Raw genomic sequence first — 144179 nt, 5'->3', positions numbered from 1 at the left:
TCGTAATATATCACCATCATACATTATACGGATTTGGCATGGTTTAGATGATAAATTCATATGAGTTATCAAGCTTGAGTTAGTGTATAAATGGATCAAGTATAAATATATCAGCTTTTGATCAGCCCTGATTTTTTTTATTGGACCTAGCTTTTAGACATAAACCCGAACCAATACAAAATGAGTTCTAATTTGCTTCTGAGTGTCTCTTCAAAAAAAAAAACTTCAGGTATTTACAGGTTTCGGTATGAGATAGGTCGGGTCCAGAACTGCTTGGTTATAAATTCATTTTATTTGTACAAGCATCGTTCAGATTAGATTTAACATGAAATAAATTTAGTTGAAACTCGTTCAATAGCTTTTAGTGGCAAGTGGAGTTTCACACATAAATTTATGCGATTTCATGAAGTATACGTGAAAAGGTAGAATATTTGTGAGAGGTGTTTTGCAAATATATTTATGTGAAATATAAAGGTATATGCGAAAGAGTAGGATATTTGCGATTTTGATAGTTTCAGTTTTAAAAATAAATTTATGCGAGTTTGTGAGGTCAGAATAAAAAAAAAATCGACTGGAGAATTGAACCAAGCCGACGGGTGGTACAATTTTATCGCAATAAGTCTCAATTTGCAGTTGTGAAAGGTAAAAGGGTCCTAACAATGACGGATAGAAAGAATATAAAAAATTATAGAGCTTTTAGGGGTAAATAGGGTTGCAGACCTTGCTTTCTACTTGTTTATATATAAGGATAGTGGGGTAGGTGGCAACTTAGGTCTAATTGAGATTGGTTAGAACCGGGTCAGGTGGAAACAATTTAGGAATGGTTTTTCAATATGCCGGGTAAGAAATGGATTTAAAGGATTCATATTAGACTGATTCGGGCATATCATTTAATTTACTAACCGGCTTGGGTCTGGAATGGTCGAGTTGCATGTGGGCTCACTCACATACAGCACGGAACCAATTGGGTCGAATAAAAAACTGGTTAAAAAAAAATGGCTCGGCTTTATAGTTTTCTAGTTTTTTTTAGAAACGCAAGCTGGGATTATAGACTGACCCCTACCATATTTCATTCAAAGAAAATAATTTTAATGCTACAGTAAAATGTGTTTTCCTTGGTTAGGAAACCAATAATCTTTCCATGATTTGCTTGTTTATATAGTTTTCTTATTCAAGAACTGACCCGTTTTAAAAATCGGTTCAAATGTTAAACACAACCCAGCCCGTAATTTCAGATTGATATACCCAACCCATCATCTTTCGTATCATCATAGTGATGTAAAACATCACATTAACAAGCCATCATCACACCGAGTACACCTGACCTTGCAGCAAGAGATGCCCTCCATAGTTTTTGAACCATAGTCATCCTATGTCAAATGACACGGCGGATGCGCTCCCTAGCCAGGATTTACAGGATTGTAGGCATTTGCGCAAAAATCGATTTTATCACGAGCACGAAGCATTGCCAAACCCATCGGGGTTTCCCCATTCCCCCCCCCCCCCCGAGCTCTTTAAGAGCACCGCAGGAGGGCAAGGGGAGGCATGCCTCCCTCTTGAGCCTCCTCCCCCTCGCTCTCCTCGTGCCGACCTTCCCCCTCATGCCCGGAGCGCGGCAGCACCGTCGACTGACGATGTCGGCGATCCTTTCCCTAGGTACGCCCTTATTCTCCCTTCACCTCCCTCTTTGTCATCTCGCCAGAAGGCACGACAGGATGCCGACGGCTCCTGCCGTGCCCTCCCTCTTCACCCTCTTCTTGAGGGTTTGCCGGGAGGCCGACAGGCGGCGCACAGCCCCTACCGCGCCCTCCCACTTCCTCTGTGCCCATCGGAGGCTTGACAGGTGGCCTATGGGGCCTCTGTCGTCTCCCTCTCTCTCCTAAGGTTGCCAGTGAGCCAGTGGGGGTAGTGGCCTCTGCGACACCCCCCTCTCTTCTTTGTGGGCTATCGGACGACCGACGAGACGTTGGTCGTCCCCTGTACCCTCCCGCTCCCCTTGTGCCATGCTTTTTTCCTTTTTTTTGTCGTTGTGACTCTGTCAGGCAAGGGCCAAGGCCCCTGCCATTCGTCGGTTCTTCAGGCAGAGGCTGAGGCCCCTGCCATTCGTCGGTTCTTCAGGCAGAGGCCGAGGCCCCTGCCATCCCTTGTTTTGTCAGGCAGGGGCTGAGGCCCCTGCCATTCCCTATTTGGACGAGCAGGGGCCAAGGCCCCTGCCGTTTATAATTGTGCCAGGCAGAGGCCGAGGCCTCTGCCATTTCCTATTCCGTCATGCAGGGTCAGGGCCCCCCTACCATTATTCGTTCGTCAGCCAGGGGCCTCGCCCCTGCCATTTCCTTGTTTGGTCAGGCAGGGGCCCAACCCTTGCCGGTTGCCATTTTGTCTGGGAAGGACTGAGGTCCCTGCCATTCATTGGGTTGCAGGGGCCGAGGCCCTTGTCATCCAGTTTTGTCAGGCAGGGACCGAAGTCCCTGCCATTTGTTACTCTCGTGAGGCAGGAGCCGAGGCTCCTATCGTTGGCTGTTGTGTCTGGCTAGGGCCGATGCCCTTGCCATTCACTGCTTTGTCAGGCAAGGGCTGATGCCACTGCCATTCGCTGCTCTGTCTGGCAAGGGTTGAGGCCCTTGCCATCCGCTATCTTGTCATTCGTTGTTTGGTCAGGCGAGGGTCGATGCCCCTGTTGTTCGCCGTTTGGTCAGGCAGAGGTCTTGGGCCACTACCGTTCTATTTTTTCCTTGTTAAACAGGAGCCTTGACCCTGCCACTTATCAGATTCCACCGACAGGGCAGGTCTTACCATTGCCCTTCTGTTTTTTTTGACAACTATGTCATAATAACTCTCACACTTTTGCAAACTTTGCATCGAACTCCCTTCTGGCTCCGCGGCCTGAGCCTTGTATCATCTACACTCGTAGACGCACACAGTTGCACGACATCTCGATGTAGGGAAAAGTCGCACGAGGATTTTGGATGAATGAAATAAAATATAAGGATTCTGAGATAAAATGATTTATTTTGCATATCTGCTTACCTATAGAATTATCTAACTTGTGATTGTCTGTTTTGGATTGAACTTGTTCTTATTCCTGTGGAATTTAGTGATGGATGTATGTGATACGGGTGGACTCATTTTTTTACAGAAATGCTTATGATTTTACTATAGATGCCATATTGTTATTGCATGGTGAAACTTGTAGCCGCCCTCAGGCAAGCCTCGTAGGGTGTGCAGGTGTACGTATCACATTTTGTCCTTTTGGAAAGGTATGAAATGGGGGTAGAAACACTAAAAGCTTGAGAGGAGGTGTTTCCTCGTGCAAGACTGACTCCTCGAGAATGAATGTCTACTTATAAAGCTTGTGAACTAGTTATGGATTGCTAGATGCAACTAAGTGTATCCTGAGTCGGTTACTCGGAAGAAATGATTGAATCCATAGTGATCCCAGGACTTGTCTGAGACTTCTTGTTTTATAGTATTTGAGCATGCCAAGTATATTACTGATTTTATGAAATACTGTGATGGGTTATCCATCGAGAAACCCACAACCATTGCTATTTTAGCCGGACCATAAGACATGTATGGTATAAATTTTACGAGAGGTCATGGAGTACCTTGAAGTGGGAAATCAACAATTTATTGATATAAATGAGATAATGTCGACCTCCACAGGCCAATTGCATAAAGAGCAATACATGTCATGTACGGACCAAAAGAATCACAAGACATTATTTGTTGCCCTCTCATCGTAGTCGTACCTCTAGAAAGGTATGACCGTACTTTTGGACAAGTACGTCCCATGTGTGTTACGATGTTTGGATGATGAGGTTGTAGCAACCTCGAAGCGTGCATTTAGCACAACACTGGGATCACATAAATGGTGACAACTTTGTGATCATCGCAAAATTTTTCTTCTCTTGGTATTTCTCTCTCTTTATTCTCTTTTCCTTTTCTAGCCTCTATTTCCTCCTTTTTGAAGGGAGAAAATAAAAGAAAGAAAAGAAGAGAGAAGAGAGAAGATGAACTCTTTTGCGGGGTCTCACTTGACCTTAATTTTGAAGATATTTAGAAAATAACTCACTTCTGTTTTGAAATATTTGCGGAAAAACTGGGAGACAGGATCCGCGCATCGGTACGAGGTTTGACCGTTCTTGGCACCTTTACCAGGGGTAATCGAACCAAGGGTCGAATTCATGCCTTTTGCTTTGCTAAGAAATTATCTAAGAATTTATTCTAATTCTAAATGCACAAAGAATCATGCTTGTGCGAATGCAAAGATGTATGCTCTTTTTAAAAATAATTTGAAATTTTCCAAGTGTTTCTGAGATGAATCTGATCATAGAGTGAAGAAATGGTTCCTAACTTAGAATTTGAGATTTAAAGTTCTAAATTTTTGGAATAATCAGAGTTTGAGAATAAATCTTGACTTTGAAAGGAATGATTCTGAAGTTGAGATAAAAGGAGAAGAAAGGAAATTTCAAAGTCATAAATGGACTTTGAATCAGAATAGAGATGAAATGGAATTGAATTCTAACTTTGAAGTTTGAAATCAAAATGAAATGTGGGAAATCTAAATAGAATTGAGAAATGGGATTGATTTGAAAGTTGGAATTCAAGATGGGATTTGAATACAAAGTCTAGATTCTAATTTGAGATCAAAATTGGATTCTGGATTTAGAATCCGAAAATGGGAATTGGATCTGAAATCTGAGATCCAAGATGGAATTAGGTTCTGGATCCTAAAATGGATTTTGGATTTAAAGTCTGAGATCCTAAATGGAATTTGGATCTGAATCCTAAAATGAGTTTTGGATCTGAAGTCTGAGATCCAAGATGAAGTTGGATTCTGGATCCTAAAAATGAGTTTTGGATCTGAAGTCTGAGATCCAAGATGAAATTGGTTTCTAGATCCTAGAATGGATTTTGGATCTGAAGTTTGAGATCCAAGATGAAGTTGGATTCTGGATCCTAAGTGGAATTTGGATCTGAAGTCTGAGATCCAAAAGTGGATATTGTACTTGGAAATCTGGATCCAAGTTGGGATTAGGATCTAACTTTGAATTTTAAAATTGATTAGAGAATTTAAACTTTGAATATATAAATGAATTTCAAAGTCAAATTGGACTTTGAATTTGAAGCTTGAATTTTGGAATTTAGAAAATGACTCAAGTTGAATGAAACTTTGAATTTGATTTCAAAGTCAAAATTTGGACTTTGAAAATGGGATAGAATTGATAATTTGAAATAGAAATTGAAGAAGAGATATTCACAATCACTTAGATTTTGAAAAAGAAAATTTTGAAAATATGATGCAATTCTATCCTAAATGATGAATGAATTTAAATAATTTTGAAATTGGATTTTGAAAATCATATTTCATTCTTTAAATGAATCAAAATAAGATTTGAAAACATAATACATCCTTGACTATGGTCATGGAATGTATTATATAATAATCATATTTCAATTCAAGTAAAGAATAAAATATATTTTGGTGCTTTTATAGAGTTTAAAATGAAATTAACTCTCAATATATCCTGACTATGGCCATTGATATATATTTTGAGTCAATTTTAAGTTAAACTCTAATAAAAGAAAGAAATATTTGAAAATATGATGATTTTTGAAGAGGATCCAATGTTATTTTATAAAAGATAATAGTCCTAAGTTTTGTTTACATCTTGACTATGGCCATTGATGTAAATCATCAACTTAGGATTAATTACCTCTTACGAAATGGTGCACGTGTCATTCATGTTTCACCATTGTGAGATTTTGAGAAATAAATGCAAAAGCGTGGAAATAAACCATTTACGATATTTACAATGCTCATTTCATTCTATCTAAAAACTGGAAAATGTAAATTCTCATTGACGATCTAATTATTTCATCATGGATATGACTTCTGAGGAGATGGAAAATATCTAACTTGAAAAAGAAAAGAGAAATCTATAATCCTGCAAAACAGGGTTAACAATTTATGACATTTACAAGGCATAGAAATATAGAAGAAAATCATGTTGAAAGTGATATACACATGATCACTATTAATGAAAAGATGCTTATGCTATATATATTAGATGGTGAAGATGTGATGTAGGTGATGGATATTAAAATATGCATGTGATATGCTAAGCTGGTGTATATTATGATATGCATGGTAATGCTAAAGCATATTAGGCAATTACAAAGGACTAAATGTATGCTAAGGTTGATGCTAAAATATGTTACAACATGCTAAAACCGTTAATGTGTATGCTTGATGGGAAAACATTAAGAAAAATGTTTAAAGACTGATAAAATATCTATTATGATGGTCAGCAATCAAAAGGGGATTGAAAATTACTTTTCCACAGTAAGCAAAGCACAACAATATTCAGAGGTACCAAGCAGCCAACTCAATATGCCCATATGATCTGAAGTGATAGAAGCCACCAAGCTACAACAAACTCAATCAGCTTCACAAAGATATGCAAAAATGCTTGATGAACAAAGTAAAGCCCTGAACCAAACTGAGTCTATGAGAGTTACTACAGATGAACCACTACACATGGAAATAAATAATCCATTTACCATTTCTGGTACATTTCCATGGAGAGTAGGTAAGAACCAACCAAAACAAAAACATGAAATCATACCCATAACTGACCCAGCAATACAACTACCAACGTTGTCTTTGAAAATCTAGCATGCAATGTATCTGCTCACAAATCCCTGATCTGGACTGATCATCTATGGAATTTCTGCACAACAAAGAATAGTCTTCAATTCAAGCACCACTGCTGAACATTTTCATGGCATGGAGTAAGCAATCTTCAGGAACCAGTAATTTATGAATGTGGGCCAGTGAGCTGAATGCTGAAGTGATATTGAAAATATGGTGTTATATTATAAGGAAAACAACAACCGATGGCAGACGATAGATGTGCTACAGAACTTTCACAAAATAGAATAGGACACTCTTTTCATCAATGCCCTTGCGCATCAGACCAAAGCATACTTCACCTATGTGTTTGTGTATGTATACTGTAAAAAAACAATGAACAGGGTGAAATCATGGCAATTCTTCAAGCATGTTCAGGAAATAAATTCTGAATATACAAATCCATTTAAAAGCAATGGCATTTATACAAAGACTATATGATGTGCAGCAACAGAACAATGCTATAAGATGATAATTACAATTTCAACGAGATAAAAATATGAAGGCTTATTGAAACCTGCACAGATACAATTACATGATATAATAAAATGCAAGATATGGAAGTGGTAGACCTAAGAAATGAGATGCACAGGAGTCAAATGTGAAGAGGTGGGTATATGGATAAATACCATTATGGAAGATTAGTGAAAACTCATTATGCACATGGAGTTTAATGAAAACGACCATTCATGAGGAAGTTCTGTAAACATAATGTGAGTGAGTTACAAATGATAGTGGGGCTATCAATCAAATCGATGGAACAACAACACACAGAGCAACCGAGAATCCTAATAAAACAGAGGTAACACATCATACTGAAAACGAATATCAGATATAAAAAAAAAATGATGCCCAGGAGGATCGAGTGGAGGAACCTCAGGAAGGCAAAAGATGAACCACATGATAAAAAAAACAGAGAATAGAAGTGAGGAAAGAAGCGTCTAATGATTACATATTCGGGCTATGCTAACCACAGAAATTATCAATGAAAACAGAGAAAGAAAAGGAAAACAAAGGGGAGTGTTGGAATGGGATCATTCCATTAATGTTGCACGGGGATACGTCGGGATTGTTACAGACAAACCCGCGCCATCCATGATGCGTTAATGGAAATAAAGCGGGAAAAAGAAAAATAAAGGGAAAATCGAAAAATCAAAGGGGAAACGTAGAATAAATACAAAGATAGAATCAAAACCCAAAACCCTGACGGATCGACGATCAGAGGGAGGAGTTGTTACCTTGCTTTGTTGGTATCTGCTGAGATTGGGGAAAACCTTCTATCTGTAAAAGAATGGTGTGTATTCCCAGGTTTGCTTGAATCCGTGCAGGATTCTTGCGAATCAATGGAGGATCCGGCTTTTGCAGGATATTACGACCGATCTTCTAAGGTCCTTGGTGTCCTGTGCTCCTGCTGAGGCTTCAGAGAGCTTCAACTACCATCCCGGGAGCCAAATATTCCCTTAATCGACAAAGGGAAATGAGAAGAAGATGGGGAATAGTAAAAGAGGATGAGATCGAGAACTAAAAAAAGGAAGGATGAAATGAAGCGTGAAGAAGAAGAATGGGGAAAGTTTGAGAAATGGTCGCACGGAGGGAGAGGGATGCGGGGGTGATAACGGATGAGCAGAAGGAAGAAGGAGCAGTTGTTTATGTAGGGAGAGGAAGGTTCGTGAAAGGGAAGACGGTTGAGGATGAAGGGCGATGGAAGGGGGTTCGAAGATGAATGGTTTGAGGAGAAGGAGGTGTGCGGTTAGGGATCGAGGGGGTACAATGGAGGGACGATGATCGGAGGGTGATGGAGGGTCCGAGAGGGAGGAAAGAGGAGAGGATGGAGGAGAGAGAAAGAGGGAGAGAGAGGCGAGAGTGAGGGGGGCAGCTCTTCTTTTCGCCCTTTCCTTGCTTACGAAGGGTTTTCAAACCCTAAAAGAGAGTTTTGCAAAGGACCCCCTTCGATTTTCAAGTTTTTACAAAACAAAGGCTCCCGAGGTTTTTAGCAAAAATTGATTTTTAAAAGTTTAAACTTATTTGTTTTTCTCGTAATTTTTCTATTTTTTTTTTGTTTTTTGTGTTATTTTTCCATTTTGTTGCATTTTTGGAATAAAATTCTAAGATTAGTGAGAAAACAAAGATTAAAACTATTTTTTTGTGTTTTTGCAAAAATATTTACAAAAAGGGAATTTTTCTGAGAATTAAAAGCTATTTTGAGAAAATTTCTTCAAAAAACGGGTTTACATCCAGATTTTTTGGAAATATTTGAAGTTTTACAACCTCGAACTGGAAAATATAAGGTCGTGGATCCAAGAGGATGCCGGATGAGCTGCTCGAGTCATTCAAAACCATTTTGGGTATTTTTGTAATTTTAATTTAAAAATTGGACAACGAGGCTCAGATTTGGGTTTAAAACACTGGGTTTGGCTTCAAAATTAAGTTTAAAATGGAATTTTGATCCGAGAATTCGAAAATCAACTGAAAATTAGCTTTGATTTTCTCAAAAAATGGAACCAGAGGCAAAAAGATCATTTCTACAAATCTTTAAAAAAATTTGGGGTGTTTACAAACTCGCCTTCACAGGCAAGATGCTCGGGTGGGTCTAACAGACTAGATCATGTAGAATGGGGCGGCGGTTAAGAAACCCCCATCGTACTCATTCGACCTTCACAGTTCATCAAGGGAGAGGATGGATGGTACAAAAACTCTGATGGATAGGTTGTTAACGACCACCCCATGGGCAAAAGACTTGGTTTTTCCAGTCATTGGAGTTAGGGGAAATGGGATTACCATAAATTATCCTAGGTAGTAACTCTCAGGTACTTCTGCAGAATTTTGATGCATCCATGGGCCACGATTGCCTTTGGAGATTTACTCTCTTGGTCACTGACCGTCCCCTTAGGAGCGGACTCAATCAACCATCCGGGTTAAGGAAAACACCTGACATAATAAACTCTCGGATCGGTTTCGGTTGTTTCTACGTTTTGCGTCTGTGTGTACCCACAGGCAAGTTAATATCAGAACTTAAAGAATAATTTTTTTTAAATAGTTGTAGATGATTGAGACTTACACTACTTGGAATGTTTCAAACAATAGTTCTTTGCATATGTTACACTTGCTAGAATAGATTACAATTATACTTGTTGTTTTAATGTAATAAACTGCTTATCTCATGAATGTTCTGCTTTATTTTATTCTACTTTATTTATTCGTGCACCTACTAGTTTGTTATAAAACTGACTCATTTCATTGACAGGTGATGAGTAGAACTTCACAAGCGGTCGATGGCGTGGTGCAACATGGCTCAAGATTTCTCTTATTTCTGATGGCGTCTTGGCTCTGAGTTTTGGAGTTTTTCTTTAGATTATTGGACATTGGGAAAATGCTCATTTTGTAATAAACTGTAGATTTTATTAATGATCTATTGTTTTATTTCCTCAATTCCTTTAAGTAGTTGTTCATGTGAAATGATGGTTTTTCAGCTAACGTACCCAGGATTTGTTAACTTGTGCTCATTTCTAAATGTCTTCCGCTGTCGCTTTTAAAAGTGAAAACTTTAAATCTTGAAAGGTTTTTCGATAATGTTTTCAAAAATCACAAGTTGAAATTTTGGGGCGTTACATTAATTCGATTAAAAAGGAATATTCAGTTATATCCTTAGATTTTTCACTTTCAAAACAACTTTCTTTTTCTAGAAAAGATACATTTCTTGATATATATACTTTGTCATTTTGAAGGTCATAGCTCCTGTAGCTTTTTTGATTTTCAACATATCCTAAAAAGGCATATGGGATTGCACGAGGAGAGAATTTATCATTTTTTTTGTAAATACAAAACATTTGCATCCAAAAACTCTTAATCTAGAGTAGTATGGAGTTAAATCATAAAGTTTTTCAATTGAAGATATATTTTTTAATGAAGAAGATAGCATTCTATTGATGAGATAGGTGGCAGTGAAAGTTGCTTCAACCCAAAAATCTTTTGAAACTTGACTTGCAATTATCAAAGTTCGAGTGGTTTCCATAATGTGGTGATGCTTGCGTTTCGCAAGACCATTTTGTTGAGGGGTGTGTGGGCATGATCGTTGATGAGTAATGCCATATAGATTAAGATAGTTTTTAAATTCTTCAGACATAAATTCTTCCTCTGAATCGGTGTGAAAAATGAAAATATTACTTTGAAATTTGTTTATGACCATCTTATGAAATATTTGAAAGTGAGCAAAAACTTCAAATTTATGTTTAAGAAAATAAATTCACATGTGTCTAGAAAAGTCATCAACAAATATGACATAATACGCATAACCACCTTTAGAGATAACTGGTGTGGGTCCCCAAACGTCCGAATGTATTAACTCAAGAAGTTTTGTAGAGAGAAAGATTCTACTAGAAAAAGGTAATCTTTTCATTTTTCCACGGATGCAGTCTTTACAAGCAAAATTTTCAGGATTACAAAATTTTTCCAAACTTGAGAAGTATTGGATTTTAGATATATGAGGATGGACAAGTCTTTTGTGCCACAACTCATTTTGTAATTTCTGAACATTTAAACAAAATACATTTTTTGCTAGTTCTAAAAAGTCCATGTAATATAATCCTCCTTCTCTATGCCCTTCCTCAATCAGCTTCCCTTACTAGTGATCCTATATCCAATAACCATCAGAAGAGAAGGATATATTACATCCATAATCAGAAATTTGTAACACAGATAAGAGATTCAAATTTAATTTTGGGATATATCTAACTTCTGGAATAAAATTTTTGTTGGATTTTTTAGAACTTTCAAAACAATCTACTCCTTTTATTTCCAGAGACGTTCCATCTGTTGTAAAGACTTGATATACTTGAGTTATGTTTAAGATATTCAGATAAATATTTGGCATTTGGGGTCATATGAAATAAAGCACCAGAATCTAAAAGTCAAGGAAAGTTTCCTAGACCGGATACAGATGCAACTGCAGCTCCATTTGAGGCTTCAGTTGAAGAGAATACCCCTTTGAGAAGAGGTTGAAGAATCTCCATCAGTTAAGCCATGGAAATGGGTGCATCTTGATCTTTTGGATTGGTTTCAACAGATACAACCCTCTTTTTGTCTCTCCTTTTAAGTTTCGGACATTGAGGCCTATAGTGCTCCGGTTCATGACAGAGGTGACAAATAACTTTTCTTTTGTCAAACTCACCATTTTGTCTCTCAAAATGAGGGCGGTCTATAAGTGTGAGTATGATTCCCTAGTCTAGAAACAACTAAAACAAAATCATCATTCACTTTTGGAGTACTCTTTCTAAGACGGTTTTCCTCCATAGTTAGTTCTTCAATAGTATCCACAATAGTAGGGATTTTACCACGATGAAGAAGAGCCAATTTGGTGGATTCAAATTCCAGCCTTAATTCATTCATAAATTGGTAAAAGTGTTCCATATCAAGTTATTTTTGACGAAGCTCGATATCTTCTACACAATGCCATTTTGCCTCTAAAATGGCTAACTCTCCCCAAAGTTTGGATACCTCATTATAATATTCATGAATAGATTTATTATTTTGAGTTAATATTCGAACTTTTTCTTGAAGATTGCATACATGTGCAATATCTTTAAGGGAATACATATTTTTGAGGTATTCTCATGCATTATTGGCATATTCAAATTTACCGAGGCTAGAACATTTTTTAATGTCTACGATATTAATAAGCCATGACATTATCTTTGCACTCCCCATCATCCATTCTTTTTATTTCTTTTCATAGGAGGCTAGAGACTTAGTCTTCTCCTCTTTCGTTAGGAGAACTTTCTTATCACTCACTTTCTTGGTGAGAGATAGTTTAGGTTCTGAATCGAAACCATCCACTATTCTCCATAAGCCTTTTCCCCATATATGGTGCTTCATAATAGAAGCCCACATCACATAATTAGTATCATTCAACTTCATGGGTATGATGGTGACCTTAACATGGCCATCCATTATATACAATGATGTGAAGAAGATAGTAAGGAGAAGAAAAAAAATAGAGAAGAGAGAGGAAGAAATACAATACAATGTTGTTGTTCAAGTCCTTTCCAAGTGAATCCTCTTGAAGTTCATAGAGAAGTGATAAAACGCTTTTTGGCAAGTGATAAAACATTTTTCCAAGTAAGAACAAGGTGATACCACACCTTTGCACAAGAAGCATGGAAATCGAGGCAAAAGCTTTTCAAGATTTAGAAATTTTGTAGCTCTAATACCATGTAATGAAATGGTAGTCTTCCACGAATGCACTTGAATCTCTCAAAAGGAAGTATCTAAAAGACACTTTAAACAAGACCCATAAAAGGGTATAAATAGAAAAAACAAGAAATAAATGACAAATTTTATTTATGAGAACAAATGCTTAAAAAGCATTTTAAGAGAGTGATTTTACAAAGGGGAATGCACCCCTATTTATAAGAGAAAAGGAGAAAAGAATGAGAGCTCATAAAAGCTTTCTTCTCTAGCCATTGGGACTAGTTCCAACGGCTAGACACTTGATCAAGTTTCAATCGAAACTTGACCAAAAACTAATTATCCAGTTCAAAATGAACTAGATAATTAAAATAAAAAAAAGGAATATATATATATATATATATACATATATATATATACATATATATATATATACATATATATATATATATAATAATATTATTATTATATAAATATGTATTTTACATTTTAACAATTTCGATATATTTTGTGCAAGAATGAAACACCGGATGAAAAGCAAGGTATGTGGCACCGATATTGTCACACCAGATGATAGGCAGAGGACCAGTGAAACCGAGTTCACGCAAAAGATATCCAACCCAAGTAACTTCAGCAGCCGAGTTAAAGAGGGTGCGATACTCAATTTCGGTGCTTGAGCGGGAGACAATATGGTGTTTCTTAGAGCTCCAAGAAACCAAATTAGGACCAATGAACACAGCATACCCACTGGTAGATTTTTTGTCATCAAAATAGTCGGCCCAATATGCATCCGTAAAAACAAAGAGATCAAAATTAGTGGACCGACTCATAAGCAACTCATAAGAAAGTGTGGACTTGAGGTAGCAAAGAATGCGCTTGACAGCCAACCAATGATAAAGAGTGAGGCAATGCATGAACTGACACACTTTGTTCACAACAAATGATACATCCGGCCGAGTCAAGGTGATATATTGCAAGGCACCCATAATGCTGCTATATAGAGTGGGATATTCGAAGGCAGTTTCACTAAAGGTGGACAACAAAAGATTAGTCGCCATAGGTGAAGCAATGGGCATAGCGTCAAGCATGTTGGACCGACTAAGAAGATCTAGAATATACTTGCGCTGACATAACATCAACCCAGTGGAGAGAGAAAAACCCTCAATGCCGAGAAAAAAATGCAGTGGACCCAAATCCTTGAGAGCAAATTCACTCCCCATACTTGATATGAGAGATCGAATGTGAGAAGTAGAGTTGTCGGTCACAATAATATCTTCCACATAGATTAGCACAAAAATAATAACAGACATGGTGCATAGAACAAAGAGGGAAGTGTCCATCTGGGAACCAATAAAACTCATGTTTAATAGAAAGAAACTAAGATGATGATACCATGTGCGTAGAGCTTGATTCAGGCCATATATGGCTTAATGCAACTTGCACACATAGTGGGGAAATCGAGAGTCTTAAAAGCCATGGGGTTGAGTCATGTAAATATCTTCATTGAGCATGCCATGGAGAAAAGCATTTTGAACATCAAGTTGACGAATCAATCAGTTGTGACCAGTGGCAAGAGAAAGGATAATGCAAATAGTAGTGGATTTAACCACCGGGTTGAATGTCTCAAAATAGTCCACACCTTCTTGTTGACTAAATCCTTTGGTGACAAGTTGAGCTTTAAACCGTTCAAGACTACCATTTGACCATCATTTGATTTTATAAATCCATTTGTATCCAATAATGTGATGTACAGTTGGAGGAACAAGGACCCACATGCCATTCTGGATCAGAGCATTAAATTCTAAGTACATAGCTAGATGCCACCAGAAATCTTGGTTGACAATGATAAAGGATGCTAGTTCCATATCTTAGTGGAGTTCAGAGAGAAGAGCAACTGGAAGAGGATGTTTGGTGGACATAAATAGTTTTGGTTTGCAAGTGTCGTCCATGGTGCAAGTAACCATGGGGTGAGTTCAAACCGGTGCTGGAGAGGGAGGTATGGGTCCCAAGGAGACAAAGTCAGTTGGTGGGGAAGGAGGAGAAGGGGATCCACATAAACCGATAGAGGAGAGGAGAGAGCCGAAGTGGAAGGGATAGGTAGAGGGACTGGTGAAGTAGGGTAGGCTGGATGGGGTATAACAAGAAGAACCGATGCAGGAGAGAGAGAGGGTTAAGATGGAGCTAGAGGATGGCGACTAGGTTGAGAAAAAGAAAACCTTGATTCATAAAAAAAAAACATGCCAGGAAATAAGAAGTTTGAAGGTAGTTATGTTGAGACACACATATCCCTTGTGATGGGGGCTATACCCTAAGAAGGTACACAACATAGAGCGAGGATCAAGATTATGATGGTGATAAGGATGCAAACATGAAAAACAGGAACAACCAAATATACGCAAAAAGGTATAATCAACAACGACGTTAAAAAGAATTTCTAGAAGAGTTTTATGGGCAATGGTGTGAGATGGAAGTCGATTAATAAGGTAAACTGCAGTTTGAAAAGCATAAGGCCAAAATTTCAAAGGGACGGCAGAGTGGGCCATAAGTGTGAGACCAACATTAGCAATGTGTCGATGTTTATGTTTGGCACTCCCATTTTGCTCATGAGTATGAGGACAAGAGACTCAGTGGCCAATATCGTAAGCATGTAAATAGGTAGAAACATTACGATACTCACCACCCCAATTTGTATGGAGAAATTTAATCGTACCATTACAAATATTCTCAACATGTGCTTTGAATTACCTAAAAACATCAAACACTTGTGATTTTTGATGAAGCATATAAATTCAATAGTAACAAGAATATGTATCGATAGAACTGATATAATATTGTTCATTATTAAGTAAGGCAATAGGGGTTGGTCCCTAAACATCCAAAAAAATCAAATCTAAAGGTTTAGTCATTTAATGAGCAGAAGAAACAAAAGAAAGTTATGACTCTTGCCAGATAGTGAAGATAAAATCCAACTGAGTAAAAGTTGATCATGGCGATGCCATAATATGAAATCTGAATTTATTTCTTTTGAATTTATTTTGAATTTATTTTGAATTTCATAGGGCACGACTTAGATCCATCAACATGACCAATAAGGTCATACAATTTTAAAATAAAGAGAAATTGTGATTTCCATAACAAATAATTATCAGTCGTTAACTTGGTAGTTAAAAAATGATGAAGGTCGGATTAAAATTTTGGTTGGGGTAAAATCATACTGAGATTACCTAAAGTTCTGACTAATCTCCAAGTTGTTGAGCATTGTTGGAGAACGATATCGAGCTTGCCATTGATGCAAATGACTATGGCTCTGATACTATAAAATGGACCAAACACTCGCATGGAGAAAGCAAAAACACAAACATAAAATCGCACAAGCACACAATAATTTAACATGGTTCGGTGTACACCTACATCCACAATGAAGACTCTCTATTCTAACTTATGAATAGAAGTTCTCTCTTAATTTATTTATATGTGTTATATTGAGAGTCCAATTATGGCTAACAGGATACGAGGATAAGAAGTCGTAGTCTTAGCTACTATTTTAGACTCATTATTAGGTTTTGACAAAACCATTTGTGCACTAGAACGAAGCAGGTTATATGTTTCCCCCCCAGAGCACGCAGGTGCGTGTTCTCGGGTCTGAATGAGCGTCATGTATGTAAGCATGTAAGGCTTGTTTCCCTGTGTGTGTCGGCATCACTTAGCATTGGAGTCTGATTTGTTCGCAAAGACTTAATTACCCTTTCCTACCATTAGCGCCATGAAACAATGTTTCAAGTAAAGGACAAAAATGTCCTCTCGCCAGAAAGGGTTAAAATCATCATCGTTTCGCCCTAAGGAGTAAACTCCTCTACTTTAACAGGAGCTCCTCGCAATATGTCACCCTAAATATTTTGGCTCACCCTTTGACGATGCACCATCTGTTGTAACAGGAGCTCCCTTTGACGATACAACCTTTGACGTCGTCTGCTACCGTGGGATCACCCTTTTGTGCATCGTCTGCTACTGCCGGAGCACCCCTTTTCGTCGTCTACTGCCATCGGAGCATCGTTGCCACCGTTGGTTGCATCTACCTTCTAGGTGTTTCTCCTTCACTGTCGAATTAGCAAAACTCATGGTGTTTTGGTGAGTTTCGTTTAAGGTTTCGTTATGTAAACAAATCGATTTATAAATCTGAATGCTAAATCTTACAACTGGTTGTACTATTCATGCTAAATAACACCTATTTTTATGCTAAAACAAATCAATTTGTACCTAGCCACCTTATGGGCGTTGAAAAACAATTAGCACAATTTGTTCTTATGAAAACCAAACATTACTAAATCCATTTATACTTAATTTTGCTATTCATAGCGATGTGTAATTATGAATTTACCTCGATTTGTACTTAATTTTGCTAAATCGTACTACGATGTTTACTTATGAAGCCAAATATTGCGACGACTTGTAATGTTGGTGATTGTTTAACGAATGTGATAATTTATAATAATATATACTTGGAGAGGCGGTTGTAACATATAATGATGCAGTTAAATTTATGTGTTGTACAAGTTAGCAATGACTATAATTCATAAGACAAAAAAGCCTTCGTCGTTGAAGGGGATGACTCTTGGAGAAATCATCCACCAATCTGATATATATGAGGGTTATGTAAAGTACCAAAATATAATGAACATTGAGAATGAAAAAGACAGGAACAAATTGGTGGATATTTATTATGCAAAGCCTGATCCATCAGATATTGAAGATGAAAAGCAATGAAGAAAGATAAGGAAGAACTAAAGATGAATAGGAAGAAGAAGAAGGATGATGAAGAGAAGGAAAAGCAAAGGAAGAATGAGGAGGAGAATAAAAACTATGCGCACTTATGAGGCAAAAGGATTTCTTCCTGCCGACCATGCAAAATTAAATCTACATGCATATCATTCTTCATGTTATCTATCATGATCGTCAGTTGCATCACACTATACTATGCATCGAGTTGTTATTTATCATGCCAATAAAAGAAATAACTTATCGTATATGTGTGTTGACGATAGCAATTCACGTGACAATAATTTAATGACAGTTACGATGTTGTAAAACAATTTCAATTTTAATCGCTAAATAAACAACGATTTGAATACACAAATCACCACCACAATCGCCCAACAATGTAAATGTTGCACGCACATGTTTCAATATCGTAATACGAATATCTTACAAATCGACACTAGCAAACACATAATATGTTACAAATCGATATACATATCGCATAATATATTATAAATCGATACGAAAATCCAGCATAATAGCTTACAAATCGATATTAACAAACAAAACAATATCTCGCAAATCGATAGTATGTTAACTATAATCGTGATTTGTGTTATACTATTCCAATATTTTCTATACAACTGCGATATGTACTTATAAAGGGTGCGATTTATATATCGATTTGTAAGTTTGAAGCAACGATTTGTATGTTTAAAGCAGGAATGATTTATACGTTTGACGAAATAGCGATTTATACTTGTTGATTATAGCGATTCACGTGCCAGCTATTTAATTATAGGTAAGAAGCTTTGAAGCGATTTTCATAGAAATCGCTAAATGAGCAACGATTTGAACAAGCAAATGGCTACCTCATGTCGCTACAATATAAATTCCTCACACACAGGTTTCAATTACATACTACAAATATCTAACAAATCGACACTAGAAAGCATTTAATATCTTATAAATCAGTACATATATCCCATAATATCTTACTAAACCCTAACCCTAAACCCTAAACCCTTACAAAACCCTAACCCTAAACCCATAATATATTACTAAAAACCTAAACCGTGAACCCTAATGCCGAAACCTTAAACCCATAATATATTACTAAACCCTAACGCCTAAACCCTAACCCTAAACCCTAAACCCATAATATATTACTAAAAACCTAAACCGTGAACCCTAATGCCGAAACCTTAAACCCATAATATATTACTAAACCCTAACGCCTAAACCCTAACCCTAAACCCTAAACCCATAATATATTACTAAACCCTAATGCCTAAACCCTAACCCTTAAACACTAAACCCTAACCCTAAACCCTTAATATCTTACTAAACCTTAACCCTAAACCCTAAACCCTTACAAAACCCTAACCCTAAACCCATAATATATTACTAAAAACCTAAACCGTAAACCCTAATGCCTAAACCTTAAACCCATAATATATTACTAAACCCTAACCCTAAACCCTAAACCCTTAATATTTAAACCCTAACCCTAAACCCATAATATATTACTAAACCTTAAACTGTAAACCCTAAACCCATAATATATTACTAAACCGTAAACCCTAATGCCTAAACCCTAACCCTAAACCCATAATAGATTACTAAACCCTAAACCCTAAACCCTAAACCCTAAACCCTAAACCCTAAACCCTAAACCCTAAACCTAAACCCTAAACCCTAAACCCTAAACTCTAAACCTAAACTCTAAACCCTAACCCTATACCCTAACCCTAAACCTAAACTCTAAACCCTAAACCATAAACCTAAACCCTAACCTTAACCCTAAACTCCAAACCCTAACCCTAAGCCCTAAACCATAAAACCCTAAACCCTAAACCCCAAACCTCAATTGTAAACCCTAAACCCTATACTATGACAATATTTTCGTAACAAAGGTAAATCGACTAAACATTACAACGATTTTTAAGATATCAATAGGAATTTTCATATCAATTTAAGATATTGTTTTGATTATTAATATCGATTTAAGATTACGTTTTGATTCTAAATATCGATTTTTAAGATATCAATACAAATTTCCAAATTGATTTAAGATATTGTTCTGAATCTTAATATCGATTTCTATGCTGATTCTTAATATCGATTTAAGATATTGTTTTGATTCTTAATATCGATTTAAGATATTGTTTTGATTTTAAATATCGATTTGTAAGATATCAATAGGAATTTCCATATCGATTTAATATGTTGTTTTGATTCTTAATATCGATTTATATGCTGATTCTTGATATTGATTTAAGATATTGTTTTGATTATTAATATCGATTTAAGATTACGTTTTGATTCTAAATATCGATTTTTAAGATATCAATACGAATTTCCAAATCGATTTAAGATATTGTTTTGAATTTTAATATTGATTTCTATGTTGATTTATAATATTGATCTAAGTATTGTTTTGATTATTAATATCGATTTAAGATATTGTTTTGATTCTAAATATCGATTTGTAAGATATCAATAGGAATTTTCATATCAATTTAAGATGTTGTTTTGATTGTTAATATCGATTTAAGATATTATTTTGATTCTAAATATTGATTTTGTAAGATATCAATACGAATTTCCAAATCAATTTAAGATATTGTTCTGAATCTTAATATTGATTTCTATGATGATTCTTGATATCAATTTAAGATATTGTTTTGATTCTTAATATTGATTTCTATCCTCATTCTGTATATCGATTTATAAGCTATCAACAAGAATTTTCATATCGATTTGTGGCCAACAAAGACGTCATTGCGTAAACCGCCTAAAACGTGAATCGCTTATTTTCTCATAAATGTATAAGCAGGTCCCATAAGCATTAAACTCATTTACTATAAAAAGAGATCCTCGCAATATTTTCTCATAAATGTTCCACAAAAAATCTAACGCTTTGTCTTCTTTCACCGGAGCACCCTTTGTCGTCTCGGTGAGTTTTTGTGTTGTGCAGGTTACCAATAGCTTACATTCGTAAGAGAAGAAATACTTCATCGTTAAAGGGAAAATCTCTTGACGAAATAATCGAACAATATACTTTGTATGAGCAATTAGAAGCATACTACAAAATAATGATGATTGAGAATGATAAAGAAAGGAAGCAATTATTGGTAAATTATAGAGCGGAGCCTAATTCGTCAGATATTAAAGATGATAATCCAATAAAGAATGATAAGGAAGAAGTATAGATAAAAAAGAAGAAGAATGATGACGAAGAGAAGCAAAAGAAATGGAAGAAGGAGAATAATGAAAAAAAGCAAAGGAAATCAAGGCAAAAGAAGGAGGAGGTGGACGATAGGGAAAAGCAAAGTAAGAATAAGAAGAAGGAGGAAGAGAAGCGAAGGCAAAAGGAGGAGGAGGAAGAGAAGTGAAGGCAAAATAAGAAGGAGGAAGAGAAGAAGAAAAAGCAAAGGAAGAATAAGGAGAAGAGGGCAGAGAAGTGAAGGCAAAAGAAGGAGGAGAAGGAGAAGAAAAAAAAGCAAAGGAAGAATAAGGAGAAGGAGGAAGAGAAGTGAAGGCAAAAGGAGGAGGAGAAAGAAAAGCAAAGGAAGAATAAGAAGGAGGAAGAGAAGCGAAGGCAATTGAAGAAGAAGGAGGAAAAGAAGCAAAGACAATTAAAGAAGAAGGAAGAGGAAAGACAAAGGAAGCAGATACAGAATGAGGAAGAGAAGGAAAGGCAAAGGAAGGAGAATGAGGACGAGGAAGAGAAGGAAAGATAAAGGAAGGAGAATGAGGACGAGGAAGAGAAGGAAAGATAAAGGAAGGAGGACAAGGAAGAGAAAGAAAGACATAGGAAGGAGAAGGAGGACAAGGAAGAGAAGGAAAGGCAAAGGAAGGAGAAAAAGGACGAGGAAGAGAAAAAAAGAGAAAGGAAGAAGCAGGAGGAGGAAGAGAAGAAAAGAGAAAAGAAAAGGCAGATGATGGACGTGAAAGAGTGAAGGAAGAAAGAAGTACAAAAGCAGAGGAAGGCAGGAGATGAAGAGGATAAAAGTGTGACCAAGGTACGTTAATTGCTACTAGATGTCGTAATGTGCTCTTGTAGGTATCATTATTTATAGCGATTATTCTGTATAGCGATTACTATGATAGTGATTACTACATATAGTGATTACTGCGATAGTGATTACTATGTATAGCAATTAATTGTGTTTTGATATTTTGTGTTACAGGCAGGTCAGAAGAGAAGCAGAGCAGCAGGTGAAAAGTTGAAAGGGTGGTGTCAGTGCCCTGTAGTTTTGTCGTGGTACAGAAAATTGAGTGAATATGAGAAGGACCGATTATGAAAGATGCACTTCGACGGCCTTCTGGACCAACATTATTTTGAAAATTGCTGGAACACCATGACCAACCTGGTCAATAAGTGGAACCATAAGACAAACATGTTCTAGTTTGGGGTTTTTGAGATCACCATGACCCTAGAAGATGTGGCACATATTACGAGTCTTAAGTGTCATGAAAGTGTTGTCCTAACACAGGATTCAAACTATAACCCAAGAGACAATTGCGCGGCCCTTCTAGAAATGTCGATGGAGGAATGGCGTGAACATATTTATGGTGGAAGCAATTTTTCATCGATGAAAGTTTATTTTTTTTCATAATAAATGGGAAGGTCGGTCTGCTGCATGTGCATCTAAAACAGCTGACTAAGAGTTGCGTGGCTTCCTTCTTTATTTTTTTGGACTTACTTTATTTTTTTATTGTTCTGGTTCAAGAATAAGTTATTTGTGGCTGCAGTTCCTGGAAGACTTAGATGATGTCGACAACTGGGCATGGGGTGTGGCTATGCTCGCACACTTGTACAGTCAACTTTACCGTGTGAGTAAGGGTACAAAAACCAATGGAGGGTTTTGGCCATTTGTTCAGGTATTTGTTTATTACATATTTAGTACTTATAGACTAAGCTTGTTAAAGGTTGTAGTCTTACTAATATATTGTTTTTGTAGGCCTAGATATGGGAGCATATTATCGCCTTGCGTCCTCAGTGTGGCCATGTGGTTTGTGGTTTTTCCAAGATCAGTCAGTGGGCTTCAATAAATGTCAAGGAGGGAAACACTCAGTTTATTTTAGATGGACTGCAATTAAATGAGGTAAATGGTTTAAAATCGTTGTAATGTTTAGCATTCTTAAGTAATCATCGCTTTAGGATTTTATCTTTCTTAGTACAAATCGTTATCTCCTTAGCATCTAACTTTCATTAGCGTAAATCGTTATAATGTTTAGCATTCTTAAGTAATCATCGCTTTAGGATTTTGTCTTCCTTAGTACAAATCGTTATTTCCTTAGCATCTAACTTTCATTAGCGTAAATTGTTATAATGTTTAGCATTCTTAAGTAATCATCATTTTAGGACTTTGTCTTCTTTTGTACAAATCATTATCACATTCTAACATTTTGCATGAATAATTATGTTTATATCTAAACTACAATCTCAATTATACAGGTTATGTGGAGATAGGGAGGACGAGGATGAAGAGGTTGTTGTTGTGGCTACGAGAAGGTCTGTCTACAATATTTGGCTCTTTAGAAAATATGAAGCTGAGTTCCAGCATGATAGTCGAGTACTCCTACAAGCTGGCTTGGGACAGTCGGTACCAAAAGTGTCTATGCTTTTGAGAAGAAAGATGAATAGTGGTGGGGACAGAAATGTGAATTAGCATGAACGTTTCAGGAAACAATTGGATAGCTGGAAAAAGGTGTTCGTGCCATATCATATGATTATAAAGAACGACAATATGACCCCAACTATTTCAAACAATATTGACAACCCATGCGTCGAAATTGACAGATTGAGGAGAAGCAACCTGAAAGTAAGGACACTCTTATCCCCGAGCATGTCATCTTCCAGCATAGACGTAATGTCCATCGTGTCCATTTAGCACTTCCTGTGATTCTCTCTGTTGCAATACACGATAAGGAGCAAACATAGCTCCTAAAGAAAAATGTATTGTATGATAAAAGGTTAGCGATTCTAGAGAGGGAGAATAAGGAGTTACAAAAGGACGTGTAAAATTTGGGGAGACAAATTAGGTCACTGGTTGAGATGATTACCAGTGGGTTTAATAAGATGAAGAGAACGAAGAGGCCACCGAATAAAGAGACTCCATCAAGGCAAAGAAAGAGATGATTTGTATGTCCTTCTGAGTCGTCAAGTGCCAGTGAATAAACATATGTGATTTGTGTATCATGATAATTCTATCATTCTTTGTTGTAATTATATAATTCTTTCCTTAATAAGTGTAACATAGAAGTGCCACTGAAAAATCGACAAGACTACATAAACTTAGGTTTGTAATTATATAATTCTTTCATGATTTATACTTACGTTTACTAAATCATATAGCAATCACTGGCTTAGGGTTCATTATGTATCACGATTTTTGTGATAGCGATTACTCTTTCTAGCGATTACTATGTATAGCAATTTTGAAGTTACCATGATTTGTACTTACGTTTGCTAAATCGTATAGCGATTACTAGTTTTGAGTTTATTATGTATAGTGATTCCTGTAATAGCGATTACTCAGTATAGCGATTATGAAGTTACTTAGTATAATGATTACTCAGTATAGTGATTCCTGCAATAGCGATTACTGGTTTAGGGTTTATTATTTATAGTGTTTCCTGTGATAGCGATTATTTAGTATAACGATTACTCAGTATAGCGAATATGCAACTACCATGATTTGTACTTATGTTTGCTAAATCGTATAGCGATTACTGATTTAGGGTTTATTATTTATAGTGTTTTCTGTGATAGTGATTACTTAGTATAGTGATTAATAAGTATAGTGATTATGAAGTTACCACAATTTGTACTTATATATTTGATAAATCATATAGCGATTACTAGTTTTGAGTTTATTATGTATAGTGATTTATGTAATAGCGATTATTAGGTATAGCGATTATGAAGTTACCACGATTTGTACTTAGGTTTGCTCAATCGTTAAGCGATTACTGGTTTAGAGTTTATTATTTGTAGTGTTTCCTTTAAGTGCAAAGAATGTTACATAACATTAGTTTAGGGGGTCTAGAGTTTAGGGAAACGTCATCTGACACACTACTGATGTTATGCGACATATTATTTATTTACACGTACTAACATCGTTTTGATGATACTAGCAAAAGAAATGACACCTTTTAATTAATGCAAAATGCAATTTATTTATTTATTATATTCTTTGGGCATGATTTTAGAAAATGGGTGGAACGTGAAATGATGTGAAATGAAACGTCACTTAACTTCAGTAGTGTGTTCCGCAAGGAACACAAGACGTTTCATTTAAGAGCAAGGAACATGCGACGTTTCATTTTCCTGCTTCATGAGCAACAAACAGAAAAACTGATGTTTCGGTTAACCACCGTCATCGCAAAAATGGTATCGATGTCGAAGAAGGACATTGTGATTCAGTCGAACGTCCACAACAAAGGGTACCTTTGATTCCTTTAACCTGCTTTATCTTTTTTGTCATTTATAGTTTGTTTACTGAATATAATATTACAGTTCCTTTACTGAATATTCAACTAATTTCAGTGCAACATCCACAAAACAAGGTGCTAGAAAACTCAGCAAAGTGCTCGAAGAGAACATCGACCGAATGTGAGATGAATTTGCAGAAGGACACACTATCAGTAATTTTGTACGTATGAAACCACTATCAGTTATACATTTACGTATGCCATGGTTATGTATATTAACAAATGCATATTTGTTATAAATAGACTATACATGATTTCGTCATGTATATTCAAAGCAAGAGAATAACCATGTCGGTCCGCGTCGTCACCCCTTATTTTATGGTATATCGATTATCTTATATGTTTATTTTCTTTTTTTATTTACTAATGTACTTTCGTATTTTAAACTTATTGTTATTACTGTTTCATTCAATAAAGTATCGTCCCCTGAATGTCATACGTGGCTGGATTTCTAGATGGACTACAATACTGGGGTGACAATGACCAAATGGTAGACTTTTCGTCAAGTGGAAAGGTTTGTGACCATATCGATTTGTAAGATGTTAAATCTATTTAAGATCTCGTTTTGATTATTAATATCAATTTTTAAGCTATCAATATGAATTTGTATATGGATTTAATATATTGTTTTGATTCTTAATAGTGATTTCTATGTTGATTCTAAATATTGATTTTTAAGATATCAATAGGAATTTTCAAATCGATTTAAGATATTGTTTTGATTCTTAATATCGATTTAAGATATTATTTTGATTCTAAATATCGATTTGTAAGATATCAATAGAAATTTTCATATCGATTTAAGATATTGTTTTGATTCTTAATATAGATATTTAAGATATCAATAGGAATTTTCATATCGATTTAAGATATTATTTTGATTCTAAATATCGATTTTTAAGATATCAATAGGAATTTCAAAATCGATTTAAGATATTGTTTTGATTCTAAATATCGATTTTTAAGATATCAATAGGAATTTCAAAATCGATTTAAGATATTGTTTTGATTCTAAATATTGATTTTTAAGATATCAATAGAAATTTTAAAATCAATTTAAGATATTTTTTTTATTCTAAATATCGATTTTTAAGATATCAATAAGAATTTCAAAATCGATTTAAGATATTGTTCTGAATCTTAATATGGATTTCTATGTTGATTCTTAATATCGATTTAAGATGTTGTTTTGATTCTTAATATCGATTTAAGATATTGTTTTGATTCTAAATATCGATTTGTAAGATATCAATACAAATTTCCAAATCGATTTAAGATATTGTTCTGATTCTTAATATCAATTTCTATGTTGATTCTTGATATCGATTTAAGATATTTTTTATTCTTAATAGCGATTTATATGTTGATTCTTAATATCAATTTTTAGATATTGATTCCTACATTGTGGCAATCGGAAAAGCATTGAGTCTTATACGTGTTGGATGTACGAAAACAAAAAATATGGTTATACAACTCCTTGGACTATAACATTGTTGTAGACCATGACATTATGCATTTGGTAATTTTCTATCTATAAGATTATTGTATCTTGTACCGTGACCCAAAATTTACTTGCTTTTGCATAAACCACAGGTTGGATTTTTTAGAGACATGTTGGGTGTCGACATTGGCCTGTGCAGGCTTCACATCGCAGAAGATGCTCTTTTACAAAATAATGGCATCGATTGTGGCATCTTTATAATGAAGTATATTAAAGCAATATACTATGGATGAGAACCAGAATTCACCGTTGTATGTTGTACACTTAAACATGTTTTATTATCTTATATTATTGCTTACTATATTTCTATATTGGTCTCACTTTCATTTTTTTTTTAGGATGATATGCCTGGATTCCGCACAGAATTATGCAAAAAATTGATGGATTTTCTAATTATGAAATATACAAAACCCCAGACTGCAAGATTACCTAGAAAGAAACGAAGGATGCGAGGCCCCCAGGAGTAAAAGAAAGTCATTTTAAACGTCTACATGTTCTCAAGGATAACGTGAAGAGGGTTACGTTCTACTGCTGCGAGAGAGAGAGTGTGATCATCGCAAAAAAAAAATTTCTCTCGTAATATTCTCTCTCTTCCTTCTATTTTCCTTTCTAACCTCTTATTTTCCTCCTTTTTGAGGGGAGAAAAGATAAAAGAACGGAAAGAGAGAGAGAAGAGAAAAGAAAGAAGAGAAGAGAAGAGGAACTCTTTTGCGGGTCTCACTTGACCTTAATTTTAAAAATATTTGAAATAACTCACCTCCGTTTTTGAAATATTTGCGGGAAACTGGGAGACGGGATCCGCTCGTTGGTACGAGGTTCGACCTTTCCTAACGCCTTCACCAGGGGTAGTCGAACCAAGGGTTGAATTAATGCCTTTTGCTTTGCTAAGAATTTATCTAAGTATTTATCCTAGGTCTAAAAATGCACAATGAATCATGCTTGTGCAAATGCAAAGATGTATGCTCTTTTTGAAAAAAATGTTTTGAAGAAATCCCAAGTGCATCCGATAAAGTGAAGAAATGTTTTCTAACTTAGAACTTGAGATTTAAAGTTCTAAGTTTTTAGAATAATCAGGAGCTTGGGAAAATAAATCTGGCATTTGGAAATTGATCTTTGAAGTCTTGAAATAAAAAGAGAATGAAGGAAATTTTCAAAGTCATGAATGGACTTTGAATTTAGATGTTTGAACTTGGATGAATATTTGGAATGGAATTGAATTCCACTTTTGAAGTTTTGATTTTAGAAGGGAATATGAGAAATCTAAAGGAATTGAGAAATGAGATTTGTAAAAGTTGGATTTTCAAGATGAAATCTGAATCCAAGTTCTGGATAGAGTTTTGAGTTTGATTTTTTAGGATCCGAAATAAGGATTTGGTTTGAATGAAATGGAATCGGCTTTAAGAATTGGAATTTAAATGGAATTTTGGATTCAGAATTTTGAATGAAATTGGATTCAAGATTTGGAATCCAAGATGGTATTTGGATCTGAAATCTGAGATCCGAGATAGGGTTGGACTCTGGATCCTAAGATAGAATTGGATCTGAAGTCTGAGATCCAAAGTAGAATTGGATTCTGGATCCTAAGAATTGGAATTTGAATCTGAATCTGAGACCCAAAGTAGGGTTGGATTCTAGATCCTAAGAATTAGAATTTGGATCTGAATCTGAGATCCAAAGTAGAGTTGGATTCTGGATCCTAAGAATTGGAAATTGGATCTGAATCTGAGATCCAAAGTAGAGTTGGATTCTAGATCCTAAGAGTTGGAATTTGGATCTGAATATGAGATCCAAAGTAGAATGAGGATCTAGATCCTAAATGGAATTTGGATCCGCAATTGGAGATCTAAAGTGAAATGGAGTTTATACTTGGAAATCTGGATCTAAGTTGAGACTAGGATTTGACTTTGGATTTGGGTTTTGAGAAGTCCAAATAGGACCTTTAAAGATGAATCTGGGTTTTGAAAACCCAAATTTAAACTTGAGATTCAAATCCAAAACCTTGATTGAAGATAAGGGGATGAACTTGCTTCTGAAATCAGAAGATAACTGCAAAGTTAAATTGAACTTTGAATTTGAATTTTTGATTTGAGTTGAAAAAGTGATTTTGGAATTTCAAAGTCGAATTGGACTTTAAAATTGAATTTTTGAATATTGAAATGAAATAGAATTGGATTTGAATAAGATCTGATGAAAAAGAAGAAACACTTGGGATTTTGAAAAAGAAGTTTTGAAAATATGATGCAATTCTATCCTATATGATGAATGAATTTAAAGAGTTTGAAATTAGATTTTTAAAAGCTATTCCATTCTTTAAATGAATTAAGAATGAGATTGAAGATATAATATATCCCTGACTATGGTCATTGGATATATTATATAATAATCACATATAAATTCAAGTGAAGAATAAAATATATTTTTGGTGCTTTTATAGAATTTAAAATGAAATTAACCCTCAATATACCCTGACTATGGCCATTGGTATATATTTTGAGTTAATTTTAAGTTAAATTCTGATAAAAGAAGAAAATATTTAAGAAAATGTGATGAATTTTGAAAATGGATCCAATGAGGATCCAGTGTTATTTCATAAAAGATAAAAATACTAAGTTTTGTTTACACCCCGACTATGGCCGTTGGTGTAAATCATCAACTTAGAATTAACTTACCTCTTATGAAAAGGTGCACGTGCCATTCGTGTTTCACCATTGTGAGATTTTGAGAAATAAAGGCAAAATGTATGAAAAACAAGTAATTCAATGATATTTACAATGCTCATTCATTCTACCTAAAGCAAGGAATATAAATTCTCATTAAAACCTAACTATTACAATCTTGAATTCAAAATTTACAAGAAGCTCTAATTCTAGAAAGCGGCAATTTCCATATATTTCCTGCAAAAACTGGATTAACACGAGATAATGGAGAAAATATTATATTGAATGTGGATGGGAACGACAAAATGCCTATATCTATGTCTTACTCTAATGATAATTCAGTATCATGTTTGATGGAAAAACATATATTGGAATGTACATTTGATATACTAGGCAAGCCAGAAAATACATGGGCGATATCCTAGTTAAGAGAAAATGAATTCAAGTTTATGCTACTCAACCCTTAGGTGACATATCCTTGATAGTCTTGATTTGTTTATTGAGTAGCATCAGTCCTCATGAGGTTACATCAGTTAACTGCTTCGAATTTATGGCAAATTATCAAACAAAACCAAGTGACTGTACTATGCTAAAGAAATCAGCAGACCAAAGAAGTTTGGTCCAGATACCATCAAGCTAATGAAATTCAAGTTTATGCTACTCAACCCAAAATGAATTCAAGTTTATGCTACTCAACCCTTAGGTGACATATCCTTGATAGTCTTGATTTGTTTATTGAGTAGCATCAGTCCTCATGAGGTTACATCAGTTAACTGCTTCGAATTTATGGCAAATTATCAAACAAAACCAAGTGACTGTACTATGCTAAAGAAATCAGCAGACCAAAGAAGTTTGGTCCAGATACCATCAAGCTAATGAAATTCCAGCAAATCAAAGGTTTGCTGATTCGAACTATGGTGCATGATGAATATGATCTGAACTAACAGATCATGAATTTACAGATCCGGATCTTCAGCAAACAGAGAATATTGAATTAACTTCAACGAATCATGCTCAAATGACGAATATTGATCAAACTTTTAGCAAATCTTGCTGATTCTGATATCAGCAATTAATGAATATTGAAGCAACTTCAGCAAATCATGCTGATTTTGATCTTTAGCAAACCATGAATATTGGATCAGCTTCAACAAATCATGCTGATTTTGATCTTGGCAAACAGTGGAAGTTGAATCAATTTCAGCAAACTTGCTGATTTTGATTTTAGCAAACAATGGAAGTTGAATCAATTTCAGCAAACTTGCTGATTTTGATCTCAGCAAACAGTGGGAATTGAATTAATTTCAGCAAAACCCTACTGATTTTGATTTTAGCAAATAGTGGAAGTTGAATCAATTTCAGCAAACTTGCTGATTTTGATTTCAGCCAACAGTGGGAATTGAACTAATTTCAGCAAAACCCTGCTGACTTTGATTTTAGCAAACAGTGGAAGTTGAATCAATTTCAGCAAACTTGCTGATTTTGATTTTAGCAAAACAATGGAAGTTGAATCAATTTCAAAAAAAAAAACTGTTGATTCAGATCTCAGCAAACAGTGGAAATTAATCAAACTTCAACAAATCGGTGACATATGGTCCAGGCCTCAAATCCAAACATTGACATATCAATAAAACAGAGGCTCAATACTCAAACCGGATCCGAGCATCCGATCAGAATAGTCCAACAACAACAACAACAACAACAACAAAAAATATTAACCTCTGGTTGAAAATCTGGAACCCGATCAAGACTTCCAATATTCAAGCTATCGATTGAAATTACAGAAATCCGATGATCCAACTTGGAAAGTCTGCCGACCAAACACATATCCAATAACCAAACTGGAGATTAAACGGTCAGAAATTCAGGTGTTAGCTCATTACTGATAATCAAATGATCGAGCTATAATCCCAACAAATGAATTTGAAAGTAAAATGACTGCTAAAATCACGCTCCAGATATTGGGCCGAGACTCAGGACATTAGTTCCCAAAATTTTGTCAGTGGGCTAACCATTACTTGCCAGAGTTCCGATGGTGCCGATAGATTCTAGATTTTAACGGCCAAATTTTCATTTGGTCAAGATCCAATAAAATTTTGACTGCCAGAAAACAATCAGAATCTCATGAATTCCATGGCAAAGTGACTGACCGGACCAAGCTAAAGATCAGTAACTCAGGGATTACGAGCAACGGTGCGCTCGCCGGAAAAGGGGATATCAACCACAGTCGCTCTCGACAAGTTAACATCAATCCAGGAATGGTTTGACAATATAACCCTTAATATGAATATGCTGCCGGAAAAAAAAGAGCAGGGACTATTCCGGCAAACAAAATCAATGGGAGAACTGGGCTGGATTGCAGTCGTGACAGGGATCTGACGAGAGTCCGGCATCTATCCGGGAAATCTGGTCAAGGTGATCCAGCAACTCAACTATTAGCACGAACATGGTTGCCGAAAACCGTTCTGACGGAGCAGAGTGGATTCCAAATTCTGACCAAGACAATCCAGCGACACGGCTATCAGAATGAGCACGGTCGCTGGAGAATCAGCGGATAGTCATCCGATTAAATCGAAAATTTCAACACACCGATGATTAAATGGACATCATCCAACTCAGGTAATCGGACGATTGTCAGATTTCAGTAGAGCTCGGCGACAAACGAATGGGAGATAATGATAAATAAAAAAATAAAATAAAAAAAAGTACACATAAGTGATCAAAATTAACTAAGAGGGGAAAATTAAAACAAAGTAGGAAATTGAAGTAAAATGAGGAAAACATGCAATCAAAAGCAATGTCAGAATGCAGGGATTCTATCAATGTGGCACAGGGAGGTATTGAAGTTGTCATAAACAACTCAACGCCTTCAATGGTGCATTTACGGGCCTGAAATAAGAAACCGAAAACAAAGGCAAACAAAAGAGAAAATGAAGAAGGGAAAGGAATGACGCTTACCTTCTTGATGGAGCAGGGAGATTCGCCCTTCTGGCTTGCTCTTATTGCGTAGCCTTGAGTAGGGATTGACAGAACGATCGATCGTGAAATGTCCCGGAAGAAAAGTGGATGATCGTAGAGGAAGAATGGACGCCCGATGGAAGGAATCAACGGATGCTGAAGGAGAATTGCTTATGCGGGAATGGATGTTGCTTTCAGATAATCGATCCTCCAGAAAAAAAAGATGGATCTCTGGAGAGGAAAACGGACGGATGCCGAAGGAGGGTTGCTACGTGAAATTTGATAAAAGAAAGATGGATGCCCCTCTTTGGTTTCCTGCGTGCTTCTCTTAAAGGAGGAGAACGAAGGTTCGAGAATGAAAATCTGTTGAAGATGAATGAAGGAGAACGAGAAGGCTGGTTTAAAATCAACGATGGAGAGATGCCTTCTTGCGATGGAGGTTTCCGGAAGAAAATACGCGGGAGTAAGTCGTTGTAAAATTTTCCCTTTTTCCAAAAAGAGGGTTCCTCTTTAGAAACTTTTAGTAAAATGGTTTTTCAAATGAGTTTTTTAGCAAAAACAACTTTAAAAAGCTTGAAATCGTTCGTTTTTCCTTGTAGTTTTTCCAAAATCTTGTTCTTTTTGGTTTTTATGTTATTTTTGATTTTTTTGTATTTTTAGAATAATCCTAAAGCTTTATGAGAAGTTAAAGATTTTAAAACTAATTTTTTTTTTGTGTTTTTGTAAAATATTTACAAAAGAGATTTTTTTTTTTTTTGAGAATTTTAAAGCCATTTTGAGAAAATTTCTTCATAAATGGGTTTGGATCCGGTTTTTGGGGGAATATAGATTTAAAGTCATGGATTCGGATCCAGAGTTGATTTTGAATATAGCCTTATGGGATTTAATTCAAAAAATCTGAAGAATGACTGAAATTTAGCTTTGAAATTGGTTTGATTTTCTCAGAAAATGAGGTCAGAGGCAAAATGGTCATTTTTACAAAACTTTGAAAATTTTGGGGTGTTCACAGAGAGATATTCAACATTCAATTTCCCGAACATGACAAATTTTTTGTGTATAGACATTTGTAACAGATTTCGTAGACTGTGTATATAAATTTTATAAGACTGTGTACAAAATTCGCATTGATTCATAAACCAAAATTATGTACTTGGCACACGTGTGTTGAATACGTAAATCACCACCTCAAGCACGCAAATCACAATAATGTTAATTTTGCAGGCACATGTTTCAAAATCATAATATAAATATCTTGCAAATCGACACATCTTACAAATCGATAATATATTGCATAATATATTACAAGTCAAGTTTTAATATCGATTTATATTTTGATTCTTAATATCAATTTCTAAGCTATCAATAGGAATTTCCCTCTTGATTTTTATGATATTTTATCATCGATTTGCAGATATTGCTTCCTAGCACGATGTCTACTATAAATTTATAGGATATTATATCAATTTTTGTGAGATATTATTTTGTTTGCTAATATTGATTTATAATATATTATGCTAAATTTGTATATTGATTTGTAAGATATTATGTATTTTCTAGTGTCAATTTGTGAGATATTGTTCTGTTTGTTAATATCGATTTATAATATATTATGTTGAATTGTCGTATATCGATTTGTAAGATGTTATATTATGTGTTTTCTAATGTTGATTTGTGAGATATTGTTTTGTTTGTTAATATTGATTTGTAATATATTATGCTGAATTATCATATATCGATTTGTAAGATATTGTGTGTTTTCTAGTGTCAAATTGTGAGATATTATTTTGGTTGTTAATATCGATTTGTAATATATTATGTTGAATTGTTGTATATCAATTTGAAAGATATTATGTTGAATTGTCTTATAGCGATTTGTAAGATATCAAGCCAAAGAGAAGTGAAAATTCTTACCAACTTTCTTAGAAATTGGAACTTTAGGGTCATTAATTGATGAAATAAGGAAAGGTTCATCAACGGGTTCAATCTTTGGCTTCTTAATGTCAGTCTGATTACTATTTTTGTCAGAACACCCTCTCTTTTCTCGAGCAAATGAATGAGGCAAAACCGCCTTCGCAACTCACCTTTTTTAGAATGAAGCTTCTCGATATGGCAAGCACAGAAGAGATGTTGATGGTGAACGTGGGGGCTCTTGCAATCTCATAGACCGCCTTCTCGGAGGCTCCTCCAACACGGGTCTTCTTGACAATGAGGCTTCATGATACGACAATCTTGGAGGAGAAGATTAAAGTGGAGAATATGGAGGCTCCTCTAATTTCAACTGTAATCGCCTTCTTGGTGGGGTTGGCTCCTCCAACATCGGTTTCTTCAACGATGTTGGTTAGTCGCGATAAGACAACAACGAAACAGAGGGTGGAGAAGATGGGGGTTCCTTGATTCTTACCCGTGACCGCGTCAATGGCACTTCATTTTCAAAATCATCATCTCAAATCATAGGACGCCACAATCTACGATAATATAGGATACACCATCTACAGAAAAGGTTGATGATACACTACAAACTAAAAACCATGCAGATGAACAAATGCATTGAGCAGACCATGTTCTAATTCACTATACCTCACATGCATTGTCATTGTTGTCCTCCTTTTCACCTTCTTCCTAATCAATGGTTAGACACGATCAAAGCCCAAATAAAACCAAAACAATATCTTACAAATCGACACTAGAAAACACATAATATCTTATGTTGTTTTGTTTGTTAATATTGATTTATAATATATTATGTTGAATTGACATATATCGATTTGTAATATATTATGTTGAATTGCCATATATCGATTTATAAGATATTATGTGTTTTCTAGGGTCGATTTGTGAGATATTGTAACTTCATAAATCATAAAAACACATGGTTACACGAAACTTATCGAGACTGCAAATCATATATTATGTGTTTTCTATAAACACGTAGGTGTGTGAGGTATTGTTTTGTTTGTTAATATCGATTTGTAATATATTGTGTTGAATTGCCGTATATCGATTTATAAGATAGTATGTGTCTTTTAGTATTGATTTATGAGATATTGTTTTGATTGTTAATATCGATTTATAATATATTATGTTGAATTGTCGTATATCGATTTATAAGATGTTATGTGTTTTCTAGTATCGATTTGTGAGATATTGTTTTGTTTGTTAATATCGATTTATAATATATTATACTGAATTATCGTATATCAATTTGTAAGATATTATGTGTTTTCTATTGTCGATTTGTGAGATATTGTTTTGTTTGTTAATATCAATTTATAAGTTATTATGTTGAATTGTCGTATATCGATTTGTAATATATTATGCTCAATTGTTGTATATCGATTTGTAAGATATTATGTGTTTTCTAGTATCGAGTTTTATTATATTTGTAGTATGATTTCTATTGTAGAATTACAACAAAAAATTATAACATTACAACAAAGAATTATAGATTTACTACAAAAAATTATCGATTTACAACAAAGAATTATAGAATTACAACAAAGAATTATAGAATGCTAAACATTACAATGATTTACACTAATGAAAGTTAAATGCTACAACTATTTTGTAGCTGAAGAATCCACACGTGATTCCTGTGTTGTGTTACTTTTGAATTGAATTGAGCCTGTAACAAACAAAATAATATCTCACAGATCGACACTAGAAAACACATAATATCTTATAAATCGATATACGACAATTCAGCATAATATATTACAAATCGATATTAACAAACAAAATAATATCTCGCAAATTGACACTAGAAAATACATATCTTACAAATCGATATACAATAATTCAACATAATATATTACAAATCGATATTAATAAACAAAACAATATCTCACAAGTCGACACTAGAAAACACATAATATCTTACAAATTGATATACAATAATTCAGCATAATATATTACAAATCGATATTAACAAAAAAAATAATATCTCACAAATCGATACTAGAAAATACATAATATCTTACAAATCGATATACGATAATTCAGTATAATATATTACAAATTGATATTAACAAACAAAACAATATATCATAAATCGATATATATGTGTTACTACAACCGTGATTTGCGTTACATTGCATATACTGAGTGAATGGACGATACCGAATGGGGTAGAGGCCCTTGCTCGCATCTGTAACCAAGCATTCTTGTCAACAGGTCTCAGCGTCTTACAAATATCTTCAAGTTTCCAACTGTCGAAACAATAAAATCTACCCGCAATAACAAAACAATGGCTTAATGACACTCGTGATGACATGCGTTCTTCAACAATAGCATGATGACATGGAAAGGTACTCACCATGCTTTAATGACAATTGTTGGAATGTTTGTGCGTCATTGCTTTTTTCCATACTGCCTAACGAAAATGAAGAAGAAGAGATGAATGTAAAAGAGATGTCCGACAAATCCCTCTATGACGCCCACCAATGATTGAATCAGTCGTTCGATTTATAGTTATCTCGATGAGGTAGGAACGAACCCGAGAATGTTTTCTATCTAACACAAGGCAGGAACGGCAAGGCAGACATGTGTTGTAACACAAGCTAAAAATAAAGGCGGAACATGCAAATCTATTTACGAGGAGCGGGAGGACATTTTCGTCCAACGCATATCTATCTTATGAGAGGAAATTTTTGTCAAAAGCATATCTACCTTTTTTATATGTTATTTTATTATAAAATCATTGTGGGCAACATTGGCATATGAATTATCACGGGTCACAAGATATTCCTTTGTACACACCGGAACACACGAATTTGTGTTCTGGGGAGAACACACAACACCCTCCCGCACTAGAAGACTTGTGCACTCTTCTCTCAACTGAATTATCAATATCTTCAAGGAGGACATTTGCTTTATCTTGTCCTTCATCGGGACTCTTAGAAGTTGCTTCCTTCAACTGGACTCTGGTGAAACTCTTTGGAATATTTCCTTCAGTAGGACTCTTAGAAACTGGACTCTGGTGGAACTCTCTGGAATAGAGACTCTAACAGCCTCTCAAGGGGAGGCAGATTAGGTCGAGGCTTGTTACGGTTGCCTAGAGACCTTTACGAAGGTCCAGCCGTTTGATTCAGATTCCTTGGGCTGTTCTGGACAGGTCGAATGCATGCTGCATCGTTATCCACACTTGGCACAGAAGCGAACGGTGTTCTCGTACACTATTTCTTGCATGAAACTGCACCTCAACTTGATTACGATCTCCACTTCCGGTGATGGGATAAAGTTTAGCGGGACTTCTAGGCAAATTCTCGCAAACTGCAGCCGCTCTCTCGTTCTCGTGAAGTAGACCACCCCAAAGCCCCCTAGGGAATCCGCGATCCCGGTGAAGATATCCTCCGACCAGAGCTCTGGGGAGACGTCAGGAAGTCTGATCCAAATGAGTGCAGTTGAGGAGACCTCTAAACGTATCAGGGCTCCGGGCTTCCAGCGGTTGGTAACGAGGGTCTTCCCAGCCACTCGCCGGAATCCTCACCGGGTAACGATGTTGAAATGATCTTCGTTATCGGCTGAAATCAAGAACAAGCCATCTTTCAGGGACGAAAAGGAGAGGCTAGTCATCGGCGGCCATAAAGCCACCAAAGACTCTAACATGAACTTGTACTGCATCCTGCGATCCTCCAAGCCCGCCGGAAATCTAACAATGGCGATCCACCTGAGCGGGGCAAGGAGTCGTTCTTCTGGAACGAGGATCCTGGGTCTTGGATTGATCGAATCAGTCTTAAAGGATTGAATCGGCGAGGCTGCGTCTTTACTCCTACCACCTGCGCCCATGAGGAAGCTGGAGGGGTGGTGGTGAAGACGAGGCTGTGAAGGAGGGGCTGGGCTGGAAAAACTGTTTTCCTCCTGGATAAGGTTAGCTGGTGGAATGTGGCCCTCGTGGGGAGGTGACCATCCGCCATCGGATTTACTCAGATTGCTGGGGTCTCCATCGGCATCCACCTCCATCCGGAAACGATTCCGTAAAACCTTCTTTTACCTAGAACCCTCTACAGTTCCAGAAAGATTCATTCAACAATATTATGAAAAAATACCAATGGGGGCTCCGCTTGCCTGGGAGCAGTTAGTGCACGTCACCTTGTTGGGACGTTGCAAGTTCGAATCCCAATGGTATGGTTGTATGCTTGGTAGGCGTCTGCCTAACCTCAGCTTTCTCTGTTAAAAAAAAAATATTATGAAAAATTTGTTTACTTCTTTACTTCTGTAACAGGGTTTCTGTTTCTTTTAACCGAGACTGAATTGAATTACCCAGCGTGTTAGGGAGCACAATGAAACATCAAAGATGGCAGTCCAATACATAGTACAAATGCCTTTTAACATCTTAAATTAATTTAAAATTGCTAGAAGAAAATCTTGTTGCAAGTATACATACATCACTCGTATGCCTAAGCAGAAGAAACATCCGGCAGAAATATCATTGAAGTTCAGACCCCCTGTAACAAAATTAACAGGCACAAGCTAACAAAATTCGTTTGCTTGCCATTTTGATAAGCTGACGGGTTTTTCAGATTTGATCAATACCATCAAGAAGCTCATCAACGTCTTGGTTCAAGACAGCAAGCCTCTGGTCGTGAACCACGATACGATTGGCGATATCTCGTCCACTGGACTTCTTCTCATAGCCATCCACGACCGTCGAATGCTTGATCAAAAGCTTCTCCTGCTTCTCTTTCTCCTTTGCAACCAGCTCCTCCACCTGCAAATGCATTTATAAACAGAGTACATAGAAAAAAATATCCCTGCACAAAGACCTAATATATGAACTCGGAAGGAGTTAGCAAGCCATTAGGTCAATCAACTCTTCAAATAAACATAGTTTGCAATTGAGTTGTAATGCAAATATCACAAATAACCATGCAAGACCGTCCAATCCTTTGGGCCATCTATCTTCAAGATATATGAAAATATGCAGCTCCTCATGTCCTATCACAGACTTGGTTAATTATGCATCTCAAAATTGGAGTAAAATGCTCATGTAAACAATGCACATAACTGCGCTCCCATACAAGCATCATCATGCACAAGCAGCAGTGGGCATGTGACTGATTATTACTAAGAAAACCAGGGAATTGGATTCAGATGGTAAGCGTGTGTATAAGTGATCCCGATAACTGAAAGCAACTGATGCCTAGGATGGATCCTGAAGCTTACCTCTGCTCCAGCATCTTATTTCATGGATCTATTTAGGAACACCAAAGAAAAAAAACATGGAACAAGAGGAATCTCCAGAATCAGAGAAAGATCTTTTGTAAAAACATACTTTCTACAAGAATGGGGAAAAAGATGAAGAAATAAGATCATATTAATTGGTTCTTTGCTAAAATATGGATGAATTAATCAACACTACGAGCAACCTTATAAACACAAATATATCCATGTCAGGATCACCCATTTCATTGGATTTGATTCTACAAAAATTTCTTATTAAAAACTCTAGCCATTTGCCATGAGTAAAAGAAAAGTCATAAATGTATCATAGTACATGAATTAAACAACACTACATGCATCAATACTACGAGCAACCTTACTCTTTATATATATATATATATATATATATATATATATATATATATATATATATATATATATATATATATATATATATAGTATTGGTTTGCCCGATAAGGGCATTTTTGCCTTTTCACATGTAATTATAGTTGTTTTCTAGAAACAACTATATTCTAGTTTTTCCTATTTTTTCTTAGTTTATTTCTATTTTATTTGTCATTAGGGGCCCCACTCATAGAGTCGTTGGGGCCCCAAGCTCCCCAACGACTCTATGAGGGGAGCTCCCAATGGCCTCCCCTCTCTTATGTTGTATATAAATAGGGGTGTGTTCCTCCTATTTCTTTCATGGCTTTCCAAGCACCTCTTCAATAATATTTTTATTCTTTTACTTGTTGGTGTTGCTCTTTTAAGGTTTTTTTGTATTGTCTTATCGTAGACTTTCTTTCTTATACACTTTTGTGCCTATTGTGCTTTTGTAATTGTCCACTATTGGATTTGTTTGGTGCTTTTGCACCTTATCCTTGTAATTCCACATACTTCATTACATGGTATCAGCTTTTGGAGAGTGACCATTGAAAAATTGTGATTCGGGGATCGACGTGCTTGCGGCAACTCAAGTGGAGGAGTTCTTCCATACTCCTCTCTTCTCTTTAAGCCTCAATGGAGAATGAGCAAAAGATTGATCTCTCTTTCAAGTTGAATGATACCAATTACATAGGCATCCGCCATAAAAAATAACCTTAAAGGCAAGAAGCTTTGGAGATATGTGATGGGCTCTATTCTGGAACCTCAACTCAAACTCACTAAGATAAAGGAGGGCAAGAAAAAGCCTTAAAAGGAAATGCTCGCATAAAAGCTATTGAGGACCATCAATCCAAGATAGAAGATTGGGAAAGTAAACATGTCAAAATTCTAACATGGTTTATGAATAATGTTGAGCTCAGGATACGTGTCAACATCGCTAAATTCCGCAAGGCAAACAAGACATGGTTTTTTATAAAAGGTACGTATACACAAAAAGATCTTGCAAGGAAATACTTTCTTTAAGAAAAAATATATATCATCAAACAAGGAGACATGAGTGTCTGTGATTACTTTAGCATTCTTAGTTCCTTATGGGATGAATTATCTTTTCTTGAACCCAAGTGGGTTGTTAGTGAAGATGTTGAACTAAAAAGAGGGCAAATGAAAAAAGATCATTTTTTCAATTCTTATATGGGCTTAGGCCCGAATATGAACAAGTTAGATATTCTCTTCTTCATAGATCTAAGCCTCTTCCTTTGAAGGATGTCGTTGCCAAAATATGCCAAGAAGAGACTCGTCTTGGCATGATAAAAGGAAGAGATGAAGTGTTAGCCGTGTATAAGCCCGACAATCATTTAAAACCTACAAGCCTCCACACTTTGGGAGACAAAATAGCTATAATGGAGTCTACAAGAAGGCTATTTGTCATCATTCCCATGAACAGGGTCATATACAACCTAATTATCCGAAGTTATATAATACCCCTAAGAACAAAGTAGCTTCCATTGAAGAAACCACACCAACGAAGGAAGAACCAATCAAAGGAAAAGATTTTTTTTTTCTTGCTCAATTATTGGAGGCACTTCAAATGTTACTCAAAACTCCATCTATATCGAGTGTCGTGATAGCCTCATCTTCTCCTTCAGGTATGTCTTCTTGGATCCTTGATTCTGGAGCCTCCTTTCATATGACACCTCATAAGAATGGTTTATCCAATTTATCTACTAATTCAAAAACCTCTTATATTTCAACGGCGAATGGAACATCTTTGCAAATTAAAAGTGTTGGAACCTTAAATTCCTCTAAACATTTTTTTGCGTCAAAAGTAAGGGTTGTTCCTCAACTGAGTTTAAACCTTCTTTCTATTTCATAAATTTTCGATCAAAGATGTGAAATCTCCTTTTCATCTAAGGGTTGCTCCGTACAGGATCTCCGGTCCGGGAAGCAGATTGGGCAAAGCCATAGGAAAGGAGATCTCTACTTCATGAACTATCTAAACCTTCCTCTAAATTTTTTTTATAATTATATCCAAGATAAATATATTGAAACTTGGCATAAAAGACTTGGACACTCAAGCTTCTCAAAGATGTCTCTTCTTCCTTTTGAAAAAAAAAATTGCAATGAAAAAAAATTAGTTTGCAAGGATTGTCTCTTTGAAAAGATGAAATTCACTCTTTTTCCTAATAGAACCTTTGTCTTTAAGAGACCTTTTGAATTAGTCCATTCAGATGTTTGGGGACCTTCTGTCATATCAAAAGGAGGATATTCATATTATATTACCTTTATTGATGATTTCACTAGATATGTATGGATATACTTTCTTAATTTCAAATATGATGTATTATCTTTCTTTAAAGAATTTCATATGATTGTCAAAAATCAATTTCGAAGCAACATCTCTATTCTTAAATCTGATTCGGGTGGTGAATACTTATCAAATGAGTTTCAAAATTATCAAGAATTAAACGGGATTTGTCACCAAAAGTCATGTCCTAGAACTCTCCAACAAAATGGATTAGCCGAAAGAAAACATAGACATATTTTAGAAACAACTAGGGCACCACTTATTTCTAAAATATTCAAAAAAACTTTTGGGCTGAGGCCACTCTAACATTAACTTATTTGATAAATAGAATGGCCTCATCATCCTTGCAAAACACATCTCCTTATGAAAAATTATTTGAAAGAACATCCGATTTCAAGTGGTTGCGAATTTTTTGTTGTAGGTGTTTTGTGCTTTTGCATAAAAGAGATAAATTGTCTCTAAAAGCCAATGAATATGCATTCATGGGTTATGGAGAGAACCAAAAAGGATATAGATGTTTTGATCCTAAGAGTAACAAACTATATGTTTCTAAAGATGTAACCTTTTTTGGAAAATGAAAAATGGTTTTGAGAGAACCAAGAAAAACAATGAAATCGATTATACCTTTCTATTTCATCTCTTGCCACAAGAAGGGTTGAATTCTTGTGATGATTCTTTGAATGACATCGGGGATAATCCCTCAAATGACAATGAAAATGGTGATGATAATGTGCATTCAATTAATGAGAACGAGGAATCATCTATAAATAATGATATTGTTGATAAACTTATTCAAATTTATACCCAACGTGAACAAAGGAATCCTTTAAATTCTTTAGAAAAATATTCTCAAAATTCATCGTTAGAAGAAACCTCACTTAGAAGATCCAATCGTATCTCCAACGCACCAAGTAGGTTTGTATCTTATGACACATTAACACCAAAATATAGGTCATGTCTAATAGCATTACAGTCCTATCATGAACCATAACACTATAATGAACCCAAAAATCTTCCACAATGTGTTGAAGCTATGAATATAGAACTTAAAGCTCTTGAAAAAGCTAAAACATGAAAAATAACTTCATTACCCATAAGAAAGAAATCTATAGGATGTAAATGGGTTTTTAAGGTTAAAACCAAAAGTGATGGGTCTTCTTAAGAATATGGTATTGATTATGAATAAACACTTGCCCTGGTAGCTAGAATGATTAATGTTAGGACCCTCATAGCCATTGCATCTATTAAAAAATAGTCCATCTACCAATTAAATATAAAAATACTTTTCCAAATGGTGAATTAAATGAAGAAGTTTACATGAATCTTCTGTCGAGGTTTTGTATTGAAAATGGTAAAATTCTTAAACTTAAAAAGCCTTTATATGGTATAAAACAAGCTCTTAAAGCTTGGCATGATAAATTTAGTAATGTAATGACTCATCTGGGTTTTCATTCATGCTTTACTGACACAGCTCTTTTTGTTAAAAGTACAGGTTCTATGGTTGTTATTCTTCTACTTTACGTAGATGATATGATTATCACTGGAAGTGACAAACAAGGAATAAGTGATATTAAAAATATTTAAAAAAAAATTGATATGTTTGATTAAGGTTTTTAAGATATTTCTTAGGTATTGAAGTTGTGCACTCTCCCAGCGAGTACATCCTTTCTCAAATGAAACTTGCTATTGATATTTGTACAAAGTCTGGTATTACAGATGATAAGAAAATATAAACCCTAGAAGTAATTAATGCTAAATTAAGGCTGGAAGATGAGACTCTACTTGAAGATCCTACTCTTTACCGCCAACTTGTTGGGTCACTCACATACTTATCCATCACTCGACCAGACATAGCTCATGCAATTCACTCTGTCAGTTAGTTTTAGCATGCTCCTACCACTCTGCACATGAGTGTTGTCTTGATAATTGTCAGATACATCAAAAATACTATAACTAAGGGGGTTTTCTATCCTCATCTTCTTCATTTGATTTACATGGCTATACTGATGCTGATTAAGGTAGAAATCCCAAAGATAGAGTCTCAACTACCGGTTTTTGTGTATTTTTAGATGACTATGATTTCATGAAGACGCAAGAAGTAGCATAAAGTATCATAATCCTCAACTTAAGTTGAATACCGTGCAATGGCTACAACAACCATGGAGCTTGTATGGCTTTGAAGTCTATGAGAATAATTATCTCAACCCCTTCGAAGATGTGCTACGACAATAAGAATGCAATTTACATCGCAAGCAACCACACCTTCTATGAGCGAACTAAAAATATCAAGATGGATTGTCATTATGTACGTGATGAATATCTGAAAAGAACTATTGTGTTGTCATATGTCACATTCGAGTACCAGTTGGTGGATTTCTTTACAAAAGCTCTTTCTGCTCTTCGATTTACTTTTTTCCTTAGCAAACTTTCGGTTATTTTTCCTAAGTTTGAGTGGAAGTGTTAATATATATATATATATATATATATATATATATATATATATATATATATATATATATATATATATATATATTGTATTAGTTTGCCTGATAGAGCATTTTTGTCTTTTCACATGTAATTATAGTTGTTTTCTAGAAACAACTATATTCTAGTTTTTTCTATTTTTCTTAGTTTATTTTCTTTTTTTATTTCTATTTTATTTGCCATTAGGGGCCCCACTCATATAGTCATTAGGGCCCCAACGGTCATAAAATATGACCGTTGGGAGCTCCCCAACGACTCTACGAGGGGAGCTCCCAATGGCCTCCCCTCTCTTATGTTGTATATAAATAGGGGTGTGTTCCCCCTATTTCTTTCATGGCTTTCCAAGCACCTCTTCAATAATATTTTTATTCTTTTACTTGTTGGTGTTTCCCTTTTGAGGCATTTTGTATTGTCCCATCATGGACTTCTTGCTTATGCACTTTTGTGCTTGGACTTGTTTGGTGCTTTTGCACCTTATCCTTGTAATTCTGCATACTTCATTACACTTACAAGCACAACTGCACAAATATACCCATGTCAGGGTCATCCATTTTATTGGATTTGATTTACAAAAAATTTCTCTAAAAAACTCTAGCCATTTTCCTTGAGTAAAAGAAGACAAATTGTAAGTGTATCAGACACAGAACATGGTAAGCTAAAAAAGAAAAACAAAAACAAGGTTTCGAACCTTTGGCCATATTTGTGTAGCCTGTGCTGACGATTTCAAGAATGCAAGTGTAGGTTTCAACTCCTTCAATAGTTCCTTGAGCAATCCATCAGCCGTCTTTCGAGCAGTTTTACAAGCTTGAACATCCCCTGTCCTGGATAGTTCATGCAATGAAGCCTCAAGCTTTTGGTCAACAGCTATACAACGGCTGAGAACATTCTGCACATTCTGAAGAGCTGCTTGCACCTAATTTAAGACCAAAATTCAATATGAAGGAGATCTATGTGTTGGTAAATCATGGCCTTTATCTATACACTCGAATGTCAATTTACAAAAACAGAGAATTCAAACTTACAAGCAAAATTAAGAACAATATAATGATTGCAAAATTATGCTTTATTAGGTGGAAATGTGCACTCACACGCACACAGTGGTATCTAAATAAAAACTATTGTTAAATTTATTTGATCATGATAGTTTGAAGCTACCAGCTTGATATAATTGTGAAAATAAGACGTTATTTTTCCTTTTTAAAATGAAATTATCTTTAATTCCCCCTTTTATATATGCTACGTTTTCTTATTTTATATATTCCCACCTATGTCACATGGGTGCGGGTGCGGGTGCGACACGGGTGCGGCGCAATTTCAAAAATTTTGGACACGGGGACTCGGCTATATATATATTAAAAAATAAATAAAATATATATGTATATAAGACTCGGTCAAAGTTGTGCCCATTAGGGGACAGGTGATGAGTTGTGAAGGCATTCTGTACACTTTCTTCATACAGGAATAATTCACTTTTGGGCACTTTCTTCATACACTGTAATAAATTAATAATTCACTTTCTTCATACAGGAAAAAACCACAAAAACTTGAGTTGTGCCCATTCTGTACTTAAAACTTGAAAGTGTACAGGTTTTTTAGTTGTGATGGGTTTTTTCCTTACAGCTGTAGCCCAGAAAATTTAAAAAAAAAAATTCAAAAAAAAAATTCCAAAAAATGGACCAAAATGACCCTGGGTGCGTTGACCGCACCCAGGGTCGGGTTGACCGAGTCCGAGCCGCACCCGTGTCGGTGCGTGTCGACGCGGGTGCGGCGACCTTGGAGCCGAGTCCGTGTGACATAGATTCCCACAAATAACACTACAAACTTTTTCTTTGTTTTCCTTTTGTGTTTTCTCATATTGTGTTCCCAAGTGAAAAACTGGACTTAAATTCTCCAAAACAATTAGCGACTCATACATGCATATCTACATGTGTGTGTTGTGTGCATGCCTTACTACAATAACATGTTCCACTCCCTTAGGAACATCCCCTGATACTTCAGAGTAAAAAAATGAGAGATTATGACTTAAAGTTATGGACAAACCGATCCTATGGGAATAACCATTTTTTCCTACCTTTTGTATTCTTTTGTATATCAGACCCTACAGATGTGATCTATATTTGTTTAGTAGAAAATGGATTTTGGATCATGTATCTCTCACGTGTAAGCAGCTTTTCAAAGGGTTTCTTGGTTTTAGTTTTATACAAAGAAACAAAAAATTGGACATTTATACGAGTTTTTCCTTGGAAATCAAGTTAGGGTAATAGGAACTATGGGTTTGAATCCGAAGACATGACATGATCCAAACCCAAGATCTGACCAAATTCGATCGACATTAGAGTTTTTTGAAGTGTATTTTTTCTAAATGTAAATATTCATGCTCTAAATTTTCCCCATCAAGAAAAACAAGTTTTCTTGCCAATGTTTTGAAAAAGATGAAGCTTCTACTAGAAGATGCAATAAAAACTTTTGGAGTATTAACTTAAAAAATGCAGACTTTGGATATCAAGGTCTGTTGATTTCATGCATTAATATTTCATAAACTTAGGATAACGATATTTGTTGATGCCTTTCATTTGACCTAGTTCATTCAGCTTTTCAGCAGAAATTTTTCAAGTCCATCAGATGAGTGAATTTCTATTCACATGAATAGTTTCTCAAAGAAAAGGATGAATGCCTCAAACAATAGAAACCACACTGTTCATTTTTCAAATTTTCCTTTACTGCATAAACAAATGCTAATTTGAAGAGGCAATGTCAATGAGGCCATCGCATTAAAAATTTGATTTCATAATTTAATTACCTCATCCCATTGCAGTTTTGCAATATATGCAGCAGATGACTTTGAGATTGATATATCTGTGTGATTGAACACAATGCAAGTGACAAAAAAGAGGAAAAATCCAGAAATCAGCATCATTGGCTCCTGCAGCATCGATAGGCTGTCGAATTTGTAATAAACCTGAAAGAAAAGAGGAAAATCACATTATATGGAAGCATTATTTAGTTCAACAAGACATCGATTTGGATGCTTCAACATCTGACGGACAGTTTGACAGGATACACATAACTACAATGTGTTCTTGCATCTGAACCATCATTTAATTGACAGTGAATCCTAGAATTGAATTGATTATCATAAATGGCTTTAATTTCTTCCAAAAGTGTACAAAAAGGTACTCTGATATTTCATGCAGAATCAGAGGATTTGTTTTGAATCGATTGCACAATCATGCCTAGAGAATAGGACATAAAATGGATCAGCCATTGCCGTAACTTTTATATTATCATATAGCTCTTAACTAGTTCCCAGTGTTATGTGTGATAACTTGACGTATTTGGTTGTAAATGCATTTGTGTGCATGTGTCAATTTTCATGCTTGCATGTGTGCACGAGAGAGAGAAAGAGAGTTGATGTCAGAGTAGTTTGGCAAAATCCATTTACCTTATAAGAATTTTATAAATGATAACAACAAACGTTTTTGGTTATGATGCCACTTAACCATCTGTTGTTTATCCTGATCTTAAGGGGTTCCTTTTTGCCATTTTACTGTAAAGTAAAAGCTTTTCTTGAGGAAAGACAAAAGATTACATCATAGTTGACTTAGCTAACACACATTGAAAAGATAAAATACTGAAGCTTATATTTTGAAATTCAAGATAACCAAACAACTTCCTTTTGGCTAGTGTTTGTATGTAGCATACATGTGCATGCACGCACACAAGTATGTAGCTTGAGCAGTTTCATCAGGGCATTTGTCTCTCTGCTAATTTCATATGTTCTTTTATTTTTTTATAACAGACTAAAAATATCACAACGTATTGAAAAAAAACAGAACAAAAATATTGCAATTGCATAGAATGGTTTCTTTATGTTTTTTTATTTTTAATTTTTTTAATATAAATCCACAAGATGCTCCTAATAGAACCTCCTCATTGTCAAATTTTCCTGAGACCAAACTTTGACAATATTATCGCAAGACCGATACTGGTGACTGGTTTATAGGTAGATTCTATTATCATCTTTAGCTCTTGTATTTTGGTTTTGTGAGCCCCTTCATTCAATAGCAATATATGAAGTCATTTTGTCTCCAAGTTTTCCTCTACTTTCCTATTTACCGCATATACTTGGAGACCTATTGAAGCTCTTTATCCATTGGCAATGTTAATGTTACAGTGAGAACCAATGTTGATACTCACCGTCATTGACCTTGCTGGTCATTTATCGTAGCTGCGGAAATGCTAAACTTTGATAAATTTGAAGGTGATTGCCATCACAGTTTAGCAAATAGCAGGATATTTAGAATACATAGTCACCTGTATTTTCTCGGAGAGAATTTCAAAAGTTGATAAATCTCGGAAAAATCTTGGAAGTTTAAAAATTTGAGAAAAATATAAATAACAAAAAAGCTAAGAAAATAATAAGTTTAGCATTATTTTTCTTTCAAAAGTATAAAGAAACATGTTTTAAAGGTTTTGAAATATAAAAGAAACAAAAAAAAAGGAAATGCAAACTTAAAATTTAAAAAAAAAAATCTCAAAAATTATCGCAATATTTTGTTTCTGGTGATATTTTGAAAATATGGTGATATATTCCCGATATCATCGGCTACCTTGAAATAGCAGATAATATCGCAATATTTTCAAAATATCGGTGACAGTGATTTAGAGAGAAAACACCAAATTCCTCCATCTGAATCACAGATACTGTGTACAATAGTTCAAAAGTCATGACCATATTCACGGTCATGGATTCCAGCTCGTTGTTACTATACGCTGAACCAATTAACACAGTTCCACAGCCAGAGCGCTACACTATCTGCAACCAGTGGGTCTCAGCTTAGGAAATCAGGAAAAACTCAGATTGGGCAAATTTTCATGCAAATTCACATTCTGCCACAAATATCATATAAAAAAATTGCTAATGGATCGGCTAAGTAATATATTTCTTTATTCATTATCATTTGGAAAGTAAAAAATCCAGCACAACCATTCATTGATTTCATGGTATCATAAAGATTGCAATACATGATCAAATTCACCTACTTGAAAATGTTTATTATGCTCAGGAACGACATTCTCCTTCTCCAAGATGACCGCTGGCCTCCCAAAAAAGTCAAGGTGTGAAAATTTAATCTGCAGTTGATTTGAAGCATCATAAATGGTATGTAACGAGAACCACCCCGTTTGATGACGAAAACGTCAGAACATGAAAGTAAATAAAATAATCGCTCAACCACCACATATGAGTATTGATGAAGACCTCTTTCCGTTCATTTGTATGAAAAGGAATGTGGACAGACATGTCCTTAGATCCTTCTGGTAAAACCACCTGCAGGTTTTATGTATTGTTAGGTGCATTGTTAGGTGCACTAATATGACATTAGGGGAAAAAGAAAGGAATGACATACACAGACAAATAGTGCATAGCAATGTGTTTTAACAAAGCTAAAACAAAAGGAGAAATAGATCAGCCATGCAGAAACATGCAAACTCAATACTCTAGGAATCTATCCTATATTATGGCAGAACCCTTCGAGCTATAGCCTTCAACTGGAAGAAATACTATGCATTTGTTACACTGTTGAAAAATTCACAAACCATTATTCATGAAGAGCAAAAACTAAAACATATGCCTATGTCAAATATTTTATTTTTTGCTTACATATTTTCATTATTAAAAATCTGTTTTCAGTCTCCAAAACAAAGAGAAAAAGAAAAAACAAGACTATGAGATGAGATACCTGCCTTTACAACAAGATTATCAATGACAACTTCATCAATAGGACAACCAAAAGAGAAATTAAGGACACGCTTTCCCTCTGACTCGAACAAAAAGTCCTGGAGTGGTAAACCATAGCCAATAGTAAAAGCTGTCTTCCAACCACCAAATATAGGATATCTGGGTTCAACCATCAGTTCTGCCTGCAGAGAGAAACAGCTCACCTGAATATCACATAAGCTACTATTGCCAACTGTATAATGTTAAACAGTGTGAACTTGCATTTATATCTTCTGATATAAATAAAAAGTTCAAAATTCTTCATTCATCAAAAGCTTCAGGTCCTTAACCTTTCGAGAATCAGACCACAAATTTGATGTTGAAATATTGCCAATCTCGTCTCTATAGTAGATTGAATGAGCTCTGGGAGGTAACCGTGCAATAAGATGCCTTAATGATGATGCCCCGTGAATGTTGGGTCTAGCTTGATACTCAATCCTGCATAATGATGTGTCAAAAACCATATCCACGAGTGAATCATGGAAGAGAAAGCCACATGAAGGAAAAATCTTACCTGGAAAATCCACCCTTATTGCGTGCACCCCCATGTACAAGACTATAATGCTCAGTCACCTGAATATTCCCCCAGTGGGAAATTTCAATTTCACGAACTAACTTCTGTGCAACTGCAAAAGGCTGATTATTCTCAAAGTGAACTATTATTGGTTTGAATGAGAAGGGAGGGAGGTTCTCATATGGACCATATTTTATCTCTGACTCCACAAATTTTGTATTGGCAAGTTTGGTATATGACTCAACTCTTGGACTTGGAACTTGAAGAGAAAGGGACTGAGCCTTAACTTCATATGGGGACAGATAATAAGCACTATCCTGGTATAAGACTAACTGAATATCTGCTTGTGTTATTTCTTCAGGGAAAGGTCTCAGAGAATGTGTAAACACTGACAGTACATCAAAGGTCAGACTCTCTCCTTGATTTACTTTTCTGGGCAGGGAAACTGAATATACTGTAATATCTGGTGGCATTCCATCTCGCTGGACCATATTCACTGCTAAACCTACAGAGGAACCCTTGGCCTTTCCCTTTCCTTCATAAGACGATGCCTTCAAGTGTGCCAAATTTTTTGCCTGAAAATTGGGAAGGGCCACTAAAAATTCAGAAACCACAGCAGGCCCAGTATTTTCCACCTACAAAACAAACATAAGAGATTATATTAACAGGTGAAAATTCATCAAACAAGTTCCCCTAATGAAATGAGAACAAGAACAATGGAGTGCCTCTTATGGGCTTAGAAGAACACAACCAAATCACAAAGGACCACTTATGGGTCAATCACATAAGCACATGCACATAACCCACACAAAGGCCAAGAGAGCACAAAAAATATAGACAATTGTATTACAAAATGCTTGAAAAAGCATTGGAATTACAAGAGGGGGAATACCCCTATTTATACACAACAAGGGAGCATAGAGCCCTTGGGACACTCCTCAACGGCTAGAAATAAAGCCGTTGGGGAGGTCCCAACGACTCTATGGATGGATTCCCTTAATGCCCTTCAAGTCAAATTAATTTCCTAGTTTGTTATAAAAAGACTCTCGTGCCCCTAATGGGCACAACGTATTACAAGACTGTGAAAAGATGAAAATACCCCTATTGGGTACTTTCCTATTACAATGATAATATATACTATGTATACATTATATATATTTATATACATACATATATGTATATCTTAACACCCCCGCCCCCTCAAACTAATGGTGCCACAACCAAAAGTTTGCCAAAGACGAACAGAATTCTTGGTGACGTAAGTGTTTTGGTAAAGAAGTTCGTCAATTGATAATCGAATGGTACATATGGCAAAGCAATGTTCTTGTTCAAGAATTTTTCTCTAGCGTAATGACAATCCATTTCGATATGTTTGGTTCGTTTATGAAAAGTATGATTGCCAACGATGTAAACTGCACTTTTATTTTTACAACACAATCTTGAGGGTTCTGCTAACTCCGCCTGTGTATAACTGTTTAGTTATTCACTGCCGGTCCCAAGCCCGGATAAAAGAGGAGGGTTGCGGTAGGCCTGTGACAGCCAGCATAAAACTTAGTCATACCCTATGAATATGAACCAATATGAGAATTTCGTTGGGGCGTTCCCTACTGAGTGACGCGTTGTACTCTATAGGCCCGGAGGCAGTGATAAATGGGCAAGGGTTGCTAGGTCGTCGCCCGGAAGCGACGCGTCACACCGGCGCCCGGGTGTGGTGTCAAATAGGCAAGGGTTCCCTTACTTTGTTGGACGGGTGGGGGTAAAGAAGTTAGTCCAAGACCATAAAATTAGGTTAGCCACTTGGAACATAGGATCTTTAACTGGTACGTTGGTAGAGTTAGTAGATGTTATGTGTAGGAGAAAGATTGATATTTTATGTTTACAAGAGACCAAATGGGTAGGTGAGAAAGCAAAAGTGATAGAACCTTGGAGATATAAGATTTGGTATACAGGAATAAATAGGAATAGGAATAGAGTAGAGATTGTTATGAGTCGGGAGTTTATAGATAATGTAGTTGAGGTCCGTAGGAAGAGTGATAGGATTTTACTTATTAAATTAGTATTAGGTTCGGAGATTATTAATATTATTAGTGTTTATGCACCTCAAGTAGGTTTAGATGATTCCATTAAGCGTCAATTTTAGGAAGATTTAGATGGAGTAGTACAAGGGATATCTTATGGAGAAAGGTTTTTCATCGGCGGTGACCTTAATGGGCATGTAGGCATTAGTAGGGATGGATTTGAGAGTATCCATGGAGGCTATGGTATAGGAGAAAGAAACGATAGTGGAGAAAGGATTTTAGATTTTGGTTTGTCCTATGATATGATCTTAGCAAACACTTGGTTTAGGAAGAGAGAGTCTCACCTAGTAACATTTAAAAGTGGGGTTAATACGAGTCAGATAGATTTTTTTTTGCTTAGAAAGAGAGATAGGGGTTGTTGCATCGATTGTAAGGTTATACCGGGAGAAAGTGTAGCTACACAACATAGAGTTTTAATTTTAGATCTTAGAATTAGACAATGCCACAAAAGGGATAGACATAGGATAGATCCTAGAATTAAGTGGTGGGCACTGAAAGGAGCTAAACAAGGAATGTTTGTAGAGCAGGTAGTTAAGGAAGTTGATTGGTATCTTGAGGAGGATTCAGAATCAATGCGGAAAAAGATAGTGGGTGGCATGAGAAAGGTGGCTAAGGAGGTATTGGGTGAGTCTAAAGGCGGTGCACCGCTAGGTAAGGATACATCTGTTAAAATGTAAACTGTAATATATATATATATATATATATATTATTTAATATTATTATATTTTCTTTTATTATTTTCTTTTTCTATTTTTCTTTATTTTCTTTTTTAGCATCTAGTTCAATAGAAACTAGATATTTGATCCAGTCAAGTTCCTGTTGGAACTTGTCTGTGCAAATAGCTGTTGGACTGTAGTCCAACAGCTATAATAAATGTTGTTGGACTATAGTCCAACAGCTATAATAATAAATGATGTTGGACTGTAGTCCAATAGCTATATTAAGAGACGTTGGAATCCAACGTCTCTTTTGGAGAGCTCAAAATGAGCTCTCCTCTCTCTTCCACTTTTTTGTATATATAGGGGTGAACCCCTTCAATGTAAATAACCATGCTTCTTAAGCATTTTGTTCATGAATAAAGTATTATTTATTTTTCAAGTGTTCTTCCTTTTATACCCTTTCAAGGGTCATGCTTGTAGTGTCTCCAATAGATACTTGTTTGTGAGTTATTTGTGCATTTGTTGAAGACCACCATTTCATTACATGGTATCAGAGCTACGAAATCCTTAGATCTTGAAGTGCTTCCGCCTCGATTTCAGTGCCACATTTACAAAAGGTGTTTCATCACCTTGTTCTTGGCTCAAGAAGATTTGTTTGAAGAAAGGCGAACTTGTGCTACAAAAAAAAATTGGTTTTGTATCCTCTCTTATTCCTTTGTCTACTCTTTTTCTTTTCTTTTTATTTTTCTCTCTCTCCTCCTATTTATTCCTCTCTTACCCTTGTAAAAGATGGATGACAATGATAAGATCACCATCATTCCTATGAAGCTAAATGATACTAACTATGTAATGTGGGCTTCGATTATGAAGCACCACATTTGGGGAAAAGGTTTATGGGGTATAGTGGATGGTTCCGATTTGGAACCTAGACTATCTCTTACCAAGAAAGAGGGTGATAAAGAGGTTCCTCTAACGGAAGAAGAGAAGAGTAAGGCGTTAGCCACTTATGAAAAGAAATGGAAAGAATGGAGGATAGGGCATGCAAAAATTATGTCATGGCTCATCAATAGCATAGACATTAAAAAATGCTCTTGTCTAGCTCAGTTTGAGCATGTCGATAAGGCTTGGGAATACCTCAAAAACATGTATTCCCTTAAAGATATTGCACATGTATGCAATTTACAAGATAAAGTTCGGACAATGACTCAAAAAGATAAAACTATTCGAGAATATTATAATGAGTTGTCCGAACTTTGGGAAGAGTTGGCTCTTCTTGAGCCCAAATGGCATTGTGCCGAAGACATCGAGCTTCGCCAAAAGCAACTCGATATGGAACATTTATATCAATTTGTGAATGGTCTAAGGCCGGAGTTTGAATCCACCAAATCGGCCCTTTTACATCGTGGAAAAATTCCTTCTATTGTTGATACTATAGAAGAGCTCACTATGGAGGAAAATAGACTTAGAAAAAGTACTCCAAAAGTTGATGATGACTCCGTTTTAGCTGTATCTAGACCGGGGAATCATACTCGTACTTACAAGCCGCCTCATTTTGGAAGGCAAAACGGCGACTTTGATAAAAGAAAAGTTATTTGTCATCATTGTCATGAACCGGGGCACTATAGGCCTCAATGTCCAAAGTTAAAAAGAAGAGAAGAAAAAAGAGTTGCATCTGTTGAATCTGAGTCAAAAGATCAAGATGCACATGTGTCTATGGCTCAACTGACGGAAATCCTTCAACCTCTTCTCAAAGGGGTATCCTCCTCAACCGAAGCCTCAACTGGAGCGGCAGTTGCATCTTTCTCCGGTCCAGGTAACTTTCCTTGGCTTTTAGATTTTGGTCCTTCTTTTCATATAACCCCAAATGTTAATAGTCTATCCGAATGTCTTAAAAATAACTCAAGTGTGTCAAAGGTTTTTACAGCCGATGGCACATCTCTTGAAGTAAAAGGAATAGGATGTTTTGAAAATCTTAAAAAATCCAAAAGATTTTTTATCTCAGAAGTTAGATATATCCCTAAACTTAATTTGAATCTCTTATCTGTCTCGCAAATATCTGATTATGGATGTAATATCTCCTTCTCTTCTCATGATTGTTGGGTACAGGATCGCCAGTCAGGGAAGCTGATTAGGGAAGGCCATAGAGAAGGAGGACTTTATTACATGGACTTTTTGAAATTACCCAAGAATGCATTTTGTTATAATATTCAGAAATTAGAATTGGATTTATGGCACAAAAGGCTTGGCCATCCTCATATGTCTAAAATTCAATATTTTCCAAGTTTGAAAAAATTTTGTAATTCTGAAAATTTTTCTTGTAAAGACTGCATTCTTGGCAAAATGAAAAGGTTGCCATTTCTTAGTAGAACTTTTGTTTCCTCACGACCACTTGAGTTAATACATTCGGATGTTTGGGGCCCCGCACCAGTTATTTCCAAAGGTGGTTATACATATTATGTCATTTTTGTTGATGACTTTTCTAGACATACTTGGATTTATTTTCTTAAACATAAATCTGATGTATTTGCTAACTTCCAAATATTTCATAAAATGGTTAAAAATAAGTTTCAAAATGATATTTCTGTTTTTCGCACTGATTAAGGGGGAGAATTTATGTCCAACGAATTCAAAGACTATCTCAATTTACATGGTATTACACGTCAAAGATCATGTCTACACACTCCACAACAGAATGGCCTAGCCGAACGCAAACATCGGCACATTATGGAAACTACTAGGACATTACTAATTGCAAATCAAGTTCCAAAAAGTTTTTGGGCTGAAGCGGTCCTAACTGCCACCTACCTCATTAATAGGATGTCATCTTCCTCATTAAAGAATACAACTCCAATAGAAAAGCTTGTTAATTTAACTCCAGATTATTCTAGATTAAGAGTCTTTGGATGCAAATGTTTTGTTTTCACCAACAGAAATGACAAACTCTCTCCTCGTGCAATCTCATGTGCCTTTTTAGGATATACTGATAATCAAAAAGGCTACAGGTGTTTCGATTTTCAAAATGACAAATTATATGTGTCAAGAAATGTATCTTTTTTAGAAAAAGAAAGCTTCTTTGAATTTGAAAAATCCAAGGATGTCACTGAATACTCGTTTTTAATTGATCCAACTTCAAAATCCAATGAATGTGATGTTGGATGTGACCTTGACAATGATCAAAGTCCTATTGTTGTTGAAAATGATGATAATGAAAAGCAAATCCATAGGGATGTTAGTCTACAATATTCAAGACGTAGAGAGCAAAATCTTCCATGTGCATTACAAAAATACTCTAAAGTCTCACCTAGAAGAACGTCTAGAATCTCTAAACCTCCAGAAAAATTTGTGTCTTATGAATCTTTTTCACCCACGTATAGGGCCGCCATTACATTAATACAATCATATGTTGAACCATCATCCTATTCTCAAGCAAAAAATCATATAGAATGGATAGAAGCTATGAAAAAAGAATTGGATGCACTAGAAAAGGCCAATACTTGGACGATACAAGATATTCCTCCAGGTAAGAAACCTATAGGTTGTAGGTGGGTATACAAAGTCAAAACCAAAAGTGATGGGACCCTGGAAAGATATAAGGCCCGTTTAGTAGCAAAAGGATATGCCCAAGAGTATGGCATCGATTATGAAGAAACATTTGCTCTTGTGGCCCGTATGATCACTATTAGAACTTTAATAGCCTTGGCCTCCATTAGAACATGGCTTATCTTTCAATTAGATGTCAAAAATGCTTTCCTGAATGGGAATCTCGTTAAAGAAGTATACATGGAAGCCCCAACTGGTATTAGTATCCCTAAGTGTAAAGCTCTTCGTCTAGAAAAAGCTCTTTATTGTCTTAAACAGGCTCCAAAAGCCTGGTATGACCGATTTAGTCATGTTATGCTTGATATTGGTTTTCAACCTTGTTTAACTGACACAGCTTTGTTTGTTAAGAAATCTGATGCAGGCATCATTATTCTTCTTCTCTATGTGAACGATATGATCATCACCGGAGGCGACAAACAGGGAGTTGCAAATATCAAATTTCTTCTTAAAACTCACTTTGAAATGACTGACTTAGGTTTATTAAGATATTTTTTAGGCATTGAAGTTGTTTATTCCCCTCGGGGGTATTTGATATCTCAATCTAAATTTGCTCTTGATATCGTTTCCAGGTCTGGAATTACAAATGATAAGAAAGTAGACACTCCAGAAGTTGTCAATGTTAAAATGAAAATTAATAATGGAGAACTTCTTGATGATCCTACGCCTTATAGACAGTTTGTTGAAGCTCTTTCTTATCTTTTCATTACTAGGTCAGATATAACTCATGCGGTTCATACAGTCAGTCAGTTTCAGCATGCTCCCACCTCCGTGCACATGGGAGCGATTTTGTGTATTATTAGATACTTAAAATCCTCTCTTTCACGAGGACTCTTCTTGTCTGCTTCATCTTCATTAAATTTAATTGCATATATTGATGCTGACTGGGGAGGTGATCCCAATAATTGACACTCAACTACTGGTTTTTGTGTTCCTAGGTGAAACCTTAATTTCGTGGAGGTGCAAGAAGCAGCAGAAAGTTTCTTTTTCCTCCACCGAAGCTGAATACAGAGCCATGGCAACCCCACTATGGAGGTTGTTTGGCTCAGACGATTGCTAGCGGATATGGGAGCTAAAGCAACGCAAGCTTCAAAGATGTACTGTGACAACAAAAGTGCGATCTACATTGGAAGCAACCGAACATTCCATGAGCGCACTAAACACATTGAGATGGACTGTCACTATGTCAAAGAGGAATACTTACATGGAACCATTGATCTGCCATATGTTACATCAGAATATCAATTAGCAGACTTCTTCACCAAGCCTCTCGCTGCTCCCAGATTTCACTTCCTCTTAGACAAACTTTCGCTCATTGTACCGTAAGTTTGAGGGGGAATGTTAAATTGTAAACTGTAATATATATATATATATATATATATATATATATATATATAATTTAATATTATTATATTTTCTTTTATTATTTTTTTTCTATTTTTCTTTATTTTCTTTTTTAGCATCTAGTTCAATAGAAACTAGATATTTGATCCAGTCAAGTTCCTGTTGGAACTTGACTGTGCAAATAGTTGTTGGACTGTAGTCCAACAGCTATAATAAATATTGTTGGACTATAGTCCAACAGCTATAATAATAAATGTTGTTGGACTGTAGTCCAACAGCTATATTAAGAGACGTTGGAATCCAACGTCTCTTTTGGAGAGCTCAAAATGAGCTCTCCCCTCTCTTCCACTTTTTTGTATATATAGGGGTGAACCCCTTCAATGTAAATAACCATGCTTCCTAAGCATTCTGTTCATGAATAAAGTATTATTTATTTTTCAAGTGTTCTTCCTTTTATACCCTTTCAAGGGTCATGCTTGTAGTGTCTCCAATAGACACTTGTTTGTGAGTTATTTGTGCATTTGTTGAAGACCACTATTTCATTACAACATCGTGGTGGAATGAGGATGTCAAATTAGCTATTAAGGTTAAAAGAGAGTGTTATAGAAATCAAAGTAAGAGTCGTGATAATGAGAATTTGAAGAAGTATATGATAGCAAAGAAGAAAGCTAAAAAAGTAGTTCGGAACGCGAGGGATAAGGTATATAAGGAGGTTTATGACAAGTTGGATACCAAAGAGGGCGAGAAGGATATTTATAGGCTTGCAAAGATGAGATATAGGAAATCGAGGGATCTGGGTATGGTTAGATGTATCAAAGATGAAACGCAAAGGGTTTTAGTCAACGATGAGGAGATTAAGGAGAGATGGAAAGATTATTTTGATAAGTTATTTAATGAAAGTCATGCTCAAGATCTTGGAGACTTGTCCATTTCTTTTCATGAGATGAATTGTGACTTCATGCGCAAGATTCAAAAAAAAGAAATTGCAGAGGCTTTGAAGAAAATGAAATCAAGTAGGGCAGTTGGCCCAGATGGTATACCTACCGAGGCTTGGAAATGCTTGGGAGAGAAAGGTTTAGAATGGTTGACAAATCTTTTTAACAAGATTTGACGGACAAATAAGATGCCTAATGAGTGGAGGAAGAGTACTTTGGTGCCTCTATATAAGAATAAGGGTGATATACAAGATTGCACAAACTATCGTGGTATAAAACTCATGAGTCATACTATGAAACTTTGGGAGAGGGTGATTGAGTCTAGGTTGAGGAAGATTGTCATGATATCGGAGAATCAATTTGGTTTTATGCCTGGAAGATCAACTATTGAAGCTATACATCTTCTTAGACAACTTATTGAGAGAAATAGAGAGCGGAACAAAGATTTGCATATGGTTTTTATTGATTTGGAGAAGGCATACGATAGAGTACCTAGGGACGTTCTCTGGTGGACGATAATGAAGAAAGGTGTTTCTCTCAAGTACATTAGTATAATTAAGGATATGTATGAAGGAGTAGTAACCAATGTCCACACTTGTGGAGGGGTGACAACCAATTTTCCTATAACGGTTGGGTTACATCAAAGATCTGCTTTAAGCCATTTCCTATTTGCTATAGTGATGGATGAACTTACGAGATCAATTCAAGAAAATGTGTCGTGGTGTATGTTGTTTGCTGATGATATTGTTTTGATTGATGAGTCTAGAGCTGGGGTTAATGCTAAGTTAGAATTATGGAGACAGACATTGGAAGCAAGAGGTTTTAAGTTGAGTAAGAGTAAAACAGAATACATGGAATGTCGGTTTAGTAAGCAATGAAGTAGTGATGGGAGTGTAGTGAAGCTTGGTAAGCAAGAAATACCGGTGGATGATTGTTTCAAATATTTGGGATCTATCATTCAAAAGTATGGAGAAATTGATGGAGATGTAAATCATAGAATAAAGGTTGGGTGGATGAAATGGAAAAGTGCAACTGGAGTATTGTGCGATCGTAGAATGTCATTGCGGTTGAAGGGAAAGTTTTATAGGACGACTATTAGGCCCGCTTTACTATATGGTACGGAATGTTGGGCTGCCAAGAGACATCATATTCAAAAAATGAGTGTAGCTGAGATGCGTATGCTGAGATGGATGTGTGGGAATACAATAAAAGATAAGATTCGGAACGAGAAGATACGTAAGAAGGTAGGCGTTGCACCCATTGAAAATAAGATGAGAGAGAATCGTTTACGGTGGTTTGGACATATTCGGCGAAGGCCTAATGATGCTCCAGTTAGAAGGATGGAGAAATGGGAAAATATATTAGTTAAAAGAGGTCGGGGTAGGCCTAGGAAGACATGGATGGAGGTGATAGGAAAGGATATGAATGCTTTGAACCTCACCGAGGACATGGCATTGGATAGAAATGATTGGAGGAGAAGGATTCATGTGGAAGACCCAAAATGATTTTCTTTTTGGTTCATATCGCCGACCCCAATTGTTTTGGGATGAAGGCGTAGTTGTTGTTGTTGTTGTTTGTTGTTGTAATCTTGAGGGTTCTGCTACGTGAACACCCAAGTCTTCTAGCAATTGCTAGGTAATGGTTGTCATAGCTCGGTATTCTGCTTCTGTAGAGGACAAAGACACATTTTGTTGCTTCTTGCATGTCCACGAAATCAACGAATACAACAACAACAACAACAACTACGCCTTCATCCCAAAACAATTGGGGTCAGCGATATGAACCAAAAAAGAAATTCATTTTGGGTCTTCCACATGAATCCTTTTCCTCCAATCATTTCTATCCAACGCCATGTCCTCGGTGAGGTTCAAAGCATTCATATCCTTTCCTATCATCTCCATCCAAGTCTTCCTAGGCCTACCCCGACCTCTTTTAACTAATATATTTTCCCATTTCTCCAACCTTCTAACTGGAGCATCATTAGGCCTTCGCCGAATATGTCCAAACCACCGTAAACGATTCTCTCGCATCTTATTTTCAATGGGTGCAACACCTACCTTCTTACGTATCTCTTCGTTCTGAATCTTATCTTTTATTGTATTTCCACACATCCATCTAAGCATCCGCATCTCAGCTACACTCATTTTTTGAATATGATGTCTCTTGGCAGCCCAACATTCCATACCATATAGTAAAGCGGGTCTAATAGTCGTCCTATAAAACTTTCCCTTCAACCGCAATGGCATTCTACGATCGCACAGCACTCCAGTAGCACTTTTCCATTTCATCCACCCAACCTTTATCCTATGATTTACATCTCCATCAATTTCTCCATACTTTTGAATGATGGATCCCAAATATTTGAAATAATCATTCACCGGTATATCTTGCTCACCAAGCTTCACTACACTCCCATCACTACTTCGTTGCTTACTAAACCGACAAAAATAAACCATACAAAAATTATAAAAACTCGTTATTGAGCGACGATTATTCACATCCCCTCCCCAATCAAATTAAGAATATGCAATAACTTCTAACGGAAAAGAGGATGACAAAAATAAACCATAATTAACAGTATTTTTGATATATTTAATAATCTTCATTACAACACTCATATGTATTGTAGTAGAAGCATGCCAAAACTGACTAGTATAGTGAATAGCATGTGCAATATCAAGACGAGTAATAGAAAGGCAAGACAAAGCGCCAATCATTTGTATGTAAGGAGTTGGATCAATCAGAGGTTTTTCATCTTTGCATTGATGACTCATTTTTCATCTGAGAGTCCTGATCGTTCTATGATCTTTGTTGCATACTTAGTCTGTGACAACAAATAACTACGAGGTAAGTCACTTTTATTCCAAGAAAGTATCGTAAAAAACCAAAATCTGTCATATCAAAGTTGGCTTTGAGCACATCTTGATATAACTAACTCCCTTCTTATCACCTCCTGTGATAATTATGTCATCAACATATAGAAGTAATATCACCATGTTTACATTAGAAGACTTAACAAACAATGCAGTGTCAGTATAACAGGATCTAAAACCAAGGTGTATCATCACAATACTGAATAGATCATACCAAGCCTTAGGAGCTTGTTTTAGACCGTACAAAGCTTTTCGTAACCAAAAAATGTTTCCATGTGGTAATCCTAATCCTGGTGAAGGATCCATGTAAACTTCCTCATTGAGGTTACCATTCAAAAAAATATTTTTTACATCCATTTGAAAAATGGGTTATTTTCAATTGATGCTATAGAAATAATGGTTCTAACAATGGTCATTCGAGCAACCAGAGCAAAAAATTTCATCATAGTCTATTATGTACTCTTGACTATATTTTTTGGCTACTAGTCATGCTTTATATCTTTCTAATGTCCCATCACTTTTAATTTTAATCTAATAAATCCATTTGCATCCTATAGTTTTCTTTCCTTTGAGTAATATTTGAATTTTCCAAGTTTTTATTTTTTTTTAACGCTTCTAATTCATCATTCATTGCTCTAATCTATTATTAGTGATTTTTAGCATCATTGTAAGATGATGGTTCAACATACGAGTATATAGCCATTAGACTGTGAAAGTATCTCCAATAAGATACTAATATCAAGACCTTAATATTCTTGGTAATAAACCCACCACGAATGCACAATAAGAACACTTTAGAACACTTGTGCACAAAGGCACAACCCATAAATAACTCACAAAGGCATAAAAACAATGGAATCGATTTATTGAGAACTTGGGCTTTGACTCAAAGCCATGAGAAATACAAGGGGGTGAAACCCCTATTTATAACAACACAAGAGGAGCCTTGGAGGGGCCTCACTCATAGACGTTGGAGCCCCTCCAACGGTCACAAATGTGACCGTTGGAGAGGGCTCAACGTCTATGTTAGTGGGCCCCCCAAGGTACCTTTTGGTACTTTACAAAAAGAAAATAAAAAATAAAAGAAAAAGAAAACTAAAATAAATTACAATCACATTCATAAGGTGAATGTGCGTAAAATAGAGGAAAAGACTAATCTACCCCTACGGCTAGTAGATACATATACATATATATTAATATATGTATATGTATTACCTTATATATATAAAATATATATATTACATTTGAATGATTAGGTATATAATTTAACAATGTTCTATATTTGGGTTCAAAAGAATCATAAGATACAAATCTACTAGGAGGTTTTGAAATTCTCATGGATCTTCTAATGCTAGAGGAATCTATATCTTCATTTTGAGAATATTTTTCTAAAGCACATGAAGGATGGTCTTCGGTATGTTGAGTATAGATTTGAATTTCACTATAAGGTTGGTCTATATTATCAAGACCTTCGTTCTCATTCCCATTTGCATCTTGAGTGTTCTCATTGTCACTCTCATGCACATAATGAATGTCATCACAACTCACATGCTTATTGGCAAGGTAAAAAAAAAACGAATAATCTCAATGCTCTTGGATTTTATCTTTCCCAAATCCATTTTCGTTTTCAAGAAAAGTGACATTTCCTGAGACATATAGCTTGTCCCTTTTAATTTTATAACATCTATATCATTTTTTATTTTCGGCATAACCCAAGAAAACACAAGGAATAACTTTTGCAAAAAAAATGTTATTTTTGTTGGTAACAAAGCATTTACAACCAAAGACTCATAACCTTTTGTAATCGGGAGATGTTTTAAATAATTATTCAATGGAAGAAATTTTTCAATAGTTTTTTAAGGCATTCTATTTATTAAATAAACCGTCGTAAGTACGAATTCTGTCCAAAAGATTTTTAAAACATTTCTTGATATAAGAAGTGTTCTAGTAGTCTCAACAATATGTCTATGCTTCCTTTCGGCTAGTCCATTTTATTGAGGGGTATAAGAACATGATTTTTGGTGAATAATCTCATGAAAATCAAGATAGTTTTTGAAGTCTTTTGATACAAATTCTCCTCTAAAATTGGTTCTAAAGATTTTAATATTGGCTTTGAATTCAGTCTTCGAATAACAATGACATTTTTTAAAACAATCAAATACTTCAGAAATATATTCTAGGGTGTCTACTATAATCACCCACAAAAATGACATAATATGATACTCCTCCTTTGGCTATAACCAAAGTCAGTTCTCATACATCTGAATGTACTAACTCAAATGGTTGTTTTGATATAAAATGCATATGCTCAAAAGGTAAGGCTTTCATTTTACCAAGAATGCAATCTTTACAAACAAAATCCATTTCTTTATAATTTGTAAGAAATGAAAACAAATGTAGTTTTGACACACTAGGATGTCCTAGTCTCTTGTCTCAATTTTCTATATTTTTTTTCCACAAAATTACAAAAAGTATGTTTTGATAATTCAAGATTGTCCATAACATAGAGATCTCCTCTTCCATGGCTTCGCTCAATCGGCTTCCCAAACTAGAGATCATCAATAGATGAAAACAAGATTAGGCACTCATGATCCACAATTTGAGAAACGGATAATAGGTTTAAATTTAATTTTGGCACTATTCTAATATTGGTTACATAAAAAGTTTGATATTTTTGCAAAATTTCAAAACTTTTGATTTTTAAAGAAGTTCCATCGGCAGTTGAAATATAAGAATCATTTGGGTTAATATGGCATTCGGATAGTGTGGACTCATTTGGGGTCATATGAAAAGAAGCATCGGAATCACGAATCCAAGAAGTCTTACCGAGATCAATACATGTGGATACGGTCGTGCCCGAGAGAGAAGAAGCTTGATTCTTGAAAATTGATTATAATGCCTCCATGAGTTATGCCAAAGACAATGAGCCTATGTTTTTTAGAGTTATCATCTACACCATTTCTTTCAAGAGATGGTCTCACCGAAGCCACCTTCTTATCATTTATTTAATCTTCTTTTTCTTTTGAGACAAAAGGGCTTGATATGACCCTGTTCATAGCAATGATAGCATATTAATTTGTCACTTTTCTTATATTCATAGTCACCTCTTTTATCATTTTGGCTCCTTCTATAATCATTGAAATCTCTTTTATTCTCATTACTTTTTCCAAAGTGAGGGGGCTTATAAGCCCTCGTGTGATTTTTGGGTCTTGACATAACAAGCACGAATTCTTCATATTTAGTAGAGATAGTTTTTTTTAACCTATTTTCTTCCATAGTCAATTCCTCGAGTGTTTCCACTATGACAGGTACTCTATAAAGCAAGGGCCGATTTGGTCCCTTCAAATTCAGGTGTAAGCCCATTTTCCCTTCAAATTCAGGTTTAAGCCCATTTATAAATTGGCATAAGTGCTTTGTTCTAATTTGTTTTTTACGAAGTTCCACATCTTAAGGGCAATGCTACTTTGGCTCTAAGAGAGCCAATTCATCCGAAAGAAAAGAGAGGGCATTATAATATTCTCTAATGCTCATCTCTCTTTGGGTCATAATTCTCACCTTGTTTTGCACATTGCAAATGTGGGCTATATCCTTAAGATTATCCATATCTTTAAGATATTTTCATGCATCACCTGCAAAATTGATTTTTGCTATGCTAGAACATTTTTTGATGTCAACATTATTGATAAGTCATGGAATGACCGTTCTGTCCATTTTTTCTCGTATTCGGTGACGGCTTTAGACATCTCTTCTCCTTATAGAATCACTTTCTTTCCATTTTTCATCTTGGTGAGTATAAGTTTAGGCTCTCTTTCGGTGACATCAACCAAATCTCATAAACTCTTTTGCCATATTTTATATTTAACTATGGATGCCCATATCACATAATTAGTATGACCCTAATGGGGTTAAAGATGGTGCATATTTCTTCAGGGTGTGTATGCTTATGTGTGTGGGTGTTGCCCTCATTCATGTGTGATGTTTAAAATCCACATTAATCACCACAATATGTCAATTAATCCAACCAAAGTTCAATAACACAAAATCGCCTACAACATGCCTTTTAAAACTTGTGAATCACATCTGATCAAGTAATAGAAGAGGAAATCATTATTATAACATACATAAAGGTTGAATATGTTGATTAAAATCAACTTTATACATGTCATCACATCGATTTAAACAATAATTACCAGGTTATTTACCTTGGTTAGACACACAAGCTAGTATTCCAAGTGTATCAATCCTATTAGTTCAAATGACCACCATACTACTATGGTTTGTGGGCCTTGCCATCCCACAACCCTAGTGCCCATGACTTGGAACACCAAGAAATAAGAATGAGCCAACACCAAAAGCAGTACAAATGTAATTGAACATATGGGTGCATTCTCTAGTTGGTAATCCATCAATTTAGACATCAGATAACCAAATAATATAATGACAAAGCAAGGGAAAGCAACATGATTTCTCATTTCAGTGAAGAACTAATCAGTGAACATGCCTACCATACAAAAGAGTAAACAAATACATTACAAACCTAAAATAGCACGAACAATTTCAAGGGCTTCTGCAGATATTGGTCCATCTGAAGTAAAGGATGCTTTACTAGAATCATAAAGTCTTTGTACAGCTGTCATCAACGATTCCTTGGGTTACATTTACCAAGGGCTAATCCTCACTGGCCTCCATAGATTAAAAGCTCATATAATACCTGCTCGTAATGAACCCCTTTCAAAACCATGCTTTATATATGAATATCTCAGAACAGAAATAAAGACAACTGATGATGCTTCTGGTCAGCATTTGTCCAAACCTACCTAACGAAAAGCAAGAAGAAATTCCATTGCTGAGCCTTCTTAAAAAATATCGACTGTTTGATGTCAACAGTAACGTGGTTTTCTTTAACTATCTTCATAATGTAAAAGAAGGGAAAAAGAATGAAACGCCAAATTGTTTTGTGATTGACTTTCAATATGCTTAAATAAGCATATAATTCCACTATTTCTCATAATAAAACGAAATATATATGTGCAGGAAATAAAATATCTAGTTTTGTTAAACTGATAAAATACAATACATGCAATGGATTTTATGAAAAAGAGCTTTTGTCTTTCATCCTCCATTTTTACAAAAATGAGAGAGAGAAGAGAAGAAGATAGCAAGAATCTTGTTGAAGAAGACTTTAATGGTGCGCTTCTCAATGCAATAATCCCACGAACTGCTGCTCCACCAATCTCTCAATCCTCCTCTTGGCATTTATGAATGAATTACAACTCAAAAGCACTAAGGCCTGGATACCATGTAATGAAATGAGAACAATAACAATGGAGAGCCTCTTATGGGTTTACAAGAACACAACCAAATCACAAAGGACATGCACAGAACCCACACAAGGGCCAAGAGAACACATAAAAAAATGTAAACAATTGTATTACAAAATGCTTGAAAAAGCATTGGAATTACAAGAGGGGGAATACACCTATTTGTACACAAGGGAGCATAGAGCCCTTGGGACACTCCCCAACGACTAGAAATAGAGTCCTTGGGAAACTCCCCAATGGCTAGAAATAGAGCCGTTGGGGAGGTCCCAATGACTCTATGGATGGATTCCCTTAATGCCCTTCAAGTCAAACGAATTTCCTAGTTTGTACAATAAAATAGAAAAAGACCCTTGTGCCCCTAATGGGCACAACCTAATTACAAGACTGTGAAATGATAAAAATACCCCTATTTGGTACTTTCCTATTACAGTGATAAAATATATATATATATAATATATATATTATATATATTATATATTTATATACATACATATATGTATATCTTAACAGTTCACTTGTCCAGAGACTTTCAAAGGTCAGATTATTGAAAATGCTTAATTAGGACACAAACCTGGAGAACCACAATGACTATACATACCCTTCATGGTGAAGTATGTTAATGTATACAGGAATGTATACAAAAGCTCTTTTTCATAAAATCCATTGCATGTATTGCATTTTATCAGTTTAACAAAACTAGATATTTTATTTCCTGCACATATATATTTCGTTTTATTATGAGAAATAGTGGAATTATATGCCTATTTAAGCATATTGAAAGTCAATCACAAAACAATTTGGTGTTTCATTCTTTTTCCCTTCTTTTACATTATGAAGATAGTTAAAGAAAACCACGTTACTTTTGACATCAAACAGTCGATATTTTTTAAGAAGGCTCAGCAATGGAATTTCTTCTTGCTTTTCGTTAGGTAGGTTTGGACAAATGCTGACCAGAAGCATCATCGGTTGTCTTTATTTCTGTTCTGAGATATTCATATATAAAGCATGGTTTTGAAAGGGGTTCATTACGAGCAGGTATTATATGAGCTTTTAATCTATGGAGGCCAGTGAGGATTAGCCCTTGGTAAATGTAACCCAAGGAATCGTTGATGACAGCTGTACAAAGACTTTATGATTCTAGTAAAGCATCCTTTACTTCAGATGGACCAATATCTGCAGAAGCCCTTGAAATTGTTCGTGCTATTTTAGGTTTGTAATGTATTTGTTTACTCTTTTGTATGGTAGGCATGTTCACTGATTAGTTCTTCACTGAAATGAGAAATCATGTTGCTTTCCCTTGCTTTGTCATTATATTATTTGGTTATCTGATGTCTAAATTGATGGATTACCAACTAGAGAATGCACCCATATGTTCAATTACATTTGTACTGCTTTTGGTGTTGGCTCATTCTTATTTCTTGGTGTTCCAAGTCATGGGCACTAGGGTTGTGGGATGGCAAGGCCCACAAACCATAGTAGTATGGTGATCATTTGAACTAATAGGATTGATACACTTGGAATACTAGCTTGTGTGTCTAACCAAGGTAAATAACCTGGTAATTATTGTTTAAATCGATGTGATGACATGTATAAAGTTGATTTTAATCAACATATTCAACCTTTATGTATGTTATAATAATGATTTCCTCTTCTATTACTTGATCAGATGTGATTCACAAGTTTTAAAAGGCATGTTGTAGGCGATTTTGTGTTATTGAACTTTGGTTGGATTAATTGACATATTGTGGTGATTAATGTGGATTTTAAACATCACACATGAATGAGGGCAACACCCACACACATAAGCATACACACCCTGAAGAAATATGCACCATCTTTAACCCCATTAGGGTCATCCTATCATAGTTAAATATCAAATATGGCAATTTCTCTTTCATCCTCCATTTTTACAAAAATGAGAGAGAGAAGAGAAGAAGATAGCAAGAATCTTGTTGAAGACTTTAATGGTGCGCTTCTCAATGCAATAATCTCACGAACTGCTGCTCCACCAATCTCTCAATCCTCCTCTTGGCATTTATGAATGAATTACAACTCAAAAGCACTAAGGCCTGGATACCATGTAATGAAATGAGAACAATAACAATGGAGAGCCTCTTATGGGTTTACAAGAACACAACCAAATCACAAAGGACATGCACAGAACCCACACAAGGGCCAAGAGAACACATAAAAAAATGTAAACAATTGTATTACAAAATGCTTGAAAAAGCATTGGAATTACAAGAGGGGGAATACACCTATTTGTACACAAGGGAGCATAGAGCCCTTGGGACACTCCCCAACGACTAGAAATAGAGTCCTTGGGAAACTCCCCAATGGCTAGAAATAGAGCCGTTGGGGAGGTCCCAATGACTCTATGGATGGATTCCCTTAATGCCCTTCAAGTCAAACGAATTTCCTAGTTTGTACAATAAAATAGAAAAAGACCCTTGTGCCCCTAATGGGCACAACCTAATTACAAGACTGTGAAATGATAAAAATACCCCTATTTGGTACTTTCCTATTACAGTGATAAAATATATATATATATAATATATATATTATATATATTATATATTTATATACATACATATATGTATATCTTAACAGTTCACTTGTCCAGAGACTTTCAAAGGTCAGATTATTGAAAATGCTTAATTAGGACACAAACCTGGAGAACCACAATGACTATACATACCCTTCATGGTGAAGTATGTTAATGTATACAGGAATATATCATCATGGATTATGGGCCCCACTTTTTGTTCTTTATACGTTGGCAATTTTGTTTCTTCACAGCTCATTTTTTATTTTTGTTGGATTTCCTTCTTTCAGATGCACTGCTTAATATTTCCCCTTAGTATATTGTATTATATTGTATATTTGGGCAGTCAATGCCTAATTTTCATGAATGAATGAGAAACCGATTATATTCTTATTATCATGAGTATTTTTACAAGGTCACAGAGCTGTCATTCAGTGCTTCTATTATTAATTCAATTCTTGTGGGTTCAGCATTTTCCTGAGTAGCAAACTTGTGATTCATCCCCATTTTGTTTATGAACATACAATGCCACATCAGCAGCTGGCATCATTTATTAGTGTTAGCAGTGCTGATCATCAAAAAATTCAAACAAACAATCTTAATTATCATCTTCAATCCTGAATGACTTTTTATTTTTCTTGCACTGAGTTGTTTCCATCAGACATTTCCAAGAACCAGGAGTTCTCCACAGGCACACAGCAATTTTCATTTTTTTTCTTTTTTCTTTTCTCTTAAACAACAACAACAACGCCTTCATCCCAAACAATTGGGGTCGGCGATATGAACCAAAAAGAAAATCATTTTGGGTCCTCCACATGAATCCTTCTCCAATCATTTATATCCAATGTCATGTCCTCGGTGAGGTTCAAAGCATTCATATCCTTTCTTATCATCTCATATCATTTCTTATCATCTCCATCTAAGTCTTATTGGGCCTACCCCGGCCTCTTTTAGCTAATAGATTTTCTCATTTCTCCATCCTTCTAACCGGAGCATCATTAGGCCTTCGCCGAATATGCCCAAACCATCGTAAACGATTTTCACTCATCTTATTTTCAATGGATGCAACGCCTACCTTCTTACGTATTTCCCGTTCCGAATCTTATCTTTTAGTATATTTCCACACATCCATCGAAGCATACGCATCTCAGTTACACTCATTTTTTGCAAATGATGTCTCTTGGCAGCCCAACATTCCATACCATATAGTAAAGCGGGTCTAATCGTCGTCCTATAAAACTTTCCCTTCAACCGCAATGGCATTCTACGATCGCACAACACTCCAGTTGCACTCTTCCATTTCATCCACCCAACCTTAATCCTATGATTTACATCACCATCAATTTCTCCATTCTTTTGAATGATAGATCCCAAATATTTGAAACAATCATCCACCGGTATTTCTTGCTCACCAAGCTTCACTACACTCCCATCACTACTTCATTGCTTACTAAACCGACATTCCATGTATTCTGTTTTACTCTTACTCAACGTAAAACCTCTTGCTTCCAATGTCTGTCTCCATAATTCTAACTTAGCATTAACCCCAGCTCTAGACTCATCAATCAAAACAATATCATCAGCAAACAACATACACCACGGCACATTTTCTTGAATTGATCTCGTAAGCTCATCCATTACTATAGCAAAAAGGAAAGGGATTAATGCAGATCCTTGATGTAACCCAACCGTTATAGGAAAGTTGGTTGTCACCCCTCCACAAGTGCGGACATTGGTTACTACTCCTTCATACATATCCTTAATTATACTAATGTACTTGAGAGAAACACCTTTCTTCATCATCGTCCACCAGAGAACGTCCCTAGGTACTCTATCGTATGCCTTCTCCAAATCAATAAAAACCATATGCAAATCTTTGTTCCCCTCTCTATATCTCTCAATAAGTTGTCTAAGAAGATGTATAGCTTCCATAGTTGATCTTTCAGGCATAAAACCAAATTAATTCTCCGATATCATGACCACCTTCCTCAACCTATACTCAATCACCCTCTCCCAAAGTTTCATAGTATGACTCATGAGTTTTATACCACGATAGTTTGCGCAATCTTGTATATCACCCTTATTCTTATAGAGAAATACCAAAGTACTCTTCCTCCACTCATTAGGCATCTTATTTGTCCGCCAAATCTTGTTAAAAAGATTTGCCAACCATACTAAACCTTTCTCCCCCAAGCATTTTCAAGCCTCGATAGGTATACCATCTGGGCCAACTGCTTTTCTGGATTGCATTTTCTTCAAAGCCTCTGTAATTTCTTTCCTTTGAATCTTGCGCACGAAGTCACGATTCATTTCAAAGGAATGGAGAAGTCGCCAAGATCCTGGGCATGTCTTCCATTAAACAGCTTATCAAAATAATCTTTCCATCTCTCCTTAATCTCCTCATCTTTAACTAAAACCCTTTGTGTTTCATCTTTGATACATCTAACCATACCCAGATCCCTCGATTTCATATCTCTCATCTTTGCAAGCTTATAAATATCATTTTCGCCCTCCTTGGTATCCAACTTGTCATAGACCTTATATACCTTATCCCTCGCGTTTCGAACTACTTTTTTAGCTTCCTTATTTACTACCATATACTTCTCCAAATTCTCATTATCACGACTCTTACTGAGATTTCTATAACACTCTCTTTTAACCTTAATAGCTAATTTGACATCTTCGTTCCACCATGATGTATCCTTACCTAGCGGTGCACCGCCTTTAGACTCACCCAAAACCTCCTTCGCCACCTTTCGCATGCAACCTGCTATATTATACCACATTGATTCTACATCCTCCTCGAGACACCAATTAGCTTCCTTAGCTACCTGTTCTACAAACATTAATTGTTTAGCTCCTTTCAGTGTCCACCACTTAATTCTAGGATCTATCCTATGTTTATCCCTTTTGTGGCATTTTCTAATTTTAAGATCTAAAATTAAGACTCTATGCTGTGTAGCTACACTTTCTCCCGGTATAACCTTACAATCGATGCAACAACCCCTATCTCTCTTTCTAAGTAGGAAAAAATCTATTTGACTCTTATTAACCCCACTTTTAAACGTTACTAGGTGAGACTCCCTCTTCCTAAACCACGTGTTGGCTAAGATCAAATCATAGGACAAACCAAAATCTAAAATCCTTTCTCCAATTTTGTTTATTTCTCCTATACCATAGCCTCCATGGATAATCTCAAATCCATGCCTACTAATGCCTACATGTCCATTAAGGTCTCCGCCGATGAAAATCTTTTCTCCATTAGATATCCGTTGTACTACTCCGTCTAAATCTTCCCAAAATTGACGCTTAATGGAATCGTCTAAACCGATTTGAGGTGCATAAACACTAATAAAATTAATAATATTCGTACCTACTACTAATCTAATAAGTATAATCCTATTCCCCTTCCTACAGACCTCAACTACATTATCTATAAACTCACGACTAATAACAATCTCAACTCCATTCCTATTCCTATGTATTCCTGTATACTAAATCTTATATCCCCAAGGTTGTATCACTTTTGCTTTCTCACATACCCATTTGGTCTCTTGTAAACATAAAATATCAATTTTTCTCCTACACATAACATCTACTAACTCTACCAACTTACTAGTTAAAGACCTTATGTTCCAAGTGGCTAACCTAATTGTATGGTCTTGAACTATCTTTTTTACCCTCACCCGTCAAACAAAGTGCGGGAACCCTTGCCTATTTGACCCCACCCCCGGACGCCGTTTTGACGCATCGCTTCTGGGCAAAGTCCTAGCTACCCTTGCCCACTTATCACTGCCTCCGGTCCTATAGAGTACAGAGTGTCGCTTAGTAGGGAACACCCCAACGAAATTCGCATATCGGTTCATATTCATAGGGTGTGACTAAGTTTTTACGCTGGCTGTCACTGGCCTACCGCAACCCTCCTCCGTTATCCGGGCTTGGGACAGACAGTGTTTAACTAAACAATAATGCACAGGATAAAAAAAGCAAGCTTTTTTTTTAAAAAAGAAAACGACATGAAAACGCCAACAAAAGGAAAATTTGGCGGAAGTACGTAAAAAATACCTTGAATAGTCGCTCATCGATAAGGGCTTCCTCCGTCGCCCGTGTCGGATCTCCCAAAGCGTGAAAACCCCCTCCCTGCCGCTGAGAGAGGGAGAGATAGATGTGCGGTGGGAGCTTTGTCTACCTCCGGCGACCCAGGTTCCGACGAGCTTCCTGAGAGAGAGAGAAAGAGAGAGAGTCCTGTATCGGGGAGCGGGAGAAAGCAATCGGTCCGGTGATGAAGCCAGCTGGCCACAGGGGCGGTTCGGCGACGGGAATTGCAGCGAGAGGGAGATGGCCAGGGTCAATCAAGGAGCCTTTGGGATGCAGAGAAGGGGTGGAATGCCGAGAAAGGGCAGTCCGATGGGTGAGAGAGGGGCAGTGGCGATAGGGAACAGAATGCAGAGAAGGGGTGGGTGAGAGAGGGGTAGACCGGCGACGGCACTGCAGTGAGAGTGGAGCAGTACCGCGGTCCAGCGACGGTGTTGCAGCGAGAGAGGGGTAGTGGCAATAGAGAACGGAATGCAGAAAAGGGGTGCGTGAGAGAAGGGCAATCCAGCGGTATGATCTGGCGATGGCGTTGCAGCGAGAGAGGAGACGGCTTCTTTTCTCTTAAACGTGTCAATAAAATTGCCCTTGGAGATTTATTCTTCCTTCATACTCCATCTATGTGGAAATTATTTTGGTATCTAAGGTTTTGTAAAGATCACCATTTTTTTTACACCTTTCAGTTTTACCACCTGAAATCCAGTTACTGCAGCTGCTTGCTGTACGCTTAGATTCGTCTTTCAGGCTTATGTTAACCAGGTTTAAGGTGAATAAGGACTAAAGTGAAGTTGGTGAGTATTTTTTTGGGTGTCAAGTCAACATAACAAGGCCTCCCAATGTTGAGTTACTGCAATAGGGGCTTCGCACCCTTTTTCTTTTTTTCACCCAGTTAACAAGTGTTTCCAGTTACATCTCTTGATTTCGGATCATTTGCCCATTTCCCTTCATGTATTTTATGGGTTATGTGGCTGAGATTTATGGCTAAAACCACGAGCTGCACAAACTATGTTCTGGGTTGCTGGACTGCTGGACATTGATGCATGGCCAGATTCATCGATGTTATTCTTGAGAAAAGAATTGGAGACAGACTGATTCAGCAATTTGCTGTTAGTATGTTGTTCAGTGAGTTATTGCTCTTAGCAGCATTGGGATAGGATCTCCCCAATGTAAAATGAGTGCTTCTGGTAAACGTTGTCAGCTTTTCTGTGATCTACCAGTAAAGTCCATCTTGTTTACTGGATAAAGAGAATGGGCAGCCACATATAGCTTTTGGGTTTGGCAAAACTACCTAGTGATGGTGCACATTTAAATGTTGAAATGAGAAGCACTTAGTGTTGCCAAATTCTTTCTCCCTTTTGTCTTTTTGTTGTCTCCAAGCCCTTAAATAGGAGTGTTAAAAAGTGTATACATAAATGTATAGATATATATAATTATATATAATACATGTATATTTATATATTATTTATATTTTTTCTTTTTATTTATTTATTTTTGCCTTTTTAGGTTGTCTAGTTCCTTTTGAACTAGACTCAAACTAGTCAACATCTTGATGTTGACTAGTTTGAAGAGCCGTTGGAGCTAGTCCAATGGCTACAAATAGAGCCGTTGGACTAGCTCCAACACTCTCTTAGAGCCTCTTCAAGGCACTTCTCTCCCTCTCTCTTATATGTATAAATAGGGGTAACTCCCCTCTCGTTGCAACAATGCTTTTAAGCATTTTATGTGAATAAAATAAATTTATTATTTTCGTCTTGAGTTCTCTCATTTGTGCCCTTTTGTGGGTTAATATTAAAGTGTCTTTAATAGACACTTGTTGTGAACATTTGTGCTTTTGTGGAAGGTCTTCATTTCATTACATGGTATCAGAGCTTGGAAGCTTCTAGATCCTGGAAAGTTGTTGTCTCATTTTCCGTGCCATTATAGCAAGAAGTTGATTTGTCTCCATGTTCGTGATTCAAGTATTCTTGTGCTTGCATAGTTGAATAAAGGAATGGTTCATTGGTTCAAAAGATCGTTCATTCTGCTCAAAGATCGTGGAATCGTGATTGTGTTCTTGTTCTTTCTCCTTTTTCTCATATTTTTCTCTTCTTTCTTTTTATCTCTAATTTTATTTCTCCCCTTCACTCTTGTAAGAATGAATGACAATGATAAAGTCACCCTCATGTCTGTAAAATTAAATGATACCAATTATTTAATGTCGGCTTCAATTATGAAACACTACATTTGGGGGAAGGGTTACAGGGGTTAGTAGATGGTTTCGATTTGGAACCAAAATTAATTCTTACAAAAATAAAAAATGAGAAAGAGGTATCTCTCGTGAAAGGAGAGAAAACCAAGGTATTAGCTACATATGAGAAAAAATGAAAAGAATGGAGGATGGGGTATACCAAGATCATGTCTTGGCTAATTAATAGCGTAGATATCAAGAAATGCTCTAGTCTTGCAAAGTTTGAGTAGGCCAATAAAGCTTGAGAATAATTTAGAAATATGTATTTATTTAAAGATATTGCACATGCATGCAATTTACAATATGTGCGAACTATGACCCAAATGGACAAAAGTATTAGACAATACTATAATGAATTGTCCAAACTTTGGAAAGAGTTGTCTCTTCTCGAGCCAAAGTGGCATTGTTCTGAAGATATTGAGTTTCACCAAAAACAACTTGATATGGAACATTTTTACCTAAATGGTTTGAGGCCGAAAATTGAAATCACCAAATCGGCCCTTCTACATAGAGAAAAAGTTCCCTCTATCGTTGACACTATTGAGAAATTAACTATGGAGGAGAATAGGCTAAAAAACATACTCCAAAGAATGAAGAGGATTCTATTCTTGTAAAACCTGAAAAAAAAAACTTGGATTCGGGTCGAATCCCGACCCGGACCCATCCAGAGGCACCGCCTCTCCCGTGCCTTCTGAAGACAGCAAGGCAGGGGAGCGTTTCAAATAGAAACCCTCATCACCGCCTCTCTCCCCCCGACTCTCTGCTCGACGGAGACCCCCCGACGACCTCGTTTCCTCGACGGCCACCGACGACCTCCCCGTCGTCGTCTCTCTCCTTTGTCGCCCCGACCTCTCCTCTACTCCTGTCACCCTTCTTCCTCCCTGTGTCCGGCCGACGCCACCACCACTGCTCCCCTCCCTGTTGCTCGTGTTTCGGCCCCACTTCGTCGGCGACTATCGCCAGCCGTCGGCCGGCGTCCGTCAGACCTCACAGGTATAACCCCTTCTCACCTTTCCCTTTTTCTCTTCTTTCACCGGCAAGGGGCTTCGCCCCCTTGTCTTGTGTTTTCCGACAGGGGTCGAGGCCCCTGCCTTCTCGTGTTTCCCGGCAGGAGACTTCGCCCCCCTGCCTTGTGCTTTTCGGCAGGGGGCGAGGCCCCTGCCTTGTGTTTTTCGGTAGGGGGTGAGGCCCCTGCCTTTTTGTGTTTCCCGACAGGGGGCTTCGCCCCCTCCCCCCCTGCCTTATGTTTTCCGGCAGGGGGCGAGGCCCCTGCCTCCTTGTGTTTCCCGACAGGGGCCTTCGCCCCCCTGCCTTGATCTTGTTGCCGGTAGGGGCAGAGCCCCTACCTGTCTCGTTTCCAGTAGGGGGTTGCGCCCCCTATCCTGTTTCCTATTGAGGCAGGTTCGGCATGGAGCCTCTGCTCCCTCCCCTGCCTTCTTTGTCCTGGCAGGCAGGGATCCCATGCCCCCTGCTGCTTTTTGCCAGGCAGGGGTGAGGCCCCTGCCTTTGGCACCCCTTGTCGGCAAAGTGCAGAGTTCCTGCATCTGCAGCCTGCAGGCAGGAAGCCTTGCCGCCTCTGTTGCTTTTCTGCAGGGAGCTGAACTCCCTGCCTATCCTCGTATCGGGGTCTGGTACTACTGCAGGTCTTACCGGACCCACTTCTCGTTTGTATTTTTGGCATGCTAACCTTTTTAGCATCACAGGTTGAATGGTGGATCTTGCTCGCCCTTCGTGGCTCGAGCTCGTGCTTGCCTACGCCGATGGCGTACGAGAACTGCAACCCCTCAAGGTAGGGGAAGATTGCACGGAGGACTTGGACAATTGAATTGAATTCAATTAACTAAAAAGGACAATTAAATAAATATATATATATATATGAGTACGCAGTTAACTCAAGGACGCGATTTCACGATCTTTGTCCTTTACCTTCTGTCAGTCTTTACTTTGCCGTCGCGCTCTGCACCCAGACTTTGTGTTTAAACTCCTGCTCACAGCATTTACTTTGTCGTCGCACTATGCGCCCAGGCTCCCGTTTTTTCAAATGTTTCGTTATTGTCTTTCCATTACAGATGACGCTCAGGTTTTTTGCTCATTGCATGTGCTATAAAGGCATCCTCGTGGAGGATTCAAGAGGCATTTACCGCTCTCCCTCTTGCGACAAGAGTTGAGTTGAGAGCTTAGCGATACATCCTCGTCTAAGGAAAGGGATCCCTAGCAGGGATCCTGGCTTTTCGAGCGAGCAGTCCTATAAAGTTGACTTGAGAATTTAGGGAGTTGTGCAAAAGCATCAAAGACTGCCCAAATTGAAGTATTTGGAAGAATGTGTTTTGGCTGGTTTTGTTCGCCTATTCGACATATCTCAGGTAACCCCGAATTGGGGCTCAAGCAAACTTTTTAGCAGGGGTTCTGTTGAGAAACCCGTATCCCGTTCATCGAGGCCAGTATTGAGTCATGCGAGGCATTTAGATACCACGATAGTGGATGAGATTCGAGAAAATCACATGCCAGATGTTGGCACAAGCTATTGGCGGTTTGAAAAGATAAAAAATGTCAAAAGCAGAGCTTCAAAAACATTACATCTTTGTGAAACACTTTTATTGAGGCTCCTGTTGAGGAATTATACCCCTTTCATCATAGAGTACTTGTAGTTGTGCACTACATGCTAGTACTGCAGTGATCGGATGAGACGGTCGTGCGACCTCGAGTAGTGCTAAATGCGCAATGTTGTAATCACATAAAATAGTGATTATTCGCTTTCACAGGCAAGATGCTTGAGTGGTTTAAAGACCACAGCATTAGAATTGGTCATTAGTTAAGCAACACCTAACGCACCCATTTGTTTCTTGTAGTCTGTCGAGGGAGAGGACAGAGCGGTACCAACCTCCAATGGACAGGTTGTTAACAACCACCCCACGAGCAAAGATCCGGCCTCCCCAGTCATTGGAGTTAGGGGAAGAGACTACCAGACATTATCCTAGGTGGTAGATCTCATGGACTTCTGCAGAAGTTGGACGAATCTGTTGCTCAGTACCTGCCTTTGGGGAATCCTCTCTCGGCTAAAGTTGTCCCCTTAGGAGCGGACTTAACTAGCTATTCGGGTTATTGAAAATACATAGAATAACAAACGCCCGAACTAGTATCAGTTGTTTCTACGTTTTTGTTTGCGCGTACCCGCAAGCCACTAATATCGAAACATAAAGTTTGTTCACACTCGTTGATGGGTCATAAGACTTTCGTGTGCTTTGGGTACGTATTTTTGTCAAGTAAAAGTTTATCGATGAAATTATGTATGACTTTGTGTGTCCCCGAGATTCGTATGATCATGATGCTTATGTTAGCATATAGGTGGATGATATGTCACACCGACAAATGATTAGTTTAGACTATTTAGGTGAATAATGCATCACGCTTGCATAGTTTTATTGCAGAGAATTGTGTTATGATTGCCTAAGTGAATATAGCATACCTGTATAACATGATTGAAATGTCTTGAAGATATGTGCATGAGTTACACGCTAGAAAGGTCGAATGTTATGTGCTTTGAGATAAGAATTGTGAATGCATATGATGATGCAATGATCTGAATTGTCTTAAATGCATATATAACTTGAATCCTTTGTAAATTTATTGAACTACGTAGGAATTACATATGTTGATGTTTAGTTGATTCATATTACGTAATCTGCGTGTTCTCATATGTTGTTTACGCATGCTTTGAGGTCCTATTTGAGGAATGCAATATTCATTTTGGCAATGATACGATGTTGTATGATGTGATTGATATGCCACGTGATAAGAAATGTTAAATGCATGTGATAAATGTTCATGGTTCATGGAACCTTATTGGAGGAATGTGTGATCTTGTGATTCGTTTTACCATGTGAAGTGATACGATGCATATTGTTGGTATACATGCTTGTGCTCATATTGGTGGCTACTGACCCCAAGAGCGGTCAATTGTTCAGAGCAGTCGATTGTATTGATGCATGTATCACTGTGTATGGTATCTGTTGAGGACCTGATCTACAAAGGATTATCTGCGAGGGTATATATAATCAAGATCTGATAACCGGCTAGAGTGGTAGATTCTCTGTGAGGATGTACACTGTCTACGAGCAGGTAGCCGCAAAGACGGTGAACTCTTGTGAGGAAGCGTATGGTCCAAGACCAGGTATACCATCTAAGGCGGTAATTCCTTATGAGGTTGTACATTTCCCAGACCAGGTGATCCAGCGTTGATCTTGTTAATTATAATAGTAACTATCGACCCTGAGAGCGGTCATTTGTGTTGATGTGTATATCGCAATGATTTTCAGTGAATATGGCTTTTGTTGAAGATCGGGTTCTCAAAGGAATCTCTGTGAGGATGTACATTGTCCATGAGCGGGTAGCCGCAAAGACGGTGAACTCCTGTGAGGAAGTGTATGGTCCAAGACTAGGTATACCATCTAGGGCGGTAATTCCTCGTGAGGTTGCATATTTCCCAGATCAGGTGACCAAGCTAGAGTGGTAGATTCTCTGTGAGGATATACAATGTCCACGAGCGGGTAGCCGCAAAGACGGTGAACTCCTGTGAGGAAGTGTATGGTCCAAGACCAGGTATACCATCTAGGGCGGTAATTCCTTGTGAGATCGTACATTTCCCGGACCAAGCGATCCGATGTGGATCTTGTAAATTTTGATTACCATAAAAGTTATGGTGAGTTGTGATGATCTTCTGAGATTGATTGAGATAGCCAGTTATGAATTTATAGATTTGGCGTTCTGTTATAGCATGATTTCATGCAGGACTCAGATGTGACAATCAAATCTTTATTGATTTTAGATCATGTTTTGGACCTTCTATGGAAGGGTAGGTTTTTCTGAGAAATTATGACGCCTTAACCGAGTCATAACAGGTGACAGTTGGTCGCGTAAGGCCTTGAGAGATGAGAATAAATTAAAGTTGTTCAGGACAAAGAGTTTGTTAGAGCAAGTGAGAGCGACAAACGATGACCTAATAATGATTAAATGCAGAGACCCTGTTCTAGGAACGAAAACAAGCTTGTTGTGTGGTAGTTCACAACTTACGATCAAATGAATCGTCAGTTTGACAATTGCATTGCTTACTTGTTTTGATACGGCGTACCTGTTTAACTGTTGATCTGCTTTAAACTGCTTAGCATGCTGAATTAAATGCTCTTAATTTAGTTTCTTGTAGACTCTTTTGTGCACCTACTAGTTTTTCGTGAAACTAACTCATTCTATGGGTACAGGTGATAATTAGTTACACCACTGACGATGGCGCGATGGCAAGATGGCTTCAAGATTTCCTTTTTCCTTTTTCCTGCTCTTAGCTCACGGGTTTTCCTTTGGATATCCAAATTTTGTACTTTTTGGTTCTTTTAGCCAACGTGCCCAAAGTTGTCAGCTTGCCTTTCTAAATTCAACAAAAGAATTATCTTCTGTTGATTTCATAAACAAACTCTGAAAGGAAAGAGATTTTCTTCTAGTCTCTTGCCTGTTTTCTGAAAGGTTCGCAAGTTTAAAATTTTGGGGCGTTACAATTCTAGTCGTGTATAGACCGGAGCATTATATGCTCACTTATAGGCTGCCTCATTTTGGTAGACAATGCAATAATTATGACAAAAAGAAAGTGATTTGTCACAATTGTCATAAACCGAGACATTATAGGTCTCAATGCCCCCAATTAAAAAGAAGAGATGAAAAGAAAGTTGCATCAGTCGATTCATCACAAGAATCAAAAGACCAAGGCAATTAAGATGCACCTGTATCTATAGCGCAACTAATAAAAATTCTCCAACCTCTTCTCAAAGGAGCATCTTCCTCAACTGAAGCCTCAATCGAAGCGATTGTTTCATCCTTTTTCGATCCTGGTAACTCTCTTTGATTTCTTGACTATAGTGCTTCTTTTCATATGACCCCAAATAGTAATAGTTTGTCTGAATGTCATAACAACTCAAGTGTGTTAAATGTTTTCATAGTCGATAGTACATCTCTTGAAACAAAAGAAATAGAAAATTTCAAAAAATTTCAAAACTCCAAAAAAAAATTATCCCAAAAGTTAGATATATCCTCAAATTAAATTTAAATCTTTTGTCTCTCTCAAATATCTAATTATGGGTGTAACATTTCCTTCTCGTTAGGTACAAGATCGCCAATCAGGAAAACTGATTGGGGAAGGCCATAGAGAAGGAGGTCTCTACTATATGAATTTTTTGGAATTACCCAAGAATATTTTTGTTATAGCGTTCAAAAATTGGACTTAGATCTGTGGCACAAAAGACTTGGTCATCCTCGTAAATCCAAAATCCAACATTTTTCAAGTTTAGGAAAATGTTGCTTGTAAAGATTGTATTCTTGTTAAAATGAAGAGATTATCATTTCATGATAAAACTTTTGTTTCCTCTAGACCACTGGAGTTAATGTTTGGTGTCTTGCACCAGTCATATCAAAAGGTGGATACACATTATATAAATTTTTTTTATGATTTCTCTAGGCATACTTATCTACTTCCTTATAAATCAAAGGTCTTTTTACATTTTCAAACATTTTACAAAATGGTTAAAAATAAATTTCAAAGTGATATTTCCATTTTCTGTAGCAATTCAGGGAGAAAATTTTTGTTAAAAGAATTTAAGGATTATCTTAATTTACATGGCATCACAGATCAAAGATCTTGCCCTCACACACCACAACAAAATGTTTGGCCAAACGAAAACATAGACACATTATGGAAACGACTAGGACCTTATTGATAGCAAATCAAATACCAAAAGAATTTTGGGTTGAGGCAGCCCTAACTGCTACCTATCTCATTAACAGAATGCCATCCTCTTCTTTGAAAAATATAGCCTAAATTGAAAAACTTGTTAAATTAACTACTGATTACTCCATATTTAGTTTTTTGATGCAAATGTTTTGTATTCACTAATAAGAATGATAAACTATCTCCCTATGCCATTTTTTATGCTTTCTTAGGTTATGCAGATAACCAAAAAGGGTATCGATGTTTTGATATTAAAAATGAAAAATTGTATATGTTAAGAAATGTAACTTCTTAAAAAAGAAAAACAAAATATTTTGAAAAAAGCCAGGGAAATAACGAGTATTTATTTCTGACTTCAAAGTATGATAGTTATGACTATGAACGTGACCTTGATGATGATCAAGATATTATGGACACAGAACAAAATATAATTAATGAAGAGCAAACCCATAGGGATACCAATTGTTGTAATACTCCATACGTAGGGAATCTAATCTTCCATGTGCACTAGAAAAATATTCAGAAGTACAAAACAGAAGGTTATCTAGAGTCTCTAAACCTCCTGGTAAATTTGTGTCCTACGAATCTTTTTCTCCCAAATATAAGGCATTCATTGCATTAATACACTCGTATATAGAACCTTCGTCCTATACTCAAGCCAAAGATCATATAGAGTGGGTAGAAGTCATGAAGGCAAAATTAGAAGCATTGGAAAGGGCTAACACTTGGACTATTCAAGATATTCCACAAGAAAAGAAACCTATAAGCTATAGGTGGGTTTATAAGATTAAAACCAAGAGTGATGGAACTCTTTAAAGATATAAGGTCAGCTTAGTGGCCAAGGGATATTCCTAAGAGTATGGCATAGATTACGAAGAAACTTTTACTCCAGTTGCCAGGATAACCACATTTAGGACCTTAATAGCCTTAACTTCTGTTAGAAAATTGCTTATATTTCAAATGGATGTCAAAAATATTTTTCTCAATGAAAACCTAGTTGAAGAAGTATATATAGAAGCACCACCTGGTATAAGTATTCATAAGGGTAAAGCTCTTTGTTTAAAAAAAGCTTTGTATGGTCTTAAACAAGCACCAAAAAGCCTGGTATAACAGGTTTAGTCACGTTATATTCGATATTTGATTCAGAACCAACACTACTTTGTTTGTTAAGATTTCTGATACAAATATTATTATTCTTCTTTTTTAGGTGGATGGCATAATTATCATCGGAGGAGACAAACAAGGAGTTGAAAACATTAAAAAGCTTCTTAAAAATCATTTTGAAATGACTTATCTAGGTTTATTGAGATATTTTTTAGGAATTAAAGTTGATTATTCCCCTCGAGGTTATTTATTATCTCAATCTAAATTTGCTTTTGATATTATTTTCAGGTTCAGAATCACGGATGATAAGAGAGTTGATACTCCAGAGGTTGTCAACACCAAAATGTGAATTGATGATGGAGAACCTCTTGAAAATCTCACTCTTTATAGACAACTTATTAGAGCACTTTTTTATCTCTCAATTAATAGACCTGATATAGCACATGTTATACACACTGCTAGGCAATTTCAGCACGCTCTTACTCCTGTTCACATGGGAGCAGTTTTGCGTATTATTAGATGCATTAAGTCTTTACTTTCTCAAGGCCTTTTCTTGTTTGCTTCATCTTCATTAGATTTGATTACTTATATTGATGTTCATTGGGGAAGTGATCACAATAATAGACACTCAACCACTGGTTTTTGTGTTTTCTTAGGTGAATCCTTGATTTCGTGGTGGTGCAAGAAGCGGCAAAAGGTCTCGCTTTCCACAACTGAAGCTGAATACCGAGTCATGGCCACCACAATGATGGAGGTAATTTGGCTCGGAAGACTATTGGCTAACATGAGAGTTGAAGTGACAAAAGCATCAGGGATGTGGTGTGACAACAAGGGTGCAATCTACATTTCCAGCAACCGAACATTTCATGAACGCACCAAACATATCGAAATGGATTGTCACTGAGTCAGAGAGGAGTATCTACATGGGACTATTGATCTGCCTTATGTTATATCAGAATACCAATTAGCATATTTCTTCACCAAACCTCTCGTCGCTCCTAGATTTCATTTCCTCAAACAAACTTTTGATCATTGTATTGTAAGTTTGAGGGGGAGTGTTAAAAAGTGTATACATAAATGTATAGATATATATAATTATATATAATACATGTATATTTATATATTATTTATATTTTTTCCTTTTCTTTATTTATTTTTGCCTTTTTAGGTTGTATAGTTCTTTCTGAACTAGACAAACTAGTCAACATCTTGATGTTGACTAGTTTGAAGAGTCGTTGGAGCTAGTCCAATGGCTACAAATAGAGCTGTTGGACTAGCTCCAACAACTCTCTTAGAGCCTCTTCAAGGCACTTCTCTCCCTCTCTCTTATGTGTACAAATAGGGGTAACTCCCCTCTCATTGTAACAATGTTTTTTAGCCATTTTATGTGAATGAAATAAATTTATTTTCTTCTTGAGTTCTTTCATTTGTGCCCTTTTGTGGGTTATGATTAAAGTGTCTTTAATAGACACTTGTGAGCATTTGTGCTTTTGTGGAAGGTCTCTATTTCATTACACAGAGGGCACCAAGGTTTCCAAGAAACCACTATGACACCTCAAATAAAGCCTAAAAGGAAGAAAGGATAAAAGAGGAGGGCAAGTGTCCACCATGGTCACCTATATCAGTGATGTTTTGAAAATATAGCAATATTATCTGTATTTTTGGTAAGCCAATAATATCGGCAAAATATCACGATAATTTCAAAATATCACCAAAAAATAAATACCATGATATTTTCAAGAGATTTTTTAATTTTTTCTGTTTTTATACATTTAGGCCTATGTTTTGTTTTTTTTATTCTTTAGCATTTTAAGGACTTTCTACTTGTTTCTTTATATTTTTGCAAGAAAAATTAATACAAAACCCTTATTCATTAATTTCTTTCATTATTCTTTATATTTTTAAATTTTCAAAATGTCAAAATTTTCCCAAAAAGACATTTGGAAAAAAAAAACTCCAAGAAAAACCCATGGCAAGAGATTGTCGAAAATGAATACTGGTGGCTATGGTGTCCACTATCCTAGAAAAAAGGGAAACAAAAATCTCCTGGTTTAATATAAGGGGCAACGACATCGGTAGATGGGGCATAATCAATGGCCAGCCACCCCCTGCTTGAATATGTGCATGCATGCATTTGAGTGTGTGTGCGTCATAAAATGGGGATTGCCAAGACTACAATGCATACATGGTGCAAGTTCTCTCAATTATATGACGAATGATGAGTTATATCAAAAGACAAATCAGAAGAAAACTAGAAAACAAAGTAAAAGTTCAATGTAATGAACCCAGCAGAACTTGTTTAACTGTTACCAACATGCCCCTCTCAGCAGAGCCAAGGTATGTTGAGCCTCTGAAAGATGGAGTGGCAAACAAGTTTGAGCAACCTTTTTTTAGTTTCATATGGTATTTTATTCTATGAAGCCATGTCATTCAATTCAATATTTATTTCTAGATGCATTGTAGCAAAGGTGTAGTATAAAATATAAATAACTGCTAAAACCAACGATGATATGTTATACCTTTATTGAAGTAGTAACCCGTACAATATGTGTTCTCAAATCAACCTGCGAACATGGCATAACAAAGAAGTGAAAACAGTAACCAGAAGTTAAAATGTAAAAGGGTAAGATTAATGAAATTTTTTATTATGAGAACATCATTTCATGTCTTTCATCAAATCATGATCATTGACAACCCTTGCCCCACCTAAGTGACAGAAATTATCAAGGAACTCAACAGGGTGACTCAATATGTCATATATGCCATGTGTTTTTATAATTATAAAAAAGGAAAAATCCTACCAACACAAGCACCAAATTATAAGAATGTGAGAGAAAAGGCAAGGCTGCAAGAGAAGGAGAACACTTGAAGAAAAGAAGAGTAGCTCACTAATTCCTTCAGTGTGGGATGAGCCAGATGGCACACTGTATTAAACATTTGTATGTACGGTTACATGCAAAACTGCAAATAACCTTACGTATAGTTTGCTTTTGCAATATAATAGCTTACAGTTTGTTTTTGCAATATATAACAAACATATGAAAATTACAAAGTTTCCCTTTATATCGATTCATATCAGCCACCCTCAAGTCGTGCATGGTTTCTCGTCAAGGACAGCTTGCCTTTGAGGGACTAATACCAAGTCTTAGTGAACCCTTTGCTGAATATGTCAGCTATCTGGTTTTTAGTTCCAACAAATCGTTCTTCTATCTCCTTATCTTCTATTTTTTTCCCTTATGAAATGTGAATCTATGTCAATATGTTTTGTCTTCTCATGTTGTATAGAGTTAAGTGTGATCATAAAAGCACTCTGATTATCATAATATAATGGACCTCCCTATACTTTGATTCAGCATATAAACAAAAATAAAACAAAGCAACCCTCTCTATTGTGAAAAAACACCAGGGGTCACAAGACTCAGAACCAAGTCTCCTCCTTGTCACCTCTTAGCCTTATTTTGTTATTTGCTAGGTATTTTCAGATGGTATGAAAAATTCTATAGGGTATCAGAGCCATTGATCCAGGTTTCAAGTTTGGGTAATATTAAATCTTTGATCTGCTATCTTTCTTCAGTATTGTTCAATATTCTATGAAGCCATACTTTGTTCTTTACTCTTAATCTCTTTTCATTCTTTAGTATGATCCTTGATTTTCTCCTTCATCAAATCTAACACTACTATTAGATTCTTTTCTTGCATCTTCCCCTTCAGTACTTTATGTTCTCCTTTATTATCAGTGTTTTCTTTCTAAATCATTCTCACTATCATGTTCTTTTATTTTTCTATCCTAGTCATCTCCTTCATTTTTGTTCCTTTTTACACTTTATTTGTTAATGTAATCATTGGCACCAAACTGCTATCATAACCAATGTCAGCAAATTATCCATATCATCCTATGAATCAGACTAGTCATAACTCATTCTACTTTATTTGTGTCCGTTTTTTTTTCAACCCTCTTGTGCCCTAATGTACCTATCATCCTCTTTTTATTCAAATAATTTTGGCCTTTCCCAAAGCGTGAATTACTCTAGCATTTTCTTTCATTTAGAAAAGGCACAGCAGTTCCCTAAATAGGATATATGAGACTTGGACACTATTAATGGTTAAATACCACCTAATGAATTCCTATTAAAGATCAAAATGATGAAGTGGGACAAGTTATACAAGTCCCTATTCATACTCCACATTATGAGGGCCAAAGACCAAGGTCTTAGTGGTTCGATAACTTCAAGATTGTGTAAGTTCTAACCTATGTCACATGGATACAAATGTGGGAATGGGACAGGATGCAGATACACTTGGTACGATACTTTAATTTTAAAAAATTAGGACATGGGGACCCGGCCGTACACAGATAGATGTATGTGTGTGTGTGTGTGTGTATAAAACAACAATTCTAAATCACTATAACTAGGATCAGATAATGAAACCAAGTTGAAATTGACATGTAATGTAATTGATGACAAAATTTAAAAGAAAAACTGAAGTGAATAAAAAATAAATAAATAAGATCATAAAAGGAAATAGATAAAATTAATGACACAATGTCGACTGTGTGAGAAACTGGTTTGACTATATCCATGAAGTGCTTTGTCATGTTCGTGATGTGTCCGAGTGTCGTGTCGTGTCGGTGCGGAATGCACATGCTAGGTGAAGTGTCTGTGTGACATGTTCTAACCTAAGTCGTTAACCTAACTATTGCTATTTCCCTTTGGAGAAAGTTTCACAAGCCAGCTTAATAGAGAAGAATTGATACATAATAAGGGAGAGAAATCCATCTTGGAGTACCTGACAAAGATCAAGAATATCTATGATCAATGATGGTGGTAACCTACATTAGCTTTATGTGGACTTGGATTCAAAAGCTTTGAAACAAGTGTTACAACAAAGCCTCTACGTGTTAATGCATTATGAGTCTTTATTTCCAAGTAACAAGAAGTCCAAGTCGGATTCTAACAGCAGCAGCCATGAAGTATTGCTTACCAATAACGGTGCAAATCATAGAGAATATAGAAAGGGGAGAAATGGTTTTCAGGGACATGAAAGAGGAATAGTTATTATAGTAGTAATGGAAGTGGAAATTACATGAATCAGCCTGAAAATTTCAAAAGAGGATATGATATTGCTGGATGTGGTGTAGGCAGTGGAGGACATCCATGTGGTCAAGGTTATAACAACGGTAGTTGTGGTTTACTTTCTACTCCAGGAAGTAACAATAATCAGCAATACTCAAGAATTGTGCAACAATGTTGCTGCACTTGGTTAGAAACTCAAAAATTTCATTTTTCAACATGCTAATTTCAATTCCTCTCTTTCTAGAAATGCAAGAAACAACAATCAAGAGGTAGTTGCTGCCACGAAATACAAAATCTTTTACAATAGAAGCCACTTGTGGGCTGTTACAAACACTCAAAGAGTATACACAAAATACCACTTATGGGTCAATAGTCAAACATACATTCACTGTTACAAGATAGCAAAAACACTTAAAAACAATCTCTTCAGCAATATGCTTAGAAAAGCATATGAAACAAAGAGGGGGAGACCCCTTTAAATAGGCTAACATGGGTTGTTCCAACTAGCTGTTGGATCAGCCCAACGGCTATAATTATAGCCGTCAGTACCACTCCAACAGCTAGTTGGACTGGCCCAACAGCTGTGTTACAAAATGACAACAAGAAAAAGACAAAATAAAAAGGCAAAAGAATATAAAAGACCAGTCCGCCCCTAGAGGGCTGACACCTATTACATATGTGAAATGATTGAAACACCCCTGATGGGTATTTCAGTCTACAACCAGAAACAGAAAAATATAAAAGACTAGTCAGTCCCTAGAGGGCTGAAACCTATTACATATGTGAAATGACTGAAATACCCCTGATGGGTATTTCAGTCTACAACCAGAAACAGAAAAATATATAAGATTAGTCAGCCCCTAGAGGGCTGACACCTATTACATATGTGAAATGACTGAAATACCCGGATGGGTATTTCAGTCTACAACCAAAAAACAGAAAAATAAAAAAATATTATATATATATATATATATATATATATATATATATATATATATATATATATATATATATATATATATATATATATATATATATATTCATAAGTTAACACTCCTCCTCAAACTTAAGGTGTAATCATCGAAAGTTTGTCTAACAAGAAGTGAAAACAAGGAGAGGGAAGCGCTTTCGTGAAAAAATCCGCTAGCTAGAATTCAAATGCTACATGTGGCAAGGTGATAGTCTTCTTGAGATATTCTTCACGAACATAGTGGCAATCCATTTCGATGTGTTTGGTTCTTTCGTGAAAAGTGTGGTTGCCAGCTATGTATATAGTGCTTTTATTATCACAACACAACTGCGAGAAGGTCGTTATCATCACTCCAATGTCTTCAAGCAATCGTTTCAAACATATAATGTCGGACATCGTGGTGTCCATGGCACGATACTTAGCTTCAGTTGATGACAATAAAACCTTCTGTTACTTCTTGCACTTTCAAGACACCAACGAGTCAGCTAAGAAAACACATAAACCAGTAGTTGAGTGCTTATCACTGGGATCTCCTCCCCAATCAGAATCAGAATATGCAATTAAATCAAGAAAGGAGAAAGAAGACAATAGGAGGCCTTTAGAAACAGAGTTTATTAAATATCTAATAATTTGCATAACACTCATATCAACAGAAGTAGCAGAATGTTGAAATTCGCTCAACGTATATACTGCATGAGAGATGTCAGGTCTAATAATAGTCAAATAAGTTAGGGCACCAATCATTTGACGATACGGAGCAGGGTCATCTAAGCGAGTCCCATCATCAATCTTCATTTTGGCATTTATTACATCAAAAGTGTACTCTTTTTTCATCAGTAATTTCAGACCTATCAATAATCTCATAAGCAAGCTTATATTGAGTTAATACATAACCACGGGGAGAGTAAGCTACTTCAATCCTAAAAAAAATACCTCAAAAAAAATACCCAAATCAGTCATTTCAAAATTTTGCTTAAGAACATGTTCAATAAAATCTACTCTTTGTTTGTCTCCTCCAGTTATGATCATGTCATCAACATAGAGAAGTAGAATAACAACACCTACATTAGACTTCTTAATAAACAAAGCAGTGTCAGTATAGCATGAAATAAAGCCAAGTTTAAGCATAATAGAACTAAAACAATCGTACCAAGCTTTTGGAGCTTCTTTAAGACCAATACAATGTTTTCTTCAAACGAAGCACTTTACCAATAGAAACCTCATATCCAGGTGGTGGATTCATATAAACTTCTTCTTTTAATTCCCCATTAAGAAAAACATTCTTGACATCCATTTGGTAGACTAGCCAACACCTAATGACGGTTATTGCTATAAGTGTCCTAACAGTGGTCATCTTAGTTACGGGGGCAGATATTTCATCGTAGTCTATTCCATATTTTTGTGAGTAACCCTAAGCCACTAATCTAGCCTTGTATCTTTCTAAATATTCATCACTTTTGGTTTTGACATTGAATACCCATTTACAACCTATTGTTTTCTTTCCATATAATACATCTCTCACATCCCAAGTTTTGAAACTTTCTAAAGCTTCTATTTCTTCACTAATGGCACGTCTCAATTCAAGATAGTCTTTGGCTCGATTGTAGGTAGAGGGTTTAAAATAAGAGAAAATCTGGGCAAGACAGATTCTATAGTGAGGAGTAAAGGATTCATGGAATACGAATCTATCAGGGGGTCTATGTGTCCTATCAGATTTTCTAAGAGGGTTAGAGTCTTGGTTTTCTATGTTGGAGTACTTTTCTAATGCATTTGAATGATCATTATCCTTTATTCTTCTGCTATATTGAATCATAGTAGGTTGGTCAATCATGGGTCTCACCCAGAGTTACCGGAAGTGCCTAGCCTAGTGGGGAAGTGTGCTTCCCCAAAGTGCATTTCGGAAGCGCGAAACATCGCACTTCCGAAACACGTTGGGAAGTGTAAAACCCGAAATTTTTATAAATTAATTCAAATTGGGCCTAGATCCATATTTCGGATCTAAGACCCATAAAGGGGTATTTACGCTTAGATGTTTGCGTTATACTAAAATAATATTAATATTAGTAATAAAATAGAAATATACATATATATGTATATATATATTAAGCAAATTCGAGGATCCACAGTTGGATCCACTTGGATCCAACTTGCGGATCCATATTTTGGGGGTTAAAATTTTATGTTTAATGGGAGATTCAAAATAAATAAAATTTTTAAGTTTTTAAAATTTATCCGAGGATCCACTTGTGGATCCATATTGTTTTGGGGCCGGGTTACGGGTCCCGGGTTCGGACCCGAGCCCCACCCCATATAACAGCCCTGTTTAAAAGAAAGGGCAACCCGATAAGGGTTGCCCGATCTTGTTGTAACAGAAAAGGAAAGGGGGGGAAGGGGGGTTACGCAGGGCGTAACCGACCTCCCCCCATCACGGCATGGAGGGGGCTGATAAGAGGGAGGATGGGGAGTTAGGGGTTTCCCATCCCTCGCCTCTCTCTCCACTCAGTCCCCCATCTCTCTCTACTCAATCTCTCTCTCCCCGTCTCTCTCTCCCTGTCTGCGTGCGCACACCGGAGAAAGGAGAGGTCGTCGGAAAAAAAAACTGCAGCAACCCACAGCCACCGCAGCTTCAACGAGCACTCCTCTTCACGATAGCAGCCGTGAGTGGAGCTTTGGCCACCAGCCACCACCGAAGGCCACGGCAGCAGTGAGGTGCGCCAGCCACGATTCCAGCCTCCGATCACCGGAAAGATCGCCGGAAAACCAGCGAAAAAGGTACGGCTCTTCTTCGAACCTGGGTGAGGAATCGAACAGGGGTTCGATTCCATACGTTGATTTGGGGGTTTTCTTGATAAACCCTAAATACCCAAATCAAATTGATTTGGGGGTTTTCTTAATAAGCCCTAAATCTTGAAATCGGAGCAGTTTGGGGGTCATTCCTTCCCTTAATTAATTCATTCTCTGGAAAACATTAATCGTATATGCTTGTGATCAGATGGTTTTTTTTTTATTTCTTCACGCTTAGGTTCATTCTCTTGAGCGTATGGTTTCTTGATCATATATGTTGTTGAGCAGATTCTTCTTAGTTAGATTTTGATTTTTCCCTATTGAGAACAAAATTTCTGTTTACAAGCACAGAGTTCTGTGGGTGATCCATACAGCCTTCTTTGACTCTTTTCTTTCTAATTTATTTGGGCATTTTCTAATGCTATACCAGATCATTTATTGTTTTGTGTTTTTATCCTGTATCAATTTTTATTTGGTATTCGTGTGAAAGTAGACCGTTTAAAAAAGGAGGAAAGTAGGAAGTGAGTTGTGTAGCTTCAATCATTTTGTAAAGATCCATATGTCAAGTTAGTATATATTTAGTTTCTTTTGATTTGTTTTATTACATGGAGTCCAATCTTATAAACGATTGACTGATTTCAGTATATCAGAAGGTTAATATTTCTGAGTCGAGCACACTGACAATTAGGTTCTTCTTTATAGTTTCTTTTCTTTTCTTTTGTGGTGACACCACATTATGGGCATCACAGCTGTTGTACGACCTATTGGGCTATTTGATTGATGCCTCGTATGATCCTTTCAAAACTTCTACGCACTAGATACAGTGTCTATCATGTTATCTATACCTAATAGAGCTTCTCTGAGTTGAGCTTTATTTGCTAGTTCTGAAAATGAATAATTACCAGCTCGGAATCTAGCCTCATTTTTCTCCATAGCAAGGCGTATCTTCCCAGATGGTTCTTCTAGGGCTGCCAGGACCATGAATCCTTTTTACCTGATGTGGAGTGGATTATTATCCAGATGATCTATATACATATGACATGATCCAGGTCTATTTAATCTAATAATTCTGTATTGTATGGAGAACCTGAGTTCTTGATGCCTATGTCAGATTTCAGAATAACTAATAGTTGTATATACAGTATCAAATTCCGTTTCTGTTTATAAGCACATAATTTTATGGGTTGTAGATTCAGGTTATTTATTAATGGAATATTGATTTGGGTTCATTAGTACTTTATTTCTGTTAGGCAAATTATTGATAGAAATTGGAATTTCTTCCTGGTACTTTTCACTTTCACATTGACAGAATGTTTCACATCAATCTAATATCCTGTAGCTTGAGGGTTATAAGTAGTGGTGTTATCCCCAACACCATCATCGTTGGGATCAGGGTTACCGGAAGCGCCTAGCTAAAAGGGGAAGCGCGCTTCCGAAGCGTGGGGGAAGCGTCCCCCTTTTTTGGGAAGTGCGTCCCCCTTTTTTGGGAAGCGCGCTTCCCTTTAATGGGGGACGTGTTTCCCTTTAATGGGGGACGCGCTTCCCTTTAATGGGAAGCGCGCTTCCCCCTCGCTTCCCCCACGCTTCCCTGTTTTTTCCAATTTTTTTGCATTTTTTATTTTTTATTTTTTATTTTTTTTCGCTTCCCCCTCGCTTCCGAGACGCTTCCGAGACACTTCCCGAATCGCTCCTAAGTGGTCCCACGCTTCCCCGCTTCCTAAAATTTTGAAAGTGCCTCGCTTCCCGTATCGCTTCCCGCTCCCGCTTCCTCAACTGGCAACCATGGTTGGGATCATCTTTGTATCTCTGATCTGCAACATTTGAGAAGTCATTGATGGCATTGACCGTGTGGTCAGTATGATCGGTGGATTCGTAGTCGGCTGGGTCAAAATGGTTTTTTTTATTATTGCACCATTATGAGTTTCTTTCACATCTCCGATTTTCTTGAATCAGTAGGAATTGACTTCACTGGATTAAATTAACATTGACTATTGGATTTTATGTTAGGTTACACCAGATCATTTACTTTTCCCTACTTATGAATATTTGATATAGCTTCTCTTGAATGTCTTGTACCATTAATATGATTGCAAAGTTTGGTTGGTGGGGGGGGTGCATACATGATGTAAATGCGTGCAGCCCTGACATATAAATTTCTAGATTCGGTTTATGTGCTTGTGTGTGGAGGATATCTCATGCTATGAATGGAAGATTTCATGTATCTACATGATGAGACATGTTTAATTACCATGCATAAATATTCTCATATACTTATGAAACTATGGATGAATGCATGTATGTTAAGTGATTGCATGAAAACACTTACACATGAATGGTCACACATGCATATGACTGTGGAAGCTTGAATGTAGATGCATTTGTAATTATGTTGGTATTATTGCATGCATTGCAAGTTATGATTTTGGTTGTAGGATGCATCGATGGCCTAAATGGACTATTGTCGGCCTGGAGAGCCGTGGGTTTGGTTGTCTTTCACATATGTTTTTAAATGCATCACTTAAACCACATAAGATGGTTTGGCACATTACTACACTGTTCTAATGGTTTATACGGGCTGGAGTCCCGAATGGGTCCCTGCAAGGGGGGATGCGAGGTTTTCACTTTACTTTTGCATATGTGTGGCAAACTTAAAGAAATGGACTTAATTAAAAATATTATAAATAAGAACAGTGAATATACATTCTGGGATATCTCATCTGGAGTATGAGAATCTTAGTTATCCGGTCTTGGGGAGACTGTGAGGATACAAAAACTCCGTGTGTGTTGTTGCCCCTGAACCCGATATTGAGGTTCTTCTCCTGACCACGGTTTTAGGGAGAGCCTGCCACTTTACCCGGGAGTGGTGTGTTAGTCACAGTTGTGAGTTTATGGTACCAAGGAAGTGGCACTTGTGGGCGTGGGGTGTCCCTTGTGTCCCCGACATTAGATGTGGAGGTCTAATGTTCCGATGGATGATATTGTTTCCTGATATCGGTCGAGGGCTAAGTTGGAACCCAGTAATAAAATACAAATTGTGTGTTAAGCTACCCTGAGAACCTACTTGACCTCGGGGTTTGTACCCGTTTGGTGTATCCGCGGGTCACGGTAATTAAAAAGAGGAACTTAAAGGTGTGTGCATTTAATAGGGCATGCATATGAAAAGATGGAACTTAAATGAAAGATAACAGAAGAAATCATGCATTGCACATAATCGTGCATTTTTTCTGTTATGCATTAGATCATGCATGTTTGAATCGCTTTTAATATCATGACATGATTTGGTATTAGCATATGATTTACTTCTCGAAATCATGCTGCAAGGTTTAATTATTTTAGTTATTGATATTTGACACTGTTTTACAATAACTGACTGGTGAGCACATGCAATTGTGGGTAATTATAGATAATTGAATGTTGCAAAATTTTATATCTGCACTCACTCAAATCACTGCATGAAATCTTATCCATGTTCTTTCTCTTACCTGGTTTCTTTAGAAGTAGCTGTGCTCAGAATTTCGGTTCTGACACCCTACTTTGTTGGTTTTTCACAGGACATGGTGAACAGTGAGGCTGGACTGGCTACTGGGGATGGATGAGAGTCATACTTGGGCTTGTCAGCTTCAGCCGAGGATATAGTGGTTCTTTCTTTTGTCTTTCAGTTATTTTAATTTCTGCAATTGTTACTTTACTTTCAGTTGAAGAAAACCTTGTCGTTGAAATTTTCTTACTCATTAATAAAAGAGTTTTAGTTGATTGATATGGATGATAATTGCAACTTCGTTTGTGGTGGTTGAGCTATCCAATGGAAAGTGGAACTGTGAGGACCCCAGATCTCTGGGAAGGTTTCCGCAACTCTTAGAAAAAAAAATATTCCGCATTTTTAAAGGGTATGGATTGGGGTCGTTACAGGAAGCGCCAAATTTTTTTGGAAAGCGCACTTCCCCCCTTTTTATTTTTTTTATATTTTTTTTATTTTTATTTTTATTTTTATTTTCTCTTTTTTCGCTTCTCCCTCGCTTTCGAGATAATTCCTGATTTGCTTTTAAGTCATCCCACGCTTCACGCTTCCTAAAATTTTGAAAGTGCCTCGCTTCCCGCTCCCGCTTCCTCGACTGGCAACCATGGTATTGAAAGAATGTAGCAATCCCTAACAAGGATTGTTTCTTCAACACTCACAAAGAGGATTTACAAAACAAAGGCATTCACACAAAAGAGATCACGCTCATACACAATACCCAAAAAAGGGTATACATAAAATGAAGAACAAGATTTCATAAGCTTGGGAGAGAACTCCCACAAGAACAAAGAACAAAGAATGCTTTAGAAGGGGAAACAGCCCCATATTTATAGAAGAAGGGGAGAGGAGCCTCAAGGGAGTCATTGGACTCCCAACGGCTCTATTAGAGCTGTTGGGAGCCTAACGGCTCCCTTGGAGCTGCACCTTTTTTACTTGGTCAAAAAGGCCTTTTGACTAGTCAAAAAGGTGAAGCCTAAAGGTGTCCTAAAATTGGGTTTTAAGTGAGTTCTAGTTGGGTTTAAACTAGAACTAAACTAACTAAAAGAAAGAAAAACATTACAAGGGATTACATGAGATGTCTATGAGATTACATATGAGATATGAGTTGTCTATGAGATTACATATTTTAACACCCCCCCCCCTCAAACTTACGGTTGGATAGCCGAAAGTTTGCCTAAGAGAAAGTGAAATCTAGGACCAGCAAGAGGCTTGGTGAAGAAATCGGCCAGCTGGTATTCTAAAGCAACATAGGGAAGATTCATGGTGCCGCGCAAGAATTCCTCCCGAACATAATGACAATCTATTTCTATATGCTTAATACGTTCGTGGAACGTCAGATTGCTTGCAATGTAGATAAAGCTCTTGTTGTCACAACACATGTCGGATGCTTCTAAACCAGTGTTGTTAAAAGCGTTGAGGCGTAGCAAGGCGCTCCACCAAAATCTGAGGCGAGGCGTAAGCCTCGAGGCGCAAAGCGTAAGCCTCAAAAAAAATTAAACTTAAAAAAATTATAAAAATTATCTAAAATTATAAATAAATAAGAAATGCTTTATTGATGAAGCGCCAACCAACACGAAATATAAAATATCAAATAAATACGAAAAAAAATATGAGATTAACATGTAAAAGTAACATTAATGCAACAACTTGATCTATATAAGTATCTAATTGCATAAATATGAGCATTCATTCAATAAAAAACTAACATTAACAACAAAATGCATATTAGCAAAGGCCCTAATATTATCTGTCACCTGGAAGTTCAGAGACATCCAATTCATAACAAGAAGTATGGCAGAAGTATATTGTTTATCATACAATAATCAAAGAAACAAACTTCTAATTTTTTAGCTACAAACTGAAAATTCATATCATGAAGAGAGAATTTAGACTTATACTAATTCACAAACAAAAACATACACAGATTTTTTTTTCTTTAACATCCAAAAAGCCGATGGCATCGGCCTGCTCGTGGTTTCATCATTCTAAGGGCCTTCATGGCATCAGCCTGCTCGTGGCCAGGCTATAACAACACACTTTCAATCCCTCTTTTCCTCCATTTAGTGAAGCAAGCATAGTGTTTTGCATGGCACCCATAACCACATTTAGGTTTCAGTCATCCATATCGCCATTCCTGTCATTAGGACCTCACTGATACAAGTTGTTTTCATCAAATTGGACCCTGTGTATGTGATCTACATCATCCATTTAGTGAAGATCGGCATTTAAATAGACAGAATCCGACTTATGTGCAAGACTTTTTGTTGATTCAAAAATCAATAACCATTAATAAAAACATGGTTTTTTTGTTAAAGAACACTGTCAAAATAAATTGAAAATCATGTTTTTTTGTTAAAGAACACTATCAAAAGATTGATTTCTATTAAATCAACTGTGCCGAACCCATCGATAGGGCCAGATTGATCAAAATAACTTAGTACCAATGAGATCCCAGAGGGAGTTATGACCACAGAGGATGATATAGGGATGAGTGGAGTCGGGTTCCCCATAAACGTAGGTTACACGGTTTCACAAAAAACAAATGACAAAAGAAGAAGCTGGGGAAAAACACAAAGATCTTCGTCGACCCATCACGGAGAAGAAGAAGCAAAGAAGCTTACCTGTCACCGGAAAACGCAGAGGTCGCCGGAATGGACGGTGGTGGCGGTGAGTCGCTGGCCGATGGCGAGTGGTGGCTGGCGGCGAGTGGTGGCCGACGGGTCACCGATGCCTTCTCAACAGAGGAAAGAAGAAGGTGGAAGAGGCGATGACCGGCGACGGGTGTTGGCCGGCGGCGAGTGGTGGCCGGCGGCGAGTGGTGGCCGACGGCGAGAGGGGACGGAGTGGAGAGAGAAGGGGCGATGGCTTTCCCTCGCCTCGAAGCGCCTGTCTTTTTTAAAGACATGTTCTCGGTCTTTCGAGAATACGGGCCCGGATCCGGGTCGAACTCGGGTCCGGGCCAGCTGATTTCTTAATGCGCGCGCCTCACTTTGAGGAGCGCCTCGCCTCAAGGCGCATGAGGCGTACGCTTTTGCGATTTTTAAGTGCGCCTCAAGGCGAAAAGCCTCTCGCCTCGAGGCGAGGCGCGCTTTTTGCGCCTTGAGGCGCGTTTTTAACAACACTGTTCTGAACTTTCAACTCCCATGTCGGAAAGCAGTCGTCGAAACCAGACTACTTCCATAGTTGTAGTAGTCATTGCTCTGTATTCTGCCTCTGTTGATGAAAGGGATATTTTTTGTTGCTTCTTACACCTCCATGAGATCAACGATTCCTCCAAGAAGACACAAAAACCTGTCGTTTAATGACGATCATTCGGATCACCTCCCCAATTTGCATCAGTATAAGCAAGAAGCTTGAGTTTAGAAGAAGCAGACAAAAATAGACCGCGAAATATAGAATTTTTAATGTATCTGATAATTCGCAAAACTGTTCCCATATGGACAGAGGTTGGAGCATGTTGAAATTGACTGGTTGTATGGACAGCATGTGCAATGTCAGGTCTTGTAATGGAAATGTATGACAAAGCCCCGACGAGTTGTCTATACAGAGTTGGGTTTTCAAGAGGTTTTTCATCATCACTCTTCATCTTGACATTTACAACTTCTGGAGTGTCCACATATCCTTCATCTGAAATGCCTGACCTGACAACAATATCCCAAGCAAACTTAGATTGTGTTAGCAAATATCCTCTAGAAGAATGAGCAACTTCTATACCAAGAAAGTACTTTAAGAAACCCAAATCACTTATTTCAAAGTGAGTTTTGAGAAATTTTTTAATATTGCACACTCCATGTTTGTCACTGCCAGTGATGATCATGTCGTCGACGTAAAGAAGAAGGATAATGATACCTGCATTATAATTTTTAACAAACAAAGCAGTGTCAGTAAGACAAGATTGAAAACCAAAATCAAGCATCACCTTGCTAAATTTATCATACCAAGCCTTCGGAGCTTGTTTAAGTCCATATAAGGTTTTATTTAGACGAAGAGTTTTCCTTTAGGAACATCAATTCCTGATGGTGGATCCATGTATACTTCTTCAGTTAAACTACCATTTAGGAATGCATTCTTAACATCCATTTGATATATGGACCATTGCTTTATAGAGTCAAGGGCAATTAGGATTCTAACTGTGGTCATTCTGGCTACTAGAGCAAAGGTTTCCTCATAATTTATTCCATATTCTTGAGCGTAGCCTTTGGCAACTAATCTAGTCTTAAACCGCTCAAGACAGACATCGCTTTTAGTCTTTACTTTGTAAACCCATTGACAACCAATAGGTTTCTTGTTAGGTGGAAGTTCTTGTATAGTCCAAGTGTTTGCCTTTTCTAAGGCTTTTAATTCCACTTGCATGGCTTTTACCCATTTCGGTTGAGTTTTGGCTATAGCATAACTAGGAGGTTCTTCGTAAGAGTGAATTAAGCCTATAAAGGCTTGAAATTTTGGCGAAAAAGATTTATATGACATAAATTTCTCAGAAATTTTTGAGATCCTAGTAGATTTTCTTGTTGACATCTTGGGTTCTGATTCTACAGAGTATCTTTCAAGGGCACATGGTCTTTCTGAGTTTCCTCGTCTAGAATATTGAATGAACTCTTGGTTATCACTAATTGGTTCATTAGGAGAAATATCACTTTGATCATCTTGCTCAACATTACATTCTTCATTCTTTGAGACTAAATCAAATAGAAAGGAATACCCATATGTTTCTGCAGATGTTTTGGTTTCAAATGGACTTTCATTTTCTAAGAAGGATACGTTTCTTGAGACATATAATATGTTATCTCTAAAGTCAAAACATCTATAACCCTTTTGATGACTTGCATATCCTAAGAAGACACAAGGAATAGCTCGAGAGGAAAGCTTATCATTTTTATCTGAGAATACAAAACATTTGCACCCGAATACCCTTAACCTGGAGTAATCAGGAATTTGTTTAAGAAGCTTTTCGATTGGAGAAATATTGTTTAACGACGAAGAGGGCATCCTATTGATGAGATAAACAACAGTCAAGGATGCTTCAACACAGAAAATTTTTGGTACTTGATGTGATATGAGGAGGGTTCTTGTTGTCTCAATAATGTGCCTATGCTTTCTTTCAGCTAGGTCATTTTGTTGAGGAGTGTAGGGACATGACTTTTGATGTATAACTCCATATTGATTTAAATAATCTTTTAATTCCTTTGATAGGAATTCTCCCCCTGAATCTGTATGAAATATTGAAATGTCCTCTTTAAACTGATTTTTGACCATATTATGAAAGATTTTAAAATTACAAAATTACAAAAAAAATTCATGTTCGGAAAGTGTTGAATCTTGGATATACAAGGATGCCCAAATCTTTTGTGCAAAAGATCCAAATCCAACTTTTGAACATTGCAACACAGTGTGTTCTTGGAAAAATCCAAAAAATCCATGTAGTACAAGCCTCCTTCTCTATGGCCTTCCCCAATCAGCTTCCCTGACTAGTGATCCTGTACTCGACAATCACGAGAGGAGAAGGAAACATTACACCCATGATCAGTTAAATGAGATACAGATAAAAGGTTTAAATTAAGTTTGGGTATATATCTGATTTTTGAAGCATGAAATTTGTTTGAGTTTTGAGAAGAATTTTCAAAACATCCTATTCCCTTAATCTCAAGAGAAATGTCGTCGGCAGTCAAAATGTTTGAACCACTTGAGTTATGATATTGAGACAATAATTCTATGTTAGGGGTCATATGAAAAGATGCACTAGAATCAAGAAGCCAAAGAGGTTCACCTGGATCGGAGATGCTTACTGAAGAGACCGCAGCTCCATCATATGGGGAAGCTCCTTTAAGAAGTGGTTGAAGCATGGTTGCCAGTTGAGGAAGCGGGAGCGGGAAGCGATACGGGAAGCGGGAGCGGGAAGCGAGGCACTTTCAAAATTTTAGGAAGCGGGGAAGCGTGGGACTACTTAGGACCGATTCGGGAAGCGTCTCGGAAGCGACCTAGGAAGCGTCTCGGAAGCGACCTAGGAAGCGTCTCGGAAGCGAGGGGGAAGCGAAAAAAATAAAAATAAAAAATAAAAAATACAAAAAATTGAAAAAACAGGGGAAGCGTGGGGGAAGCGAGGGGGAAGCGTGGGGGAAGCGAGGGGGAAGCGTGATGGGAAGCGCGCTTCCCATTAAAGGGAAGCGCGTCCCCCATTAAAGGGAAACGCGTCCCCCATTAAAGGGAAGCGCGCTTCCCAAAAAAGGGGGACGCTTCCCCCCACGCTTCGGAAGCGCGACGTTTCGCGCTTCCGAAGCGCGCTTCGGGGAAGCGCGCTTCCCCTTTTAGCTAGGCGCTTCCGGTAACTCTGGGTTGAAGTGCCTCCACTAGCTGAGATAATGACATGCTTCCAATAGATGTTTCTTTTGTCTCTTGTTGGGCTTCAACAGTAGCAACCTTCTTTTCATAAGGCTTCTTTAACTTTGGGTAGTACGTCTTGACGTGCCTAGGTTCACGACAATAATAACAAATTACTTCTTTTCTTTCCACCTTACTTTTGTATTTCTCATCATATGTTCTTCCAAAATGTGGAGGTTTATATGGACGAACATGATTTTCTAGTCTTGAAATAGCTAAAACTGAGTTATCATCATTTTTTGAGATTCTTTTCTTCAATCGGTTTTCTTCCATACTTAATTCTTCAATTGTGTCTACAATAGAGGGAACCTTCCTTCAATGAAGAAGAGCGGACTTGGTTGTCTCAAATTCCGGTCTTAAACCATTAATAAATTGAAAAAAAATGCTCTGCATTTATTTGATTTTGGCGAAGCTCTATATCTTGTGGACAATGTCACTTTGGTTCAAGGAGAGTCAATTCTTCCCATAGCTCGGACAAGCTATTATAGTATTCTCTAATACTTTTATCTCCTTGAACCATATTGCGAACATTTTCTTGAAGATTACATATATGGGCAACATCTTTAAGAGAATACATTCTCTTAAGATAATCCCAAGCATCGTTAGCGTGTTCAAACTTCGCAAGACTTGAACACTTCTTTATATCCACACTAGAAATGAGCCAAGACATAATTTTGGCGTGACCCATTCTCCATTCTTTCCACTTTTTCTCATAAGTGGAAACGGCTTTAACTTTTTTCTACCTCCGAAAGAGGTATTTCTTTTCCTTCTTTAGTGAGCATTAGTTTAGGTTTCTCAACGGTTCCATCCACTAATCCCCATAGCCCGTTTCCCCAAATGAGGTGCTTCATGATAAAAGCCCATGTTACATAGTTAGAATCATTGAGTTTTATGGGCTTAATGGTGACATTATCATTGTCATCCATTTTACAAGCTTAAGAAAGGAAGAAGGGGAGAAGAAGGAAAGAAAAAGAGAGAAATACACCACCACAAGAAGCAAAAATATCTAGTCTTCCAAGCTTACAAAGCTCCACACAACTAGCCTTTCAAAGAGGCTTCTTTCCTTTGAGAAAAACACGAACGGCATGCTTCCCAATGCACAAGAAGAACTCCGGACTGATTGCTTCTCTCAACCTTGCTTTGATACCATGAAAGAATGTAGCAATCCCTAACAAGGATTGTTTATTCAACACTCACAAAGAGGATTTACAAAACAAAGGCATTCACACAAAAGAGATCACGCTCATACACAATACCCAAAAAAGGGTATACATAAAATGAAGAACAAGATTTCATAAGCTTGGGAGAGAACTCCCACAAGAACAAAGAACAAAGAATGCTTTACAAGGGGAAACAGCCCCATATTTATAGAAGAAGGGGAGAGGAGCCTCAAGGGAGTCATTGGACTCCCAACGGCTCTATTAGAGCTGTTGGGAGCCTAACGGCTCCCTTGGAGCTGCACCTTTTTTACTTGGTCAAAAAGGCCTTTTGACTAGTCAAAAAGGTGAAGCCTAAAGGTGTCCTAAAATTGGGTTTTAAGTGAGTTCTAGTTGGGTTTAAACTAGAACTAAACTAACTAAAAGAAAGAAAAACATTAAGGGATTACATGAGTTGTCTATGAGATTACATATGAGATATGAGCCGTCTATGAGATTACATATTTTAACAGGTCTCACCACATTGAATATCAGATTGAGGTTCATCATTCACATCACAAATAGTATTATTGGACAATTCAGTACTACAATTAAGAGTAATCTTCATAAATAAATAATCATTTTCTTTGTTAGGCACAATTTATCAAAAAAACTTTCTTGTTCTATGAAAGTAACATTTCTTGAAATGTAAAGTTTGTTATTTTTAAAATCATAACATCTAAATCCTTTTTAGTGTTTACCATATTCAAGGAAAACACAAAGAATAGCTCTTGGAGAAAGTTTATTACTTTTGCTTGTAAGAACAAAGCATTTGCATCCAAAAGTTATTAATTTGAAATAATATGGAGGAGTTTTATAAAGTTTTTCATAGGATGAGAGGTTATGAAGCTTGGATGAGGGTAGTCTATTTATGAGGTAGACAACGGTAAGCATAGCTTCAGAGCAAAAATATTTTGAAACATGTTTAGAAATAAGTAATGTTCTAATGGTTTCCAATATGTGCCTATCTTTCCTTTCAGCCAAATCATTTTGTTGAGGTGTATTAGCACAAGACCTTTGATAAATAATACCACAACTTTTCAAAAAAAATCGAAGTCCTTTGACATAAATTATCCTCCTGAATCAGATCGAAAAGTAGAGATATTAGTTTTAAGAAGATTTGTTACAAGATTATAAAAGTTTTTGAAAGTTTCAAACAATTCATAATTGTGCCTAAGAAAGTAAATCCAAGAAAAACGAGAATGATTATCCACAAATATCACATAATAAGCATATCCTCATTTTGAAGCAACGGGAGCAGGACCTCATACATCAAAATGTATTAACTCAAGTGGTTTGGAAGTAACAAAAGTTCTCTCATGATAAGGAATGGCTTTCATTTTTGCAAGGATACAATCAGAAGAATGAAATTTTTCATTACAATTTTTTTTCAAATGAGGTACATTTGATAACTTAGAAATACTAGGATGTCCTAATCTTTCATGCCACAAAATCATATCCAATTTTTGTACATTGAGACAAAAGGTATCTTTTGGAATAATCAACCAATCCATGCAGTATAGGTCTCCTTCTCTGCGGTTTTCCCCAATCTGCTTCCCGAACTGGAGATTCTATATTACACAATGGTCAGAAATGGAGACACTACAACCATGATTAGTTATTTGAGAAACGGATAAAAGATTTAAATTAAGTTTTAGAACAATTCAAACTTTTGGAATAAAAAAATTTGAAGGATTTTTGAAATCTCCAATTCCTTTTATATCTAGAGAAGAACCATCAGTAGTAAATAAATTAGATCCACTTGAGTTAACATCATATTTAAAAGGCACAGAACTATTGGAGTCATAAGAAATAAATCACCAGAATCAAGGAGCCAAGATATCTTACAAGGAGGTGAAGATGAGGAAATTGCAGCACCAATTATGGAGGAGTTTCTGAGGAACGGTTGTAGAGCTTCTGCCAATTGGGACAAGGATATACCTCCAAAGAGTTAAAGGTCCTTGGACGTAGTATTGTTCACTTGAGAAGCTTCTAACATAGCTACTCTTTTCTCCTCCTTTCTTTCAAACTCTGGACGATATGGCTTAATGTGCCATGGTTCCCCACATACAATAATCTTATTTCTTGCATCATATTTTCCATCATTGTCGTGTGGCTTCCCATAATTTTGAGATGAACTCCCATAGTTATTTTTTGAAAAATGAGGAGGCTTGTAAGAATAGGTGTTAGCGCAGGGTCTGGACACCACCAAAACATTGTCTTTAGATTCTTTAGTCTCACTCATAGACTTGAGTCTAATCTCTTTCATACACACTTCAGCCAAAAATCTCATGCAAAGAGGGTAAATCGTCTCCATTTCGGTGAAGGATGTTGATCCGAAGTTGCTCGAATTCGGGTCGAAGGCCCTTCATGAATTGAAAAAATTGCCCAATGAGAATTTGTTTTCGTTGAGCATCATTGAGTGTAACCCAAATCGGTTTCATATTCGCAATTTGGTCCCATAACCTTTTGAGGGTCCCATAGTACTCGCTTACGGTTCTTTCACCTTGTTTACATGTATGTATTTTGTCTTGAATTTCCCATATATGGGCAGCATCACTTTGCATGTAGGCTTGTTTGATAAAAACCCACGCTTCGTCCGCTCTCTCAAATTCCAATATATTTTCACATGTTTCTTCACTCATACTTCCCATAAATAGGGATAAAACCTTAGCATGACCAACTTTCCATGCTTTAAGGTTTTTCCTATATTGGGAAATCACATCTTCCTTCTCTTTTCCAATGAGTGGTTCTTCTTTTGTGACACCCTTCTCATCACTAGTGGATTTTATGAGTGTAAGTTGAGGTTGAGTTAAAGAACCATCAACATACTCCCATAGCTCCTTTCTGATAAGAATCCTCTTTATAGCGGTAGACCACATGTTATAATTTTTTTCATCAAATTTTATTGGGACTACCGTAACAACCTCTTTTTCAGCCATATCAAGAGAAGGTCAAGAGAGAGAAATAGAGAATAAGGTGAGAAGATGAGAAGAGGTTGGTGTGTGCTTTGGCGGAGCTTACGAACACTCGTTCTCCTTCACAAACACAAGAACGGAAGCCTCTTTGTCTTCTAAAACTCCTTCAGCTCTAATACCATGTCACGAAATGCAAAATCTTTTACAATAGAAGCCACTTGTGGGCTGTTACAAATACTCAAAGAGTGTATACACAAAATACCATTTATGGGTTAATGGAAACATACATTCACTGTTACAAGAGAGCAAAAACACTTAAAAACAATCTCTTCAGCAATATGCTTAGAAAAGCATATGTAACAAAAAGGGGGAGACCCCTTTAAATAGGCTAACATGGGCTGTTCCAACTAGCTGTTGGATCAGCCCAACGGCTATAATTATAGCCGTTGGTACCACTCCAACAGCTAGTTGGACTGGCCCAACAGCTGTGTTACAAAATGACAACAAGAAAAAGACAAAAAAATAAAAAGAAAAGAATATAAAATACCAGTCAGCCCTAGAGGGCTGACACCTATTACATATGTGAAATGACTGGAATACCCCTGATGGGTATTTCAGTCTACAACCAGAAACAGGAAAATATAAAAGACTAGTCAAGGCTATTTCAGTCTATAACCAAAAGCAGAAAAATAAAATATATATCTTTACATATATACATATATATGATATAACTCATATATATATATATATATATATATATATATATATATATATATTCATAAGTTAACAGTTGCAACCCTTAACTCGTCCATCAAAGATATCACTATTACTTCTTTCCACATGAAGGTTCATAATATAACAAGGTAGTGATCCATGTTATGGGAAATGAAGCCATACTTGGTTCTTTTGTTCCTCACAAAGGTAGTGGTTCAATCATCAGTGGATATGGAATTGCACATTCAATTGGACATGAAGGAAATGTTACTTTGTTGTTCTTACAAGGCCATTTTACTATCAAATATGTGTTTGTAGTGTCTCGTTTCCATAAAATTTTATTTTTGTTTCAAATCATTATTATTTACTCCAAAATCCAAACTATGTTTTCTTGAAAGATTTGTCATCAGTGACCACATACACTAAGGGAATGTAGTGTGCAGAGCTTTATGTGATTCAGTGGGATCTCAGAAAAGATCAAAGTTCTCATTACTTCCAATGTTAAGAATGACAACAAGGGTGGCACAAATCTAGCACCATAGGCTAGGCTACTGTCGCGAGAACTTATAGTCTATGGAATAAGAGGTTTATTTCTTGCTCTTTTTGCTGTAGAGATAAACATCTTTGCCAAGTTTGTCGACATACTCATACCTGTTATCTTGACAAATAAGAGAGATTTTTCAATCTTTGAGTTGATCCATATTCCATACTGATGTGTGAGGCCCATCCACTGTCGCTTCTTTTTCTTGTTCGTATTACTATGCCATTTTTGTAGATGATTTTTCAAGATTCGCAAGGATATCTTTCTTTGAGTATAAATATGGCGCATTTGAAACCATTACAAGTCTCAAGAACTATATTGAAAAGCACCAATGAAGACAAATACAATCCCTCCGAAGTGATTGAGGGGGAGAGCAAATGCTTCTCAACACTACTTTAAAGGATAATGGAATTGAATAGAAAATTTTCTATGCAAACCCTATGCAACAAAATGAAATAGCAAAAAACAAACTCCAACACATAACCGAAGCAGGAATGAAATGAATTCTAGTGGAATCCCTAAAATCAACGCATTTTTTTCATCGAGCGCAACCTTGAAGGAGGCTGTCAAAAATCGAAATCAAGGCAATTTTGCAAATCAACTTACATAATTTAAGCTCTTGTGATGATTCTCCCAAAAGAAAATCTTATTATGACACATTCTATGGGTCACCTTCACATATTACAAATGGAGTATACGTCCTAGCATTAAAGGCAGTTTTGGCTCCCCACTTCTTGCAGACACGGGTTTCTCTCAAAATCTACTTGGAGAAACGCGCCCCCCCCCCAAAAAAAAAAAAAAAGGGATACGTAGCTTGAGTAAAGTCCATAACACCACAGTTGATACCCAAAACAACGAAGGCGAGATATCACCGCGCAAGAATCTTTAAACAGCATGCCGATCAATCTCGTTTTCATGAAAAACAACATGCTTAGAATTCAGAATTTTTTCGAGTTGCTTGATTGAATCATAACCAACAAACTTACGAATCTGCGCCTTCGGAGAAGAACTTCAAACGAAGCGATTCATCAATGTTTACAAAGCACTCGCTCCCAAAAGCACGCAAGATAGAGTAACCCCAGTGCTTATTAAAGAACACACAGTGAGGTGATTACTCTATCTTGATTCAAAAAAAGTGAATCTAGATTCACGAAGAATGTCTCAAGAGAAACCCTAGAGAGTCTGATGCTAAAGTTCAGTTTTCTCCCACAGGATGCAAGAAAAGCAATTAGGCGAACATGGGAAAATTTGAAGATTGCGAAGGGGGTCGGATAGATTCCTAGACTCACCTGTCGATCGCACTTGAGGATGACCAGATCGGAGAATGCAGTCGCGCAGAGAATCGAGAGGAGGAGGAAGACGAGGGCGGTGCGATTCCCCATCTTCGTTACTTCTTCCCTTTCTTCTGCTTCTTGAGGAGAGAGATCAGAGACTTAAAACGGTTGAACCTAGGCCTGTCAACGGGCCGGATCTGATCACGGCCCGGTTTGGATTCGAACGGGTTTGGGTTCAAAACAAATGAGATAGGTCCCATTGGTTACCCGGATATGTGGACCCGGGTATGAGTTTATTTCCATTTAAGATCCACAAATTTTTAATAAAGAGTAGATATGGATATTTTATCGGGTTTGAAAGGTATGTACATACCGGGATCCAATCTAAACCTGGTTTATATTAGGTCTAGTGGGGCACCGATCTGGTAGTGGAACCTTAAAGTTGCACCCAGTCTCGACGGAGCGGGTTCTGGCTGATCAGACCCATTGACATAGGGATGGCAGTGGACCGGGGTGGGGGTGGGGGTGGGGGATAAGGTTTCCACTTCCACCCAGTCTCAAAATCCTGCCGTCCATCCCTGCACCAGTTTTGATTTTTACCTCCATCCCCGTTTCATGTCTTCTATCCCCGGTCCAAACGGGGGCGAGGCAGGGCCCGTTTCCCCTTCGTCCATTGTCATTCCTAAAGAAAGATCGAGGATGGGGCAGGGCGGGGTGGGGGGAAGCATAAGTCTATCCTGGTATGGGTTTTGATTTTAACCTTCATCCGGGCTTTCATCCCTGTTTCATGTCTTCCATCCCCGGTCCAACCGGGGCGAGGCGGGGTGAGCCCTGTTTCCCCCAAGTCCACTGCCATCCCTACATTGACAGACTTAGTCAACTGCCAGTGAATTTTTACTTCTTAACGCGATATTTTCAAATCTTATACATTCCTGAAAAAGGATGAGATACTTTCAAAACACCACATATCCTAAAATTAGGTTATTTTCTTTTTTAATATTTTATATTTTATTCTGGTACTATTTTCCTTAAGTTTTTTCAATAACTCAAAAATATTAATATCTTTTATATAGAATGGCATAATGACAATTATGGCATCCCCTTCAGATAATACTCTATTTTAGAAGAATCAATTATAATTGTCATCTATATCGTGAGGCCCAACCGGGGGTTTTCCTTGCTTCGGGCTCCTCGTCATAAAAAAATTATTATCTATTTATTTATTTTTAAGCACTCCTTACTTTTCCATCTCTCACTTTTGCTGAAAAGATTATGTGCAATATGCTTGCACAAATATTTGTGCATTAAGCGCCTGATCACCCTTCAGCGGGGACAGGCATGTCACTTGTGGGACCCAAGGATTGATGGAGGGCAATGCACAAATGTTTGTGCAAGATCCTGACTCGTCATGCTTTGTGTAACTCTCTCTCTCTCTAAACAGTTTCTAATGCAATAACTTCTGAATTCATTTACCATTGGAGTCATTTAGGGCATGTTTGATGGCTCGTCCCGTGCATCTCACGGGACGAAAAAGACGTTCAGAACGCTTTTTTAACAAACATTGGAGGCGGTTGTGAACACCCCAAATTTTTCAAAATATTGTAAATATTCTCTTTTTACCCCTGACCCCCATTTTCTGAGTAATCGAGTCAGTTTTAAATCTAAATTTCAGTTTATTTCTCAGATTTTATTGAAATTAAACTCACTTTTATACATCTGACTCAATTTCGGATCCGAAACCAATATCAAAATCCAAATCTAAGCCTCGTTGTCCAATTTTCAAATTTTAATTACAAAAATACCAAAAATAGTTTTTGAATGGCTCGGACAGTCCATCCAGCATCCATTTGGATTCATTACTTAATATTCCTCGATTCGAGGTTAAAAAACTCGAAAATCTTCTAAAATTTGGAATCCAAACTCATATTCTGAAGAAATCAAAGAAAACCTCTCTCCTTATTTCCCAAAAATACCAAAATACTTTTGTTTTTGCTTAGATCTTTAGAATTTTATTCAAAATTACCCCAAAAAAAATGGAAAATACAAAGAAAAATAAAAAATAGTTTTGAAGGCCTCCTTTTGAAAAACATCTTTTAAACTAAAACCATTTTTTTGAAAATACTTTTGAAAAGGACCGCCCTTTTGAAAAGGGTTTTAACAAATTCCCTTTAGGGCTTTTTCGGACTCTTGCTCCTCTCTCCCCATCGCACTCTCACAGGCCCTTCCAGAATCCTCTCTCTCCATCTCTGTCGAGGCACCCATCTTCACTTCCACCCTCCATCGCCAACCGTTTACTTCTTTTTCCCCTCGTTTGTCAATCTTCAACAGCCTCCAGGTCCTCGATTCTTCTTCCCTACTCTATAAAAGAAAGCAACGGAGAGGCAGAAAGGGGGGATCCCATGAACGCCATCATCAGTTACATCCATTGTTAGCAACATATGTTTTCCCTCTCTCTCGTGTATTTTCCTTCAGGAGATTAAAGATCGATCTCTCATCCGCCGAGTTACAAGGGCTCCCCCTCGAGGTCTCCTCCTGGCCTTCTGAAGTGGAAAGTTCCCACCATAGACAAAAGGGAAGGTCTACGGTGAATTCCCCCTCCTTTTCTTTGTTTTCTTTCTTTCTTCCTTTCATTCCTCTGGCTTTTCTCTTAATTTTCAATTTTGGCCCCCATCGACGCACTTCCGGAGGTGTTGAGTTGCTTGTGCAACATCAACCAACCCATGTGCGACAGTAACGAAACATTTGTTCTGACAGTTCCCTTTTACGCTAATTAATTTTCTTTTATTTCATCTTTTTCTTTTCTCTGTTTTGTAACCTACTTATTCTTATTTTATTTATGCCATCAGATTCAATAACCCTATATGGTTCATCTGAATCTCAGTTTGATCTTCCTGTTGATTCTCAACATCGCTTCCGTTTTGATTTCTCTATAAATTTTCAAGTGCTTGTTTATGTTATTATCTTTGTTTTGGGAATTCGATTCTCCATTTTCGTTTGACCCTTTGAGGTTTTGTTAACATGGTGATTCCCCCGACTTCTCATCACCATACATGACTATGCCTTGACACGAGTACGTGCATTTCATTTTCTGGTATCATTAAGTTGTTTTTCATAGTTTTGTCTAAAGAGGTCATCGGTCTCACTTTGGCACTCCTTGTTGTGTTTGTCTTGCTATTGCTTTCTATGAGTCGATCTTTATATACTTCCATCTGCTTCGATTTTAGCTTGTGAATATGCCTAGTTTTCTTTTGTGTTAATGGCTTGTTTGTTGGTTTATTAATGGGTTTTGTTGTTTGATGAACTTACTTCCAATATTCTGGTTCTTGGATCATGGTGATGGTTGTCGATTAGGGGTACCTTGAATTTTAGGCCCATGCCTCTCTCTATGACCCTACCTGAAAATATCTCGATAATCATGCAAGAAAGAGAGAGGAGCCCCTGCGAACTCTTTATCATGTGTATCCTGACATAATTGTGTGATAAGTTGTTTGTGATGCTAGGCATGATAACCAAGGATCTCTCTGTGTAAAGATGGAAGTTGTGTTAGAGAGAAGCGTGGCATCACCAATTGCAATAACGTATCATGCTGGGTTATCATCTGCTAAGTCCCGAGCAAAGACAAATCCACTAGTTAGAGCATTCTTTCATGAAGTGATGTAAGTCAGATTGGAATAGTAACGGCAAATTATGTGCCTTGATTAGGTTTTTCTTTCTTTCATGTTTTGAATTAATGAGTGTAATCACATGTTATAGTGGCACTTTTATTTATCATCGTTTACTTTGCATAAGAGTTCGCCATACACTGCTAACATCCACCTTGTAGTCTTCTTCACTATACCCTACAGCAACATGATCATCGTTTATGCACTTGCACACCCATGAACACATTCCACTGTGCTCAGCACCCTTGCCACTCACCTTCATCACTACCCATCAATATGGGTGTTCCACTGTCCATTTTCATCGTCCATTACATTGGACAGCAGATTTTACCATGAATCTGAATTAATTCATGATGAAATCAAGGCAATCAGATATTCTCTGTGGCTACGGAGGAACACTATCGAGATTATGTGAAATTCCATTGTTAGACAATATTTGGGGAATCTTGTGGTTACTGAATCTTGTGCATTAATGTCTCTTGAGCATGCCTATGTCATATTCATTATGAATCAGATTTGCCCCACAGTGAATATACATTCACAGTGATAATTCCTGCTAATCTCATTGAACTTCATTGTATATAGTATGTACATTCAGCATTTGCATCCCGTGTACTTGTATATGTATTACAATGTCACTTGCATAGAGCTCTTTCTATGCCAGTCATCTGTGCCCTTCACTGATTCATTTGTCGATTGTTGCATATCATGATTCAACATCAACTGGATCTCAATGCCTTCAACATATCTCCTGTTGCATAATATCTCACTGCCATCCACTGTGGCTTCACTGTATATCATTCCAGCTCCACTACACTGTGCTCAGCACTTGCACCATCCAATCAACTCACCATGAAACCAGGGTTAGATTTTAATCAATTGAAATTTCTGTAATGCTTAAGTTTAGGGTTGACACTTCATTCATAAGCATCTCCTGTTTTACCATAGCTTTTCCAAAATCACCTGCACATTGCATCATGTGCACTCACGTCTCATCATCTGTATCCTTTTGCACACTTCCATACTCCTGCGCTGGTGGTTCATTTGGCTAATAGGCTGAGTGTCATCTTTGAAGTTGCCTGGATACTTGAGATTCATAATCTCTCTTCTCAAGATTTCTGATATCTAATGTTCTAAATGTTGCACCCTATGATGATCTGGTTTGGTCTTGAAAATCTGTGTATAGGAATCTCTTAATTCACAATATACACGACACCATCCATAGCACCTGTGCTATCTAGGCTCCTCCCAGCAAACACCCACTGTTCATACTCATCACCACACTTTTTTTTTTACAGCACCTACATGTATATTCTCCACTATCAGTATATCGTTCATTCATGCATACTCACAGTAATTCACCATCACTAGTCTCATATCCATTGCCTTCACACTTGCATAATCTCTCTATGTACTGCCTGCCACAACCATTCGTTATATCAATTGTTGTTTACTTTACTTGTTTGTGAGATTTGGTTTGTGCTATTTTGAATTTTGACTTAATTGCCAAAATAAAGTTATCTTGAACAAAAGGGCACAATTGGTTCAACTCTCATTGGGGGGCATCAAAGAATTGAAAGACTCTCAGAATTTGTTAAACGTAGAGGCATTCACAGGTGGGGTGAATCCCATGAAGGGACTTCCATTTACATATGCAGTTTTGTCCAACCTTGCAGTGGACTGTCCTATTAAAAAGGGTTGTGGGATATATCTTTGACAGGGATGTTGCCTTGATAACGTCCTAGGCATTGACAGATGCACCAAGAAATGGGTATATATATATATATATATTGAATCTTGGATGTTTGTTTTATAAAAATGGTCATCTGAAAGGTATGTTCCCTTTTCACACAGGTATCACAAATTAATTGCTAATATCGATTACATGCACAACATTGTTACTGATTGTGGTGTCGGCCTCTCGGTTAAAGAAGCATAAAAGGTCGGTTCTGGTCTTAATGTTTTGTGACAGTATGACTTGCACTATAGTTATAGCGAGGTAAAGTATCTGCAAAGTTCTGTAAAATTCGGCTTTCTACATCATATGCACTCTCTGACAGCTTGTCACATGTAACTGACAAGCCCCTATGCTGTCCACCTCTAGCTTCCCTTCATCCATTTGCAGCAACTCTTGCTATCACCACCTGTATTTATGTATGCATTATACAACACATTTCATTGTTCTCTACCTGTCCTGCACTTTCAGCACCATTTATTGTCATCGTTTCCAGCATGCATCTCCCACTTTCAACTTAATTTCATTTCTGTAGCATCACTCCTCATGTACAACCGAAGCACCCCCTCTACCCTGTCTTATAAAATCCACCTCATTTGTCTGTCATTGGCTTCATTCTCAGTCCATCTGCTTGTCGCACCTTCCTGTTGTTTACTTTACACCACATCTTCTGGCAGCCATGCTGCCATTCACCTGTACAACCATTGTTGTATTCCTGCACTTCCCCTGTACACAACCCATAGCTCCATCTATACAACACTTTGCCTCTTTCCACTTCATACCATCTGCTGTAGGTCTCTCAACAGCACCCTGCTTTTGCCCATTCACAAGCACTGTAAAACACCACAGAGTTGAAAGTTTTTCCAAGTAATTCACTGTAACGCCCCAAAATTTCGACTTGTGATTTCGAAAACTTTATCGAAAACCTTTCAAATATTTAAAGTTTTAACTTTTAAAAATGACAGCGAAAGACATTTAGAAAGGAACACAAGTCAACAATTCTGGGTACGTTAGCTGAAAAACCATCATTCACATGTGCAACAACTTAAAGGAATTTAAGAAATAAGGCGATAGATTAAAATCTGCAGTTTATTACAAAATGAGTATTTTATTCCAAAGTTCAATAAATCTAAGAAAACTCCAAAAAGTCCCAGAGCCATGCCGTCAGCAGAAAGAAGATGAATCTTGATCCACGTTGCACCACGCCATCGGCCGCCAGTGAAGTCCTACTCCTCACCTGCCCATGAAATGGGTCAGTTTCATAACAAACCAGTAGGTGCACGAACAGATAAGCAGAATGAAAATAAAATAGAACATTCATGAGATAAACAGTTATGATATTTAAGCAACTAAAACAATTTTAGTCTATTCTATCAAATGTAATAAGTGCAAAGAGTTGTTAGTTGAAGCAGTGTAAGTCTCAGTCATCTACAACTATTCATGAACATATTCTTTAAGTTTTGATATTAACTGGCCTGTGTGTACGCACAGACGCGAAACGTAGAAACAGCCGAGACCGATCCAGGGGTTTATTATGTCAGGTGTTTTCATTAAACCCGGATAGCTGACTGAGTCCGCTCCTAAGAGGACGGTCAGTAACCAAGAGAGTAAATCCCCAAAGGCATTCGTGGCCCATGGATGCATCCAACTTCTGCAGAAGTGCCTGGGAGTTACCACCTAGGATAATTTATGGTAATCCCAATTCCCCTAACTCCGATGACTGAGGAAACCGAGTCTTTTGCCCGTGGGGTGGTTGTTAACAACCTGTCCATCGGAGTCTTTGTACCATCCATCCTCTCCCTTGATGAACCGTGAAGATCGGATGTGTATGACGGGGGTTTCTTAACCGCCGCCCCATCCTACATGCTCTGGTCCATTAGACCCACTCGAGCATCTTGCCTGTGAAGGCTAAAGGTCACCATTTATGTGATCTCAGCATTGTGCTAATTGCACTCATCGAGGTTGCTACAACCTCATTATCCCACCATCGTAACCCACATGGGACGTACTTGTCCAAAAGTACGATCGTACCTTCCTAGAGGTACAACTACAATAAGAGGGCAACATAATGTTTTATGATTCTTTTGGTTCCTACATGACATGTTTTGCTTTTGTGAGCAATTGGCCTGTGGAGGCCGATATTACCACCTCAAAATCAGTGTAGATTTCACACTTCAATACACTCCATGATCTTACATAAAATTCATATCGTACCTGCCTTAAGGTTCGATTACAATAGCAATTACAGTGGTTTTGAGTCTATTCACAAAGTCTACCTTAAGTATGTAGTTTCAAAGGAATAAGCATGCAGAATAGACAATTATGAGTTAAGAATCCTACCCGTGAATAGGCATGCCAATTAAACTACTTGATTCTTTCTAGAACGAGTCTACCCAAAGCATTTACATTATGCAATTTCAAAAGAATCACAAAGAGTAAAACTTTGACCAACCAATACTTCTTGAGATACGCAAGTATGCAAAATAACTATTCTATCTCAGAAGTCTTATTTTATTTTGTTCATACATACTATTCGTGCGACTTTCCTCTACCTCGGGATGTCGTGCAGCTGCGTGCGTCTACGCGTGTAGATGATACGAGGCTCGGGCCGCGGAGCCAGAGCGGGGGGTCCGATGCGAGGTCTGCAACAGTGCTACTTTAATTATTATGCGGAGAAGTAGAAAAACAAGTCTGCTGATAGGAAAAGAGAGAGGCAACAGAGGTGTGCCCCTGCTGGCCGAAATCAGAAGAACGTCGAGGACAAGCCTTTTGCCTGCAGACAGCAGCGGGGCGACAGGGGATGAGCCCCTGTCGAAAAAAATATTGAGGCGGCAGGGGGTCAGCCCTTGCCAAACGCAAAGAAGCGGCAGGGGCTGAGCCCCTGCCGGCAAAATAAATGTGGCAGGGGCTGAGCCCCTGCCAGAAACAATCAAGTGGCAGGGGCTGAGCCCCTGCCAGCAACAGCCAAGTGGCAAGGGCTGAGCCCCTGCCTGCAAAAATGAAAGTGGCAGGGGCTGAGCCCCTGCCGGCAAAAGAAGAGTGGCAGGGGTTGAGCCCCTGCCAGAAACATCAAGTGGCAGGGGCTAAGCCCCTGCCGGAATCATCGAATCGGCAGGGGCTGAGCCCCTGCCGACAGACACGAGATGGCAGGGGCTCAGCCCCTGCCGATGGCGGTGAGGTGGCAGGGCCTCGGCCCCTGCCCGAAAGAGTCAACGAATGGCAGGGGTCTCAGTCCCTGCCAGACCGAGTCATGGCGACCCCAAAACAATGACGGCAAACAGGTGCCGCAGGGGTGACTGGACCCCTGCCGGCCCTTCGATAGCCCCTGGTAGAAAGGGGGAAGAAAAAAAAAATGGCGTCAGGGTCTGAGGGCTCCCTGTCGACCCTCCGAAAGGCACAGGGGACGTGGGAGGGCGCGGCAGGGGTCGTGCGCCGCCTGACGGCCTTCCGGCGAGGTGACAGAGAGGGGGGGGGGGGGTGAGGAAGAGAAGAGGGAGGAGAAGAGAAGAGAAAAGGGCGGCGTACCTGGGAGGGGTGGCCGGCGTCGGCGGCATGGCACAGCGAGGGAGGAGACCGACACGGAGGGGAGGGGGGGGGGGCGAGGGCTGCGAGAGGGAGGCGTGACTCCCCTCGCCCTCCAACCCCTCTCTTAAAGGCGCAGGGGGCAACCGAAAGGGGAAACCCCTGGTGGGTTTCCCTAATCTGCCCGCAAGCGAAGGGGAGAGAAAGGGGGGGGGGGTTGCAGCGCCCGAATGCTCGGGTTTTTAAAAACCCTAAAATAAAAAGGGGGCCCGGGTCGGGTCTGGACCCGATCCGGCCCGGGTCCAAGCAGATTTTTTTTTTTAAATGGGGTTTACATCCTACCCCTCTTAAAAGAATTTCGTCCGCGAAATATTTATTACCTTGAAGAATCAAAATACAGGTCAGGATATTTTTCCCTAATATCGTTCTCAAGTTCTCAAGTACATTCGTCAATTCCATGATGTTGCCACCGAACCTTTACAAAGGAAATGGTTTTTGATCTTAGCACTTGGTCACGACGGTCGACGATCTCCACTAGTCTTTCTTCGAATGTCAAGTCCCCTCTAATGTTCACATCATCATAATGAATGATATGCGATGGATCGTGAACATACTTCCTCAACATGTATACGTGAAAAACATTATGGATCTGAGCATACTGCAGAGGTAACGCCACGCGATAAGATGCTTCTCCAATCCGCTCCAGGATTTCGAACGGTCCGACGTATCTAGGACTTAGCTTTCCCTTCTTCCCGAACCGAAATACGCTCTTCGTCGGAGATATCTTAACAAAAACCATCTCGCCAATATCAAAGGTAAGCTCTCGTCGGCGTCTATCAGCATAGCTTTTCTGCCGACTCTGAGCGGTACGGAGTCTTTTTCGAATCATCTGCACCTGCTGAGTATAGTGTTGCAAGACTATAGGTGCCTCCAAACTTCGTTCGCCAACCTCGTCCCATAAGAATTTAGCCTCTTTCTTCAGCAACTTAGTCAGGGGTAACACAATTTTAGAAAAATCCTGAATGAATCTTCTGTAGTAACCCGCTAGTCCAAGAAAACTTCTGATATCACGTGCGTTCTTTGGTTGCTACCAACTAAGCACAGCCTCAACCTTCGCAGGGTCCACGAACACTCTTTTCTTAGAAATAACGTGTCCCAAAAACATAACTTCCTCGAGCCAGAATTCACATTTAGAGAACTTGACATACAAACGTTCTTTTCGCAAGGTCTCCAACACAACTGTTAGGTGCTCTCGATGTTGCTCTCGACTTTCTGAGTACACCAAGATGTCGTCGATGAACACGATCACGAAGGTGTCCAAAAATGGCTTGAACACCCTATTCATTAAGTCCATAAAAGCTGTGGGGGCATTGGTCAGTCCGAACGGCATGACTGTGAACTCGTAATGTCCGTATCTCGTCCGAAAGGCCGTCTTAGGAATATCCTCATTCCGAATTCTGAACTGATGGTATCCAGACCTAAAATCGATTTTCGAGAAAACCTTGGCCTTCTGCAACTGATCGAACAAGTCTTCGATACGCGGCAAAGGGTACTTGTTTTTTATCGTGGCCTGGTTGAGCATTCGATAGTCGATGCACAGACGCAAGGTCCCGTCATTCTTCTTCACGAAGAGCACAGGAGCTCCCCAAGGAGAAACGCTGGGGCGAATGAATCCCTGATCTAACAACTCCTGCAACTGTTTCTTCAGCTCCTCAAGCTCAGCTGGCGCCATTCTGTAGGGTGCTTTGGAGATTGGCGTCGTACCTGGTAGCAATTCAATATTGAATTCTACCTCCCGAGACGGAGGAAGTCCCGACAGCTCTTTAGGAAAAACGTCGGGATAATCGCGAACAACATCCAGCTCACCGATGGGAATAAGCATTGGATCTGACTGGATAACACTAACCAAAAAGGCAGTGCATCCCTTCCGCACAAAGTTTTGTGCCTTAAGCGCCGAGATCATCCGGCTTGCTCGAACAGGTCTGGGAATTCTGAATTCTACTCTCGAAGAGCCTGGAGGTGATAAAACGATCTTGCCATCACGGCAACAGATCTTGGCATGATACTTGTGCAACCAATCCATGCCTAGGATGACGTCAAATTTGGTCATCTCCAGCAGGATAGCACAAGCAGGCAAGTGCCGCTTTGCCACCACTATATTCAATTCGGGTATGTAAGTGGTGCAAACTGTGTTCTTCTCAACGGGGTTATACACGTCTAAAGCATTATCAAGTGAGGTTACAGTTATGTGCAATTGCTCTACGAATTTTTCTTAAACAAACGAGTGTGTAGCACCATAATCAAAGAGTGCAAAAGCTGCTTGATCAGCAATAAGAATGGTACCTTGAACGAGATCCCCTTTGGTCAATTGATCGACCGTGGCTGCATAAACTCGACCTGGCTCCCTGCCACTGCTTGGTTGTGCTCGGTGTTGCTGCTGAAATGGTCGAGGAGGCTGAGATACATTGTTGGTTCGCTTGAGGTCATCTGCTGCTTTCTTCTGGCAGTCGCGTATAAAATGGCCCATCTTGCCACAGTACAGGCATTCGCCAGTGTCCCGCGGACAAGATTGTCCCACGTGAGGCCTCTTGCACCTGGGACAGTTATCACCCGACGGCTGCCTGGGCGGTGGAGGGCCCTGCTGTCGCTGGCGCTTTGCTGGAGGAAACTGTTTCTTCCCTCCTTCAGTCTTCACTGGAAATGGTGGTCGTTGCCCTGGGCCGCCGGAAAAGGTCTTCTTCTGCTCACCACCTGACGCGGTTGACTTCTTGGCTTGCACACTTTTTGAACGCTCCCAATCCTCGTTCAGTAAGGTGGCTGCTGCTACCGCCGCAGAAAAAGTCGCGGGCATGCTGGTGAGAACCCTATGCCGAAGTCCTTCCTTCAGTCCGCGAATGAACTTCCCGGCCCGCTCATGATCATCCTCAAATAGGTGAGGACAATAGCGCTCCAACCGTTGAAATTTGGCGATATATTCGTTCAAACTTAAGCTGCCTTGGCACAGCTCCAGAAATTCCACCTTCTTCTTTTCCGTCGCATGAGGAGGGAAATAGTTTCCGAGAAAAACCCTTCGGAAGGCCTCCCACGGAATTACCTCAGCACCCGGAAACTGCACCTCCCGGGTCGTGTCCCACCACTCGCGAGCGTCGTCCTTCAATCGAAAGGACCCGAACATCGTCTTCTTATCATCAGGAACAGACAACACTTGCAACACCCGTTCCACCTCTTTAACCCAACTCTCTGCCAAGTCAGGATCAACCTTGCCAGAGAAAGTAGGAGGGTCCAGCTTCAGAAATTTTTCATAGGTGGCGGTTGGTGCATTCCCAACAAGTGAACCCGGATCCTGATGGGAACGACCCTGGTTACGAATCGCCTCAGCTAAGGAGTTGAGGGTATCCATCATGAATCCCCTCTGCTCACGCAACTCATCGGCCATGTTGTGGCTTGAGTTTCCCGCCATCCTTAAAAAGCAACCAAGATTAACGTCAAAATACTGAAGACGTACAAGTAGACATAAGTATAGAAGCAAAGGCAAAAACATATATTTTTATTACGAAGGTCAAATATTTACAATCCAGTTGTGCTGGTACATAAGCAAAAGTTATATTCCGTAATTATAAATGAGTTCACAGACTCTAACAAAATTGGGTAACTGCTGCCTCCCCTTAGGGACGACTAGAGTACTTCCTAAGATATTCTCTTCTATTGCCTGTGCGCCTGAATCTGCGCTTAGGTGTGAAGGGAAGTGGCTCCTCGTAGGAGGGCTCCTGCCCGTAAAGGGGCGTCGTCAGAGTATATTCTGGGGAGCCAAGACTATAATCTGAAGAATCCGTCGCAGGTGTGTATGTGGGTGATACACCGCCCACTGGGTCTGCCGGAGGTGGCGGTTGCTCGCCTGCAGTCGAAATTGCGATCTTGCCGTCATGCTCGGCCTTGTGGAGGCAAGCATTCATGGTGTGGCCTGCTTCTCCGCAGAAACCACACTCCTCTGCTAACTCAGGGGGAATAAAATCTCCTGACGACTCTTGTGGTGTCTGATGGTGCACTCGAACATGTGAAGGCGTGAAACCACCTTCTCGAGCATGCACCTCAGCCCACGCTGCTGCCAAGGGTATCTGGTAGGCAATCGGTAGTGAGAAGCCTTGCTCATCCGTAAAAATGGGTAGAGGAGGGTGGTTAGCCCAGTAACCAGCCCCGAACATCTCACGTCCGCCCCTCTTCCTCACGGAACGACCACGTACACTACGCGTGCTCCTACCGCGACTACCATTAGAACCAATAAACGGATCCATCTATCCAACGGTACTACGAATAACACAAGAATATAATTTAGTCTAACATGCTATAAAATATCAAAGACTTACTTACAGCGCGATGGGATGCTCAATAGTCAAGATTTCACCTCTTTCTGATCTGGCTCTGATACCAAGTTGTAATGCCCCAAAATTTTGACTTGTGATTTCGAAAACTTTATCGAAAACCTTTCAAAGATTTAAAGTTTTAACTTATAAAAATGACAGCGGAAGACATTTAGAAAGGAACACAAGTCAACAATTCTAGGTACGTTAGCTAAAAAACCATCATTCACATGTGCAACAACTTAAAGGAATTTAAGAAATAAGGCAATAGATTAAAATCTGCAGTTTATTACAAAATGAGTATTTTATTCCAAAGTTCAATAAATCTAAGAAAACTCCAAAAAGTCCCAGAGCCATGCCGGCAGCAGAAAGAAGATGAATCTTGATCCACGTTGCACCACGCCATCGGCCGCCAGTGAAGTCCTACTTCTCACCTGCCCATGAAATGGGTCAGTTTCATAACAAACTAGTAGGTGCACGAACAAATAAGCAGAATGAAAATAAAATAGGACATTCATGAGATAAACAGTTATGATATTTAAGCAACTAAAGCAATTTTAGTCTATTCTAACAAATGTAATAAGTGCAAAGAGTTGTTAGTTGAAGCAGTGTAAGTCTCAGTCATCTACAACTATTCATGAACATATTCTTTAAGTTTTGATATTAACTGGCCTGTGGGTACGCACAGACGCGAAACGTAGACACAGCCGAGACCGATCCGGGGGTTTATTATATCAGGTGTTTTCATTAAACCCGGATGGCTGACTGAGTCCGCTCCTAAGGGGACGGTCAGTGACCAAGAGAGTAAATCTCCAAAGGCATTCGTGGCCCATGGATGCATCCAACTTCTGCAGAAGTGCGTGGGAGTTACCACCTAGGATAATTTATGGTAATCCCAATTCCCCTAACTCCGATGACTGGGGAAACCGAGTCTTTTGCCTGTGGGGTGGTTGTTAACAACCTGTCCATCGGAGTCTTTGTACCATCCATCCTCTCCCTTGATGAACTGTGAAGATCGGATGGGTACGACGGGTGTTTCTTAACCGCCGCCCCATCCTACATGCTCTAGTCCATTAGACTCACTCGAGCATCTTGCCTGTGAAGGCGAAAGGTCACCATTTATGTGATCTCCGCATTGTGCTAATTGCACTCATCGAGGTTGCTACAACCTCATCATCCCACCATCGTAACCCACATGGGACGTACTTGTCCAAAAGTACGATCGTACCTTCCTAGAGGTACAACTACGATGAGAGGGCAACATAATGTTTTATGATTCTTTTGGTTCCTACATGACATGTTTTGCTTTTCTAAGCAATTGGCCTGTGGAGGCCGATATTACCACCTCAAAATCAGTGTAGATTTCACACTTCAATACACTCCATGATCTTACATAAAATTCATACCATACCTGCCTCAAGGTTCGATTACAATAGCAATTACAGTGGTTTTGAGTCTATTCACAAAGTCTACCTTAAGTATGTAGTTTCAAAGGAATAAGCATGCAGAATAGACAATTATGAGTTAAGAATCCTACCCGTGAATAGGCATGCCAATTAAACTACTTGATTCTTTCTAGAATGAGTCTACCCAAAGCATTTACATTATGCAATTTCAAAAGAATCACAAAGAGTAAAACTTTGACCAACCAATACTTCTTGAGATACGCAAGTATGCAAAATAACTATTCTATCTCAGAAGTCTTATTTTATTTTGTTCATACATACTATTCGTGCGACTTTCCCCTACCTCGGGATGTCGTGCAACTGCGTGCGTCTACGCGTGTAGATGATACAAGGCTCGGGCCGCGGAGCCAGAGCGGAGGGTCAGATGCGAGGTTTGCAACAGTGCTACTTTAATTATTATGCGGAGAAGTAGAAAAACAAGTCTGCCGATAGGAAAAGAGAGAGGCAGCAGGGGTGTGCCCCTGCTGGCCGAAATCAGAAGAACGTCAAGGACAAGCCTTTTGCCTGCAGACAACAGCGGGGCGACAGGGGATGAGCCCCTGTCGAAAAAAATATTAAGGCGGCAGGGGGTCAGCCCCTGCCAAATGCAAAGAAGCGGCAGGGGCTGAGCCCCTGCAGGCAAAATAAATGTGGCAGGGGCTGAGCCCCTGCCAGAAACAATCAAGTGGCAGGGGCTGAGCCCCTGCCAGAACCGATTAGGTGGCAGAGGCTGAGCCCCTGCCTGCGAAAATGAAAGTGGCAGGGGCTGAGCCCTTGCCAGACCGAGTCATGGCGACCCCAAAACAATGACGGCAAACAGGTGTCGCAGGGGTGACTGGACCCCTGCCGGCCCTTCGATAGCCCCTGATAGAAAGGAAAAAAAAATGGCGTCAGGGTCCGAGGGCTCCCTGTCGACCCTCCGAAAGGCACAGGGGACGTGGGAGGGCGCGGCAGGGGCCGTGCGCCGCCTGACAGCCTCCCGGCGAGGTGACAGAGAAGGGGGGTGAGGAAGAGAAGAGAAGAGAAGAGAAGAGAAGAGAAAAGGGCGGCGTACCTGGGAGGGGTGGCCGGCATCGGCGGCGGGGCGCAGCGAGGGAGGAGACCGGCGCGGAGGGGGGGGGGGGGGGGGCGAGGGTTGCGAGTGGGAGGCGTGACTCCCCTCGCCCTCCAACCCCTCTCTTAAAGGCGCTGGTGGCAACCGAAAGGGGAAACCCCTGGTGGGTTTCTCTAATCTGCCCGCAAGCGAAGGGGAGAGAAAGGGGGGGGGGGGGTTGCGGCGCCCGAATGCTCGGGTTTTTGAAAACCCTAAAATAAAAAGGGGGCCTGGGTCGGGTCCTGACCCGACCTGGCCCGGGTTCAAGCAGAATTTTTTTTTTAATGGGGTATTACATTCACAGAGAAATATTATAGTTTCTCTTCCTTATGGTAGTTCACCAAAAGAACTGCCATAAAACTGTGATTTCTCACAGTGGTTCACCAAAAGAACTGCCATAAAACTGTGATTTCTCACAATGGTTCACTAAGAGAATTGCTATATATCCTTCATTCCCACAATGGTTTACCACAAACTGCTATGGCCATTATTTCACAATGGTTCGTCTTGGACCATCCTGGCCCTTGCTTTCACTCATTGCATGTAGATGTTCATTTAACTATGGCATTCTCTCTCTCTCTCTCTATATATATATACATATATATGTATATACCTATATTGATATTTTCTAACCAATGCAGTGTGTGCCATATGCCTTTCACATTCACAATGAATAAAGCATCTTGTGTGAGATTTAGAATAGTTATTTACATTCGTATTTTTTTATATTTCCCTTTTGTGCTAATTCTTTCTTGCAGGAATAGGTGAAAGCTTGAAATAAAATTTTCTTTCTTTCTTTCTCCAAGTGTTGTAATAAGCTAGATATTTAATGAAAATTCTACATTACCAGTCTTAGATTAGAATGGATGAACATATAAATAACATTTGTTTCATTATTTTCCTTTGTTTCTGAAAACTCATAAATGGAAACACGAATGGCACGTGCACCATTCTAATAGAAAGTGATTAATCCTAAGTTGATGATTTGCATCAAATGTCCATAGTCAGAATGTGAACAAAACTTAGGATTTTCATCTTTTATGGAATAACATTGGATCCACACTGGATCCTCTTTAAAAATCATCATATTTTCAAATATTTTCTTTTTTTATTAGAGTTTAATTTAAAATTGGCTCAAAATATATATCAATGGCCATAGTCATGATATATTGAGAGTTAATTTCATTTTAAAACTCTATAAAAGCACCAAAATATTGTTTTATTCTTCATATGAATTTAAATACAGATTATTATATGATACATTCAATGGCCATAGTCAGGGATGCATTATATTTTCAATCTTATTTAAATTCATTTTAAGAATGAAATATGATTCTCAAATCCATTTTCAAAATTCTTCCATCCATTCATCATTTAGGGTAGAATTGCATCATATTTTCAAAATTATTTTTCAAAAACCCAAGCGATTTTGAATATCTTCTTCATTCCTCAAATCAATCCTTATTCATAAATTCAATTCTACCTAATTTTCAAGACTGAAAATTCGATTTCAAGGTCCAATTTGACCTTGAAATTTCAAATTTATTTTGCATTCAAGCTTCAAATTCCCAATTCAAATCAAAATTCAAAGTTCAAGTCAACTTTGAAATTCCAAAATTCATTTTCAAGATTCAAATTTAGATTCAAATCAATAACTCAAAATCAATTTCAAAGTTCAATTTAACTTTGAAATTTCTGATTCATCTTCTAAACTTCAAATTCAAGATTCAAAATCAAGCTTATTCTTTACCTTCAAAGTGCCTCTCAATTCAAAATCAAGATTTTAAGATTGATTCCGAAATCTCAAAATTTGATTCTTCCCAAATTTCAATTTCAAATCGGGTTTTCAAAATCCAGATCCATCTTCAAAAGGTCCCATTTGGACTTTCAGAACCAAATCCAAAGTTAGAATCCAATCCCAACTTGGATCCAGATTTCCAAAGGCAATCTCCGCTTTTGGATCTCAAACTTCAGATCCAAATTTTATTCCAGATTTTGGATCCAATTTCATCTTGGATCTTAGACTTCAGATCCAAATTCCATATTGGATTCCAGATCTTGAATCCAATTCAATTTAGGATCCAGAATCCAACTTCATCTTGGGTCTCGGATTTCAGATCCAATTCTCATTTAGGATTCTAGATTCAGAATTCAACTTCATCTTGGATCTCAAACTTCAGATCCAAATTCCATTTAGGATTCCAAATTTTGGATCCAACTCCATCTTGGATCTCAGACTTTGGATCCAAAATCCACTTAGGATGCGAGATTTCAAAACCAAGTTTATCTTAATTCCCAAATTCCAAAAAATAATTCCATTTCTCATATCTCATCTAGATCTCTTAAAACCAATTCTATTTTTAAAAACTCAATTTGGATTTCTCAAACCCCATTTTAAATTCAGAATTCGAATCTGGAATTCAATTCCATATTCATTTTCTCCACTAAATCCAGGTTTAAAATTCAAATTCAAAGTCCACTTCTGACTTTGAAACTTTATTTCTTTTTCTCTCACCTTCAAATCATTCTTTTCAAATCAAGATTTATTTTCCAACTATGATTATTTCAAAGACTTAGAACTTCAAATGTCTTTTCAGATCCATCTCAAGTTCTAAGTTAAATTCAATTATTCAAAAATCATTTCTTCATTCCCTTATCACCTTTACTTCAGAATCACTTGGAAAATCTCAGATTTCCAAAAGTGTTTTCTCAAAAGCATACATTTTTGCATTTGCATTACACAAGAAAGATTCTTTGTGCATTTAAAATAGATTCTTATATGATATTTTAGCAAGAGAAAAAAGGCATAAATTCGATCCTTGGTTCGATTACCCCTGGTAAAGGCGTCAGAAACAGTCAAACCTCGTACCGACGAGCGAATCCCGTCTCCCAATTTTTTTGCAAATATTTCAAAACGGAGGTGAGTAATTTTTCTAAATATTTTCAAAATTAAGGTCAAGTGAGACCTTCGCAAAAGAGTTCCTCTCTCTCTTCTTTTCTTCCTTTTCTCATTCTCTCTTCTTTTTTTCTGTCTTTTATTTCTCCTTTCAAAAAGGAGAAAATAGAGGATAAAATTATAAAAAACCCCATTTAAAAAAAAATTGTTTTGGACCCGGGCCGAGTCGGGTCCGGACCCGACCCAGACCCATTTTTTCTTTAGGGTTTTAAGTAACCCGACGCAGAATCCCGAGCGCCGCCCCCTCCCCTCTTCTCCCCCTTCATTTTCGGGTTGATTGGGGAAACCCACCGAGGTTTCCCCTTTCATCACCCCCCCCCCCCGAGCTCTTTATGAGCATCGCTGGAGGGCGAGGGGAGGCACGCCTCCCCTCTCGAGCTTCCTCCCCCACGCCGGTCTCCTTCTCTGCTGCGCCCGCCGCCGCCGGCCACCACCCCCAGGTACGCCGTTGTTCCATTTTCTCCTCCCTCTTCTCTTCCTCACCCCCCCTCCCTATCACCTCGCCGGGAGGTCGGCAGGCGGCTCACAGCCACTGCCGTGGCCTCCCACCGCCTCCCTGTGTCACCGGGGCCCCGACAGGTGGCCTACGCGGCCCCTGTCGTCTAGTGCTGACGGCAGGGGTTGGCCCCTTGCCGACCTGTGTTGTCGGCATGGGTTGCCCTCTGCCGACCTGTGCTTTCGGCAGGGGCTGGGCCCCCTCTGCCGTCCAATGCTGTCGGCAGGGGCTCAGCCCGTGCCACTTCTCGCTGTCGGCAGGGGCTCAGCCCCTGCCACTTCTTGCTGTCGGCAGGGGTTGGCCCCTGCCATCTAGTGCTTCCGACAGGGGCTGGCCCCCTGCCATCCATGTGCTTCCGGCAGGGGCTGCCCCCCTGCCATCCTTATGCTTCCGGCAGGGGCTGCCCCCTGCCATCCTTACGCTTCCGGCAGGGGTTGGCCCCCTGCCATCCATTGCTATCAGCAGGGGCTCAGCCCCCGCCACTGTGTGCTGTTGGCAGGGGCTGAGCCCCTGCCACTTCTTGCTGTCGGTAGGGGCTCAGCCCCTGCCGCTTGGTGGATGTCGGCAGGGGTTGTTCCCCTGCCGCCACGCTATTTGTTTTCGACAGAGGGCTCAACCCTGTCTCCCCGCGGCTGTCTGCAGGCAAGGGCTTGCCCTTGTCGTGTTTCAGTTTTTGGCCAGCAGGGGCACACCCCTGCTGCCTCTCTTTTTCTCCTATAGGCAGGCTTGTTTTTCTACTTCTCCGCATTATAATTAACGTAGCACTGTTGCAGACCTCGCATCGAACCCCTCGCTCTGGCTCCGCGGCCTGAGCCTCGTATCATCTACACGCGTAGACGCACGCAGCTGCACGACATCCAGAGGTAGGGGAAAGTTGCACGAATAGTATGTATGAACAAAATAAAATAAGACTTCTGAGATAGAATATTTATTTTGCATACTTGCGTATCTAAAGAAATATTGACTGGTCAAAGTTTACTCTTTGTGATTCTTTTGAAATTGCATAATGTAAATTCTTTGGGTAGACTCATCAAGTAGTTTAATTGGCATGCCTGTTTACGTGTAAGATTACTTAACTGATAATTATCTATTTTGCATGCTTATTCCTTTGAAACTGCATACTTAAGGTAGACTTTGTGAATAGACTCAGAATGCACTGCAATTGCTATTGTAATCGAACCTTAAGGCAGGTACGGTATGAATTTTATGTAAGATCATGGAGTGTATTGAAGTGTGAAATTTACACTTTATTGATTTTGATGTGATAATATCGGCCTCCACAGGCCAATTGCTCAGAAAAGCAAAACATGTCATGTAGGAACCAAAGAAATCATAAAACATTATCGTAGTTGTACCTCTAGGAGGGTATGATCGTACTTTTGGACAAGTACGTCCCATGTGGGTTACGATGGTGGGTTGATGAGGTTGTAGCAACCTCGATGAGTGCAATTAGCACATTGCTGAGATCACATAAATGGTGACCATTTCGCCTTCACAGGCAAGATGCTCGAGTGGGTCTAATGGACCAGAGCATGTAGGATGGAGCGGCGGTTAAGAAACCCCCGTCGTACCCATCCGATCTTCACGATTCATCAAGGGAGAGGATGGATGGTACAAAGACTCCGATGGACAGGTCGTTAACAACCACCCATGAGCAAAAGACTCGGTTTTCCCCAGTCATCGGAGTTAGAGGAATTGGGATTACCATAAATTATCCTAGGTGGTAACTTCCAGGCACTTCTGCAGAAGTTGGATGCATCCATGGGCCACGAATGCCTTTGGAGATTTACTCTCTTGGTCACTGACCGTCCCCTTAGGAGCGGACTCAATCAGCCATCCGGGTTAATGAAAACACCTGACATAATAAACCCCCGGATCGGTCTCGGTTGTTTCTACGTTTCGCGTCTGTGCGTACCCACAGGCCAGTTAATATCAGAACTTAAAGAATATATTCATGAATAGTTGTAGATGGCTAAGACTTACACTGCTTCAACTAACATCTCTTTGCACTTATTACATTTGTTAGAACAAACTATAATTGTTTTAGTTGCTTAAATATCATAACTGTTTATCTCATGAATGTTCTATTTTATTTTCATTCTGCTTATCTGTTCGTGCACCTACTGGTTTGTTATGAAACTGACCCATTTCATGGGCAGGTGAGGAGTAGGACTTCACTGGCGGCCGATGGCGTGGTGCAACGTGGATCAAGATTTGTCTTCTTTCTGCTGGCGGCTTGGCTCTGAGACTTTTTGGAGTTTTCTTAGATTTATTGAACTTTGGAATAAAATACTCATTTTGTAATAAACTGCAGATTTTAATCTATTGCCTTATTTCTTAAATTCCTTTAAGTTGTTGTACATGTGAATGATGGTTTTTCAGCTAACGTACCCAAGATTATTGACTTGTGTTCCTTTCTAAATGTCTTCCGCTGTCGTTTTTTAAAAGTTCAAACTTAAAATCTTTGAAAGGTTTTTCGATGAGGTTTTCGAAATCACAAGTCGAAATTTTTGGGGCGTTACAACTTGGTATCAGAGTCAGTTCAGAAAGAGGTGAATCTTGACTGTTGAGCATCCCATCGCACTGTAAGTAAGTCTTTGATATTTCATAGCATGTTTAGACTAAATTATATTCTTGTTTTATTCGTAGTACCGTTGGATATATGGATCCGGTTACTGGTTCTAATGGTAGTCGCGGTAGGAGCACGCGTAGTGTACGTGGCCGTTCCGTAAGGGAGAGGGGCGGACATGAGATGTTCGGGGCGGGTTACTGGGCTAACCGCCCTCCTCTACCCATTTTTACGGATGAGCAAGGCTTCCCACTACCGATCGCCTACCAGATACCCTTGGCAACAGCGTGGGCTGAGGTGCATGCTCGAGAAGGTGGTTTCGCGCCTTCACACGTTCGGGTGCACCATCAGACACCACAGGAGTTATCGGAAGATTTTGTTCCCCCTGGGTTAGCAGAGGAGTGTGGTTTCTGCGGAGAAACAGGGCACACCGTGGATGCTTGCCTCCACAAAGCCGAGCATGACGGCAAGATCGCAATTTCGACTGCAGGCGAGCAACCGCCCCCTCCAGCAGACCCAGTTGGCGGTGTATCACCCATATACACACCTGCGACGAATTCTTCAGATTATAGTCTTGGCTCACCGGAATATACTCCGGCGATGCCCCTTTACGGGCAGGAGCCCTCCTACGAGGAGCCACTTCCCTTCACCCCTAAGCGCAGATTCAGGCGCACGGGCAATAGAAGGGAATATCTTAGGAAGTATTCTAGTCGTCTCTAAGGGGAGGTAGCACTTACTCAGTTTTGTTGGAGTCTGTGAACTCATTTATAATTATAGAATAGAACTTTTGCTCATGTACCAGCACAGTTGGATTCTAAATATTTGACTTTCGTAATAAAGATTTATGTTTTTGCCTTTGCTTCTATACTTATGCCTACTTGTACGTCTTCAATATTTTTGACTTTAATCTTGGTTGCTTTTTAAGGATGGCGGGAAACTCAAGCCACAGCATGGCCGATGAGTTGCGTGAACAGAGGGGATTCATGATGGATACCCTCAACTCCTTAGCTGAGGCGATTCGTAACCAGGGTCGCCCCCATCAGGATCCAGGTTCCCTTGTTGGGAATGCACCAACCGCCATATATGAAAAATTTCTGAAGCTGGACCCTCCTACTTTCTCTGGCAAGGTTGATCCTGACTTGGCGGAGAGTTGGGTTAAAGAGGTGAAACGGGTGTTCCAAGTGTTGTCCGTTCCTGATGATAAGAAGACAATGTTCGGGTCCTTTCGTTTGAAGGACGACGCTCGCGAATGGTGGGACACTACGCGGGAGGTGCAGTTTCCGGGTGCTAAGGTGATTCCGTGGGAGGCCTTCCGAAGGTTTTTTCTCGAAAACTATTTCCCTCCTCATGCAAGGGAAAAGAAGAAGATGGAATTTCTGGAGCTGTGCCAGGGCAGCTTAAGTTTGAACGAATATATAGCCAAATTTCAACGGTTGGAGCGTTATTGTCCTCACCTATTCGAGGATGATCATGAGCGGTCCGGGAAGTTTATTCGCGGATTGAAGGAAGGACTCCGACATAGGGTTCTCACCAGCATGCCCGCGACTTTTTCTGCGGCAGTGGCAGCAGCCACCTTACTGAACGAGGATTGGGAGCGTTCAAAAAGTGTGCAAGCCAAGAAGTCAATCGCGTCTGGTGGTGATCAAAAGAAGACCTTTTCCGGTGGCCCAGGGCAACGACCACCATTTCGAGTAAAGACTGAAGGAGGGAAGAAACAATTTCCTCCAGCAAAACGCCAGCGACAACAGGGCCCTCCACCGTCCAGGCAACCGTCGAGTGATAACTGCCCCAGGTGCAAGAGGCCTCATGTGGGACAATCTTGTCCGCGGGACACTGGCGGATGCCTGTACTATGGCAAGATGGGCCATTTCATACGCGACTGCCGGAAGAAAGCAGCAGATGACCTCAAGCGAACCGGCAACGTATCTCAGCCTCCTCGACCACCTCATCAGCAGCAACAACGAGCACAACCAAGCAGTGGCAGGGAGTCGGGTCGAGTTTATGCAGCCACGGTCGATCAATTGACCAAAGGGGATCTCGTTCAAGGTACCATTCTTGTTGCTGATCAAGCAGCTTTTGCACTCTTTGATTGTGGTGCTACACACTCGTTTGTGTCAGAAAAATTCGTAAAACAATTGCATATAACGGTAAAAACGCTTGATAATGATTAGGCCTTTCGGACGAGATACGGACATTACGAGTTCACAGTCATGCCGTTCGGACTGACCAATGCCCCCACAGCTTTTATGGACTTAATGAATAGGGTGTTCAAGCCATTTTTGGACACCTTCGTGATCGTGTTCATCGACGACATCTTGGTGTACTCAGAAAGTCGAGAGCAACATCGAGAGCACCTAACAGTTGTGTTGGAGACCTTGCGAAAAGAACGTTTGTATGCCAAGTTCTCTAAATGTGAATTCTGGCTCGAGGAAGTTATGTTTTTGGGACACGTTATTTCTAAGAAAGGAGTGTCCGTGGACCCTGCGAAGGTTGAGGCTGTGCTTAGTTGGCAGCAACCAAAGAACGCACGTGATATCAGAAGTTTTCTTGGACTAGCGGGTTACTACAGAAGATTCATTCAGGATTTTTCTAAAATTGCGTTACCCCTGACTAAGTTGCTGAAGAAAGAGGCTAAATTCTTATGGGACGAGAAGTGCGAGGTGAGTTTTCAATTATTGAAGGAGCGACTTACCAGTGCTCCTATTTTGACCTTACCTTCTGGTAAAGGCGGATTCGTGATTTATACCGATGCCTCTGGGTCAGGCCTAGGGGTTGTGCTGATGCAGAATGGGACAGTGATCGCGTACGCTTGTCGACAACTTAAAATTCACGAGAAGAACTACCCAACTCACGATTTAGAGTTAGCTGCAGTGATGTTCGCACTGAAGATATAGAGACATTACTTGTATGGGGAGCAATTTGAGGCATTCACCGATCATAAGAGCCTTAAGTATCTATTTTCGCAGAAAGAATTGAACATGAGACAACGACGTTGGCTTGAATTCCTCAAGGATTACGACTTCACCCTCTCCTACCACCCAGGAAAGGCGAACGTAGTGGCAGACGCCCTCAGTCGCAGAGCACCAGAAGTTTCGATTAATGCCTTATTCGCTGGATGAAGGTTGGTCGAAGACCTAGCCTCTTGGGAACCTTTCGCAATCACTCAAGGTTCAATCGGTTTATCCCACCTTGTTGCTCAACCTGAGCTACTTGCGAGGATCATCAATGGACAGAAAACGGATGCACGCTACGAGAAGTTGAAGGCTCAGGCGATACTGGCAGATACCCCTTTTCGTCTGAAGGAGGATGGAAGTATATGGTTGAGGGAGCACCTTTGGGTTCCTGATGACCCGGTTCTTCGAGATGAAATTCTTGCGGAAGCCCACAAGTCTAGGTACACAATTCACCCAGGTAGCACGAAGATGTTCAAGGACCTACAACGCAGTTATTGGTGGAATGGTATGAAGCGAGACGTGGTTGAGTATGTCTCGAAGTGTTTAACGTGTCAGCAAATCAAGATCGAGCACCAGAGACCCGGTGGGGTCATGCAGCAGATAGAAATCCCTCTTTGGAAGTGGGAAAATATTACCATGGACTTTATAGTCGGTCTTCCGAGGACGCGGAGGAAGCATGACGCGATTTGGGTGATCATCGATAGACTCACCAAGTCGGCTCACTTCCCACCTATCTGTCTCAACCAATCGTTAGATAGTCTCGCTGATCTCTATGTTAGAGAGATTGTGAGATTGCACGGTGTCCCAGTCTCGATTATCTCTGATCGTGATCCTAGATTCACTTCAAGGTTTTGGGGACAACTTCAGTTGGCGTTGGGCACAAAGTTGAAGTTCAGCACTGCGTTTCACCCTCAGACTGACGGGCAGGCGGAACGTACGATTCAGACCTTAGAAGACATGCTTCGAGCCTGTATGATGGACTGGAAGGGAGAGTGGGATTCCCACATCAGTTTGGCGGAGCTCGCGTATAACAACAGCTATCATGCGAGCATCGGGATGGCCCCATACGAAGCTTTATATGGGAGGCCATGTCGATCACCTGTTTACTGGGATGAGGTTGGCGAACGAAGATTGGAGGCACCTATAGTCTTGCAACACTATACTCAACAAGTGCAGATGATTCGAGAACGACTCCGTACCGCTCAGAGTCGGCAGAAAAGCTATGCAGATAGACGCCGATGAGAGCTTGTCTTCGATATTGGCGAGATGGTCTTTGTTAAGGTATCTCCGACGAAGAGCGTATTTCAGTTCGGGAAAAAGGGAAAGCTGAGTCCTAGATACGTCGGACCGTTCGAAATCCTAGAGCGGATTGGAGAAGCAGCTTATCGCGTGGCGTTACCTCCGCAGTATGCTCAGATCCATAATGTTTTTCACGTATCCATGTTGAGGAAGTATGTTCACGATCCATCGCACATCATTCATTATGATGATGTGGGCATTAGAGTGGACTTGACATTCGAAGAAAGACCAGTGGAGATCGTCGACCGTCGTGACCAAGTGCTAAGATCAAAAACCATTTCCTATGTAAAGGTTCAGTGGCAACATCATGGAATTGGCGAATGTACTTGGGAACCTGAGAACGATATTAGGGAAAAATATCCTGACCTGTATTTTGATTCTTCAAGCTAATAAATATTTCGCGGACGAAATTCTTTTAAGAGGGGTAGGATGTAAAAACCCCATTTAAAAAAAAATGTTTTGGACCCGGGCCGGGTCGGGTCCGGACCTGACCGAGACCCATTTTTTCTTTAGGGTTTTAAGTAACGCGACGCAGAATCCCGAGCGCCGCCGCCTCCCCTCTTCTCCCCCTTCATTTTCGGGTTGATTGGGGAAACCCACCGAGGTTTCCCCTTTCATCACCCCCCGAGCTCTTTATGAGCATCGCTGGAGGGCGAGGGGAGGCACACCTCCCCTCTCGAGCTTCCTCCCCCACGCCGGTCTCCTTCCCTGCTGCGCCCGCCGCCGACGCCGGCCACCACCCCCAGGTACGCCGTTCTTCCATTTTCTCCTCCCTCTTCTCTTCCTCACCCCCTCCCTGTCACCTCGCCGGGAGGTCGGCAGGCGGCTCACAGCCACTGCCGCGGCCTCCCACCGCCTCCCTGTGTCACCGGGGCCCCGACAGGTGGCCTACGCGGCCCCTGTCATCCGCTTCTCCCTCTGCGATTCGCCGGAGTGCCGGCAGGGGACCGGTGGCCCCTGCGGCACCCCTTTTTGCTGCCACTTCGTGTTGTCGGCAGGGGTTGGCCCCTTGCCGACCTGTGTTGTCGGCAGGGGCTCAGCCCCTGGCACTTCGTGCTGTCGGCAGGGGTTGGCCCCTGCCGACCTGTGCTTTCGGCAGGGGCTGGGCCCCCCCTGCCGTCCAGTGCTGTCGGCAAGGGCTCAGCCCCTGCCACTTCTCGGTGTCGGCAGGGGCTCAGCCCCTGCCACTTCTTGCTGTCGGCAGGGGTTGGCCCCTACCGTCTGGTGCTTCCGGCAGGGGCTGCCCCCCTGCCATCCATGTGCTTCCGGCAGGGGCTGGCCTCCTGCCATCCTTATGCTTCCGGCAGGGGCTGGCCCCCTGCCATCCATTGCTGTCGGCAGGGGCTCAGCCCCTGCCACTTGGTGGCTGTCGGCAGAGGTTGTTCCCCTGCCGCCACGCTATTTGTTTTCGATAGAGGGCTCAGCCCTGTCTCCCCGCGGCTGTCTGCAGGCAAGGGCTCGCCCTTGTCGTGTTTCGGTTTTCGGCCAGCAGGGGCACACCCCTGCTGCCTCTCTTTTTCTCCTATAGGCAGGCTTGTTTTTCTACTTCTCCGCATTATAATTAACGTAGAACTGTTGCAGACCTCGCATCGGACCCCTCGCTCTGGCTCCGCGGCCCGTGCCTCGTATCATCTACACCCGTAGACGCACGCAGCTGCACGACATCCAGAGGTAGGGGAAAGTCGCACAAATAGTATGTATGAACAAAATAAAATAAGACTTCTGAGATAGAATAGTTATTTTGCATACTTGCGTATCTGAAGAAATATTGACTGGTCAAAGTTTACTCTTTGTGATTCTTTTGAAATTGCATAATGTAAATTCTTTGGGTAGACTCATCAAGTAGTTTAATTGGCATGCCTGTTTACGTGTAAGATTACTTAACTGATAATTGTCTATTTTGCATGCTTATTCCTTTGAAACTGCATACTTAAGGTAGACTTTGTGAATAGACTCAGAATGCACTGCAATTGCTATTGTAATCGAACCTTAAGGCAGGTACGGTATGAATTTTATGTAAGATCATGGAGTGTATTGAAGTGTGAAATTTACACTTTATTGATTTTGATGTAATAATATCGGCCTCCACAGGCCAATTGCTCAGAAAAGCAAAACATGTCATGTAGGAACCAAAGAAATCATAAAACATTATCGTAGTTGTACCTCTAGGAGGGTATGATCGTACTTTTGGACAAGTACGTCCCATGTGGGTTACGATGGTGGGTTGATGAGGTTGTAGCAACCTCGATGAGTGCAATTAGCACATTGCTGAGATCACATAAATGGTGACCATTTCGCCTTCACGGGCAAGATGCTCGAGTGGGTCTAATGGACCAGAGCATGTAGGATGGAGCGGCGGTTAAGAAACCCTCGTCGTACCCATCTGATCTTCACGATTCATCAAGGGAGAGGATGGATGGTACAAAGACTCCGATGGACAGGTTGTTAACAACCACCCCATGAGCAAAAGACTCGGTTTTCCCCAGTCATCGGAGTTAGGGGAATTGGGATTACCATAAATTATCCTAGGTGGTAACTTCCAGGCACTTCTGCAGAAGTTGGATGCATCCATGGGCCATGAATGTCTTTGGGGATTTACTCTCTTAGTCACTTACCGTCCCCTTAGGAGCGGACTCAGTCAGCCATCCGGGTTAATGAAAACACCTGACATAATAAACCCCTGGATCAGTCTCGGCTGTTTCTACGTTTCGCGTCTATGCGTACCCACATGCCAGTTAATATCAGAACTTAAAGAATATATTCATGAATAGTTGTAGATGGCTAAGACTTACACTGCTTCAACTAACATCTCTTTGCACTTATTACATTTGTTAGAATAGACTATAATTGTTTTAATTGCTTAAATATCATAACTGCTTATCTCATGAATGCCCTGTTTTGTTTTATTCTACTTATCTGTTTCGTGTACCTACTGGTTTGTTATGAAACTGACCCATTTCATGGGCAGGTGGGGAGTAGGACTTTACTGGAAGCCGATGGCGTGGTGCAACATGGATCAAGATTTGTCTTCTTTCTGCTGGCGGCTTGGCTCTGAGACTTTTTGGAGTTTTCTTAGATTTATTGAACTTTGGAATAAAATGCTCATTTTGTAATAAACTGCAGATTTTAATCTATTGCCTTATTTTTTAAATTCCTTTAAGTTGTTGTACATGTGAATGATGGTTTTTCAGCTAACGTACCCAAGATTATTGACTTGTGTTCCTTTCTAAATGTCTTCCGCTGTCATTTTTTAAAAGTTCAAACTTTAAATCTTTGAAAGGTTTTTCGATGAGGTTTTCGAAATCACAAGTCAAAATTTTGGGGCGTTACAAAAATGACGAAGAGAAAGGAGAAGAGGAACAAGAAAGATTTTTTTTTTCGATGATCGCAGTTTTGGCGACCGTGATGGGACTCGTGTCCGTCCGGTCGAATTTGTGCCTTTTGCTTTGGTTTGATATTATCTAAGTCTTTATTCTATAAATGTCGGCTTCATTTCCATGCAAACCTTAGGAGCCTAGACTCTGTTCTAAGCTGACATCATTGCATATAGGATTTAAGCATGGTTTGGTAGGACTATATTGAGGAGATTATTCCATGTTCACATTAGACTTAGGTCTGAAATACAATTCTCCTTAATTCTAGGGATTGAATGTAAACAATGTATGCAAGTGTATGCTTCTTTTCATTTAAATCTATCTCTTTAGGACTTGCATTAGAGCCATCTGATTGCTTGCATGTTGAACATATTTTTTGAAAACCTCTCTGCCTATATTGTCCCGGTCTTCACGTTGTTGGGCTGTCTCACTGAACCATAGTTCAGGAGAGAGCCTCACAACTGGGCCACTTATTTGGGTTTGCGCCCCCCTACCACGAACCTAAGGGCCATAGTCCAAGGTATATCGGTAGGTGCTCAAGGATGTTGGGAAGCCATTACCTTAGAACCAGAGAAATATTTCTATGCCACGTACTTCAAGCTTCGGCTTGAGTATATCAGCATACCTTGATTGGAATCAGATGATCTGAACCATAGAGTTAGGATTAAGATCCTATCAGTCATTTCAAATATTGCATTTACAGTCTGCCTTTTAGGGCGTGCTGTGCGCGCATCCTTGTTTGTGCAGCTGTGATTGTACGATGTTTCCCCGCATTCTCCTATATATATCAAATCTTTTTCAAAACCTTGGGTATATTATTCAAAATTTTCCCTTATTTTCAAAAACCCCAGGTGTATATTTTTCCTTTCCTACATTCCTTTTCTCTTTTGTGTCAAATTTTCTTTAAAAAACCTTGGAAATCCCTTTTTCCAAATTCCTTTGATCTTTTAATTTTTTTTCCAGGATTTGTGTTTATCCTCTTTTCATCAAGGGTCTATCCGTAAGTCCTGTATTCTATCTAAATCTCTTCTTCTTTGCCTCAGTATCATTCCAATGGCGTCCAATTCTCTTGATGATGTCTTTTTTAGAGATCATGTCTTCTATCAGATAAAGGATGGATCCCCGGATCATCAGGTTATCCAGTCTCATTCCTTCTTCTTCCGGTGGTATTATTCTTGGTTCACCACCTTCTTGCGCATGTTCCCAGATCACTTGGATGATTGTGGATTGGAGACGGCATCAACAGTAGGCAAGCGAACCACCAACGGTAGTTTGATTCAAGCTATGGCAGAACAGTGGAATCCACGTAACGTACCTGCACATTCTGGTTTCCATGGGGAGAGATGACTCTGCTAATGGACGAATTCAGTGATATCATGGGATTGCCAGAACCAGCTGGTCAGTCAGATGATCCAGTTGAGCAACAATTCCTGATCAATGTCAAGGGTATAGATATTCGAGAAGCATTAGCTAGGGCAACAGGGTGTAGATCTTGTCCTCTCATTGAGATCAACGGAAGTCAGTTCATCGACCTGTTTGGGCTATATCGCAAGTATGGAGCATACGAAGAAGTTGATACCTTGTCTCGAGCAGCGAAAGAAAGAATCCAGCATGCCATGGTCCTATGCACAGTAGGATTAGCATTCTTTCAGGGCGACCAGAATTTCATCGATGTCAGAGTTGCTCAACTCTTTCGAAGATGGGAAAGCAAGCAGACCCGCCAGCTTTCAGTGTCTATGGCAGCTCTAGCCTTTCTCTACGAAGGCTTAGCTCGTTTCGCCCTTGGAGAGACCATTCTGGTGGAAGGATGCACTTACGCCTTGCAGTCGTGGTTCTTGTGACACGTGTCATCAAAAGCCAGTTCCTTCAGGTTCAGCAACAAAAAGCCGAAATCTGCCATCCAATATCGAGCTTCGATCGAGAGCCTGCATCAGAAAGAGATCCTTTGGGATTACTTTGACAAACAAGAGTCAGTTTCTCGCTACACTTATGCTCGTAGCAAGCGTTACAGACTGCTTGGTCCTTTCTTCTATGTCAACTATCAGCCAGAGAGGTGTCTCAGACAGTTCTCGCAGCGGCAGATTTGTGTCAACACTCGCTTCCCGACGGGCCACCTGCCAGAATTCGATCTGCAGTCGGATCAGTGGTCTGGGGCATACCATGTAACCAAGTACACTTGGAACTCATTCATTCCTTTGTCTGTATTTCCTGGACCCAATGTATCTTCTGAATATCGATAATGGTGGCAAACTGTCTGCCCACCTTCTCTTTATATTTGAATTTATCATCAATAAAGTTCAACTTTTGTTATGTTAAAAAGCGCTTTTGGGCCAAAATTTTATTATGTGGTCACGATTCTCGTAACAACCTTATCCCTAGTGATGAGACTTTTCCTTCTATTCTTCTTCAAATATCTCTTATCATGATGGACGACCTCGCCTAGGTAATAAGGCGCATTTTTCGTTATTGCAACATGGTAACACAATTATCATAAGCTTTGTGGTGACCTGATCCCTGGTGATGGGATAACCTATTTAATTGTCTATCAATTCCTCTGTTCTCGTCTTTTTCTCGAAGGTCGTGTTTTCAAAAGATCTTCTGCGCTCTAACCATTCCCTTATTCTGCAGAAATCATTGGCATTGTCAGAATGGTTCAGACAAGAGCTGAGAAAGAAACGATACCTCAGCACAGTGACAATGAAATTGAAGCGATGGACTCCCCCAAGTCAGTCAAAGGGCAGGGTCAGGGCAAAGACGATGATATTGATCTTGCTATGTACAGTATGTTTCAGAAAATGATGGCCAGAATGATGTCAGAACAAGCTGAGGTCAGTCTGAAGAAAATCGCTCAAAGAGCAAACCAAAGAAGAAAGCTGTGAAAAAGCCAGCCAGGATTGTCAGAAAGAAGGTCCAGCTTGACACCACTTCTGAGGAATCAGAATCAGCCGAGGAAGAATTATAAGAGGAAGAGCAGTTTGTCTACAATCAGAATCCTCCGCGGCAGTTTGTAAAGATCACCGCAGAGCCTGAATCTCTGAACAAACCTATTCCTGTTAAGGATCCAATGCACGAGCAAATGAGAGAAATGACTTGGGAAATTAAGGATATCCAGGCCAAAAGCAAAGGCAAACAGACCTATTTTGGTGAAGACTTCTACAATGGCCTAGACGGGGATGACGATCTGGAGAATCTCCCTCGCAAGTTCCTCAAGTTTGATGAAACGGGCAATCCCAAAGCTCATTTGGCCACGTTCTACGCAGAATGCGGCCGTTTCAAGAAAGATAATAGGGCATTATTCATCTCCTTTCCTCGCAGCCTGGAGGGAACAACGACCAGATGTTATGCAGACCACATCAACCCTATCGAACTACAAGAGTTCGATAAAGTCGTGAACTTGTTCATTGAGCGCTTCATGTTCAATATTGAGACATCACCAACTCTCAACCATCTGTACAATCTTAAACAAAATGAGAATGAAAGAGCTGGTGAATTCATCCACAGGTGGAGGAGCACCTGTAACAAAATGAAGGTTCCCATCCCAAAGGAGTACGCCCTGCAAATTATTTTGAACAACTTTGCCCAACCTCTGAGGAATCTCATTTCCACGTCTCCAACAAAGTCATTTATCAAGCTGATTGAGAGAGCCAAATGACTCGAGATAGGACCGGACAACAACCTATATGAAGGTTACCTTTTCGTTAGAGGGAACCCTGAGCAGAAGAAGAAAGCACATGTTGCCTATTCTACAGATTTCTCAGGCCACAACAGCAGTTCTGGCAGGAAAAAGAGTCGCAACAAGAATGTCGGACACTTCAGGGCCGAAAGAACAAACTCTGTAGCACAGAAAGAGAAGTTTGTTAAGCCACAACTCGTCCAGTCAGCGCCGCAGCCGGAAGCCAAACAACAAGAAAAGCCAAAGCATGAGGGGTGGAGTTACGATCGGGAATTTACAGCTCTAGAGCAGTCCCACGAAAACATCCTGGAATATATGATATCGAAAGGAATGATCAAACTCCCCAAGGTGGCAGATCCGCCAGTTGCTATGGGTAAGTGGATCAATAAATTCTGCAAGTTTCACCGGACTGTTGGACATGACGTAGAACATTGTTTTGTCCTCAAAAACATCATTCAGGACTGTATCGACAAAAAATTGTTGATTGAGGATGAGGATGAGCAACAACCCAAAATTTTGTCCAAGCTCTTTCCTAAACATTCTGCATCGATGATTTCAGAACAAACAGTCTTTTTCAAGAACAGTATCCAGCCATGTTCTAGCCAGGACATTCAGGATCAACATCAGGTCCTAGTCCTTCGTCAAGCGCAGTCTTCCGCCAAGAGGGTGGATATTACTGCATTTTCTAACATCAAGAAACTAACTAAGGAGCCAACAAAGGTGACGACAGAGATTGCCAAGACAATCCCCAGGATTCTGAAGCGCTTCATCAAAGCAATTTCGAAGAAAGAAGAGACTTCATGGTCAGTACAGAAGCCAATCACTGCTCTGTCAAACATCTCTATCATGTATCTGATCCATGCTTCTTCGGAGCATCAGCAAGTGCTAGAAGATCTGCTAAGAAAGATCAAGGTCAAACCTAGCACAACAAAGCAAGATATGGCTCAGATCGTCAATCAAGCTATGACGAATGCACTAATAACATTTTCTGATAAGGATTTGCCAAAGCCTCATTCATTTCACAACAATGCCTTATACAGTCCCTCATGTGCTTGTTGATGGAGGCAGCAGCCTCAACATCTGTCCCGAGATGACAGCCAGGGCCTTGGGCCTAAAAGAAGAAGAGTATACCCCGGATCCGATCACGATCTATGGTTTTGACAACCACAGACAGACAACCAGGGAAAGTATTTTTCTTGAAATCTTTATCAACTATTCAGTACATACCGTACTTTTCCATGTAGTGAATGTGCCACC

The 144179-nt window shown here is 38.6% G+C and overlaps 1 protein-coding gene across 1 annotated transcript; it reads right to left on the bottom strand.

Moving 5' to 3' along the window:
* Positions 1–38562: 38562 nt before the first annotated feature.
* LOC149832686 (dolichyl-diphosphooligosaccharide--protein glycosyltransferase subunit 1A-like) lies at positions 38563–109920 on the bottom strand. Its single transcript, XM_090014651.1, has 10 exons — positions 109802–109920; positions 86942–86986; positions 50879–51513; positions 50655–50802; positions 50331–50507; positions 49846–49914; positions 49629–49718; positions 47386–47544; positions 45274–45498; positions 38563–38960 (listed from the first exon to the last, which is right to left on the bottom strand). Exons 1-10 carry the CDS (start codon positions 109892–109894, stop codon positions 38769–38771), a joined length of 1833 nt encoding a protein of 610 aa, XP_089870777.1. The 5' UTR covers positions 109895–109920; the 3' UTR covers positions 38563–38768.
* Positions 109921–144179: the final 34259 nt, after the last annotated feature.

This window comes from Nuphar pumila, chromosome 7 (assembly GCF_984573655.1).
Source record: "Nuphar pumila chromosome 7, dmNupPumi1.hap1.1, whole genome shotgun sequence".
Classification (NCBI taxonomy): domain Eukaryota; kingdom Viridiplantae; phylum Streptophyta; class Magnoliopsida; order Nymphaeales; family Nymphaeaceae; genus Nuphar; species Nuphar pumila.
This window is presented reverse-complemented; position numbering and strand designations above follow the sequence as displayed.

Coding starts and splice junctions, on each gene's coding strand:
- LOC149832686 (XM_090014651.1), bottom strand. CDS start 109,894: ATGGGGAATCGCACCGCCCTCGTCTTCCTCCTCCTCTCGATTCTCTGC. Junction 49,719..49,845: donor ATACAAATGAACGGAAAGAG/GTCTTCATCAAT, acceptor AATCAACTGCAG/ATTAAATTTTCACACCTTGA. Junction 38,961..45,273: donor CTACACAAATATGGCCAAAG/GTTCGAAACCTT, acceptor ATGCATTTGCAG/GTGGAGGAGCTGGTTGCAAA.